Source organism: Geotrypetes seraphini, chromosome 8 (assembly GCF_902459505.1).
Source record: "Geotrypetes seraphini chromosome 8, aGeoSer1.1, whole genome shotgun sequence".
NCBI lineage: Eukaryota > Metazoa > Chordata > Amphibia > Gymnophiona > Dermophiidae > Geotrypetes > Geotrypetes seraphini.
In genome coordinates this window covers 133,540,601-133,684,145 of record NC_047091.1, presented here as the reverse complement: position 1 = coordinate 133,684,145, position 143,545 = coordinate 133,540,601, and the positions used below count along the sequence as shown (strand labels likewise).

Here is a 143,545-nt window from a genome sequence, read left to right as displayed (position 1 = left end):
TTCGGAACAAGGAAGTACCGGGAGTAAAAACCCTTGTTCTGTTGGTACAAAGGGACCGGCTCGACAGCCTGAAGCCGGAGCAAAGCCTGAGCTTCTTGAAGAAGAAGGGCGGTCTGGGTTAAGTTGGAAGGATACTCTCTTGGAGGATGTTCCGGAGGAACTTGATGGAACTGAAGAGAGTATCCCTCCCTTACGATGGAAAGGACCCAGAGGTCAGTGGTGATAGTCGTCCATCGATGGTAAAAATGATGGAGACGACCTCCGATGGGAAAAACAGGGGAGGGCAGAACGATGGCAGTTATGCTCTCTACGAGACAGTCAAAAAGGCTGAGGAGCCTTGGGGACAGCAGAAGTTGAAGGTTTTAGCTGCTGCTTCGACGTGTGCTGTCTCTTAACAGGCTGACGGATGGTAGGTGCCTGTTTCGGTGGGTAACGCCGCTGGTAGATCAAAGGCGGGCGTGATGGACGAGGAGGAGCAGGCTTGGGCTTTGGATGGAGAATTGACTGGAAAGACTTCTCGTGGTCCGACAGCTGCTTGGTCGCCGCCTTGATGGACTCATCGAAGAGGTCGGCTCCAGCACACGGGACGTTAGCCAGCCTGTCCTGAAGATTTGGGTCCATATCGTTGATCTTAAGCCATGCCAGGCATCGCATGGCCACCGAACAAGCAGCCGAGAGCAGAGAGCTCAAAAGCGTCGTTAGAAGACTGCATCATCTGGAGCCGTAGTTGGGACAACGAAGCCAGAACCTCCTGGTACTCAAAGCGAGCTTGCGAGTCCAAATAGGGCAGAAACTTTTGCAGAACTGAGAGGAAAAACTCGAAGTAGGTGGCAAAATGAAAGCTGTAATTCAGGACTCGAGAGGCCATCATCGAGTTCTGGTAGATGCGCCTGCCAAATCTGTCCATGGTCTTGCCCTCCCGGCCAGGTGGAACGGTGGCATAGACCTGGGAGTGGTGAGACCGCTTCAATGAGGATTCCACCAGGAGAGACTAATGAGAGAGCTGGGCCCCATCGAATCCCTTATGGTGGACCGTGCGGTACCTGGCATCCAATTTCCCCGGAACAGCTGGGATGGAGTAAGGTGTCTCAAAACAGCGCATGAAGGTCTGGTCCAGCAGCTCATGCAGAGGAAGCTAGAGGGACTCAGCAGGCGGTTGAGGAAGATGCATCGTCTCCAGATATTCCTTGGAAAATTTGGACCCCGTGTCCAGGGTAATATCTAGATCCACAGCCATCTGTCGGAGGAAAGAGGAGAAAGACAGCTGGTCAGCCAGAGCAGGGCCTCGAGAAGAACTCGAGGACGACGAGGCTTCCTGATCCAATGAGGCCGGGGATCAGCAGGGAGAAAAAGATCCCAAGGTGTCCTTGAGCTCCGGCATAGGAGGAGGTGAAGACTCCGGAGGCAAATAGTCGAGGAAAGGCTGCTTCCGACGAGGCGAGGCATGCCTCGATGAATGCCTCGAAGAATGCCTTGTGCGATGGCCAGATGGCCCCATAGTGGTAAAGAGCTCGATGAACTGCTTCTCCAGCAAGGTCTGGAATGAAGCCGGTAAGGAGGGATCCGCATCCGCAATGGGACCTCCTGCACGGACATCGGGATCCCTGGCACCCAGGTGCTTGAACTTAGATGTCTTGGGCACCTCGAACACCACAGGGGGAATGGGCTGCTTTGCTACCTGACCTGAGGAGGCATAGGAAGGCACCGCAGCAGGCGGTGGAGTCGAAGCCGGCACAAACAAAGCAGGCTTGAGGAGACTCAGGGCCGCAGAGGTGGAAGACGGAAGAGTTGAGGCGGAAGTCGAAGTTTTGGCGCTCTTCGATGAGGTCAGCTCAAACGAAGCCTCCATGCTGAACAGCGACTCCCACAAGATGCAGTGACGCTTGAACGCATGTGCTGTAAGTGTGGAGCAAGGCCGGCACGATTTCGGAAGGTGTTGAGGTCCGAGACACTGAAGACAGCATCGATGAGGGTCTGTCAGCAAAATCGCACGCTGGCACTTGACACACTTTTTAAAACTGGTGTTAGGCCGGGACATAGGCCGAAAAAGCTCCGCTGCTAGATCGAAGCCGCGGGGCTGCGGCCACGTGGCCTGCCCGGTTAAACGGAAGGAAAAATTAAAAAAAAACAAAAAACAAGAAAACACGACGAAAATAAACGATTATGAGTAAAAAGAATGCGGACATAGAAGGCACAAGTGAAGTTACTTCGCGCAGAGAGTTGAAGACGGACTTCTCGGCTCCGCGGAAAAGAACTGAGGAGACATGCCCGGTGCATCGGGTGGGAAGGCACTCGTGCATGCGCGGTGTGGGCGACTCGAAACTTCTAAAGTTTCTACAAGCAAGTATGCTTGTGAGACGTCCGCATCGGGGCTCCGTCGGATGACGTCACCCACTAGTGAGAATATCTGCCTGCTTGTCCTGGGATAATAAATCGGACCTAGGGAGGAGGTGGGACCGCTGAATGATGGAGTCAGGAAGGGAGTAGTGAAGGAGGAGAAAGAAGTCGCGGAAAGACTGAACATGTTCTTTTCGTCTGTATTTACAAACGAAGACATAACCAACATACCGGAACCTGAGCAATTCTTCAATGGAAATCAAGCAGAAAAATTAACATTCATGGAAGTGAGCCTTGAAGATGTGCGCAGGCAGATAGATAAACTAAAAATAGACAAATCTCCAGGTCCGGACGGAACCCATCCAAGGGTTCTGAAGGAATTAAAGGAGGAGATAGCAGAACTACTGCAGCAAATATGCAATCTATCCCTGAAAACAGGCATGATCCCAGAGGATTGGAAGACGGCCAACATCACGCCCATCTTTAAAAAGGGATCAAGAGGTGACCCGGGAAACTACAGACCAGTGAGTCTGACCTCGGTTCCCGGAAAAATGACGGAAGCACTGATAAAAGAAAGCATCGATGATCACTTGGAAAGAAACAAACTTCTTATAACCAGCCAACCTGGTTTCTGCAGGGGGAGATCCTGCCTAACCAACTTACTACACTTCTTCGAAGGAATTAACAAACAGATGGACAGAGGTGACCCCATAGACATCATATACCTTGATTTCCAAAAAGCCTTTGACAAGGTGCCCCATGAACGATTACTCCGGAAACTGAAGAACCATGGGGTGGACGGAGACGTACATAGATGGATCAGAAACTGGTTGGCAGGTAGGAAACAAAGGGTAGGGTTGAAGGGACACTACTCTGACTGGAGGAGGGTCACGAGTGGTGTTCCGCAGGGCTCGGTGCTCGGGACGCTGTTATTTAATATATTCATAAATGATCTAGAAACAGGGACGAAGTGTGAGATAATAAAATTTGCAGATGACATCAAACTATTTAGGGAAGCTCGGACTAAAGAGGACTGTGAGGAATTGCAAAGGGACTTGAACAAACTAGGAGAATGGGCGACAAAATGGCAAATGAAGTTCAACGTTGAGAAATGTAAAGTATTGCATGTGGGAAGCAGAAACCCGAGGTACAACTATACGATGGGAGGGATGTCATTGAATGAGAGTACCCAAGAGAGGGACTTGGGGGTAATGGTGGACAGGTCAATGAAGCCGACTGCACAGTGCGCAGCGGCCGCTAAGAGAGCGAATAGAATGCTAGGTATAATCAAGAAGGGTATTACAGCCAGGACGAAAGAAGTTATCCTGCCGCTGTATCGGGCGATGGTGCGCCCACACCTGGAATACTGTGTCCAGTTTTGGTCGCCATACCTTAAGAAGGATATGGCGTTACTCGAGAGAGTTCAGAGAAGAGCGACACGTCTGATAAAAGGGATGGAAAACCTTTCATACGCTGAGAGATTGGAGAAACTGGGTCTCTTTTCCCTGGAGAAGATTAGATTTGATATGATAGAGACTTATAAGATCATGAGGGGCATAGAGAGAGTAGAGAGGGATAGATTCTTCAAACTTTCAAAAAAATAAAAGAACAAGAGGCCATTCGGAAAAGTTGAAAGGGGACAGATTCAATACAAATGCCAGGAAGTTCTTCTTTACCCAACGTGTGGTGGACACTTGGAATGCGCTTCCAGAGGACGTTATAGGGCAGAATACAGTACTGGGATTTAAAAGAGGATTGGACATTTTTCTGCTGGAAAAGGGAATAGAAGGGTATAAATAGAGGATTACTGCTCAGGTCCTGGACCTGTTGGGCCGCCGCGTGAGCGGACTGCTGGGCAAGATGGACCTCAGGTCTGACCCAGCAGAGGCATTGCTTATGTTCTTATGTTATGACCTGCCCGGATCGGACACAGATCGGTCCCAATTGGGCAGATTTGTGAATCTAGCCCAAAGTGCTTTGTGTAGTTTAATTTTGTAGTTAACCATTATGTGTTGTTAATAAGATTATATTGTGTGTGTATATATGAAAAATGAATGGAAAAAATGGTGTTACAATTAGTACTATTATGGGGGCAGGGGGCAGGCCCGCCACTTAGCCTGTGTTTTGGATTTTGGCCCTTTATTGTGACTGAGTTTAACAACCCTGATTTAGACTGACTAAAAACAAAATGAGAAGTTGCAAACCCGAGTTGCTTTGTGAATTTGTCCCTAGGTTCTGTTCCAGCTTCCTTATTGTTCCAGTGGATCTCATCTGAGTTAGGCAGAGGTAGAAATTAGAGAATGACAGGGGGACTGTTTACCGCAGTAAAACGTGGTCACCCGCAGTAAATCTGCAGGAATGGAGACATTTGCAACTTGTTTACCGCAGGAATGGGGACAAGACCTTTCACTGCCCCACGGGAATGGAGACAAGACCTTTAACCGCCCCATGGGAGCGGTGAAAAGTCTTGCTCCTGTGGTTAAAAAAAAAAATTGCGCCCATGTCAGACTCAGCATCTCCTCCCCAGCTCCTCTTGGGCCTATTTTACCTTCAGGAGCCAGCCATGCCACGATGAAGACAGAAGAAACCCCAAACCAAAGCCTGAGACCAATGTGATTTGAAGAATAAAATGACCAGGCAAAAAAAGGTAGCTTTGTTTTCCTATGTAGCATTTTGTAATAACTTGGTTTGTTCAGTTTTCACAATAGTGGAGGGGATATTTGTAAAAGGGAGGGGAGACAGGGGTTTTGTTGATCCTTGCTCTGTATTATTTGTGTTTATAAAATGACAATTATACAGAATATTGTCTCTTTTTATACTTTAATAAAAATAAGTTCAGTAAAAAATCATAATATTCTAGGCTTGTGCGGATGGGATTTGACAGTTTGCAAGGTGGGGACGGGGCAGGGATGGGGACCGAGCTCGCGGGAACGGTGATTAATTTTTTTGTGTGTCATTCTCTAGTAGAAATCTAGCTTTGCCATGCCTTATTCTGACATATTGGGGTTTGAGCATAGCTAATGACCACCTCAACAGGAAGCAGCAGACTTCTGTGGGTGAAAGGCAGCATTTGCTGTGAATATCCTGCAATGGTTGTTATTCTTGTAATTGGGCTCAGGTCTGACTGCCCTTTTTCTAATTCTTTCTGATATGACAGCTTTCTTTTGACTGCAAAAGCTTGCCTTCGGATACCTGTGCTTCTATTCAAGTTAATCCTTTGCCAATTCTGGACCTGGGAATTTACTGTTCTCCCTGCAGGTACTCAAGGCCCCCAACACAATACAGATCATATAAAGTGCCTGAAATCGGCCCTCCAGATGGAGAAATCTGATTTCTTTCTGCACTCGTTTCAGTGGGATTAGCTAAATCTTAGATCCCACACTAACCCTTAACAAAGACAGCCAAGATTAGCTAGAATTTATTGTACTCATAGGGGGGAGGGTTTCCCCCCTTCCTCCTCTGAAGGGATTACTATGTTGTTTAAAATGGTCTCAGTTACAAATCACACAGCTTAAAGAAAAGATATATATAGAGATATATATATTTATTTATTTTTTACATAAAAAATCAAGAGGGGACTACAATGAAAAACGTTTGAAGCTTAAAGTATTAAGGGAAAAGTGTTTTTTCGGGCTAGCAGCGTTTGCTTAAAAAGGTTCTCGACAATCTCTCCAGGAGATTGATGTAGCTCTCCTGCACCAGGGGCTCTTTTGGGAAGCAGACCTACCATGGCTTTGGAGGCTCCACGGGACAGCAGCCTCAGCAAAGGGCGCCCAAGGAAGAGGAGGCCTTTCACCATTGAGCACATCCTTTCAGCTCCCGCCGGCGTCCCGCCAGAGCGCGTGGAGCCCCAGAGCGCGGGAACAGCGCACGGATCGCCCTGGCGCCGGCTACGCCCCGGCCCATGTAGCTGCTGCTGCTGCTGTTGCTCGCACACTGCCGCCCCTTCTCCGCCGGGCTCCGCTGCCTGGCTAGGTAAGGAGTGTCCGGAAGGGCTGAAGCCGGTCCCTGTACAGGGGAGCTGAGAGCTGATCATTTTCAGAGGTTGCGCTAATAGTAGGGAAACTGCCTCTCGGGAGCTATCAGAATTAAGCGTTTCTGACTGTGTGAAAGAAAACTTGGAAGTGAACTTTTTAGTACTTGTGAGACTGTAGTAATGTAATTATCAGTGTCTGCCTTTAAAACAGGGATAGGGAACTCCGGTCCTTGAGAGCCGTATTCCAGTCGGGTTTCAGGATTTCCCCAATGAATATGCATTGAAAGCAGTGCATGCAAATAGATCTCATGCATATTCATTGGGGAAATCCTGAAAACCCGACTGGAATATGGCTCTCGAGGACCAGAGTTCCCTACCCCTGCTTTATAATGAAAGTTATTCTGCACTGCTACACATGCAGTTTGTGGCAGCCAATAAAAATGTAATACACTTGCGCTGTAGTCAAATTCTGCCACGATATTCAGCCGTGAACTGCTCCTGGCTAGATGAGTCCCGTTTGACCGGTTATCCGCCGATATTCAACTGAACATTGGGCTTCCCGGCCAGTTCAGTAACCGTCTCTATGTCGTGCGACTGGCTGGTGTCGAGTTCGGTCCTTGTGGGCCGCAATCCAGTCGGGTTTTCAGGATTTCCTCAATGAATATGCATGCGATCTATTTGCATGCACTGCTTTCATTGTATGCTAATAGATCTCATGCATATTCATTGAGGAAATCCTGAAAACCCGGCTGGATTGCGAGGACCGAGTTTGACACCTGTGGAAGGAATGCAGCCAGATAGACCCACCTAAAAAGCTGGTCTATCTATGGCTCTTAGGGCTAGATTCACAAAGCAAACCGATTGTGTACTGATCGGTTTGCGACCCCTTTGCACCCCGATTTCCCTCCAGCCCGATTCACTTACCTCTCTGCTGACCATTCTCCGATTCGCGCATGCAAATGAGGGGAACGGCATGCAAAGTAGGCAGGGACGCAATTCACTAACCAAAACCCTGCAACACTGACTGGGCTGGTCGATCACAAACAAGCGACTGCTGAGGACCAGTCGCTCAAGCCCTTTCTGACTGCCCTGCCTTCTGCTGCCCTGCTCTCTGCCCTGTCAACCCCGATCTCCTGCTGCCCCGAACACCTCCTGCAGCCCCGACTCTCTCGCTGCCCCGGATTGCCTGCCTGCCCCGAACGCCTCCTGCAGCCCCTACTCTCCCGCTGCCCCGGATCACCTGCCTGCGCCGACTCTCCCACCCTTCCTTGCAGTGCAAGCCCATGGTTTTAACCCACAGGCTTAAACGAGTTAAAACCATGGGCTCCAAAAAAGTTAAAAAAAAAAAAAATTTATCTGCCAGGCCAGGAGATCCAGCGCATGCGCAGACCATCTACAGATGGTCTGCACATGCGCTGGGATCGCTATAGAGCAGGCGATCACCCCCATCTGCATTCTGTAGTTTGGGGAATCCATCGGACCTGCCCGAATTGGGTACAGATCGGTCCCGATCGGGTAGCTAGCTAGCCCTTAGACTTAACCGACCAGCCGATGAAAATCAGCCTGACCAACTAAGTTGAGCTGCTGCCCTTTGCTCCATATATTCAATGCACACATCCGGAATTGTCCAACTGTCTCCCAGTTTACTATTGGGCCCTATGTGAACAATTTCTGTAAAGCACCTATCCAGATATTTGTAAAGTCCATTCTATATACAGATAAAACAGGCCAGTTAAAGTGCTTTCCAATCTAATGCTATGCAAATATATGGATAGTGCTTAAAAATCGATCTATTACTTTATATTTTCTTAATGTGTTTCCGTTTCCTTTATCTGCTTAAATGTGTTTAATATCTGATTCTTAAAAAAATATTAACTGAGATTTCTGACCTCTAGATGCTGGGAGTTTCATATTTAATGGGCATTTCTAACTGCTAGTTGCTGGAAGTTTCATATTGATGGGAATTTCTAACTGCTACTAGTAGATACTGGAGATTTCAGGTGCAAGGTGTACAGGCTGATGCAAGTCTGATCTGTTTTCAGCTACCAGGGTCCCCTGGTCCATGAAATTGCTTCACCCCAGCAACCGAGCTGGTGAGGAGGGGACAGTAGGCAGTGAGTTCAGCACCTTCCAGCACATGCAGCGACGAACGAGGCGGCATCGCACCATCTTTACCGAGGAGCAGCTGCAGGCCCTGGAGGCTCTCTTCCACCAGAACCAGTACCCTGACATCATCACCCGAGAGCAGCTGGCCAGCCGCATTCACCTGAAGGAGGAGCGAGTGGAGGTAAGAGGATAGGGAGATTGAGCTCCCCAGTCCCTAAACACATCCAACTATCCTCCATAGGAGCCATCTCTTCAAAACAATTGGAGGTGCTAAACCCAGTATAAATTACCCTTCCCTGGTACAGTGAAGAGTTTGTTCAATATTGGGGATATTGTAGTCTTCTCCCTTCTTTTTAGCTCTGGAAACATTTCCCCCATTATTCAGATAGTGGGAGATGGCTGGTGATCTCCCATGGTCAGTGGTGATGGCAGAAATTCAATGCTGTTGCCGTATCTGGCCATCGGCATTGAACAGTTTATTTTTGGCCGGCTGAAATATAGCCAGTCAGCCCTTTCGGGCGGCTTTATTTGTCCGCCAAACTTAGCTGGCTAGCCACTGAATATTGGGTGTCTAGCTATGTCACATAGCAGAGGAGAGTGTGGTTAGTGGTTATAGCTATAGCCTTAGGACCCTGAGGTTTTGGGTTCAAACTCTGAGCTGCTCCTTGTGACCCTGGGCACAAGTCACTTGGGCCTCTTTTTATGCAGCCACGTTAAGTCTTTTTTTTTTATCACCTGCTGCGGCATTATCAGCTCCGATGTTCATAGGAATTCTATGAGTGTTAGTTTATACTGCTGCGGCCGATTATAAAAAAGCTTCCTAAAAGGAGGGGGAGGGAGGGGTTAATCCTCCACTGCCCTAGGTAGATTTGATAGACTGTGAGCCTGCCAGAACAGATAGGGAAAATGTTTGAATACCTGATTTGTAACCCATTCTGAGCTCCTTTGAGAGGATGGGCTAAAAAAATTGAATAAATAAATAGCCAGAGACCAGGATATTCAGTGTGAGATAGGCACCTAACCCATAATATTCAGTGGGGGATAGCTAGCTATGGGTTTTTTATACAGCTGGGAGCCGTTGGCCATCTAAATAACCCTGAACGTTGGGACCGTTATGTCTTCATGATTGGGGAAACCAAATGTGGCTCAAAAGTTATCAAGGTGACAGAGTTAGAAATTCTTCTTCCATTTTAGAAAGGATAAGGAAGAGACACCACTTCTCTCTTAAAAGCTTTTCTGTATCTTGGCATACATAGGGTGATAGAGCCCACTCCTTTAAGAAGACAGCCTAGGCAGGGGGCAAAACAGAAGGGAAATGTTACCAGATGCTCATCTTCTCACGTCTTGAACATTCATCCAGTCCTGGTTTTATTAGAACTCCATTTTAGAAAAAAGTCTTTTCTGGATCATTTCTTTTTTTCCTTTTAGAAACATTTTAATATTGGTAGGGTCAATAGGAATGCATGCTTTTCCTGACATTTAGGGGGAATTCACATTGCGTAATCACATTAGTATGTGCTAACTGCTAATGATGGCCATAGGAATACAATAGGCATCGTTAGCTGTTAGCATGTGCTAATGCGATTTTGTGCACTGATGCGCTTAGCACCTTTTGTAGAATTTCCTCCTTAAAAACACTTTTTTTTTTTTTTTTTGCATTGCATATACAGTATATACTTTGAGGCTGATATTCAGCACTATTTTTCCCAGCCATCTAAATAACACATAGGGCTAGGGTTAAAACCACGGGCTTACATTGCAGGGAAGGGTGGGAGAGTCGGGGCAGGCAGGAGTTCTCTCGCAGCTTTGTCTCTCTTTCAGGAGTTGTTTTATACTCTTTCGAGCAAAAGTTGACTTTTCTCTTTATCGCCAAGAACTCCAACCCTGTAATAGATTATCCAGAGACCAGAAAACCCCCCTCCAAACACTGATGGCTGGTTTACGGGAAAACTGATCTTCCAGCTCCTGTCTCAGCCATGCGGAGGGAAGAGGAGTCGGGGCAGGCAGAAAATCAGGGCAGTGGGAGAGTAGGGGCTGCAGGATTTCGGGGCAGGCAGGAGATCAGGGCAGTGGGAGGTTCGGGGTAGGCAGGAGATTGTGGCAGCAGAAGATCGGGGCAGGCGAGAGAGTCTGGAAGCAGGGCTGAAAGCAGGAGTTCGGGGCAGAGAGCAGGCGGCAGAAGGCAGGGCAGTCGGAAAGGACTTGAGCGACTGGTCCTCAGCAGTCACTTATTTCTGATCGGCCAGCCTAGTCGGTGTTGCAGGGTTTTGGTTAGTGAATCGCTGCCTGCCATCATTTGAATGCTATTCCCCCTCATTTACATGCGCGGATCGGAGGATGGTCGGGACACAGGTTAGTGAATCAGGTCGGAGGGAAATTGGGTCGCAAAGGGCTCGCAAACTGATCAGTTTGCTTAGTAAATCTAGCCCATAACCAGCTATCCAGGAATATTCAGTGGATTTGGTCAGTATCCAGCCACGGGCATTGAATTTCCAGTCTATTTTTGACTGGCAGAGACATACTCAGTGGATTCTCCAATGACCGGCTATGTCATGCAAATAGCTGGTCACTGGCAATATTCAGAAGCTAGCTTTATAACCTTCCCTTTTACTAAGCTGCGATAGAAGTTTTTACTGCGGCCTGGAGCACTACATGCTCCAACACTCATAGAATTCCTATGAGCATCGGAGCATTTAGCGTCCTGGGCTACAGTAAAAGCTTCTATCATGGTTTAGAAATGAGGGCCTAAGTTTGGAAACCAAATAAAGCCACCAAAAATAGTGGTATATCTTTGGCTGCTAAGATTTAGCCAGTTAGCCGCTGAATATTGGCATAGCAGGCTATGTCTCAGCCATCCAAAAATAGACTGGCAATTTAATGCCAAAAACTGAATACAGCACCAGCATTGAATTTCCAGTATCACCGCAGACTGTGGGAGATCACTGACGATCTCTAGTAGTCTGAATATTGGGGGGAGGGGGGTGTTAGTGGTGGTTTGAAACCAAACCCCAAAACTATACAAAGAACAAAGCTATATTTTCGTATCTCTCTAAATTCTCAAATTTCATACTCCCAGCTACCTTCCTTCCACCTCACTCTCATTGCTCCTTTCCCTTTTACATTCACAGGTTTGGTTCAAGAACCGAAGGGCCAAATGGAGACGGCAGAAAAGGGTTTGTGCCACTCTTGTCCTGCAGGGGGCAAAGAGACCTCCAGAGGAGACTTACTAGTGACCAGACCACAGAAATCTCTAGAAGAAAAGAAATGCAATTATTGGATGGGTGAGCGCTCCCTTCGCTAGTTAAACCTGCTGGTAAGGGAACTTTTTATACAGTGTCACTCTCCAACAATTAGACTTCTCTATTCTCACCTTTCCATCTGGATAACTGTGATTAAAGCTTTGTATCTGTGCTCCTTTTTCCTGTCTGACTCCAGTTCCTCTCTACAAGTACCTCTGTCTTCAGTACCTCTCTAGCAGTTAATTAATCTTCAGGACCTTTAAATATTGTTGAACTTCTTATGGACACAGGAGGACAAAGACACAAACCCAAAGAGCCTGAAACAAGCACATAAGGAGTTACTTTAACAAAAAGTGCCTCATATGAAGCACATGGCTTGCTCTCTATTAAATATAACTTGGCCGTTTTTAATCGCCAAAACGCCCAAGTGCTGATTTTTTTTTTTTTTTTTAACTGACTTCCTAGACTTCCTGCTAGGCTTTTTGTTTGCAGTGCATCCAAAGTTCAAGGGAGCCTGTTGGAGGTGTGTTATGGGTGGGTTTTGGGCATTCTTAGTGCTTGGACGTCTTTGTGGTGATAACATTTCCCAAGACATCCTGGCCACCATTTAGACATCCTGAGCTAGACCTGTTTTAAAAAGCTCCTAAGTGACACAAAAGTACCCAAACTAACAGATGACCACTGGAGGGATTACATCATAACTCCCCCACACTCCCCCAATGGTCAGTGACTCCCTTCCACCCCCAAAGATGTGAAAGAAACAGTACATACCTGTCTCTATAACAGCTGTACCTGGTATGGGTAATCCTAGTAGATCAACTGTTAGGTGTCTGTGGGTAGTGTGGTGAATCATAGAGGGTGACCCAGGCCCATATCCCACCCTACCCACTACATTTATGGTGGAAAGTATGAATCCACCAAAAAACTATTATACTGCCATATAAGTGACACGTGCAGCCATAAGAACTATTGAGCTAGTAGACAGGTGGGTATATTTATTTAGATTTATAACCCATCCTCTCCAAAGAGCTCAGAACGGGTTACAGTTTACATTCACAGTGTTACAATATAGGGTTTACATACAGTGTGTTGCAATATAACTTCATATAGGATTTCTTACTGATGCTGGTGAAGGGTTGAGGGAGTGACTAGGCAAAAAAGTAGGTTTTTACAGCTTTTCTAAAGAAGAAGTCCTTTAAGGGCTCTGATATGAGGAGGTAGGCTGTTCCAGAGGTTTGGTCTGTCATAGGGGAAACACACTCCAGGGATTCAAGACAAAGTTAGACAAGTTCCTGCTGAACAAGGATGTACAATGGTAGGGCTAGTCTCAGTTAGGGCGCTGGTATTTGACCAGAGAGCCACCACGTGAGCGGACTGTTGGTCAGGATGGACCACTGGTCTGACCCAGTAGCGGCAATTTTTATGTTCTTATGGGAATAGGAATCGTTTCCAGACTGTCTGGAGTTAGAGGGAGTGTTCTGATGGTGTATGTAGGCATATTTCATCTTGGGAGAGTAGCATTCTCTATGGGGTGTAGAGAGGAAGTTTATCTGAGAAGTGTTGTAGAGGGATTTTATGTGTCAACACTAGGCCTTTGAAAATGCAGCATATCAGTGCTGGAGAGACTGAGTCATGGGCTTGTAGGTTTTTCAGTGGTCTTATTACTGCATTTTGAACTTGCTGTAATCGTTTGGTGGGTTTTTTTTTTTGCTGTAAAACCATTGAATAAATCGTTACAGTCAACAAGGCATGTGAGGGCAAAGGCAGGCATAAAGTAGTTGGATGAAGTCTTGTTCCATTAAGTAGATTCTTATCTTTCGGAGGTGGCAGAGGTAGTAGAAGGATGAAGAGAATACTTGTGACATGGGTTTGGAGAGAGGTTTTGGGGGAGATTTGAAGGGCTCACCATATATTATAAGGAGGTTCTGGTGAGATGTACAGTACAACAAAGAAAAATGGGGAGACCCAATGATCCACAGTGAAAACAATCCACTGATGAAAACAAAAATTGTGGATACAGATGTTCTGGAGATAATTTATTAAACACTGACATATAAAACCATGAAAATTCAATTAAAAAAGTACAATGATAAAAAATACTGTGATAAAAATCCAACTGGACCTTACACGGTCCATGTTTCGGCGAACACGCCTTCCTCAGGGGTCCAGTGGTTTGCAAACTCACATATAAAGAATTGGACTGAAAACAGTCTATTGTCTTTAAACATGTGAGCAAAGAACACCGCAGACAAGTTGAAGTAGCAAAAAAATGCTAAGAGCAAACCATTGGACCCCTGAGGAAGGTGTGTTCGCCGAAACACGGACTGTGTAGGATCCGGTTGGATTTTTATCACAGTATTTTTTATCATTGTATTTTTTAAATTGAATTTTCATGGTTTTATATGTCAGTGTTTAATAAATTATCTCCAGAACATCTGTATCCACAGTTTTTGTTTTGAGATGTACAGTACACCTGGCACCCTTTATTTTAAGTTCACAGCAGTGCCCCCCTAAGTTGCCCCACTGCTCTGTTGCCATGTTTGTGTGGCCAGTGTAGTATAAATGGTGGCCCTGCCTATATCCAAATGACTTGGTTTAGACATTTTTCTTTTAAAAAATGGCCAAAAGAGTTAGATGTCCTAAGGGCAAAGATGTTTAGATAGGTGATTTTTGAAAAAAACCACAAAACCATAGACAGACCTCTAGTGGTTTTGAAAATGGATGTTTTGTCTCCTGATTCTGGAAGCATTTCTCATGACATCCAAATCGGACTTGGACACGCTATCAAAAATGGCCCTCTGTAAATACATTTATGACTTACTTCCTTTGATAGCTGAAAGCATTTATAAATAATGCTTATTAGATATAACTGAATTCCAGCCAAGAGCTGAGAACCAGGAAAGCAGGGTTCAAATTCCACTGCTGCTCCTTGTGGATCTTGAGTAAGTCGCCTAACGCTCCATTGCCTCAGGTGCAAACTTAGATTGTGAGCCCTCTAGGGACAGGAAAATGCCTACGGTAACTACATGTATCTTGCCTTGAGCAACAACTGAAAAAAAATGTGCAAGCTAAATCCAAAAATCCCTTCCTCTCCTGTGCCATGTGTGAACCAGAAGATTAGGCTAGAGCAACAAATGTAATCTTTCTCTGCTATTATCCCAGCATTATATAAAGATAATATCAATTGTCATACATATAGAAAAATTAAGGTAGATAAACATCATATGGCCTCTCTAGTCTGTCTCTCCATACCATCTACTATCCCTTCCTTTCCCTTAGAGATTCAATATACCTGTCCCAACCTTTCTTGAATTCAGATACATTTTCCATTTCTACTACCTCCACCGGGAGGCCGTTCCATGCATTCACCACCCTTTCTATGAAAAAGTATTTTCTGAGTTTACTTCTATCACCTTCATCCTATGCCCCCTCATTCCAGAGTTTCCTTTCAATTCTATGCCCCGTCATTCTAGAGTTTCTTTTCAATGTGCATTTATGCCACGTAGGTATTTAAATGTCTCTATCATATCTCCTCTCTCCTGCCTTTCCTCCAAAGTATACAAACTGAGTTCTTGAAGTCCGTCCCCATATGCTTTATGATGAAGACCACTGACTCCATCCTCTTTATATCTTTTTGAAGGTGCGAGTAAGGGGTTCTATTATGCTCACTTTCAGGGTATACCCTACTTTGGTCTCTACTGTACTTCAGATGCAGCCTAAACAAAATAAAATTCTGAAAATCTGGACAATGCACAGCAGCAGTGTGTTGGGTTGGTTGGATCCAACCTGAAATCTTATTTGTCAACGTACACATCGGAGCAATCGCTGTATACGATATTCTACATTTAGTTTCATTAACTTGCTTTTGAAAGCTGTGCTTCAAGCAAGTTACAGTTCAAGTACAATAATAATAATAATAATAATAACTTTATTCTTATATACCGCCAGCAATCTTGCGACTTCTAGGCGGTTTACAAACGAGAGACAGTAAATACAATAAAGAGAAACTGTACATACAACGAATTAAAGAGTATAGCAGTGTGCATCTGATAACATTGATAATGTTTACGACAGTATGTGTGCTGCAGGCCAGGAAGTGCCAAGCTGCTTACACAGAAGTAGAAATATTCCGTAAATTGAATAGGGTGTTCATGGTTAGTGATTAGGGGTTGAGGTTAACAGTTTATAAGTATATGTATGTGGTGATGTTACGAGGGAGGTAGGTCCCTGCACAAAAGAGGGCTTATAATCTAAATTTGTACCTGGGACACTGAAAAGCAAACAATTCCCAAGAAGCAATAACAGAAGAATTAGGGTTTGAATCCTGGCTTTCCTGCCTGCTATTCTAACCATTAAGCTATTCTTCTTCTCCTGCAGTATCACTGCATCCATTTCCTGACAAAGCTCATAATGATTGGAAAAAATTTATGGTTATGAATATGGATTAAATTCTCCCAAATTATTTTTGGTCTCTGGAGGCTGAAAAGTGAGAAATATTTGGATTTTCTAAATAGCAACTGTCATGAAAGAAGATATTCATGAGATACTTGTTAAAAAATTATATATTTTTTTAAAGTTCTAAATAAAGAAGATGCAGCCACAGATAATCCTTTTTAACATTTAAATCTTATTAAGAACAGCTACAAGATATAATTGTAGAAAACAATGAGATCATATTCCGCACTCACAAAAAATTATATAATAGGAAATTACTAACCCTCAAAGAATTATATTACTGTATATTCTAACATTATTATGGCTAAACATTTTGAACTGTATTTATGCTCATTTTTAAAATTTGATATATTGCCTTTACTAGCAACCCTCCCCCCCACCTTTTTACAAAACTATGCTAGCGTTTTTAGCACTGGCGGTAACAGCTGTGATGCTCATAGAATTCCTATGAGCGTTGGAACTGTTACCGCCACAGCCGGTGCTAAAAACCGCACTACGGTTTTGTAAAAGGGGGGGAAAAGGTTAAAAAGATGAATCCAACAACATAATAAAAAGAACTACAACAAAAATAGGAAAGAACACACTCATACCAGGTGTTTGTGCATGTATATCTCTGAGGAACTGCAGAAAGCAAAAGCCACAACTATTGTCTTATGATGACTTGGTTACCATCTAATACCCTCTGAGAATATTTGCGCAAACCTTTGGATCCTAAAATCTAGCCATCCACTTTTAGTTATCCTAGGGTTGCCTTATGGTTCCAGGAAAAGGAGGATGGATTGCTTTCAATGGAAGTAAAGCCCAGATGTCTCAATCCAGCCTCCTTTTTCTGGAGCCATATGTTAACCCTAAGTTGTCCCAATGCTTTTGTTTTACCCATTTTGTCTATTTAAGTACCCAAACTGTATTTGCCCCCTTTTGCTGCCTCTTAAGATTTTTCATTGTGTTGTGCTGACATTGTATAATTTTTCTGTTATATGAATTTTCTACTGTGTTGTTTTAATATGTATGTTATAATGTATGATATTATTGCTATTACTATGATTTAATATGTCTATTTCCAAGTTTACCTCACTGTTTTAACTGTGTATTACACTAGCATTTGTTCATTTTACTATTGTTATGTTGTTAGTATAATGTAAAGTGCCTGTGTCAAGCTTTACCTGTTGTATAACAGCCTTGGGTAAATCTCCTTATAAAGGCAGATAACAGATGTTAATAAATAAATAATGGTTCATTAGTCGAAAAGTAAGATATGAATAGACTGCACCTTTCCTTTTAAAAAAATCATATTTATTAATGCTGCAATTTAAAAAGAACAACACATGAGAAACTGAGAGCATTTTTTTTTTTACAGTCTCCCATCAAACAATCTGAAAAACTAATCTCCACCCCCAAATCCTCCCTCTTCCCAAACAATGAACACTGTGATGTTTCTCTATACAAAAACAATCAATATTGAAATGTAGTAGGGAAGAAAAATAATCATATTAGTGATCATTCTTTTAACTGTGAAAAGTATTTTAACAGTCTCAAAGATAAGGAGTCTAAAAATGGAGTCCAAATTTTTTTAAAAAGTAATTATCTTCTTATCCCCTCTGCCCAAAACCGACAGCCTCTGTAGGCATAGCAAATTCTGCAAGTAATATTTCCTTAGAGTCAACGCTGAGGGCTTAGATTGAGTCAGTGCTTAGTAATTAAACATGCCTTTAACACAAATAAATAGAATGTAATTTTGTTACCAATATGTGTAAGAGATGGTTTACATACTTTCATGTACTCTGATAATTAGTGTTAACAGGAAATTCCACGGAGAGCGCTTTGCAAGATAATTATAGGCATCCATCAAATGAGGCTTTATCTGCAACTTTTGGTGTAAAACCACATTTTGTCTAGCAGCCAAAGGCAGATGTGCTATCTTTCTTTTCTTCGGGGAAAAATATTCAGAAATGGTACATATAACAGGCTTTGGGCAAGAGAAAACTCTGTACAGTTATATTTTCAAGCATTACTTACTTTAAGTGTACTTTTATCACTGGGCAAGTCCAGCACACATGCTAGAAATAACCCACTACTGTACTCCACATTCTCTCTACCACTCATCAAATCATCTTAATCCCATCCTCCGTAGTCACAGCCCCCAATTTCTGTGGTACAATTTCTGAAATTCTATGATTATTCTGTAGTATATGTGAATAATAGAATTATATTGCATATTTAATAATGTAAAGTTATCGCACATAATATAAATGGTTTTCCAACCTTGCTTTGTATCTGAATAATTAATATTGTTGAGAGTTATGTGAATGGGGGAATTTCAACTACTGATTTGGAGTAGAAGAAGAAATTTCAAGTACATGGAGAAGAGAAGGGAGGATCACATACTATTGCAACTGGATTTCACACAGCACCACAAAGCCAAATTAAAGCAATGTGTTTATAGGCAATATAGAGTTAATGCTGTCTTCTACACACACCCCCTTCCAAATTTACCTTTGCAGACCAGATCCTCAGAGCTGGTATAAGCATAGCTGATGGCCTAGCTGAACCTTCATTCAGGTGCCTTCCTTGTCCAGGGATGATTCAAGGCCCTATCTTTGCTGCAGGGGCATACCTAGTATATTTTGCCAAATAACTCAGATATAATGAAAAAAACAATATAATGTACAATAACATTTTCACTCTGATTGATGCATAAATGTCAAGTTCAATAATAGCAAAACAGCACAGGCTCTGCAATACATCCAAATTGAAGGAAAAAGCCTCAGACAAGGGCCCTCCCACCTCCACCAAAAAAGTGGTATAGTTTCAGGTGGTTGAGCGATCACCTCATTGGCAAAAAAAACCTTCATTAGAATTAAAATTGAAAAAGTCTCTGTGCTGTGTTGTTAAGGACATAAAACAAGATAGATGAAATAATATCAACTTATCCTTCAGCTGATCGGTGTACCAATCAGCTGAAGGATAAGTTGATATTATTTCATCTATCTTGTTTTATGTCCTCAACAACACAGCACAGAGTCTTCAATTTTAATTTGTCTATTTCCAAGTTTACCTCACTGTTTTATCTGTGTATTACACTAGCATTTGTTCATTTTACTATTGTTATGCTGTTACTATAATGTAAAGCTTGACACAGGCACTTTACCTGTTGTATAACAGCCTTGGGTAAATCTCTTTATAAAGGCAGATAACAGATGTTAATAAATAAATAATGGATCATTAGTAGATAAGTAAGATATGAATAGACTGCACCTTTCCTTTAAAATAAAAAAATCTAATGAAGGTTTTTTGCTGATGAGGTGATCGCTCAACCACCTGAAACTATACCACTTTTTTAGTGGAGGTGGGAGGGCCCTTGTCTGAGGCTTTTTCCTTCAATTTGGATGTATTGCAGAGCCTGTGCTGTTTTGCTATTATTGAACTTGACATTTATGCATCAATCAGAGTGAAAGTGTTATTGTACATACCTAATATATTTGACACCTGGGGCTGCTAATTTTTTAACACCCCTTCCTCTATATATAAAAAAAATATTTTTAGTAATAGTCCACCAGTAACCAACAAGAGTGCATTTAGGAAAAGGCAGCATCTTAAACACATTGCAGTGAGAACTAGAACATCAATATTATAAAACTAAACAAGCCAGATTAATACAGATCAGTCCTAACAGAAAACCATGTCCTTTTCATTCAAAAAGAACACAGATACACCCTGGCCCATTATGGAATAAATAATCACAAACTAAAAATAGAAATATGTAGACATAAGTTAAACTGAACTGCCAAGAAGCCAGACTCTGCATAAAATGCAATAACACAGAAACAGTGACACATCTCCTAATACTGTGCAAAATATTGTACAAAGATAGCAGGTATAAATTTGTAAGAAACCTGACAAATAACAATCATCACTTTACAAATTAACAAATAGAAATAAAACAAAAAATGGAAAATAAGAAAATACCATTTTATTAGACTAATACATTTTTTCAATAAGCTTTCAGAGGCCAAAACCTCCTTACTCAGGTCAATAGAGTATACTGCTGTTATGGTATCCTGTCCTGATCTGAGGACCATCTGGTCTCCGAAAGTTAGTAAAAAAATGTATTAAGGTAATAATTTTATTTAACTAATTTTATTTCTATTTTCTAAATAAAAATGTTTTATCAGTACAGCTACAATACTACTTTATTCTAAAACAACAAAAATAAAAAATCTTTATTCTACTATTTGTCATTTCTACTTTAATCATCTTCTTTTCACTCTCTTCTTTCCATCCAGTGTCTGTTCTCTCTCTCCCTTCCATGCATCTGCTCTCTCTCTCTGCCCCTTCCATCTACTGTCCACCCTCTCCCTTTCATCTAGTGTCCACCCTCTCTCCCTTCCATATGGCATCTTCCCTCTTTCTGTGTTCCTTCCATAAACCATCTATCCTGTGCCCTTTCTCTCCTTTATACATGATTCATTTCAGCTTCACTCCCTCTCCATTTTTATCTGTCTCTACCCCCCCTCCCCATGTTCTGGCATCTTTCTTCTCCTTTCCTTCCCACCCCACGGTTTAGCATCTCTGTCTCCTTTACTTCTCTCCCTCAATGTCCTGGTATCTCCCTCCTCTCCTCCCCTTCCCTTCCATCTATCCCTCCCCCTCCATGCTCTGGCATCTCCTCTCCTTCCTTTCCCTCTGGTCTGGCATCTCTGTCTCCATCGTTTCCCTCTCTTCCATGCCCTTGCATTTCTCTCTCCCCTCCATGGTCTGGCTTCTCCTTCCCTTCCCTATGGCTTGGCACCTCTCTCTCTTCCCTTCCCTGGTTTTTCTTCTCTCTCCCCCCAACCAGGTGCAGTATTTCTCTCCTCCTCTCCCCCCTCCGATGGGTCCCTCCCTTTCTTTGTCACCTCCCCCCCTGTTGGCAGTGCAGTTTTCACAACTCGCTGCTCTTGCTGGCGTCGGGCCTTCCTCTGCCGGTCCCGCCTACTTCCTGCTTCTGTGAAAGCAGGACCCAGCAGAGAGGAAGGCCTGATACTGACAGAGCAGTGAGTTGTGAAGGCTGCAGCTGCTGCCTTTGCTGGAAGGGAAAGAAGTTCCCAACCATGATGCCGGACCACGGAGCACTCCCTTATGGGCTGCACCCAGGGCAGGCCACCCTACCTTGGTATGCTACTGCTCCACTGTAGTCTAGTATCTCTCTTTAGCTTTCCTACCCACCATAATCAAGCATCCCCCAGCAGTGTATCAAGGGCTGTGTGAGTTGTGCAGTTGCACAGGATACAAAAAAAAAGCACAAAAATTGCTCCTAGCCTATGGATAGGGGTCACACAGGATGCAACTATAGCTTGATATGGTCCTGATCTCCCTCCCCATAATCAGCATCTCCCATCCCCTTAAAGATGGCCAGCATAACCCCTTTCCCTCCCAATATCTCATTTCCCCTTCCCTATCCTCTGCCAAATCCAATATCTCCTCTTCACTTCTCGGCACCTTGCTCTTTTCTTCCCTGTGCTGGGCCTTCACTTTCTTCCTCCTAGCACAAAGCTGTAATGAGATTCAGTGTAGCATTGGGCTTTCCATGTGCTGCAGTCCGTCTGACACAGATTTCTTGTCAGAGGGAACGGAGCACCTCAGAACTTGAGTGTGGGTGGGCCTGGAAGGCCTGTTACCATGCTGAAAGCAGTATTAAAGTGCTAATGTCTTGCCATATGGAACTACACCACTGCCCCCAAAACTCTGCCACAGTAGGTAAATGCCTAGTCTCCCTAGTGGCAGGGCTGGTCCTGAAGATTATCTTGTTTCACCTCACTTCCAAGTTGCCTTGTCCTGCTGAATGGTACCAATATTGTTCTTCAGTTACACCAACTCCACCCATAAAATTGTTTGGGGCTTGGAAGTTCTCTCATGCTGACCTTGAGGTGCTCCACACACTTTTAACAGGTGTCCATGCAAACAGGAAGCTTTGCAGGAGTGGGACCAGATCCACTAGAGTAAGGCAACCAGTAATGAACTTTCAATCCTGGGCTCTTTCTGTATAAATTAAATTGAACGAGTCCAAAACAAAGCTACTTTGGCTCGGCCCAATATTAGGTCATTTACCCACCTCCATCCCATTATCTTCCGGCTCCACTCTTGAGCTTGAGTTTTCAAGCAAAGTCCTTGGCATCATCATAGACTCCTCTCTCTCCTTCAATGACCACCTCAACTTCTTGGTAAAAAAATGCTTCTTTAGTCTTCATATGCTGAGGAAAGTGAGATCGTACTTTCATCATTCTCACTTCGTCGTCCTTGTTCAATCCACCATTCTCTCTAGACTGGATTATTGCAACTCCATCTATTTAAGCCTAACTAAAAAAAAACTCCACAGACTTCAGCTAATCCAGAACGCCACGGCCAAGCTTATTTTCGCTAAAGGCAAGTTCGACCACGTCTCCCCACTCCTGTCCAAACTTCACTGGCTCCCAGTTCACTCCAGAATCCTCTTTAAATGTGCCTGTTTAGCTTTCAAGATCCTACATAGCATCCTCCCTCCCGTTATCCCACTCTTCTGGAACTCCTCTAACCCTAATTCCACTAGATCCTCCCAAAAACTGAAACTATCATTCCTCTCTGCAAAAGGTATATCCAGCGTAGGAAAACTAGGAACATCCCTCCCCTTTAGAACCACAGAACTCTGGAACAACCTCACATCCCCGCTTAGAATTTCAAGCTCCCTCCAATCCTTCTGCAAACACCTGAAAACTTGGCTCTTTTCAAAAATCTAACACCTCCCGCTCTTTGGTACCCTGACCTTCTTTATCTTCCTAGCTCCTTTCCTATAACCCTTCATTGTAGCTCCTTTTCAACCTAACCCTGTAAACCGTGCCGAGCTCTACGCTTGTGGAAATGGTGCGGTATACAAACCTAAGGTTTAGTTTAGTTTAGGGTATTGTCCCGGGCACTGTACATCTGTGACCACCAGCTCCAACTTATTGGAGAGGAGAAGAGGTGCCAAAATTTCAAAATGATTGAGGGTACTAAACACAATACAAATTACCTCTCCCTGGATACAGTGAAGGACCTTGCTCAATATTGTGGGTCCTCAGAATCCACTGGTACCACCAAGCCAGTTCCTATGGCCACATTGTTGTTTTGCATGGTGGTGCCTTGGATGTCAAAAACATCTAATTCTGGGTCCAAAAATCACTTCAGGGTTTGTCAATGCAAAAGGCTTGCAGGACTCATGCAGAATTTTGATGTTTAAAGGGTGGGAGTGGTAATGTTCAGTAAAGAACTGATGCAGGGTTAATGGGTGCCCTAGGCAAATCTTCAGCCTTACATCCCCCTCAACCTCAATTAAATTTCAGACCCCTAGCCTGCAGCCACCCGTTCCTCCTTTAGACTTTGATACAATCATAATCATCATATAAACAGCAGGTTAAAGTACATAAAGATGGGTTACTGTGGTTGCTGGGATGTATTGTTTTGCTTTGATTGTTTATATATGTTTATTGGCTTCTTGATATGCCACCTTTCTGTAGTACAACCAAAACAGTTTACATAATACACACAGGTATGTTCTCTGTCCCTAGTGGGCTCACAATCTAAGCTTTGTACTAATTACATCTAAACCCAATGTTTCAACCAGGAAAGGGCTCTAGTTGCTTTAATAGGTGAGAACTACAAGTCCGAAAACCCTCCTTTACAAAGCCACACTAGTGTTTTTAGCACTGGCCCCTGCGGTAACAACTCCTACACTCATAGAATTCCTATGAGTGTCCGAGCTGTTTCTACAGCGGCTGGCACTAAAAATGCTAGCGTGGCTTTGTAAAGGAGGGGGAAATTGTTGGGGACAGTGGTTTGAATATGACATTATTATTCCTTTTAAGGGGATTAGCTCAAAACTATCAGTTAGTACCACAAGATGTTTTTGCTTATGTTCAATTTGCTCCTGAAGAGGTGATGCAGGATTCCTTTTTGGTAAATATTTGTAAAGACTTCCTAGGAACCTGGAGCCTTATTTATGATGATATAGCTTATTTGAGAAGCAGATTCATCCATCCTATGTTGTGCATGATTCATGAAGAGAAATGGCATGAGGAACTAGAGGTGGAATAGGAGGTTGCAGCTGCCCAGTCTTGCCTAAGGTTGGCAGGCCCTCAATCACCATACAAATGACACCACAGAATAGTAGGTCTGAACAGAGAGAAAGAAGTGGCAATAGCATTTTGGTGCTTGCACTGCAAGCATTTGCAATGACTAAATAGGACCCACACAGCTTGGAACTGGAATCTTTAATTGCTGGGAAGTTGATTCAGTACCACTTACAGAGCATGATGTGCCTAAAGACACGGAGAGATCCCTTTTATATACAGTAAAATCTTGGTTTGCAAGTACACTGCTCCCCTGAGATTTGTGGGGGTTCTGTTCCAGGAACCCCCGCGAATCTCGAAAAACCGCAAATACGGTTTTTTATGGGGGAGCCTGAAGAGGGCAGCGGGAGAGTGCAGCAGGAGAGCAGCCGGAGCGCCGTGAGTGCAGGAAATCACTCGCGGTACGCTCCAACCGCCTCTTCCTGCACGAAGTCAAGCCTTATCCAATCAGGAGCTACGTGTCAAAGCAGCTCCTGATTGGATAAGGCCCAACTTAGTGCAGGAAGAGGTGGTCGGAGCGTACCATGAGTGATTTCCTGCACTCGTGGTGCTCCGGCTGCTCTCTTCTTGTTGGCGGTTCGCGGTCAGAAAATACCGCAAATGACCGGGACTGCGAACCGCCGACCGCGAACAACTGGGGGAACACTAACTTGGTTTGCAAGCATTTTGCAAGACAAGCAAAATATTTTATTAAATTTTAACTTGATATACAAGCAATGTCTTGCAATACAAGTACATACAGAAAATAGAATCAGAAAATAATATTAAATATTGAACTAAGGCCAGTACTGGGCAGACTTGCACGGTCTGTGTCTGTGTATGGCCGTTTGGTGGGGGATAGGCTGGCGAGGGCTTCAGTGGCGGGGAAGGTGTAGATGGGCTGGAGTAGGTTTTAACGGAGATTTCGGCAGTCGGAACCCAAGCACAGTATGGGTAGAGATTTGGATTCTTGCCCAGAAATAGCTAAGAAAAAATTTAAAATTTTTTTAAATTGAATCAGGTTGGGCAGACTGGATGGACCATTCGGGTCTTTATCTGCGGTCATCTACTATGTTACTATGTTACAGTATACACATATCACAACTGAGCAGATGGTTCTTCTCTTTCTGAAACTATTGGAGTGTAGTGACTGTTCTAAACAAGCAAAGTCCTGCAAAGTCTTGGCTGTATACACATGTCACATCACCTCAACTCAGCCGATGGTGCTTCTCTCTGACCCAGCAGGAGTGTAGTGACTGTTCTAAATAAGTGAGGTCTTGCAATACAAGTACTACAGTATTTTGTATTAAAGTTTTGGGGTTGTGGAATGAATCATCTGAATTTCCATTATTTCCTATGGGGGAATTCGATTTGATATACAAGTGCTTTGGATTAAAAGCATGCTTCTGGAACGAATTATGCTCGCAAATCAAGGTTTTACTGTAATTCTTTGCAACATTTTATATGCTGAGAATTTAATTTGACCGAATTTATTCTCTGCTCTCTCATTTAACTAGCGAACAGCTCATAGGAAAACTAATTTCAACAATTTACAATTTAATATAAAAAAAAGCGTGAAAAGAATACCAGCGTTTCATACCCGCCCTGCCTTCACTGAAGCTCATAGTCCAAGCGTCGCCCTCTTCCGGACTACGATTCCCAGCATGCCGAGTGCTGAACGTACGGCGAGCGGACGCGCGCCATGGCAAAACGCATGCGCCATCCGTGCCTGGGTACTACTGTTGCGTTTGCGGCCTCGGATTGTTGCTTTGTGGCACCGTTGGTCTCCGGTCCCGGTGTAGCTTTCTGCGCTTTTGTGATGGATGGGGCTCGGGGTCGGAATGTTTCCTCTCGGGTGCTGGTTCCCGTTAGGATCGTGACATCAGCGCTGGCCCTGAGAGAAGAGGAGAGAGAGGAGAGCCCCAAGAAGATGATCCTGGATGAAGAGACTTACATAGAGGTGAGCTCACCGGGAGCTGTCTCCTCCATTTTTCCTAGGAGTCCCTGTTCCAGAGAGCTGTATGCTTCATTTCCCTTCAGGGTCCCTGTCCCTGGAACTGTGGCTTTCTGCCATGTTTTCTGGTCTTTGATTAGTGTTACAGTTAACATTGGTTAATACTAGGATCTTCGTTCTCCACACCTAGTATAGAACAGATTCTGCTGGGGTAGTGTTTTAAAATACAGTGGAAGGCCAATTATCCGAACTCCAATTATCCGGATTGCTTTGGGGGGTGTCTTAGTTTATATTTGAATTTCCCCCAAAGTACTATTCCTGTCACTCTCTCTCCCTCCCACTAGTTCTCCTTCTCTGCTTCTGCCGCCACTGCAGTCAGCACAGCCCCTGCAGTTATTGGATGTTAATTTTTTTTCTTTTGTTTTTAATAAAAAATACCTTCAGCGTACCCTCCCCCTCCCCCCCGATAAGAAAAGGCAGTATTCCCCCTCCCTGAACAGGCACCACCAATCTCCTCCTGGACCCACAGAATAGACCCCAGGTTTCCCTTGTTTCACTGGTGGTCTAGCGGCAGCGCTGGGGCAGGAGCGATCCTATTCGCTCCTGTCCATGTGCTCTGTCAGCGATGAAAATAGCAGTCTCGGCAGCTATTTTCGTCGCTGACTCACAGGATAGAAACCAAATAATGTATACAGTAAAAATGGCCGTGTTTCAGCAAAATAAAATGCCTTCCTCAGGGTTCTTATAGGGTAGAGCAGTGTCCCTCAAACTTTCTAAAGCTGTGGCACACTAAAGGTAGTGGCCGTGGCTCGAGGCGCCTGGAAGTGCGCCAGTATTGCTGTGATGAATCAACGTGCATGCTTGACTTCATGCCGATGTCTGTGTGTGTGAAGGCCCTCCAGGCGGCCTTGAGATGCCAGTGGAGGGTGGCAGAAGGGAAGAGGGCCAGAGAGAAGGATAGTTGCTGGCGCCCACTGATTGCCTACAGGACGTGCCTCTCGCTACGAGAGGCACATCCTATAGGCAGTCAGCTGACACCGGTGCTTTTCCTCCTCCCAGCACATCTGAAATCTCAGGAGGCACACTAATGTGCTTTGGCACACAGTTTGAGATACACTGGGGTAGAGAATGACACAGGGACAAATTTCTCTCCATCCCCGCAGGCACTCATTTTCCCCTAATGTCCCCATGAGTTTGTTTCTTGTCCCATTCCTGCAAGCTCTATCCTCATCTGCACAAGCCTTAAACACTTTAAAATCATAAGTGTTTGAGGCTTGTCCAGTTAAGGCAAAGCTTACAGGAATGGGACAGGGACAAAATTCATGGAGATGGGATGGGAAAATTGAGTTCCTGCGGGGTCGGGGACAAATTTGTCTCCGTGTCAGTCTCTATTATAGGATTCTTGGCTGTCTTAAACATAAAAATCTCAAAAAATCCAAGTAGTTAAGAGGCTACAAACAAACAGCACAGCTCACAAGACGGCCTGTGTTGGGTCAATTTTATTGTATACATTATTTGGTTTCTAACCTGTGGGTCACTTGTAACTGTATACACCCTTTGTGGATTGTTTTTAAGATTATTGTTTTTAAGTTATTTGGACATTTATTAAACTACAAACTGGTACATTTGATCTTTTTGTTCCACAATCTTATTGTGGTTTTTTTTTGTTGTTGTTGTTGTTGTTGTTTTGCTGCTTCATTTCTGTTGTGGAACCTTTTAGTGCTTTTTGGGTTTTTTTTTTAATTCAAAACTGTTTATTGGTCAAAAAGAAAAACAGTACAAATGCAAGACATAGAAAACAAGTAACACTGACCAAGTTTTATAATAAAACAACCACCCCCACCCTCAAAAGAGAAAGAAAAAAAAAGGCATGGAGTAAGGGTTTTTTTTTTTTAATACCCATAAACTGTTCCAGACAAACTACTGGACAAAGCGTAGGTGTACTCAGGAGTGGTGTGCCAAGTTTACACTTAAATTTCAACCAGAAATTTTATTTTATTTTCATTTTTATTTAAAGTATTACAGTATTTCTTATATATTTTTTTCTGGTTGCTTGAGAGTTCTGGTTAACAGAATTTACTGTATTATTATGGACCTTATATACCACCCATCACAATACCATCAAGGCGGTTTTTACATTCAGGTACTTAAGTATTTCCCTATCTTTCCTGGTGAACTCAAAATCTATCTATGGTACCTGGGGAAAGGGAGAATTGAGTGACTTACCCAGGGTAACAAGTAATTATTGAAGGCAGGAAAACAGGTGAAGATTGTGCCAGTGTGTGACCTTAAGTCTTTGTGAGGTGAGACAGCACTCCCCCTCATGTGTTTCCATCTCTCCCTCTGTAGAATTTACAGAAGATTATCCAGCGGGATTTTTTCCCTGATATGGAAAAGCTGCGAGCTCAGAAAGAGTATTTGGAAGCTGAAGAGAGTGGTGACTTGGAGAAAATGAGACAAATAGCCATCAAGTTTGGATCTTCTTTGGGAAAGTCTGCTCGAGATACCCCTGTACCATGTAAGGGCTAGGAAGGAAGAAGGCTGGGAAGTGAATGTTTAAACTTGTTTTTGTTTATTTTAATATACGTTTCTTTAATAACATTTTTGTTTGGGGTCATATGCACACCAGATATTTTAAAGATAAATAATGGGGTCATTAGTAGAGAATGACATGGGGGCAAAGTTTGAGTCCGTCCCCACAAACCTAAACTCTATCCCATCTTACACACAATGAAACCACAGCTTTATCGCTTACATTTTGTGTGAAAGAGGTTTTGTGCTGTTGCAGGGATGGGAATGAGGACTCTAACAGAGTTAGAGGCTTCTTTTACATTCACATATATGACCTACTGAGTGAAAAGGTATCAAAGGTGGGCTGTGACTGATAGATAGAAGGATATTAATTGCATGATTCTGCAAAATTTTAGCATCGGGTGTGGACTTACTACTATAAAAGATGAGAAACATTTGTCAATGAAAAAAGTATGTTTTTCAGAAAACCATATTTGAAAAATAGTAAGCTTAAAACACATATATTGCTGTAATCCATAGGAAGCGAAGGATAAAATTTTGACTATATTTTGTATACAGTGTGATCAAGGTTCAAAAATAAAAGTTGGTCAGATTTACCTCTTCAAACTTTTCTAGCCTTTAACTCTGGGGTCCTTTTATTAAGGTGCGCTAAACGCTAACGCGTCCGTTATAGTCTATGGACGCGTTAGCATTTAGTGCACGCTAAAATGGCTAGCGTGCCTTAGGGCTCCTTTTAAGCGCGCACTAAATTGCTGCATGCACTAGAAGCTAACGCCACCATTGAGCTGGCGTTATTTTTTGGCGTGTAGTGCGGGGTTAGCGCGCGCTAAAACCATTCAACGCAGCTTAGTAAAAGGACCCCTCTGTTTATTTGTAACACCACATTTGGTACCTTTTTGCTTAGTGGGTCACAAATATGTGAATGTGCTGGAAACTAATTTTTATTAGTTCTAGTGGAACTTCTTGTATGCATACCCTTCTTTAAACTGATTTCTTTTATGTTTACTATGACCCAAGATCAGTTAAATATATCTCATACACTGCACCCAAATAGTCCCGATGATATCATGTGCTGTATGAGCTACTTGATTAAGTATATGTGATGCCATCTGTACCTTTTTGCTTTGAGGGCGACTTCCACCAAAGCGGATGAAAGGAAGGTTGACCCAAGATTTTTGTGTTTGGGTGATGTTTGCTAAGTATTTGCTGCCTGTGAGCGTTGTGACATGCCATCAACAGAGATCAGATGATAGAGACACGTTATACTATACTATATAAAATTTACAACCTGCTCTAATCTCAAAAATAGATTTTAGGTAAACAACACTTAAAAATTACAGCTAAATCTCCTCTTCATTTTTACATTATATTCATTAAAAATAATGAGTTTTTAAAATTTTCCCAAAAATAAAATAGGAAGAGATTTTCCTAAATTCTGTAGCAAGATCATTCTAAAGCATAGTACTAATATTTTCAAAAGATTTACTGAATAAAGATTCAAACAAATATTTTTAACCGTTGAATAACTAACACCCTCTTTTACAAATGCATAGCGTGGGTTTTAGCGGCGGTAGCAACTGCTCTGATGCTCATAGAAATTCTATGAGCGTCGGAGCAGTTTCTGCTGCTGCCGGCGCTAAAACTTGCACTATGCATTTCTAAAAGAGGGCGTAAGCTTCAAAGATTGTTGAAAATAAGAAGTAACTGTTTACTGGAAAGAGAAATTCTTTAATAAACCCTCCGATCCCATACCATGTAACAATTTATATATCAATATAACCAGTTTAAAATTGATTGATTTTTACTTATGTGTGTTACATTGGAAGAGCAACAGAACCTTGGCACTTCATGGAAAATTAGGGCTAGGCAGTTGGCACAGAATTGGTTGGTTTAATTGATAGGACTTTACTAGTGACATTGGTAAATGGCATTCAGTGGTAATTAACATATTCATATGCTTTGGAAATACAGGGCTCCTTTTATCAAGCCGCGCTAACAGGGTTAGCGCGTCGGACATTTCATCACGCACTAACCCCCACGGCTGGCAAAAAAACTAACGCCTGCTCAATGCAGGCATTAGCGGCTAGCGCGGCAGGCGATTTAACGCGCGGTATTACGTGCATTAAACCCCTACCGCAGCTTGATAAAAAGACCCCCACAGTAAATACATGGTAAACACATTAAAGTGAAGATGAGTTAAAAGAATGTTATAAAGTTAGTATTTTAGGTTTTTTTCTTGGCTTTGTGTTCTAGATGTTACCCCTGCCACATTTGAGACGCCGGAGGTGCAACCAGGTTCTCCTTCCTTGCTGAGCAAACATCGGATTGGGAACAAAGCAACAGAAGAAGGTTGTGATCCTTTTCTTTGTTATTTGATGCTACATTATGGACTCTGTTTTGTGACCTGGACTGGCCACTGTTGAAAACAGGATACTCAGCTAGTTGGACCCTTGGTCTGACCTAGCAGGGCAGCTCTTAAGTTCTTATGTGATAAACCCCAAAGAGTTTCTAATCCCTGTCAGAGGAAAGGAGAGCAGCCTAGCACTGCTATACAGAGAACACGTCTGCTGGCCCATTTCTTCCAGTGAGGTAGAACAGCAGAGCTGTGAATCCTCGGCTGTGACCAGCAGCCTGTGGGTAGTGCGGAATATTGGCACTGATAAGAGTATCATTAGAATTTTAGAGGTCCTGTTACCAAACTGCATGAAGTGCTAGTGTGTGCTTACTACAGATGGAAAAATTAAATTCAATTTTTCTGAAAGGGGGCATGTCTGGGGAGTGGAGAGTAGGCATGATAGTGCAAATTGATATGTGGGGGCATTGCTGTGTGCTAATTGGTTAGCATGATAAGCCCTTACCACCTGCAAAATAGAAGGCAGTAGGAGTCCATTTGAATCTCATTGAGAACTCGCCTGCCCTGAACTTGCTGGACTCTATAACATATTGGCTGTGTATTCAAGGAGGTACATCTTGGCCACTCTCCTCCATAACTCCAGCCATGCAAAACCTTCTGGGCATCCATGGCTCTTCTTCTCCAATCCTGGGAACTCCCTGGTTATTGGTGATTTGGGATTCCAAAACCTCTGCTCTACAGGGGTAAAGGAATTCAGGATCAGACTCAAGGAATGAGGCATGTGGATGTCCCTGGCTATAACAATGGGTGTGTTTTGAGCATCCAATGGAGAGGGATGGTCCTTCATCAGAATCTCCACCTAATATTTGTGGTTTGAATCATTGAGGGAGAATTAGATCTCCTTTTCTCTCTGCAGTCCATGATTGCTGCTATCATCCAGAAGACCCTCAATGAGGTGTTTAAGTGGAAGAAGTTCAGCTTCTGGTGTACTAGGGAAACCTAGATCCCTACATCTGCTCTGTTCTGCACCTACTCTCTTACTAAATTCATCTCTCCAGCAAAGGACTCCAAGACCAACTCAGAGTTCACTTTGCACCACTCAGCTTTTCATGAGAAGAAGGATGGCGTCTTAATCTCATCAATGCTACTTGTCTCCAGATATATACAAGACCTATACAATGTAAAGTCTTCTATTACCATTCAAGCCATTGTCCTTGGCTCAGCTATAATTTCTTTCTTGGAAAACTCTTTTATTGGTAGCAATCACTTCTGCATGCCACATTATTAAGATATAAGCTTTAGTACGCAGTCCACTGTAATCCTAGTTCTATCTGGATAGGGCCTTTATCTGAAATTTCCATATCAGTCAATCTATAGTCCTCCATCTTTCTTCCCACCCCCTTATTTGACCCAATGCTAGGCAGTTCTGCACACTTGACTTTAAATGGGCTGTCATCCAGTATCTGAATAAGACCGGGCCTCTCTATAGATTGACGTAACTATTCTTATGTTTCACTGTGCACTGACTAGGATGTACACTCTTCATGTGGATCTCCAAATGTACTACTTGCTACAAGAAAAAGCAAATTCACCTGGCACCAAATATCCACTCTTTTTCACTCACAGACATTTGTAGAGTGGCAGCCTGGATATTCATACTTTTGCATCCCATTGCAGCGTTGACCACTAGTCCAGCTCAGTTACAGATTTCGGCCACAGTCCTTTCAGAACTTTACATAAAGCTAGCACATCTGCTGCTCTAAGAACCAGGGCTGTGGAGTCGATAGATAAATGTTCCGACTCAGTCTCCTCATTTTTTTGTACTTCTGACTCCGACTTCCCGACTCCGACTCCTCAGTTTTTTGTACTTCTGACTCCGACTCATGGACACAAGGAATGATTTCTTTACCGAATCATTACTGGCGACGAAAAATGGTGCCTGTACATCAATATGAAGCAGCGTAAGGAATGGCTTAGCCTCGGTAAACAAACGACCCCGCGCGTGAAACAAGATCTTCATCCGCGTAAAAAGATGTTGTGCATATGGTGGGAGAGCTTGGTTGGATGAATTTTTCGAGTCTACACCAGGTAATTTCTACCAACGAAGTATTGAAAACCTTGTTGAACGTTGGAAATAAGTTGTAAACAACAACAAGGGAGAATACATTTATAAGTATTGGTGCTCCGAATTGTGCGTTGCGTGCCATATAGTGAAGCACGTGTTCGTTTTGCGGTTACGTGAGGCACTGCATGCATTGGTCCTTATTCTTACAGTAGAGAAGTCATTAATTATAACTTTTTGTGAATTGGGACATTTAAACTTGCTTTTTTTAAAATTCCAATCTAAATTGAGTCGGAGTCGGTGCATTGTTTGGCAACTCCGACTCCAGGTACCCGAAATTTCCTCCGACTCCTTGACTCCGACTCCACAGCACTGCTAAGAACATAAGAGAATATAAGAGTTTGCATACTGGGACGGAATGAAGGTCCATCAGGCCTAGTATCATGTTTTCAACGTAGCCAGCCCTGGTCTCAACACAAATACTTGGCAAGATTCCAAAAAGTAAAACATATGTCATTATGCTGCTTATCCTAGGAATGCACAGTGGATTTCCTTAAGTCCATCTTAATAATAACTTTTGGACTTTTTTTTTTTTTTTAAGAAATTTAGCCAAACCTCTTTTAAATCCTGCTAAACTAACTGCATTCTCCAGCACAAATTCCAGAGTTTAATTACATGTTGAGTGAAGAAATATTTTCTCTAGTTTGTTATAAATCTACTACTTAGTAGCTTCAGTGCATGCTTCTTAGTCCTAGTATTTTTCTGCCGTGATGTCTTTTTTTTTTTTTTTTTTTTTTGGCGGCATCTTGCTGTTAAAATGCTTTTTGTTTTTCTTTGAATAGATCTTTTTTTTAAATCCAAACACTGTCTTTGTCCACCTATATTCCTGACCAATACTTTAAAAAAAAAAAAATCAACCTACCATAACAGCTGGATACAAAAGGCTTTTGCCATAATCACCTTCTTCTCTTGCACTCTCTGCTTGGGAGTCACCTGTATGTGGTTGCCTTATCCATCTTGTCCATAGAGAAAGCCAGATTGCTTACTCATAACGGATGTTCTCTGTGGATATCAGTATAAGCCAGCCACACAATCCATTCTGCCTCCCTTGTGGTTAAATTTTCTTATCACAGTTCCATAATGCACTTTCATCTATGAGAATGGCTGACAAGTACACTGGTAAGGGTGGCATTAGTCACTAAAGGGGACTTTTGCACATACCCAGAAAAGTTTCTGGATCTTTTCAGGCTATTGTACAGCAGATCTGATAGATGTGTGTCTGGAGTATTCTGCTGTCCATGGAGAATGCTCATTGCAGCTAAACAACCTAGCTTTTTCCATCTATTGGGTGGCTGTTGAGCTTTATATTAAATGATACCGCTTTTTTTCATATTACCCAATAATTTGAGTATATAGTTGAGTTTTAGCTTTTCTTGGATTATCTGATGCACTGCCTCCAATCTGCTTTTCCAGAAATCTGAATTTTGGTTAGTCCCACCATGTGTTTAAAGAAGTCTGGCTCTTCTCTTGCAGGAGATGCAGAGAGTGCAGAGTCTACACAGCCCCTTCCAGGCCTGGACAGCTTTTTAGCCAAACATACTAGTGAAGACAATGCCTCATTTGAACAGATTATGGAAGTGGCCAAAGAGAAAGAGAGAAGCAGGAATTTGTGGCTTTATGAGGCAGAAGAAGAATTCATGCAGGTCAGAGGACAATTCCTGTCATTTTCTGGGAAGCAATTAGCAATACCTGTATTTCTGATCCTTCAGTACATCACATTACTACAACTGTAGATGTTCAATAGCTTTCATTTGAATAATAAGTTATATTCTGGGGTGTCTTCCTTCTACTCCAAAACCTCACAGAATGTGAAGGGAACACGCATTATTTGTTGTCCTACATCCAGAAGATTAGGTCAGATGGGTTGGCCCAGTGGCAACAGAATCTAGAAAGGGGAAAGAGTCCCAGTCTATGTTCCCTGTAAGCTGAGCCCATGAGCAATCACTGAAATGTTCTAGGAGCGTCGCTCACGTATTTTACATGGGTGCTCACAAAAATACTTGCATATCTGAAAAATTGTTGGTTTATAGAACTTGTTGCTTACACAAAAAATGTTTTTTTAGAACTTGTCGCTCACATGAAAGAAAATTTGCCCACACCCAGCCAATCCTTAGAAGGAGCATTGGTCCCAGTCATTTAGAGGCTGAGTTTAGGGCCCATGACTGCAGGGATCTGTGGCTATATTGATGGGCTAAGTGAGTTGGGAAGGGTTATAAAATAGGAGAAAGCACTGCTGAATACTGGCAAATGAAAGCTTTTCATGCCAGATCCCAGGCCTGGTCTGCATATGCTGGAAAATAACTTTTTATTTCTTGTTTTAAATTTTTTTAATCATTTTCATATATCAACAAGTGTAACATAAAATTTTTTAAAAATCACATAAAACATACACTTGAATTCCTTTCATGTATCACTGTAAATACAATATATTATTCTGTATTTATAAACAATAATACCTAAAATATCTGTATTACCTAATATGTATAATAATTGCTGTTAAAATTTAAACCCTTCTTTTTATTTTTTGCTTTTGGTTATCTAGTGCAGGACATCAGCCCTAATATTAACCTGTCTTTCCTAAAGCAGAGAACAAGCATAGTAAGTCGTAAATAAACATCAAATAACAGAAATCAAATATTAAGTAAAAAGAGACACTATCAGTATAATAATTAAAGGACAAGTAGCAGTTCATTAATTATCCCAGGACAAGCAGGCAGCATATTCTTGACTGATGGGTGACGGCACCGACGGAGCCCCGGTACGGACAATTTTAGAGTGATTGCACTCTAAGAACTTGGAAAGTTCTAGCAGGCCGCACCGCGCACGCGTGAGTGCCTTCCCGCCCGACGGAGGCGCGCGGTCCCCAGTTTCTTAGTTTCCGCGGAGCTAAGAAGACGCGTTTCTTTCAACGGCCGTTAAATGCGGACATTTACTTTATTCAAGAAACTCATCTATCGGAAATTGAATCAAAAAAATTATCTGGAGGTTTTATTTCTAAATGTTTATTTGCACCGGCTTTAAAGAAAAAGGCTGGAGTGGCTGTTTTAATAAATAAAAAATGTAATGCAGATTTTAAATTAATTAATTATGATCCCTTAGGAAGATGGGTACATGTCGAAATGGTTCTGGGAAATACTACCCTGAATTTATTCAATTTATATGCTCCTAATACGAATCAAATGGAGTTTTTTAAACAAATTCAACAGTTGCTTTTACCACTGGCTACATCTAATTTAATAGTAGCAGGGGATTTCAATGCTGTAATGGATCCGATATTGGATAAAAAACCAAGTAAAGTTATAAAATCATTAGGCTTAGATAATTTGATACTATCTTGTGATTTAGTAGATATATGGCGAATTCTTCATTTTAATGATCAGGAATTTTCTTTTTGTTCTCAGGTCCATAAATCTTTTTCACGAATTGATTATATATTTGTTTCTAATAATATAGCGCAGCGTGTCTTAAAAGCAGCAATTGATTCCATTATAATTTCAGATCATGCTGGTGTGTGGATTAATCTTCAAAATTATGATGTTGAAAATTTTGATTTAATTTGGAGATTTAATAATGATTTATTAGCGGATTCAAAATTTCTTGAAGACTTTAAAATAAAAATGCAAGAATTCTTTCAATTTAATGAATCAGATGATATTAATGCTGAGATCTTATGGGATGCTTTTAAAGCAACTATGAGAGGAAATATTATTTCATATTCAACATTTATTAACAAACAAAAAAAAAAACAATTTATTGAGATGGGAAAGCAAATTAAATTATTAGAAAATAAATTAATTGAGAAATGGGAAAATAATACATTACAAGAATTATTAAAATTAAAAGTTAAATACAATGAAATTTCTTCTCAAATTGTGAGAAAAGACATTTTCAACAAACAAGTACAATATTATGGAAATTCAAATAAAGCGGGGAAATTATTAGCAAACTTTCTAAAAGCAAAGAAAAGAAAATCTAAGATTATTGCAATTAAAGATACACAAGGTAATACACATACCAACACAAAAGATATTATAACACAATTTCTTGATTTTTATAAAGAATTATATACTTCCAATTCTTATAAAAATAAAGAACAAGACGGATTAACTTTCTTAAATTCATATATTGGACCAAATATTCCAGATCATATAAAAGGAAGTTTAGAAGAACCTATATCTTTAAAAGAATTAGAAACAGCATTGAAGTCTCTTAGAGTTGGATCCGCTCCAGGTGGAGATGGGTATACTGTTGAATTTTATAAATTTTTCCAAAATATTATATTACCACATCTGTTAAATCTATATCAATATCAATTAAAGAATGAAAAAATTTCTGGTACTATGGCAGAATCGATAATTATAGTCTTACCAAAACCAAACAAAGATCCTACTCTGGTATCAAATTACAGGCCTATTTCATTATTGAATGTGGATAATAAATTAATGGCTAAAGTATTAGCATTAAGATTGGCAAAAGCTCTCCCTTTCATTATTGATGTACATCAAACAGGATTTATTGCTAAAAGACACTCATCAAATAATACTAGATTAGCATTCCACTCATTAAATTTAGCAAAAAATATAAATGATCCAGCTTTTTTAATATCTTTAGATGCAGAAAAAGCTTTTGACAGAGTGGAATGGAATTTTATATACCAAGCTTTACAATGGTTTGGTATAGGATCCGGTTTTATTAAAATGATTCAGACATTGTATAGCTCTCCTGGAGCAAGATTATATATTAATAATAATTTATCAAATAGATTTAACTTGCATAGGGGAGTTAGACAGGGATGCCCTCTGTCTCCTTTACTTTTTGATATTGTCCTAGAACCTTTATTAATTGCAATAAACAAAACTAAGGAGATAGAGGGAATATCATTTACCAGTTTTGAATTTAAATTATCTGCATATGCAGATGATATATTATTATATTTAAGAAAACCGGAAACTACTATTCCATGTATACTAAATTTAATAGAAAAATATGGTACTTTTTCTGGATATAAAATTAATTGGAATAAATCTGAAATTCTCCCAATAAATGTTCATTGTACCAAAGGATTATTTGACCCATATTCATTTATTTGGAAAGAGGATGGTATAAAATACTTAGGAATTATGATCAAAAATACAATAGAAGACACAATCAAAGAGAATGAAAAACTTTTATTAAAAAAAATAACAGAAATGTGTGAGCAATGGAATCCATTACATCTTTCTTGGTGGGGAAGAATTCAAACAATTAAAATGATGATATTGCCTGTGGTTTGTTACCAAATGAGTATGATTCCAATATTTTTTCAGGGGTCATTTTATAAAAAACTTAATAATATTCTTACAAAATTTGTTTGGTGTGGGAAAAGACCAAGAATCGCTTTAGTATCATTACAAAGACCAATTGTGGAAGGGGGGGTAAATTTTCCAAATTTTTATAGGTATCATCAAGCCTATATCTTAAGACAGGGTATGTATTGGATCCTCCCAGACCTTTTAGAAAATGTACCAGATTGGCTATATTTAGAATGGCGGCTCCTGTTCCCTTTATATCCAGAACAATTAATAACCATAACAATGCCTAAAAAATACAAAGACCACAGAATTTTATTTGACACTTGGAAAACATTGAGATATATCAGTAATCTATCACCAGAACCTATTATTAAATCTCTAACTCAATCAATATGGATAAACTCCAGGATCAGAATTGGCGGAAATAAAATCGTCTGGAAACAATGGATAAATGCAGGAATAAGAACATTGAATGATGTCATATCAGAAGGATCACTGCTTAGTTTTTCACAATTGCAAAACAAATTTGGTTTAAATAAAACACAATATTTTAAATGGATGCAATTGAAGCAGGCCATTCAGGTAGGGTTCCCTGAATGGAAAAATCTAAATAATCAATATAGCCTACAGGTTCTATGTTTCCAGACGGATTTTTTGGGTCACCAAGCCGCAAAATGGTACAAATTGATATACGGATTTTTAAATAAAAAAAAGAAAACAGGTCTTAGAGATATTTGGAGTATTGAGATTGGACAGAAAATTTCTGAATCTCAATGGCCAAGATTTTGGTCCTGGAGATTAAGATCTACAAGGTCAGCATCTATGAATCAAACATGGTTGTTCTTATTACATAGAGTGTTCTGGACCCCAACGCGCCTGCAAAAAATAGATAGTACTAGATCTAATAGATGCTGGCATTGTAAATTAGAAATAGGGACGTTAGATCATTTAATCTTTTTCTGTCCCTATGTAAATGCTTTTTGGAATTCAATTTGGCCCCAAATTAATAAATTACTAGAAAATCATGTAGGACTCTCATATGACACCATATTATTTGGCACTGCAATGAGAAATATGAGTCCGATTTCAGCAAATAATAATAAGCTATTACTGATATTAACAGGAGTCGCCATGCAACAAATTACCCAAAATTGGAAAGATTACACCAAATTAAATTACACATTCTGGTGGAATTCTGTTTGTCATATTTATAAAATGGAAAAAATAATAGCTTTACAACAGGGAAATCTTCTTAATTTTAATAAAATTTGGCAACCATTGACAAATTATTCTAATGATTAGTTCTTAGCACAAGGATAAATAATTATACATGAATGGGGTGGGTTTTGAATAATTAATGAAATATATTATATAAAAAGGGAATGGGATTTATACTATACATATTATTGTATAAGTGTTATCATATTATTTTTCAACATGATGTATTATTAATGATAATATTTAAGATATGTAATAATTAATTGTATATTATATTACTTAAATAATATAAGAATGGAAAACTTATAAATAAAAATTTAAAAAAAAAAAAAAAAAAAAAAGAGTTTTTTGTAATCGCCCTTCCCGCTCGCGTAAACCCCTTTTGGAAATAAAGTTTTCTTTATTTCTCTTCTTTTCTTTAGTTAAAAAAAAAACCAAAAAACTTTCGTTTTTTTCTTCATTTCTTTCGCTTCGCCCCGGCGGGGCCTGTTGCCATCATCGAGGCCTTGGCCTTCGATTTGGCAGAAGCCGTTTTCACTTTCATGCCCCCTCAACCCGGGTTTAAAAAGTGCCAGCGGTGCGCTCGACCAATTTCACTGACAGACCCGCACAACTGGTGTCTGCAGTATCTTGGTCCTGACCATCGAGCGTCCACCTGCACCCGCTGTGCGACTTTAAAGAAGAGAACTCTAAAAAATCGCCAGATCCAACAGCGGTTGTTATTCGGCGCCGAGATGTCTAATTCCACAGCACCGGCACCGACATCGGCCCCATCTCAGTCGGCACCTACTTCGTCGACACCGCACGATACCGCGCCGGCGTCGCACCCTACAGGTAAGCCGGCTAAGAAGCCTTCCCCGTTGGAGCGTCCTCCGGTCTCAGTAGCAGCGAGTCCAGTCCTGCCGACCTCGAGGCGTCCACGGAAGTGCTCCGCTCCTATTGACGTGAGCCCCTCGACATCGGGGTCCTCATCCTCAGAGCGTAGAGCGGCACCACAGGTACCGCAGAAGAAAAAAGCGGTACCGGTGCCTTCGCTGGACGAGCGGATTGCTGCTGTCCTGCAAGTGCAACTTAAGGAGCAGTTGCAACAACTCCTTCCCGCACTTTTGACACCGAGCCTTCCAGTCCCGGTCCGGTCTGAGCCACCGGTACCGACAGTGGAGCGCCCTCTTTTATCGGCATCCACTTTGTCGGTACCGGGTCACACTACCTCCTCGACTTCGATGCCAATCTTAGCACCGGAACCGAGAGCTCAACACCAGGCGGTGCAGACCTCGATACCAACAGCAGCAGGTCACGTCTCCTGGTACCGTATCTATGAGGTCGGGTAAGTCGGCGCGCAAAACCCGACACCTGGAACCCTCCACGCCGGAGTCTCGAGATCGTGGCTCTCAGATTCGGGACCCTGATTTGTGGGGTGATTCTGAAGAGCCCTTTCTGTCTGAAGGTGAGTGTTCCTCTGATGAAGAGGATCAACTTGTTGTTGATCCCTCTTCTAAACATGATTCCACATCTTTTACTTCTTTCTTAAAAGAGATGTGTGAATCTCTTTCTATTCCCTTGGAGGCTGAGTCGAAGAAATCCAAGGCATTCCTTGATGCTCTGGACTTTGACCAGCCTCCAAGGGAATTTCTCAAACTCCCTCTCCATGACATCTTACGAGAGACTTTCTATACAAATTTAACACCTGTTACGGTAAGTAACTGTGCTTTACCAGTTCATGTGAATACTGCCCACACATCATTTTGACTCTGCACATACAGATATATCCTCCCCCCCCCTTAACAAAAGCGTAAAAAGGTTTTTAGTGCTGACCGGCACACTGAATGCTCTTCGCTGCTCCGATGCTCATAGGAACTCATAGTTTCTCTTCCTCTGTTCTCATCTCTACCCTTAAAGTACAGGAGTAGCAAGGAGTGAAGAAGTGTTCACACTTTGTTTTTTATACATAACAGCGACATCAACAGAATCTGGCACTTCCATCCGCAGAGCAGCAAGCAATCGAAAGTGGGAAAGCAGGTATAGAGACCTGGGAATACAAAGCTAGGAATTCCCTCATGTACTACCCTGCAGGTAAGTTTGCCTGTAAGCACTGAACCATTAGTAAGGGGTAGGCACTCTGTTCTACCACAGAGTAATACAGCATGTCCAACAGTGGCATTGCTGAGAGGAAATTTTTAAAATTATCACAGGCTTTCTTGCTGTGTTGCAAATTGTTACCACAGTCTCATGTTGCTCAACCACAGTGATTGTAGCTTATGCTTTCTGATATCACCATTGGACTATACAATCATGTTGCAATACAGCAAGAGAATGTGTGATAATTTTAAAAAATGGGGCAATGTGGTGTTGAAAGGAACTGACACTGAAAATGCTCCAGTCCAGGTTTTCTGGGCCAATGGGGTATTCCTGTTGAGCTATTTTATAAAGAAAACAGTTGTGTAGCGTGATTTGTTCACAGAGAGTGTGGTTTGGTAATAAGTTATTTAAATCAATGTGATATAAATATATTTATTATGTGGTAATAAAAACAAAATATAAGTGCAATAGAAGGCTTTTTAAAGTTAGTAGGTATTTATTGTTGAGTTAGCTGAAGCCATTTCAAGTGACTTAAAGCTCTGTTTGTACCAATGAATATGTATGAGATGGATTTGCATTCACTGCCTCCCTGAGATGCAAATCTATCTCATGCATATTTATTGTGGATATCCTGAAAACCTGACCTGCCTGTGGCTCTCGAGGACTGGAATTGTCTACCCCTGATCTAGAGTAGCAAAAATGTCAGAGCTGGAGGCACCTTAAAGACTTAACCAATTTAAGCAGGCTTTAACAAAGCTGCGGTAGAGGTTTCTACTGCAGGCCAGCGAGGTAACTGCTCCAATGCTCATAGAATTTCTATAAGCATCAGAGCATTTACATGCTGGCCTGCGGTAGAAATCTCTACCAAGGCTTTGTAAAAGGAAACCCTTAAAGAGGCAGAAGCTTTCAAGGGCAAGGGTTCACTTTAATTTTTATTTAATTTAATTCTTCTTATACCCTAAAGGGACTCAAGCAGATTACAATGAAAATAACATTAAAACTATAGAGGGGCAAAATCAAAAAAAGTGTCTAAGTCCCCTTTTGGCCTAAGTCCCTAAACATAGAAACATAGAAATAGACAGCAGATAAGGGCCCACGGCCCATCTAGTCTGCCCACCTTAATGTCCCTTCCCTTACCTTTGCCCTGTGAATAGATCCCATGTGTCGATCCCATTTGGCCTTAAAATCAGGCACGCTGCTGGCCTCAATCACCTGTAGTGGAAGACTATTCCAGCGATCAACCACTCTTTCAGTGAAAAATAATTTCCTGGTGTCACCTCGTAGTTTCCCACCCCTGATTTTCAACGGATGCCCTCTTGTTGTCGTGGGACCCTTGAAAAAGAAGATATCTTCTTCCGCCTCGATGCGGCCCGTAAGATACTTGAACGTCTCGATCATGTCCCCCCTCTCTCTGCGCTCCTCGAGCGAGTATAGCTGTAATTTGTCAAGCCGTTTTTCGTATGGTAGATCCTTGAGTCCCGAGACCATCCGGGTGGCCATTCTTTGCACCGACTCCAGTCTCAGCACATCCTTGCGATAATGCGGCCTCCAGAATTGCACACAGTATTCCAGGTGGGGCCTCACCATGGATCTATACAATGGCATAATGACTTCCGCCTTACGACTGACAAAACCCCTTCGCATGCAGCCCATGATTTGTCTTGCCTTGGACGAAGCCTGCTCCACTTGATTGGCAGACTTCATGTCCTCACTGACGATTACCCCCAAGTCTCGTTCTGCTACCGTTTTTGCTAGGATCTCGCCATTAAGGGTATAAGACTTGCATGGATTCTGGCTGCCCAGGTGCATAACTTTGCATTTTTTGGCATTGAAGTTGAGTTGCCATGTCCTAGACCATCGCTCCAGTAGGAGTAGGTCGTGCATCATGTTGTCGGGCACTGAATCTTCGTCTGTTGTGCATTTGCCCACTACATTACTCTGTTTGGCGTCATCGGCGAATAATGTTATTTTACCTCGAAGCCCTTCTGCCAAGTCTCTTATAAAGATGTTGAATAGGATTGGGCCCAAGACTGAGCCCTGTGGTACTCCACTAATCACCTCCGTCATTTCGGAGGAGATGCCGTTCACCACCACCCTTTGGAGCCTACCTCCAAGCCAGCTCCCAACCCATTTCGTCAATGTGTTACCTAATCCTATAGAACTCATCTTGCTCAGTAACCTGCGGTGTGGTACGCTATCGAATGCTTTGCTAAAGTCCAGGTACACGATGTCCAGGGACTCCTCAATATCCAGCTTCCCCGTTACCCAGTCAAAGAAGCTGATCAGGTTGGATTGGCAGGATCTCCCCTTAGTAAATCCATGTTGTCGGGGATCCCGTAGATTCTCCTCATCCAGGATCTTATCTAATTGGTGTTTGATTAGAGTTTCCATTAGTTTGCTCACTATCGATGTTAGACTCACTGGTCTGTAGTTTGCTGTCTCCATCTTTGAGCCTTCAACTCAGAAGCAGGGAAAGTGTCCATAACCAAAACAAACGTCCATGTTTTGATTATGGCCTTCCACTGCCTAAACGCCCAATCTCCACTACGTCTAAAAGTACCCCCACAGCACGTCTACACTTTTTAGCCATAATGAAACAAAAACACGCCTAGGCCACAAACGTCCAACAGAAGGGCTTTTAGGCGAAGGAGGAGCCAGTCCTTCGCCTAAAAGCTGGATTCTGTAACCGGTGTCTGTCAAAAACAACACCGGTTACAGAATCCTCCCCCTCAACGATCCAGGCAGGAGGGTGCCCAAGCCCTCCTGCCATGTTAAACCGTGACACCCCCCCCCTCCCGACACCATCGGGGCAAGAGGGAGCTCAAGCCCTCTTGCCCCAGCCAACCGCGGCACCCCCGACATATCGGGGCAAGAGGGAGCCCAAGCCCTCTTGCCCCCCCGACTCCCCGACTCCATCAGGGCAAGAGGGAGCCCAAGCCCTCTTGCCCCGCCGATTGTGCCCCCCCCCCTCCGACTCGTTCGGGCCAAGAGGGAGTCCAGCCGATCCTCTGGTCCAGCCGATCCTCTACCCCCACCCCCCACTACATTACGGTCAGGAGGGATCCCAGGCCCTCCTGCCCTTGATGAACCCCCCTCCCCCCAACATCCGCTCCCGCAGAACCGGGTTGGGCCCATGTGCCTAAGGCCCCGCCCACAGGCAGGACCTAAGGCTCCCGGGCCTATTCTGATTGGCCCAGGCGCCTTAGGCCCCACCAGTAGGCGGGGCTTTGGTTAGGCTGGGCCAATCCGGCCCCATTCGTCGGACGGGTTTGGCACTCGTCTGTCCGGCCAACTTACCTAAAGGTACGGGGAAGGGGGGTGAGGGTTGGGGGGTCGTGGGGTCGGCCGGGGGGTCGTGGGTCAGCTGGGAGGGGGGCCGATCGGGGGTTCTGGGGGGGGCGGACGTTGGGGGGAGGGGGGTTCGTCGAGGGCAGGAGGGCCTGGGATCCCTCCTGCCCATAATGTAGTGGGGATGGGGTAGAGGATCGGCTGGACCAGGAGGGCTTGGGCTCCCTCCTCGGGGGGGGCGGGGCACGATCGGCGGGGCAAGAGGGCTTGGGCTCCCTCTTGCCCCGATGGAGTCGGTGAGTCGGGGGGACAAGAGGGCTTGGGCTCCCTCCTGCCCCGATGGAGTCGGTGAGTCGGGGGGGCAAGAGGGCTTGAGCTCCCAATGTTGTGTGGGGGGGAGTGATGCATCGCGGCAGGAGAGACGCCTCATCTCCCCTACCGTGATGCCATCACTCCTCTACCCGAACTGCCATGAGTCGCGGCAGTTCGGGTAGAAGAGTGATGGCATCGCGGTAGGGGAGATGAGGCATCTCTCCTGCCGCAATGGTTAGGTTGCCGGGCCACTGAACTGACGGTGCCAACGGCCATCAGCTCAGCGGCCCGTTTTTCGGCACTTAGACCTGGTTTTATTTCGTCTAAGTGAAAAAGGTCTAAGTGCCGACTAAACTGTATTGGTTATACCTGTTGTACACCTAGGTGTAGGTCGGCCCTCCCACTGCCCGCCCTTTCCCCTCCTCTAAACACACCTCTTTTCTCTCTGTGCGTTTAGAGGCAGGGGAAAGGCCTAAGATGTTTTTAGATACGTCTAAAAACCAGCTTTGGTTATGGGTACTTGGACGATCAGGCTTTTTGATCGTCCAAGTAGCCACTTAGGACACTTTTTAGATGTTTTTTTTTTTTTTTTTTTAATTATTATATACAATTACATGCTGTAGAAATAATACATGGTAAAACATACAGATGAAATAACCAAAAAGGTTCATTTAGAGGAGTTATATAATTGCAAAATACTTTGTAAGATGTGCTGGCTTGTCTTTGAAAGCTCATGCCTTAATAAATTGGTTAGTTTATAAATTGCCACCAGCTTCTGTCATTTTTTTTTTCTCTCTCTCTCCTGTATAATCTGGTCACTTCTGGTTTCTGGTGTGTGGATTATTTTTCCAGCATGGATTTTTCTATAGTATATATCTTGGTCATCAGTCTGTAGACGCATGACATGCTCTGTGAGCAATTGCTGAAAAATTTGTAAATTTTGTTTCATATGGGGCTGCAAGTTATTTGCAGTTAATTCTGGGCTCCTTTTATGAAGCCATGTTAGGCTTTTTTATCTCCAGCTGTGGCGGTATTAGCTCCGACGCTCATAGAATTCCTCTGAGCAGCGGAGCTAATACCGCCACAGCCAGCGATAAAGCCTAACATGGCTTCCTAAAAGGGGATGGGTGGGTCTGTGATTAACGCATTCAATATTAATTTTGATTAAAAAATTAATCTACAAACATCTCGTCTGCTCTTTCCACACCCATACCATACCATACAGTTTCTTATATCCTGCAATTTTCAACAAGGATTCATTTCAGTTTACAATAAGAATTCTGAGCATTCATTGAAGTTACACCAGGATTCATAGGCTATAAGGAGTATAAACCATGAGAATTACAGTGAGAAGAGATATGTCTTCAACAGTTTCCTGAATTGGTAGTAGATGGAGAGCTGGCCTTGGTGCGATTCAACATCAACTCCACCCTTTCCCATGCTGGTCTGCCTTTACGGTGGTCTTCAGTTGGCCCCTGGCAGTGACAGTATTGCGCATATGCCGCCTGCTTCAAAGCTTTTCCTTTGGCCCATCTCACCCATGATGTAATAGAAAGTGATGTTGGTGGATGTGGGATGGGTCAGAGGGAAGGCTTTGGAGCAGGCTACAGGCAGCATGTATGCAATGCTGCAGCTGCCAAGGATCCACTAGAAAGGGGGGGGGGGGGAGGAGAATAAGCTGCATAAGTAGAGGGGACCACTGGTAGAAGCTATGGCCAAGGAGAAAAGCTCCAGTAACCATGAGAAGATCTTGGTGCTTGCACACCACTAAGTTTGTGGTGTTGCTCATTGGGTGGGAGGAGAAAGGAAGGGACAGAGAGATAATGGACTCCAGGAAAGAAAGAGAGAGAATAGACCTGGGGAAGAGAAAAGGGAGAGATGTTAGATCTGAGGGTGGGAGGGAGAGAGATTCAGTCCTTTTAAGTTTCAAGTTTATTAAAAAATTAAATATACCACCTAGGCACAGTTCAAAGCAGTGTACAATTAAAATAAAAACATAAAAAAGTGACATAAATGTATACATAATTCATGAAAACAAGCACAAATAGATAGAATATATCACTCACAGAATAAATAAATAGGGAAGGTAGGGATAAAGTTTCAATAATATTAAAGAATCGGAGGGAGGGAAAACCAAGAAGGAGGGTGGAAAAAAATCAAAACCAAAAAAGGAATGTTCTTATAAGGACAATCATAATCCATATGTCTCTTTGAACAAGGGATGGGAAGAGGGATAGGATTTGATATACCGCCTTTCTGTGGTTACAATCAAAATGGTTTACATATTATATACATGTACTTATTTTGTACCTGGGAGAGTGGAAAGTTATGTGTCTTGCCCAGAATTACAAGGAGCTGCAATGGGAAATAAATACATCCCCTTTAATTGTGCACCTAATCATGACTAAAATTATTTAATCATGTGATTAAAAGTTTTAATTGAAATACAGTCCTAGTTTCATGAACAGCAAACTTATCAGTTTTGTTCCCATCTCCTTATAACAAACTCTCTTTAGGTGTCCCAGATAATGAGGATATATTCAAGAAGCCTCGTGAAGTCGTCCATAGAAACACGCATTTCCTGAAAGACCCATTCAGCCAAGCACTAAGTAAATCCCAACTTCAGCAGGCAGCGGCCCTTAATGCCCAGGTGAGAGAGGAAGTCTGGACAAGCTTTTGGTGCTGAGTAGGGACAAGGAAAATGCTTGAAATACAGAGAGGATATATATATATATATATATATATAATTTAGTTGGGCCTCACTCACTATTTAAAGTTCAGTGAATTAAATTCAAAATGTTAAACTTTTTGCCATTGAGCTGGAGAGGATTTTGACAACAATTTCAACAGCTGGAATGTGAGGATGGAGCTGGGTCGACTTTTACGGTCTATTTACCGCAGTGGTCTCAAACTCGCAGCCCAGGGGCCACATGCGGCCTGCCAAGTCCTATTTTGAGGCCCTCGATATGTTTATCATAATCACAAAAGTAAAATAAAACAGTTTCTTGATCATATGTCTCTTTAGCTATAAATGACAATATTATTATTAAGACTTAGCCAAAAGAAAAGATTTATAAACTGTAAAGAATTTTACCTCATGCAAAATTGTCATTTCTTTAATAAGACATTAACTATTTTTTTCTGAGGCCCTCCAAGTACCTACAATCCAAAATGTGCCCCTGCAAAGGGTTTGAGTTTAAGACCACTGGTCTACCGCAAATGACAACTCAGATTCAGATAGGCTGGAGTAAGCTTAGACAGCAACTCAGTAGTTGGAACTGAAGGACACTACCAGGCAGACTTCTACAGTCTGTGTCCCAAAAATGCCAAAGAAAGACAATGATTAAGTATTTTATATCACATTCATTGTTGGTTTAATTGTGAATTGATAATGAATGCAGCTGTTGGGCAGATTAGAAACATAGAAACATAGAACATGACGGCAGAAAAGGGCCACGGCCCATCTAGTCTGCCCACACTAATGGCCCACCCCCCTAACTACCTCCATGAAGAGATCCCACATGCCAATCCCATATTTTCTTAAAATCTGGCACGCTGCTGGCCTCAATTACCTGTTGTGGAAGATTATTCCAGCGATCAACCACCCTTTCGGTGAAGAAATATTTTCTGGTGTCACCATAAAATTTCCCACCCCTGATTTTCAACGGATGCCCTCTTGTTGCCGTGAGTCCTAACGGATGCCCTCTTGTTGCCGTGAGTCCTTTAAGGAAAAAGAGATCCTCTTCCACCTCGATACGGCCTGTGACATATTTGAACATTCAGGTCTTTATGTGCCATAAATCTATCATATATCCTTAGGTGGAGCTACAGGATTTTTTGGAAGTTGCTGAAAACTTGGTTATTCTGGAAGTTTGTTGTTGGACAAATTAATATACTTAAGTTTTATTCATAATTATAAATTCCTGGTTAATCTTATTTTGTCTGTATACTGCACTGAACCATGATATGTGTGGTTTATAAGCCACTAATTATGCAATGTAATGCCATTTAGTATGTTACTATGTATATGGAGTCAGTACAGAATTAGTGAAATATCTGATCCTGCACAACCTGCAATACTCTGTAATGGTGGCCAGTCCTGGATAAAAAGAATTAAAGTAATTAAGACCAGATGGTTCCAGTGTCTGAAGAACACCAGAAGATAAAGGCTCAATATGAAAAAACAGTATATATCCAAGATATGTAAAAATGAGAGGTTGGCTGAGATTCAACATTTTGTCATGTCACTGCCACTACAGTGCATGATAAACCACTTCCCCCTGTTGCAGAACTCGGATTTGTGCTGAGATCTGACTGAAAAGGTTTGAAAGAATTATGTTTCTCTGACTTTGATGGCCAGATCCAGTATATATAGCCGTTAGGAAGCTCTGTTCATTTATAGTTGCCTTGCTAATATTTGCTTTTGTGTCTGTCAGTATAAACAGGGGAAGGTGGGGCCGGATGGGAAGGAGCTGATCCCCCAGGAATCTCCAAAGGTCAATGGCTATGGGTTTGTTGCCACGCCATCCCCTGCCCCAGGTAAGCTAAGAACTAGAAGTGCCCTTGGCCCTTGCACTGTTGAAAAGGTTTGTGCAGAAAAATAAGAGACTTGTATCGGTTAGAGAAATGGGCAGAGCAATGGCAGATGAAGTTCAACGAGGAGAAATGCAAAGTAATGCATTTAGGTAATAAGAATAAGGAACACGAGTATAGAATGTCAGGCGCAACTCTGGGTAAGAGCGAACAAGAAAAGGACCTGGGTGTACTGATAGATAGGACCCTGAAGCCATCGGCACAATGCGCGGCAGCAGCAAAGAAAGCAAACAGAATGTTAGGCATGATAAAGAAAGGAATCATGAGTAGATCGAAGAAAGTCATAATGCCGCTTTATAGAGCAATGGTCAGACCACACTTGGAATACTGTGTCCAACATTGGTCTCCCAACCTAAAGAAGGATATAAAACTACTGGAGAAGGTTCAGAGACGAGCAACGAAGCTAATAAGAGGTATGGAGAACTTGGAATATGAGGAACGACTCAAGAAACTGGGACTGTTCTCCCTTGAGAAGAGGAGGCTGCGAGGGGACATGATCGAGACGTTCAAAATACTGAAAGGCATCGATAAAATAGAGCAGGAAAATAAATTATTTATATTGTCCAACGTGTCACGGACAAGAGGACATGGTTTGAAGCTAAGGGGGGACAAGTCCAGGACAAATGTCAGGAAGTTCTGCTTCACGCAGCGAGTGGTGGACGCCTGGAATGCTCTCCCAAAGGAGGTTATTAAGGAATCCACTGTGTTAGGATTCAAAGGCAAATTAGATGCGCATCTCCTTACGAGAGGCATAGAGGGTTATGGGTGACTAAAACTACATCAGGTATATATATACCTGATAGGGCCTCCGCGTGTGCGGATCGCCGGACTAGATGGACCATGGGTCTGATCCGGAGATGACAGTTCTTATGTTCTTATGTTCTAAAGATTCCCCAAGTGTCTGAGAGTAGCCCAGTAAGTCAAGAACTCTCTAGCTGCTCCCTAGGTGATTGACTAATGATTAGGTGAACAGAGTTTATTTTAAGGCTTCGTAAATACATGTGCTCAATTAGTTATTCTTCCATGTTGCAAGTTTGCACAGTAGTATAAAGTGCCTTCTGTATTTATGGTATGCATTATCGGTGACGTTTTTTAGATGATGTCCAAATCTGATTTTGGACGTTTTGCAAAAAAAGGTCCAAAAATACAGTGCCAAACATGGCCATTTTTTGAACCAGAAAATATCTATCTTTTTGTTTTGAAAATCTCCATTTTAAATATTTTTATGCTCGGTGAGTTAAGGGCTATTTCAAACAAAAAATGTCCAAGGGAAAAATACACAAAAACAAGCCTTTGGTATGTCTTGGGACTAGAAGTCTTACTAGACTGGCCACACAGATGTCCTAGCAGAGCAGTGAGGCAGCCTAAGGGGCACTGCAGTGAACTTCACATAGAAGGTCCCAGGTACACATCACATCATAAACCAATTTAAGTTGTTTAGTGAGCCCTCCAGGAATAGCAAAAAATGTACTGTACCCAACTGTTTACCACTACAATAATCGTTATGCCTGCAGGTATCACCTATTTGTGGGTTCAAAATATATTTTTGGAGCACTCACACTTTCCACCACAAGTGTACCAGTTAGAGTGGGATATGGGCCTGGGCCCCCTTTTCTACAGTCCACTTCACCGACCACTAGGCTGCTCCAAGGACCTGCTTGTTGCTCTACAAGGATTAGCTATTCTGTTGCAAAGACATAGGATTATGTACTGTAGTTTGTTGCTTCCCTGTAGTCACAAACTTTGCAGAAGGGTATCACTCAAAACTCTCAACTCCCCCTTCAGCAGTGGAGAACAGCTCCCCCTTCAATTTTTTCTTTTATAAGTGAACTGAGAAAGTGTGTTCTGATCCGCTCTGCTTTTTTATTATTTTGGGGTATTTTGCCATTGAAACATAGAAACATAGAAAGATGACGGCAGATAAGGGCTACAGCCCATCAAGTCTGCCCACACCATCGACCCTCCCCTTTAAGTCTAATGTCCCCTTCAAGTAGAATAGTAATAATGCCATTCTACTTACCTGCTCTTTCAAGTCTATACCCTAGTGATCCTATCCTTTGGCTGACCCTCGTAGTGATCCTACATAGGTATCCCATTTATTCTTGAAGTCTGGGACGCTGTGTGCCTCTATCACCTGCATTGGAAGCTTGTTCCAATGCTCAATCACTCTCTCCGTGAAGAAGTACTTCCTGGCGTCTCCACGAAACTTCCCTCCCCTGAGTTTGAGCGGATGACCTCTTGTGGTCGAGGGTCCCTTCAGGAGAAAGATATCATCTTCCACCTCAACCCGTCCCGTGATGTACTTAAATGTCTCAATCATGTCTCCCCTCTCCCTACGCTCCTCGAGAGAGTAGAGCTGCAACTTGCTCAGTCTTTCCTCGTACGGGAGACCCTTTAGCCCCGAGACCATCCTGGTGGCCATCCGCTGAACCGATTCAACTCTGTGCACATCTTTACAGTAATGTGGCCTCCAAAATTGCACACAGTATTCTAGATGAGGTCTCACCATGGCTCTGTACAATGGCATCATGACTTCAGGCTTCCTGCTGACGAAGCTTCTCCTGATACAACCTATCATCTGCCGCGCTTTAGATGAAGCCTTCTCCACTTGAGTGGCAGCTTTCATATCAGCACTGATGATTACTCCTAAGTCTCGTTCTGCCGTAGTTCTGATTAAAGTTTCTCTATTCAGGGTGTAAGTTCTGCAAGGATTTCTGTTTCCGAGATGCATGACCTTACATTTTTTGGCGTTGAAGCCCAGCTGCCAGATCGAGGACCAGCTTTCTAAAGTACGCAGGTCTTGCTCCATAGCATCTTTTAGATTATAGTCGTTTACTATATTGCATAGTTTGGCATCATCAGCGAATAAGGTTACCTTGCCTTGAAGCCCTTGAGTCAGATCCCCAATGAATATGTTGAAGAGGAGAGGGCCCAGGACTGAACCCTTTTTTTCCTGTGTGGCTTCAGTGCTTGGAGGTTCCCTTTGTGGGTTTACTCCACTGGGGAAAGGATGCAGACCAACCTCTGAGTACCTGCTGAGCCAGCCTGCTTTGTGTCCCATCAGGAGTTCAGAGTCCATGCCCCTGGGAGCTTGCTCACCTGCTGATTCATCAGGTGCTTGAGCGCAGGCTGGGGATCCCCTGTGTAACAACCCTCTGGGTATCAGGGAGCCAGTTGCACATTTTCTCCCCCCGACGCATTGTGTGGATTTTCAGGAGTCAGAGTCCTTGGTCGGAGTCCGCCTGACTGGCAGCCAGTTTTCCAGCAGTGGCCTTTTTCTGGCATTTTCTGAGGCAAAAATCCTTTCCCTGCAAGAAGGCTGCTGTAAAATGAGGGGAACCAGAAGTCACAATAAGTTCTCCCTTTATTTCCTAAGGAGAAAATGGGGGGGGGGGGGGGGGGGCGCTCTGTGTGAAAATGACAGATTCAAGGGTTTCTGGGATTAGAGTTAGATTCCCCCACCTCTACAACCCCTTTTTCGTCATTGTTTGTTTTTCAGTTAAACTCCCATGGGCTGATTTTGGCGTGATTTTTCTGGCACCTGCCATCTTGGATTTTTAGCTATCTTTTTTTCAAGTGCTTTTTTCTGCCTGAAACCCCTTGTTTTGCTTAGGGATAATCTGTAGTAGATTCCTCAGGCCAATCTAGTCCTAATTCATGCATTCTATGTGCAGATTTGCTGGCTGAGAAGTGGCTGTGTTCCACATGCTGGGGAAAAGACCTGTCCAGAGGTTGCATGCGAGCACAAGGAGGTAGAGGAGGCCCTACTACCCCAGTCAGGGGTCCTGCAGTGGTCCTTGGGACCTCCTGTTCAGGGATTCTCAAATTTTGTCAGTTTCCTATGGAAAGCCCTTTTGCATAGGCTGGATGTGCACATGGTCCTAATCCATTATCTGGAAAGGGCTAATGATTCCTGACTCTCTGACCACCCAATTCTCCTGACCAGTCAATCAAGACAAGGCAAATAGGCATCGATTGCCAGATGGATTTGTATGACAATTTCCTCTTCCTACATTGCTTGTGGTAAACAGCCCCCTATCTCAATCGCAGCACATTCGACTAGAGGCATGGCTGCTTCCTGGGCTGAATCCCGGACTGTTTTACCTGATGAAATTTGTAGAGCAGGTCCTTGGTCTACTCTCCACACCTTTACAGGGTTCTAGAGAGTGGATATAGCAGCTTGAGAGGATGCCATTTTTGGGTTCTCAGTACTGTGGGCAGGCTTATTTATCCTTTCCTAGGTATATGACATTGCTTTGGTACATCAGCTACAGTACAGAATCCTATGTCTTTGCAACAGAATGGAAGATAAGGTTCTCACCTCTTTAATCTTCTTTCTGTTATAAGACATAGGATTTCTTACAGCCCACCCTGTATAGACATTTGATTTGCCTGATTTCTGTCTCGGATCTTGCCGGTGTCCATCATGGGATGACTTCAGTCATTTTTTTTTTTTTTTATCGTTCTTTATTCATTTTCAAATTGAACAGCAAGTGCACAAAAGAATATTCTATACAAGTTATTTCACAATAGCACATTAATCTCTACCAACCACCCACCTTTATCACATTTTCAGTAAGAATAAACACACATATTATATAGCATATTTTAACATATTATGTATAAATTATTCCCAACTCCCTCCCCCCCTTTAGTGTGCTAACAAGAAAGAAAAGGAAAAGAGAAGAATCGATGACTATTCACCACAATATGTTGCCAATGGCCCCCATATTTTTATAAAGTTAGTATATGTCCCTCTTTGTACTGCTATTGCTCGTTCCATTTTAAATATATGGCATAATGAATTCCACCAAAATGTATAACTTAAGGTTTCTGTGATTTAAGATTCAAAAGAGACAAAGCTACAGGTGCAGGAAGGCACCTATTCCCTCTATCCTTTGGGGTTTTTATCAGGTTTCCTTGTTACACTTAGCAGGTTGGTTCCTAGCTACTTATAAGCTTACTTTATTGTGCATTGTTAATTGTTATTAATCATTGTTCTATTGTCATAAGTTACAAAGCAGAACAGAATATGGCTTGTCACTTGGGAGGTTCCCCATGCTCTTCCTTCTCTTTTCTTGTGTTTCAGTGGAGTTTGATTGCTTTGATACTAACTGAAGGGGGAGCTGTTCTCCACCGCTGAAGGGGAGGAGTTTAGAGTTTTGAGTGACACCCTTCTGCAAAGTTCACGACTATGGGGAAGCAATAGCTACAGTACAGAATCCTATGTCTTATAACAGAAGATTAACGAGGTAAGGACCTAATCTTCCATTATATATTTAGCTGTTATAGAGCCTGGTATATACTGTCAATTTCACCTCTTAAAAAGAGGGGGGGGGGAGGTGTCAGTGACCACCGGGGACTTAAGGGGGTGAGATTCATGCCTTTATTCCTCCAGTGGTCATCTTGCCATTTTGAGCACCTTTTTGGAACTTAGTCATTATTGAAACAGGTCTAATCTAAAACAACCTAATTTTTTCCTGGATGTTTTTACAATGTTCCATTATTGCTGAAAAATGACCAAATCATAAGCCTGCCCAAAACATGCCTCCAACTTACCCTCTGTTGAGATTTAGATGAATTGTGGAGAAATACGTTTTAAAATCTTTCCACTTTCAATAAACATATGTTTAAACACCCCAAAACAAAACAAGTTTCAAAAAAGCAATTTGAAGGTTTGTGCAGAAAAAAAAAATCCGTCTGCCGGGTTATGCCATTTTTTGTTTTGAAAAGGAGCCCCTAAATCTGTTAACATGCTTAAGCATCAAGAGTTTTCTATGTATGGTATGCATGAGAATAAACTCTAAAGAATGAAATTTGCAGTTTGTATCAGTAATATGCTAGAAAAATAAAATTAAAATAAATCACTCAAACGCATTTCTCCTTATACCTGGCTTGATCACATTGTTTCTCATTAACAGGTGTGACAGATTCTCCATTGATGACATGGGGTGAGATAGAGAGCACTCCTTTCCGCCTGGATGGCTCAGATACTCCTTATGTAGACAAGACTCCTGGACCTGCATTCAAGGTGCTGTATTCTGTCTGAATTAATCATTTCTTTAGATGGAACAATATTTTCTCTCTCTTCAAGTTCAGAATTCAGTTTTTCTTCAGCTATAGATGGGTATCCCGGGCCAGCCAATGGCAGAAGTGCAGTAGTCAGAGCCCAAGGAAGTTGTGGCTGTGACTAGTGCCGGGATGACTTTTCCATTACTTCTTTCTACCTCTTGAGATGTAGAAGTAGCATGCTTTTGTGTATCAGCAGCCCCTTGTGGAAAAGGAGGTGCCACAGCCCAGCTGGGAATTCCTGATGACACTAGTCTTCTGCACCATTTGATCTGCCTCAAATTGACTGATCATATGTTTGTTACAGATTTTGGAGCCAGGACGCAGGGAACGATTAGGTCTAAAAATGGCCAATGAAGCAGCAGCCAAAAACCGAGCCAAGAAGCAGGAAGCTTTAAGGAGAGTCACAGAGAATTTGGCCAGGTAAGAAATTCCCATAGCAGCTTATGGTTAGAGACATGGTCCTTAATCTAAACTTCCAGCTCAATTTGTGATCTGTTGCTTAACATCTAGTAAAATCTCTATCAGCCGATGCCCTTGCAAAGTTCTTTAATGAAAAGGTTACCACTCTAAGATGCTCCTTCCCTCCCACAGTCTCCTACAATTCCCTGACCTCTATTGATCTCAACCCTACCTTACCTGTATCCACCCCCATTCCTGCCGACAGATCCTGGACCACCTTCGAGCTTGTCTCTGAACCGCAAGTCTCCAAACTCTGCCTCAAACTAAAAACTTGCAAGTGCATTTTGGATCCTTTCCCCTCCTATCTATTCGAGAATATCCCTACACAGGCCATCGCTTCCCTCACCGACCTTATAAACTCTGCCCTAACATCGGGCCTTTTCTCCCCCGACATGGGACACATTTCATTGTCCCCTCTACTGAAAAAGGCCGACCTTGATCCCACCATTCCATCTAACTACCGTCCTATAGCAAATATCCCTCTCCTAACCAAGCTATTAGAATCCATCATATCCACCCAACTCTCATCCTACCTAGAACGTTTCTCTATCCTCCTACCCCACCAATTCGGCTTCAGACCCAACTTCAGCACCGAATCCCTCCTGGCCTCACTAATCTCTAAGGTACAACAACTCCATTCTCGCAACAAATTCGCTGTCCTTCTTCAATTCGACCTCTCCGCAGCCTTCGACGTCGTTCACCACGACATCCTAATCTTCCAACTCTCTGAAATAGGCATAAGCTCCACAGTCCTTGACTGGTTCTCGAAATTCCTACGCTTCCGCTCCTCCACCGTTAACACAAACGGTTCCTCATCCCCCGCCTGGAAGACGAAATGTGGAGTCCCGCAAGGCTCACCCCTCTCCCCTATCCTTTTCAACATCTACATGTCCTCTCTGAAACGCCTTCATCTATCCCCCATAGAAACTCTCTACTCCTATGCTGACGACATCCTCATCCTCCTCGAAACCGACGCGAACCTCTCGAACCTCGCCGAGAACATCTCCACATGTATTACGAACCTCCAATCCTGGGCCCAATCTGTACAAATGAAACTGAATGAGTCCAAAACCAAACTACTTTGGCTCGGCCCAATTTCAGATCATTTACCCACCTCCATCCCTCTACCTTCCGGCCTCACTCTTCAGCTTGAGTTTTCAAGCAAAGTCCTAGGCATCATCTTAGACTCCTCTCTCTCCTTCAACGATCACCTCAACTCCCTGGTAAAAAAATGCTTCTTCAGCCTCCATATGTTGAGGAAAGTAAGATCTTGCTTTCATCATTCTCATTTCGCCATCCTCGCTCAATCCACCATCCTCTCTAGACTAGACTACTGCAACTCCATCTATATAAGCCTAACTAAGAAAAACCTCCTTAGACTTCAGCTAATTCAGAACGCCGCGGCCAAGCTTATTTTCGCAAAAGGCAAGTTTGATCACGTTTCCCCACTCCTCTCCAAGCTCCACTGGCTCCCAGTATACTCCAGAGTCCTCTATAAATGTGCCTGCTTAGCCTTCAAGATTCTACATGGCGTCCTTCCTCCTGTTATCCCACTCTTCTGGAATTCCTCAAACCCGCTCTCTTCTAGACCCTCCCAAAAACTGAAACTATCTTTCCCATCTATAAAAGGTATATCCCGCGCAGGAAAACTTGGAACATCCCTCCCCTTTAGAACCACGGAACTCTGGAACAACCTCTCATCCCCGCTCAGAAATTCTAGCTCCTTCCAATCCTTCCGTAAACGCTTGAAAACTTGGCTCTTCTCAAAAATCTAATCACCTCCCGTTCTCTAGTACCCTGCCCCTCTCTATCTTCTCAGTCCCTCTCCTATACCCTTTCTTTGTAGTTCCTTTCCTCTCAACCTCTGTAAACCGTGCCGAGCTCTGCGCATGCGGAGATGGTGCGGTATACAAACCTAAGGTTTAGTTTAGTTTAGTTTAGTTTAAATTTACTTGGAATTTATCTGCAAGTGGGATCTAACTTTTCTCTGAACAATAGCTGATAATCCTGAATGTTGGGGGGGGGGGGGGAGTTGGGGGAGATGGAAAGCACCATGTAAAGATTTAATATATAAGTTGTGTATGATTTTTTTATTTTTCTGTTTCCAGCCTCACTCCCAAAGGATTAAGTCCAGCTTTGTCCCCAGCACTACAGCGTTTGGTTAACAGAACAGCCAATAAGTATACAGACAAAGCACTGAGAGCCAGTTACACTCCATCCCCAGTACACACTACAATCCCTGCAGGTGGATCACAGACTCCCACTGTCACTCCAGCTCCAAGGACTGTTTCTCAGACACCAGTGACCCAGGACTCAACTTCTCTTACAGATAACCTGCTGCAACTTCCAAAGAGAAGGAAAGCGTCAGATTTTTTCTGAAGAGCAAGCAAACCTGGTCACATCAGTACTGCTAAGAGAGTACTACCTCTGTTTCCTACGTATCACAGAAAGGAACTGTGAGAATGGACCTTCAGAAATTGCCACTACAGGCAGAGGTCATAAGTTCTTTCAGTAGTGGGGTAGAAGGAACCTTTTTTTGCACCTTGTCCTGCATGGGATGTATGCCTCCTGGAATACCTGCTCCATCTTAGCAGAGTATATGATGCTGGGGAAGGTGTGTGCAGTATGCCCAGACTTTGTTCTCTCCATTGTATGGTATGAGGAGTATGTGTACAGTTTTGACTCAGTGCTTCTGAAATCAAAACAGAGCTCAGAAATAAGGCACATAAAGAGAGAAACTTTTCAAAGTTAGTCTTTATAAAAAATGTTCTGCTTACTTTTTAATGGTTTCATCCCACTGGTAAATCCAACCAAGAAACAGAGAAAACAGATTTTACAAGAGGACAGTATGCAGACAATATTTCAGATGGGACCCAAAATATGAGTCAAGGTCATTCTTGTATAGTCTTGATATTAAAATGAGGAAAATTTGTCACCAAACAACAGACTGTGTATTTGTATGTGCCTTGCAAATCAGCATTTAGCCTGCAGGCTCTGGAGCTCAGTGAGTTGCAGCTGAATGGCTGTTCAGATTGTCACTTCTGATTTTTATGCCAGGTAGGATGATAGGATGGCTGCAGGGTAGAATGAACCATTTTGGATTTATGAACTTGCAGGCCTGGCTGTGTCTGTCCCTGGTAAGCTGAAGCCATGTAGCTTCCCTAGTTTGAAAGCCACTTACAGTCTTTCAGAATAGAAATGCTGGTCTGTGATGGCGGATGAAAGGTTTTTCCATTTGTCCTGCCTTTGCAATGGCTCCTGCTGTATTAGTTGACTGTGGCAATAATGTTTTAGATTCTACAATGCCAGAGACCCACAAGACCTGCTCAGAGCAACACAATGCTTGTAACCCTGATACATACAGAAATCCCTGCTTGAAAAGACACCTTTAAAAATAATACTACTTACCCCCTCCTCCTTTGTATTAATAAAATTTATTTATTTTACTGCCAGCCATCTCAGAAAAACCAGTTAGACCTTACTTAAAACCACCGTCTGGTAATGGACGTTGCCTTTTAATTTTTAATGACTTGCATGAAGACAGATGTTAAGTGTTCTTTGGAGTGTTGCCTCTTTCCCCTTTCATGCTGGTAGTAGATTGCTGCTGACTTGGTCCCTCAGCTGTGTAATCGTCTTCATCATGCCCATCTTGGGAATGCTCTTCTTCTTCACTGCCTTCTGTGTTTGTATTAGTCTTCTCCGAGTAATGTGGAGAAGATGAAGAGATTGTGGTGAACTTGTGTTTACTAGTCACCTGCACCCAGGGATGACTTAAAACATCTTCAATGGTGTACCTGCGAGCCACATCTGGCTGCAGCATGCGATATATGAGCTCTTTGCACTCAACTGATAACTTTTTATTTCGGGGGAAATCTATTCTGTGCTCCTTCTGTATCCTCAGCATACGTTTAATGTTTGAATCATCATATGGCATGGATCCACAGACCATGATGAATAGAATTACCCCCAGACTCCATATGTCATATACTTTGGGCTGATAGGGAACCCCCTGCAGGACTTCAGGGGCTGCATAGGCAGCTGATCCACAGAAGGTTTTACTAAACACAATCTTCCCATTATCATCACGAATACATCGTTTAGAAAAACCAAAATCAGACAGTTTGATGTTAAAGTCCTTATCCAGGAGAAGGTTCTCGCACTTGAGATCTCTGTGGACAATGTCAAAATCATGGCAGTATTTGATGGCCATTGACAATTGCCGAAACAGTCTGCGGGAAAGGTCTTCTGGCAGGGCTCCCCGACACTTTATGAACTCTAGCAGATCTCCTTGCACACCAAGTTCCATGATCATGTAGACTTTGCCCTCTGATGTCTCAAAAATTTCATAAGTCTTTATGATGTAGCGATGGTTCATGGCTGCTAGAATATCCATTTCCCGAGGTAGAAATTTATCCAAAAAATCAGTAGGAGCCTTTTTCCTGTCAATAATCTTTACAGCCACATTGATCTTGAGCCTTTCAGAGTATGCAGATTTGACTTTAGCATAAGACCCTTCTCCCAAATTGATCCCCAAGGTGTAACCTTTTTTCTTTAGAATGGTGGCGTCATCCATGGTGGTAGAACTGTTCTTGGTCCAGCAGACGTTACATCTCTTCTGCACTAGGGGTTCAATATATGCAGACTCTTTAAAGCTGGTTCTCTGCCATCTAAGAGTTCTCTGTCGCTTGAATATGATGATGAAATGTATTCAGCATTATTCCAGTATGATGTCAGTGGAAGATGTCATAAAGCTTAGATTTCAGCATGGAAATATGTTAGTGGCCAGGTCCTATGAAGGTTTGCTGGTTGAGTACAATAAGTTAAACTTAAAGAAACTCCTCTGTAAGTTAACACATTTTCTAGATATGTCTTGGTTTGATGCAGCCTTCTATTGGCAAGACAGGTGAACCACAATTAGAATTGTGTGTATAGGTCTAAACAAATGGTTCTAATACAGGAAGATATGTTTGGAACATAAATTTTCATATAGTAATTTTATTTTAAATTGAATAAATGAAACCCACCCTTGCTTTTCTTTGGAAAATGGTAGTAACATCTATTTTTCTTCTGTCATTTTGTCTATTTGAGATATTTTGTAGAAATTTAAGGCATTTTTGTTCAAGTAAATCCAGCTATGTAATAGGTTAATGGAAACAATCTATATTATAAGGCTGTTGCTTTAATTACTCTTCCACACAATTATATCCTTACAGAATAATCTATATCAATTTAGTTCGATTTTTTTGGTCATCAGATGTGCTTTCTCATTTCCTGATCATTCTGAATCCATGGAAAGATATGCACTGCTTGGGCAACGATTGTAGATCGATTAGATCTTTCTCAAATATATTTATTTTTATTTTCTTATCTCATTACGAAACTGTATTAAAATGTCTAGTTGTAACACTTATCTGTATACTCTTTCTTTTATGTCAGTTGGGGATTTAGTTCCTCTGACATGTTTCGCCAAATGGTTGCTTCAAGGATGTCCCTTAAAATATATATCACAGTGTTAGATCTACAATCACCCATCTAGTACATCTAACCATTCTTATTTCGCTATCTATGCTTTACTAATATTCCCCCTCTTTTACGAACGCATAGCGTGGGTTTTAGCGCCGACAGCGGCGGTAACTGCTTCAACACTCATAGGAATTCTATGAGCATCAGAGCAGTTACTGCCCCTGCTGGCGCTAAAACGTGGCACTGTTGCTGCCAACTCCTGCTGCAGCTGTTCCACTTTGGCATTTGCAGCCTCTGTTTTAGCCTGATAGTCATTCTGCTGGACTGTTAAAAGGCAGACTTGTTCCTTTAACTTTTGAGACAATACCTCATTCCTTACTCTGAGGTTGCCAATTTCCTCATTCAGTTCCTTCACTTCTATCTCAATCAGCTAAGTCTATACAGATTTGTGGGCTTCTTGAGCCTCTTCTTTACTTTCCTTTTGCCTAAATAACTGGTCCTGGACTTCTATCAGTTGCCTCTGGAGGTTTTTCTTTTCCTTTAATTTGGCTACATATTCAACAGCAAATAGCTGGTCTTATAACAGGTCTTTAATTTGGCACTTAGCCTGTTCTAGCTCAGTAGCTAGATCTGAAAGTGAGCTTGGACCTCTTCCAGGTAGTCCTGGGGCTCAGTCTTCCTTTCCTATGTTTTCTGCTATGTACTCTAGTCTTAATTATATGAGAACCGAGTCGAGCTCCAATGGGAGATGACCTGGTATATAAACCAAATGTTAGATTAGATACCCCGTTCCATCTGTCAGTGGGCTCCAAATCACAGGGTTTGACCGGGCTCCTCCTGGGCTGTCCCCGAGTCAGGGTTTGGACCCCACTGGGTGCTCTTCAATGGTGTCCTTTCCCTTCTTGGAATTTTTGGGCTTCCATTTCCTCACTCTCCTGGGTTTAAAACCTGCTTCTCTCTGCTGGCTAGTCCCTTGACTATCTCCTGGTGGTCTACTGGTTCAGGGCACTTAATCTCTTGTGCTCCTCTTACCCTGCCAGGACCCTGTTGCAAGATCAACTAAGTAATATCCTGCCACTCTTGCTCCCAAACTCCCATTTTGGGTTCTCAGATTTTGGTCTCTCCGGAGTACTGACTTTTGAACTAGCACTTCCCTGCAGGAATTCCACTACTTCTGTTTCATTCTCAGGCTGCAGTCACAATTTTGATTGTTTCTAGAGCCAGCACTTGTTTCCTTTTGACAGCAAGCCGCAACCTTCTTTTTTTTTTTCCTTGTACAGCCTGTAGTACTGCCTTTACATAATAATCCCCTCCAGGATTTCCAGAAAATCCTGTTCCCACAGTAGCTTTATTTTTTCTCTCTAGAGCCCTGGTAGCTATCTCCGGTTGTAATCTGTGAGGTAACTAAAGCAGTTCTCACTTTCTCACTGCTTCAAGTACCAACAGTGGCTTAATTAAATCTGTCTCACTTTGGAGCTGCATCTCAGCAAGCACCCACTTCTCTTCACTTTTTTCTCCTTTGCCTTGTGGTAATGCAGTACTCGCATAAACCAAATAAAAGCCTGCCTGTTTGGCTGTAACTGAACGTCTTCTGGTCCCTGACTTGGGAGGAGCTGATCTCCTTGTCCCCTGTTCACACTCACATACAACTTTTTATATTGAGGTCCACAGCCTCTACAGACCCCTGGTCAGCTTCTTTGCAGCAGAAGCTAAAGAACCAGCAAGAAACATCATACATGGTAGACCAGCCTGGTTTGGTGGGCTAGCCTGGCTTGTTGGGAGCAATTAACAAACAAATCACTTTTCATAGAAACAAAACTCTTTGTTTATTGTTTGCCTCACGCAAAATAGAATGAATTTGGCTTACCTCATCCAAGCACATAAAGGCACCAGTCTGTTTTACCTATCTCAGTAAAAACTTGAGAGTTCCTCTTTTCCAGAATAAACCCAGCCTAGGTAGAAATACCTCTCTCCTGTGAGTCCTGCCCTTGTTACTCAACACTGAGTTCTGTAGCCCAGTGCATACTGGGACCTGTAGTTCTACATTTGACTAGCACCTCGTGCTGCCTGGGGGGTATAACATTTGCATGAGGGTGGGGAAAACCCCGTAATCTATTACAACATGGTAATGTGATATAACAAAGTTTAATAAAGCTAGCCCCAAATAAACAATATGAAATCTTACACTTTAAAATTTCAGATAGGTAATTTAAAAGACTAGGCGTGGAGAATTACCTGCTCTTTGTTTTGTTGTTGTTTGATCATTTTTATTGTCAGAAAGCACATAGGCACTTAGGCAACCATGAGCAATAACATAGCAAAATTAGATATCATGGCAGTTTACAAATTAAATAAAGTTCTCCTGCATTTTTGTAGGTGATATTCAGAGAACATAAGAAACGCCTTCGCCGTATCAGACCTAGGTCCATCTAGTCCGGCGATCCGCACACGCGGAGGCCCAGTTAGGTGCTCCTTATTGGAGACCCGGATTTCCCGTATCCCCCGATATGATTTGCAAGAAGGTGTGCATCCAACTTGCGCTTGAAACCCAGAACAGTAGTCTCTGCCAACAGTAGTCTCTGCAAGAAGGTGGTAAAGCAAATTGATAAACTAAATAGAAGCTAATCACCTGGACCTGGTGGTATCTATCCCTAATTCTAAAGAAACTTGGTTCAGAAATTGTAGATCTGCCACTTTTAATCTGCAGCTTATTTAAATCTGCCTTGTACCTGAGGACTGGAGGATAGACATTGTAACACCAAATTTAAAAAATGGCTCTGGGTGATTCGGGTGGCTAGTGAGGCTGATGACTGTGTGGATTCAGCTTCATGACTGGAAGGTTGCAGATTTGATACCGATCCTCCCTAACTTGCTTTTACTATCACTGAACTGTTTCTATTGTTTGTGATGATCTGTTGAGAAATTAAAATTTATTAATGATTTTAGCTTCTTAGGGCTCCTTCTAAGGTGCATTAGGGCACAGAATAGCGCGCGCTAGACCTTAATGCCAGCATTGAGCTGGCGTTATTCTAGAAGCATGCCGCACGGTTTAGCGCGCGGTAATTTTGTGCGTGTGCTAAAAACACTAGTGCACCTTAGTAAAAGGAGCCCTTAGTTTCATGTCTGCAATACAAAGCCTGAATAACTCTTTGGATGATGGATTTGAGATTTAGATTCTCTGTGTCCAATGAAGGAGGAAAAACATGGCAGATTCAGTACTTTAATATACTAGAACATATTCCAATGATGTGCCCAGTGTTTGACTCGCCGTTAATTTCATAAGCAAAGCGTAATCTGAATGCTGAAGAAAATGAATGTTGTCTTCATTTATGTCCCATTAGGGTTGTGAAGCTGCATGTAACTAGTTCAAAGCCATAGCTAAGACATCTTTATTTCAGAAAACATTGGGCAAGTCCACATATGCTTCAATTTTGAAGAACCCATAGTTAGAAATTGATGATTATCCCAGGACAAGCAGGCATGATATTCTCACATGTGGGTGACGTCATCTACGGAGCCCCGATGCGGAAGCATTTTCAAGCAAACTTGATTGAAGATTTAAGTTTGCTCTGCTGCTCCACGCATGCGTGCCTTCCTGCTCCACTAGGGGGTGCATCCCCTCGTGGTCTCCAGTTCAAAATTTTCCGCTGAGCCTAGAAGTCGTGTTTTTCAGGCTCTGCCCCAACTGCCTTCTAGCACCGTGATTTTTTCTTGTTTTTTCACGATTAAGTCGCTGTGCGCGAATTCTTTACCTTTTAACTTGATTCCTGCTTCGTTTTTGACGACCCGGAGGCTTCCGGGTCCCCGTGGCCGCGTGGCTAATCGAGCCGCAGCTACTTTCGATTTAATGTCCCGGCCTTTGACCGGCTTTAAAAAGTGCACCCGGTGTGAGCGGCTTCTTTCCCTCACAGATCCGCATCGCCGGTGCATTCTCTGCCTGGGGGCGGCTCATCCAACCGACTCCTGCCCCCAGTGTGCTACTTTCCAGAACCGGGCCCTCCGTCGAAGAAAAGCCCGCATGGCGGATCTCTTCACCCCGGACCAACCCTCCACCTCGGCCTCGAGGTCGGCCCCGGCCTCGGCCCCGGCCTTGACCTCGGCCCCGGATACCTCAGCATCGCCTCGAGACTCAACTCCGAAGTCCTCGGGACAACAGAAAGCCTCGGCTCCGGGTAAGTCCCCTCTTCCCTCTTCAGGTTCCGTAACATCGAAGAAGCCAGCCTCGGGGACAACGTCGACGCATGGTGCAAGCCCCATGCTTACAGCCCCGGCTAAGCCCTCCAAGCCTTCGGGCCGTGCCTCCACCACACGGGAATACTCTGACACGAGGTCGCCCCCGGTGGAGTGCACCGAGGCAGTGGACATGCCTTCGATGCTGTCCGTGCCCGTCTTCCAGGACCTACTCCGAGCGATGATCACGTCGGAGCTGTCCGCTGCAATGGCCCAGCTTCAATCGGCCTCGACCTCGACCCCGAATGTGCCAGACCAGCCTGAGCCTCGCATCGAGCAACCTCGAGGAAAAGTGCGCAATTCTCGCCGCATCCCATCCTCCTCGGACTCCTCGCCGAGGCGCCCGAGATGTTCTCCCTCCGCAGACCGCCGAGGGGCAAAACGTCGGGCTAAAACAACAGAAACCTCGAACCAAGAAGGCCCGAGGTTCACCAACTCTACGAGGCCATTCTCCCACACCTCGTACAGGACCACTAAGGGTGGCTGAGTTATCACTCTCCAACCCGCGCATCCTCCGAACTCCCCCTCGGACCGGAACCCCGACCCAAAGTCGCAGGTATTCTCCGAGGGAGTCCGGATCGAGGTCACCGATTCAACATCGATCGGTACCCCGAACCCCGGCATCGTCTCCGAGGGGCTCCTCGAGACACCGAAGATCCACAACCCCGGAACACTCTCACAGTGCTTCCCCGGCCTCGGAGCATGGATCGGAGCAGGAACCTCGATATTCGAGGGAAGCCTCCCCATCCTTCTCCACCCGACGAAGGTCTCGTTCACCGACCCCGCACGGGGCCCCGGGAACATCCCGCCCATCCTTTACCCGCTTTGTCCAGGACATGGGCCACTCCTTGGACTTAGACCTCCAGTCCGACTCCAGATACTCTAAGGAGTACCTGGCGGAGCTGGATATGCCATCACTGCCCAGAGAGTCCCTTCGCTTACCACCTAACCCGGTACTCCAACAGGCCTTCTTCAGGAACCTGGAGACCCCCTACATGGTCACAGCCGTACCCTCCAAAATGGAGGCCAAGTACCGCACAGTACCTTACCCGGGATTCGAACAACCACAGCTCTCCCACCAATCGCTGCTAGTAGAATCCTCCCTGAAAAAGGCTCACCCATCCCGGGTCTCAGCAGCGGTCCCCCCAGGCCAAGAAGGCCGAACCTTGGACAAATTCGGCAGGAGACTATATCAAAACGCAATGATGGCCTCTAGGGTGCAAAGCTACACTTTCACCTTCACATCCTACCTCAAACACCTCATTGGACTATTGAGAGCCTTTGAGACTGACCTACCGGCCTCCCGGCAAGGAACGTTCGGCCTGCTTTTGGAGTCCCTCTCCAACCTGCGCCTTCATCTATTCCACGCGGCCTACGATGGCTTCGAACTCTCCTCCAGAGAGGCAGCCTTTGCTATCGCCATGCGCCGACTAGCTTGGCTGCGCCTGGTCGACATGGACCCCAACTTGCAGGACCGGTTGGCTAACCTCCCCTGCGTGGGAAAAGAACTGTTCGATGACACTATCGAGGCGGCTACAAAACGCCTCTCCGAACACGAACGCTCGTTCGCCTCCCTCGTCCGGCAAAAGCCTAAACCGACCGCGTCCAGGCTGTTCAGGGCCCCTCCGCGCCGATACCCACAAAAATCCACTCCCGCCTTCTCGCGGCCTCCACCCAGGCGCCCGCAGGCCCACCATCGGGCTCGACCCAAGTCCCAACCGCCTGCGACTACCAAACCATCCCCGTCCTTTTGACGGGATGCGCGGAAGGGGGCGGGCCCCCTCCGCCATAGTCCCAAGCCTCCTTCCCATCGGGGGTCGCCTCAAAGCCTTTTACCCTCGCTGGGAACAAGTCACGTCGGACGCATGGGTCCTTGGCGTGATCTCATCAGGATACTCTCTCAACTTTCGGGCCATTCCTCCAGACAACCCTCCAAGGAATTGCCCTCCGAACCGGACGCAGCTACCCCTGCTCCTCTCCGAAGCTCGAGACCTGCTTCGCCTGAGAGCAGTGGAGGAGGTTCCCGGAGAGGTGGCGCTCCACACTCTTGACTATAAGAGAGCGTTGGCCTTCTACCTCCAACGCACTCAGCCACACCGGAAAGTCCCGCAATTGTTTTTGTCCTTCGACCCAAACCGGTTAGGTCACCCAGTTTCAAGCACACCTTGTCCAACTGGTTGGCCGATTGCATCTCCTTCTGCTACGCTCAGGCTGGTCTCACACTGCATGGTCGAGTAACGGTACACAAGGTCCGAGCGATGGCAACCTCCGTAGCGTTCCTCAGGTCCACACCTATTGAGGAAATCTGCAAGGCTGCCACGTGGTCTTCGGTTCATACCTTCACCTCCCACTACTGTCTGGACTCACTGTCCAGAAGCGATGGCCAGTTCGGCCAATCGGTACTGCGAAATCTATTTGCTTAAATTGCCAACTTCCCTCCATCCCTTTTCAGTTAGCTTAGAGGTCACCCACATGTGAGAATATCATGCCTGCTTGTCCTGGGATAAAGCACAGTTACTTACCGTAACAGGTGTTATCCAGGGACAGCAGGCATATATTCTCACAACCCGCCCACCTCCCCGAGGTTGGCTTCTTGGCTAGTTAAGTGAACTGGAGACCACGAGGGGATGCACCCCCTAGTGGAGCAGGAAGGCACGCATGCGTGGAGCAGCAGAGCAAACTTAAATCTTCAATCAAGTTTGCTTGAAAATGCTTCCGCATCGGGGCTCCGTAGATGACGTCACCCACATGTGAGAATATATGCCTGCTGTCCCTGGATAACACCTGTTACGGTAAGTAACTGTGCTTTTTAGAAAGTTGTCATCTTATTCCAAACATAAAAACATAGAAACAGACGGCAGATAAGGGCCACGGCCCATCTAGTCTGCCCACCTCAATGACCCACCCTCTACCTTTCTCTGTGAATAGATCCCACGTGTCTATCCCATTTGGCCTTAAAATCAGGCACGCTGCTGGCCTCAATAACCTCTAGTGGAAGACTATTCCAGCGATCAACCACCCTTTCAGTGAAAAAGAACTTCCTGGTGTCCCCGTGCAGTTTCCCGCCCCTGATTTTCCACGGATGCCCCCTTGTTGCCGCGGGACCCTTGACAAAGAAGATATCTTCTTCCACCTCGATGCGGCCCGTGAGATACTTGAATGTCTCAATCATGTCACCCCTCTCTCTGCGTTCCTCGAGTGAGTACAGCTGCAATTTATCCAGCCGTTCCTCGTACGGGAGTTCCTTCTTGCTACTTCTTGCTAAACTGGTCAAGGAAGTTATGCTAATTCAATTGCAGAATTTTGAATGATACTACTATTTGCTTAAAATGCTGTTAAGATCTGCATATAGTATTGAAACTTTACTTGAGTCTGTTTTTAATATTTTGTGATGTGGTTTAGATAAAAATAATATCACCCTGTTTCTAAATGTTTCACCCACTTTCTGTATTCTTAATTATATGATTATATTGAAGAGGCTATGTGAAGGGGAGTTGGGTTCATCTGTCCTGAAATGGTTTTAGTATGTGTTTAGTTATCATGTAACATCAAATCTGATTGGGTAACCAGGTGTCAGAATAGGAGGGAGTCAGTGACCACTGGGGGATTAAGTGGGGGTGGAGAGTCATGCCTTTATTCCTACAGTGCCATCATGTTGTGGCTTTCTTTAGGGCAGTGGTTCCCAACTCTGTCCTGGAGGACCACCAGGCCAGTCGGGTTTTCAGGATAGCCCTAATGAATATGCATGGAGCAGATTTGCATGCCTGGCACCTCTACTATATGTAGATCTCTCTCATGAATATTCATTAGGGCTAGCCTGAAAACCTGACTGGCCTGGTGGTCCTCCAGGACAGGGTTGGGAACCACTGCTTTAGGGTATGCTGTGAGGTCTGCAGTTTGAATTCAAATTGGTGATCAACTGACTTTCCCACCAAAATTCAAATTGGTGACCAACAGACTGCCCTGTTTCCAATCAGGTCAATGGATCCACTATTTACAAAAACAAACTGCAGACTTCACAGCATACCCTAAAGAAAGCCACGTCAGTTTCTATAGCAGGGGTGTCAAAGTCCCTTCTCAAGGGCCGCATTCCAGTCGGGTTTTCAGGATTTCCCCAATGAATAAGCATGAGATCTATTAGTATACAATGAAAGCAGTGCATGCAAATAGATCTCATGCATATTCATTGGGGAAATCCTGAAAACTCAACTGGATTGCGGCCCTCGAGGAGGGACTTTGACACCCCTGTTCTTTAGGGTTACCAGACATCCAGGAAACCCAGACATGTTCTCTTTTACAAGGACTGTCAAGGTGCCTGGATGGATTTTCCAAAACCCAACAGTTTGTCCGGGTTTAGGAAAGCTCTGATGAGCTCCGGCCGCATCTGGAGGGCCTCTGAACATACACCAATGACATCACACCCACGCATGCTCTAGGCCAAGGGTGGGCAAACTTTTTGACTCATGGGCCACAATGGGCTCTTAAATTTGACAGAGGGGCCGGACTAAGAGCATATGGATGGAGTGTTTGTGTGAATGTAAATGTCATAACATAAAAGGTTTTGGTCTTTAAAAGGTAGCAAAGCATGAAAACGTAAGACTTATTGTACAAAACAAATGTACATGATCATCTCTCCATTCCTCTCCTTCACCCCAAATCTTCAATTTGCCTTTCTCTCCCCCACATGTGCAGCATCTTTTCTCCCCCTCACCCATCCCCTTATGCCTTCCCTCTGCAGCATCTTTCTATCCCTCCATCCCTCCCATCCCCCTGTGCAGCAGAACCCTTGCCCAGCTTCTATCCTTCCTTCTCTCCCATCCCTCTTGCAGCAGAACCCTTGCCCAGCTTCCATCCTTCCCTCCCATCTGAACCTTGCCGCCCGCAAGCCCTACATAACTCCCTCCAGAGCAGCGTTGGGTCGGCAGCACTCTAAAGAGGCTGCTTCGCGGCCTTTTCTCATCAGGGCCTTCAGTGTACTGCATTACTGATTACATCATCAGTGATGTGGCAGAGGGAATTCCCCAACGAGAGAAGGCCGCGAAGAAGCCTGTTTAGAGTGCTGCCAACCCGATGCTGCTCTGGAGGGAGGAATGTAGGGCTTGCGGTTGACGGGGTTCGGATGGTTGGCGGGCTGGTTTTAAAAACTAAGCAGGTTGGATATGGCCGGCAGGCCATAGTTTGCCCATATCTGCTCTAGGCCCTCCAGACATGGCTGGAGCTCATCGGGGAAGATGAGAGGAAGCTTTGTGGGGGTGGGGCTGGAGGCGGAACTGGGCAGGGCTGGGGTGGAATGGGATGGGACCGGAGCTGGAACAGGGTTGGGGCCATGTGTCCAGGGTTTTACCGCTCAAAATATGGTAATCCTAGTTTCTACCTGACAAGATGGAGCTAGACCTGGAAACTTGCAACAAGCAGAAAGGTATTATTTTTTTTCCTTTGTTTTATTTCTACATACCTTGAATACAGAGAGAAAACCAAAATCAAGCAGAGATAGAGGATTGAAGTAAAACTATAGACACAAAGGATGGACAACTGTTTTAAGTTTTTAGTAAAGATTTCTGTGCCAGCTGGGCTGGATCAAGGGTAGGCAATAGCTATATTTTATTCTTCTCCTCTAGCCCTGTAGTCACCAGAATTAATATGTTATTTTGCTAGAAGGACATGGGGGAACAAGAGAGGATTGTGCTAGTATTTGATGCCATAGCCTTGAACAAAATCTTTAAAATTGCTTCTCTTTGGCAGTTCTGAAATGCAAAAGATCTAAGATTGAGTCTCAAATTGAAAGGAGAATAGAGAGTAACACCATATCCCTTTTTTCACAATAAAACAGTCATTCCCTTACTACATCTTCTGGGAGACAGTGGTGTTTTAGTAGGCTCTTTATGCTGCATTGTCCCAAAGAAATAGCATGGCAGGATTGGCAGCATCAGGAAGAGGTTACAGGAGAGATGGGTGGAGTCTGGAAAAGAATAATGGGTTCTTGGTTTGGTTTTCCTCTTGGTTGAGCTACTTAGCCTGGCTTTCCATTCTTATTCCCAGCACAGCCTGGCTCCAGGCTAGTGTAACCCCTGGCCTCCTATGGTACCTTATGGCTGGTTAAGTGCACAGGAGGTAGGCCAGAAGAACACACTTCATAGGCAGCGGAACACTTTTTTGTGTGTGAGGGGGGGCCCAAAAGCACTGCCGTAGACCCCATCCAATACCCAGCCTAAGCTCCACCCCCAGACCTCACCTGCATAATAATACTAATTGTAATACCATTTTTTCCATTCATTTTTCATATACAGTATACACACAATATAATCATTAACAACACATAATGGTTAACTACAAAATTAAAATACACAAAGCACACTGTATGCTTCTCAACATTCATTCTGTTAAGATGTTTTAATCTATTGTTGACATCAGAGTCTCACAGGGGTAGGCAATCTCGGTCCTTGAGGGCTGCAGTCTAGTTGGATTTTGGGGATTTTCCCAATGGGTGTGCATGAGGTCTAATTGCATGTGCTGCCTCCATCGGAGGAAATGACTTTTTTTAGGAGCCCTCTGCTGGGTGGAAGTGACTTAGGAGTCTCTAAGAAGACGAGGCTCTGACTATTTGATAAAATATTTGATCTCACCTCACCTTAACCTAAGGGGTTGAGAATCAAGACCTCTACCCTAAAAAGCAAGTTAGTTGGGAGAGGTGGTTTTTTTTTTTTTTTTTGATTCACAGGTGACTTGCAGCCAAATCACTGGTAAGCCTGAAAAACTAGAAACTATTCTTGAGTGGCCACTCAAATAGCTCTCAGCCACGTAATATCGTGGCTGAGAGCTATCTGAGTGGCCAGAGTGTAGCTGAGGGCAAGTGAAGTAATCTCAGTGCCTGCATTTTTGATATTTCTATTTCACAGCTAGGAATATTTCTGTTTTAATCTTTCACTCTGTGGGTTAGTGTAGGGATATGCTTCTTTCCTGTTTGAAGGATCCCCCCAAAACTAAGTGATCCAAAGTGACCTGAAGTGACAATTAACCTATCCACACCTGTATAGCTGTGCAGGGCACCATGAATGAGGGAGCATTACAGTAGTGGTGTGGCACCCCCCATATCCTTCCACATAATTTGAAATAGGGAAAGAGGGGAGTGAGTAGCTAATGGTACTGGGTAGAGAATGGAGGACAAAAGGGCATATTTGATAAAAGCAGAGAGAAGAGGGATGTTGTGTTGGAGTCACCACTAATAGTGAAAGCTGTTACCATCCAATGAGGTGTCATTTTTGCAGAAGGCACTAGTCGGTGCTAATTTGGCTCTCCAAGCCAACCACTTAATCTGCAATTGCTAGAGCTGGTGTAGAGTAGGTGAGTTGGCACACAGTGGATTTATTAAAACAACATAAAAACCCTTAGCCTTATATTCCATCTGAATATTAGGTTGATATGAATGCATGCCTTTGGGTTCACTGATTTCCTGTTCAGTATGTAATCTTTGAGATTTTCAGTCTGAGAGCAGGAAGCACCACATGCAAGTATGGCACTAGGGGTTGTGAAGCAACTGATCGGAGTTTCCAAGGTTTGTATGAGTGGTGGAACAACTCATAGGGCATTTTTGGATGTGAAAGTACTAGTATTTTAGTCTGTGAGTTACTACATAGTAACATAGTAGATGACAGCAAATAAAGACCCGCATAGTCCATCCACTCTGCCCAACCTGATTCAATTTAAATTTTTTCTTCTTAGCTATTTCTGGGCAAGAATCCAAAGCTCTACCCGGTACTGTGCTTGGGTTCAAACTGCCAAAATCTCCATTAAAACCTACTCCAGCCCATCTAAACCCTCCCAGCCATTGAAGACCTCTCCAGCCCATCCTCCCCCAAATGGCCATATACAGACACAGACCGTGCAAGTCTGCCCAGTACTAGCCTTAGTTCAATATTTAATATTATTTTCTGATTCTAGATCCTCTGTGTTCATCCCACGCTTCTTTGAACTCAGTCACCGTTTTCCTCTCCACCACCTCTCTCGGGAGCACATTCCAGGCATCCACCACCCTATCCGTAAAGTAGAATTTCCTAACATTGCTCTTGAATCTACCACCCCTCAACCTCAAATTATGTCCTCTGGTTTTACCATTTTCCTTTCTCTGGAAAAGATTTGTTCTACTTTAATACCCTTCAAGTATTTGAACGTCTGAATCATATCTCCCCTGTCCCTCCTTTCCTCTAGGGTACTACTACTACTACTTATCATTTCTATAGCAGTACTAGATATACTAATGGTATCCAGGGCTCTGGGAAGGGGGAATAGGACTATGATCCTTGCTAGGAAGAATGGGGATAAAAATGCTGAAATGTGCAATGAATCTGCTTAGGAGGTATGAATGAACCTAGCTGTAAGGGAGGAGCACTGACCCTGCAAGATTAACCAATGGCTCATTAGCAATATGCTATTTTTAAACCCCTCAAAATTAAATGGGATGATCTGTAATGGAATAGCAATGAACACTTGATCTCCCTTATATGCCTTAAATCTCACGGTACAGCAGTATATAAGAAATAAAATTATTATTATTATTATTAAATCCACTCCAATGCAACTATCAAACTCTGCTAAAATTCTCGGCGTTGTAATCTGTGATAAGCTAACCATATGCAAATCAGTTCAGTGGTTAAATAAAAAAAGGGGAAAGGTCAGGGAAAAGAAATGTAAAAAACATGGCAGCTCCCAGAGCTTCACCTCAGGGCATCCAACTAGAATGTGCTCATCATGTGACTCCATGGCCTGTTTCAGATTGCCTAGAGAGGAGCATGTGGTGCAATGATTAGATCAACAGCCCTGAGGTTGTGCGTTCTGTCTCTTCAAAAGAAGGGGGATGGTCTGAGAGAAAAAAAAACATATATGGTGCGCAGAGGTTAGGTAAAGAAGAGGGACTATTGAAGACTGGCTGGGAGGGGGAGAAATAAGAGCTGTATAAATTAGAGATTTGTGTGGGGACAGAAATGCTGCCCGTCCCCCTGTATCCTGCCCGTCCCCGCTTAGCCCCCCTCAAAATGAACATCTTCCTTGCTGTAGCTGGTGGGACATTTTGTTTTTCCATCATCTTGGTCCCAGTTTCTGCTTTTGTCTATCTTTTACTAATTCTCTTTCCCCGGTTTCATCCCCGTGGGAGGCCTGTGTGTGGGTGGGGGATCCCCACTTCCTTACAGACCTCTAGTATAAAGGGGCCAGGGTGGACTGAAAGGCATAACATGAATGTGTGGACTGGGAGTAGGATGGTAAACTGTGGCAATGAGTTGAAGAGGAAGAGAGATTGGTGGAACTTGCAGTGCTTCCTTTAGCTGTGTGGCACCACCTGCTGTTATCTTCATCTAATGTAATTTAAAAAAAACCCCAAGGCAAACAACCCTACAACAGATACACAACAAAGAGAAAGTGGGTAAGGAACCATACACAGCAACCTGAGATAAAGTTGAGTTTATTAAGAACAATCAACTATTAAAAGCCACAAACATGTCATATGATAATCGATCTATCTTGCAGATCCTTCTTGTGATCTTCATTGAAGACAGCTTGTCCAATTGTGCTCACAACCCACTTGGTAACTTGTGCTGTTGAGCACCCTCATTTTGAAATTTTGGCTCCTGTTCATTTGTTTGTGGAGGTGGGAGGGAGGGTGGCTGGGCCTGGTGCATGGAGTCCGGAGAATGGTCGTTGGTTGGAGGAACAGGAGTGTCACCAGACATCCACTCCACCAACCTTGAACCTGGCAAAAAGTTTCCCACGCTAAAAACCTGTGAGAATCTGTTTTATAGCACAGCTGAGGGTGCATGTTAATGCGGTAATGTTTTACTGAGTCCATTTGGGCATGGCTCAGCTAGTAAAACTCGCAGTAAACCACATCCCCATTGCTTTTATGTAAGAGCAAAGTTCATTACTGGTATGGACAGAAGTAAAGCATTTATTTTAGACACATTGACCTGAAAGTTCCTTAAGCCACTCCAGTTATACCTCCGACTTTTATTACAGTACAGATTAGCACTTCCTAGCTCCGCCCCCACTCAGCTCCCAGCATGCTCCGTTTCGGGGGAAGAGGCGGGGTTATGCAGATGAGGCTGGGCCTTGACACTGATTGGCGGGCGCGGTGCTGGTGGCCATTTTGTTTCGGGGTCCGGGGCGGGCATTGGGCCTCGCTTGTATTTTGTTCCGAGGTTGCAGTCAGCCGGGGGTCGGCGCAGCCTTCCACTTTATGCGGCTCTGGGGGAACGATGAACGGAGGATAAATGTTGGCCAAACCTGACAGCGGCACTTTGCTGCTCCTCTTCCTCCTCGTGTTGACTCTCACCGAGCCGCTGCGGCCAGGTAAGCTTTAAGGGTCCGGCCGGTGGGCTGCAGGAAAGTTCGGGAATGGGATCGGGCCTTTACCTTAGGTAGCAGCCGGCCGGCCTCTGATTCCGGTTCCGATTTCTAGCACTTCTGTTTTCTTTTTTGGGGTGTTCTTTTTTTGGAGGGGGAGGATATGTTTATGCAGCTGCGTTAAGATTGTAGTAGAGGCTCAAGCTCAGGTTGTGCAAGAAGTCCAGAATGAGTACTGGTGAAATTAACGTTCCTCTTAGTTGATTTGCCTAGAGTTGTGTGATAATGCCCGTGTCCTGGCAAAATCTTTAAAAGATGTAGTTCTTAACGAGCGTCATCCTTTTTTTGTTTCCTTAAGTGGAGTGTTTCCCTTCAGGTAGTAGTAGTAGTAGTAGTTGTATGAAGTGGGCGGAAGTGTGTGTGTAGTGGGAATGTTCCACTTTCATTTTGTAGTGTTCTTCGGTTGCACACAAACATAGTAAAAGGCAGATTCTGTGCGGCTACTGCAATCTTTAAATCTCTAGTAATATGAAGTATTAACAGGTAGAAGCAATATGTTTTAGCAGTGTGAAAGGAGAAAGGGAAGAAAGAGTAAGGTCTGACTTTCATGTTTCATTTTGGGTCAGCAAAATGCAAATTCAGCTATCTTTCGAAATGCCAGCCTTGTCAGAAATATATTTTGCATGGTGAAAAATACAAGAGGTTGAAATAATTATGCTCACGTGTAACTGTTTTATAGTAATCAATTGAATGACTGCATGTATTCAAAGTATTTTATGTTTCTATTTTGCATTAACATGTTAAATACTTTAGCATAACTCTTATTTTTAGACTGCTCTAGGTAGTTTATTAAATGGTATTGTGCATACCATGATAGGAGTAAACTTCAGCCTGGACTCTCAGGGTATGTTGGGTACAGTCTGTCTCAGATGTAATGTTGTAGGCCCTCTTCTGAATACTTGCATTGTGATGCAGCCTGTGCATATTCCTCCTTACAGATCAAGATACAGTATGCTTGGAAGTTGGTTTTAATGAGAATTTCATGGTATTCAATGCAATTGGAGGTATTCCTACAAGTTTTTATCACATTTCTTTGGTACTTTGAAGAGGAGTGGAAGCATAGCCAAATGTTTAGAGCAGTGGGCTGAGAACCAGGGGAGCCCAGTTCAAATCCCAATGTGGCTTCTTGTGACTTTTGGGCAAGGTGCTTAATTCTCATGTACAGACTTAGAATGGGAGCTCGACAGGGAAAATACTGTACTGTACCTGAATGTAACTTGCCTTGGAAACAGATGCTAAATGCTTTTCTCTGTATAGACTCTTATGGCAAAATTAATTGGTTAAATGCTTCTATTTGTAGTAATGTTCTTGTGGTTTTTCTGTTTCATCTCTATTATGTACCTGGTGATCACAACCTCTTCATTCTTCACAACTGACAGGGTCATGGTCCAATGTGAAGAGAGCGAGATAAAGGGAGAGAAAGGTTGGACCTGGGGGTAGTGTGGAGGAAGAGGGAAAAAGATATTTGAAGGGAGAACCGTTGGGAAGAGAAAGGGAGAAATGGTGGACCTGGGGGGAGGGAGGCAAGCAGGGGGAAGAGATGGGATGGGGCAGTTGGGAAGAGAAAGGGAGAGAAGTTGGATCTGGAGATGGAAAGAAGGGAGAAATGTTAGGCCTGGGGGGTGGAAGGGAGAGAGAGAGAAAGCATCTCTCTCTCTAATTTTTTTTTTTTCCCTTCCATCGCATTGTTCAGCATCAAGGGGGGGGAAGAAGAACAACGTAGGTTGCGACAGTAGCAATTGATCTGACGCTGGGGCCCACACTGTGCGTTAGCAAAGGAGGGGGTAAGTATCTTAATAAAAAATCCGGTCCGCAACTTAGCCTGTGTGTTAGATTTTGGCCCCTTATGTTTGACACCCCTGTAAGGGATCCCAAACTTATCCAGGGAGAACCCCCAGCCAGGCAGATTTTCAGGATAGTCACAGTGAATATGCATGAGATAAATTTGCATACTAAGAAGGCAGTGTGTGCAGATTAATTTAATGAAAACTAATTTTAGATGTCCTGAAAACCTACCTGCCTGTCTGGGGTTCTCTTAGGACAGGTTTGGGAATCACTGATTTTCACAATTTATAGTGGGTGAAGATGGTCATACCTATCCTCAAGCGATGCAAAGTAGATGCTTAAGAACAGAAGCTAAACAAATCTATTTGTAAAACCATGCCAAACAGAAGTGATAAATTGTTTAAAAACATAAGTCAACCCCCTTTTGAGGAATTTGGGATTTGCAGGCGCTTTTATAAATAAAAAGCGTTCCCCAAAATGTAAACTTTCAGTGTGTTTCCAGAGCTTTTTATTCATTAAAAATAGGAGAAATATGGGGGAGTGGCCAAGATGGTGGCGGGGTTGGAGTAACGCCGAGCAGCTCCAAACTTACTCCTGCGAAAAATGCCTCGCATGAACCGCAAAGGCACTGTCCGTCCAGGACCCTCGCTGGCAGACTTTTCCATGCCGATGTGACAGACTATGCTCGACTTTGCTCCAAAAGCTCCTTCATTATCTGGCACGCGAGGCTCGTTTACACAGGCGCCTTGGGACGTAGCTCCTGTGTCTGAGCCAGAAGTCTCCCTATCGCTGCCAGATCCAATAACACCTTCCTGTCGTGCGGCGGAATTGTCTTTGCTTCAGGAGGGTCCCGATACCAGAACCGTTTGCGGGAGACCTCTCTGTAGAGGGGAGCAAGACTGGAGGAAGAGCCGCGGAGAGAAACTTGCATCAAGGGGCCAAAAGAAGTAGTTCAACTCCCTTAGACGTCACCCTAGCGGATGCCTGGAAAGTTCTCCAGGGAATGAATGGGACGATTCAAAAAACAGCTGAAGAAACAACTTCTTTGGTAAGCAAAGTTGACTCTCTTACAAAAACAGTATCTGATATGAAAACTGATAATGATTTGAAGTTTACCAAAGTCACTGAAGATATAACTGCTCTAAAAATTTTTACAGAAACTTTGATTAAGGACAAATTAATGATTCATAAGAAGATAGAACAATTAGGAAACTTTAACAGAAGATTAAACCTCAGGACTCTGAATTTTCCTAAAACATCGGAATATTATTCAGTAGAATTATTTAGGAAATACATGATTCAAATATTGGATTTTGCTCCTGAAGCTATTCCTCTGTTGAATAAAATCTACTATTTACCTGGCTTAAATAAACACCAAGGGAGCGAAACACCATCAACAATCCAGAATATACAGGATCCTCAAAATCAAGCAATGGATTTGGAAAACATATCAGAAATCTTGGAAACATCAATCACAATAATTACAGAGAGCCACCTTGCTTATCTCATTTGTATTTCAACAAGATTATAATGTGGTTTTTGAAACTCTTCTTTTGTAAGGCACATACCCCTTTCATGGGACAGAGTATGGATTTTTCCTGACGTTAACAAAGAAACCCAAGAAAGGAGAAAACTTTTTCTTGTAATGAGGCAAGAGACAAAAGATTTAGGTGCCACTTTTCAGTTGGTTTATCCATGCAAGTGCCTAATTAAATATTTAGGAATAAAATATACATTCTTTGCCCCAGAACATCTCAGGAGCTTCCTGGACTTGAAGATCTCTAGGGTTTAATGGATTTAAGAATTAAATAGGAATGAACCCGTAAATGCCTGTTTATTTAGAATTTTTTCTTTTTCTTCTATAATAATGAGGTCCCACATGTGAGCTGCTCCCACTATTGTTTTTAATTGGGGTCTAAGGAGAATGTAAAAGTGATTTTGTTTCATTATATTTACTTATTTGTTGTTACCTTTTCTATTTACTAATGCAAGTGTTTTACTTGTACTGATTTACAAATTATAAATAAAGAATTAAAAAATAAAAATAGGAGAAATATATGTAAATTGGTAGTCGATGTATTATTATTATTATTAGCGTCTATATACAAACAAATGGTCAGGAACATGGTATTAGTTTGCCTGTTAAGTTTTATCATAGAGAGTGTGATTTTCATAGTTGGTTTTAAGTTTTATGCTCTTTGTTTAATTGACCCCCAGCTAAGCTGCAGATTTTTTCCATGTTGCTTTCAATGGACATAAAAAGATACTTTTACCCTGAGAAAAGGGCAGCAAATTATTAGGAGCCTGAATAAGCAAACTGAAGTTGTAGCCTACAAGGCTGTATAACACAAAGTTTGTTGCTCATGTCAAGTATGTGCTCTGCTCATGCAGAAAGATTTTTGCTTGTATGTCATCAGTCCTTAGAGGGGACATGGACGTAGATTATGAGAAATTGCAAAAGGACCTTGTGAGACTGGAAGCCAAATGACAGATGAAATTTAATATGCATTTGTACCCTATTATAACACCAGGAATAGTAGGGTAGAAACTTCTGCACCTTGGTATAATTCCAAGACTGCCAGGCTGGCAACATTCAAAGGAGGAGTAGCCTAATGGTTAGTGCAAGTGGACTCTGAATCTGGGGAACTGGGTTTGGTTCCCACTGCAGCTCCTTGTGACCCTGGGTAAGTCGCTTAATTTTCCATTGCCCCAGGTACAAAATTTAGGGCCTCTTTTACATAGCCGCACTAGCGGCTCCGAAGCCCATAGAGATTTAAAGGGCTTCGGAGTTGTTGCTACACGGCTTTGTAAAAGAGGCAGTTAAATATTGAGTCCATTAGGGACAGAGACAGTACCTGCATATAATATATACTCCTGTGTAAACTGCTTTGGTTGCATTGCAGAATTGGTGGTATGTCAAATTCATGACCCCTCCCCCCCTACACATACACACACACAAGTGCAAAGTGGTGCGCTTACCCAAACTAAACCTACATAATGCTTGGAACCACCATCCAGTAAAATAATCTAATTGTCATTGTGGATTATATATTGAAATCCTCCACTTACCTTCTCTTTTTTACTAAGGTGCGCTAACCGATTAGCGCACGCTAACGCATGCATGTTAGTCTATGGACGTGTTTAGTGTACGCTAATCGGTTAGCGCACCTTAGTAAAAGAGGGGATTAGTGTACAGCAGTGGCCAAAAAAAAATCAAATAGAATGCTAAGAATTGTTAGGAAAGGAATAGAGAATAAATTGGATATCAAAATGCCTATTAGAAAAAGTACAGAGAAGGGTGACTAAAATGATCAAGGATATGAACGATTTATACAGGGAAAGGCTAAATAAATTAGAGTGGTTCATCTCGGAGAAAAGGAGATGGGGAAAAAAGTCTGTAAAATCAAAAAGTATAAAGGACATGGCCATGAAGTTACTAACCCCCTCTTCTACGAAACCATGTTAGCGGTTTTTAGCGCAGAGAGCTGTGCTGAATGGCCTGCGCTGCTCCCAATGCTTATTGAGTTTCTATGAGCATCAGGAGCAGCGCAGGCCATTCAACGCAGCGCCCCATGCTAGAAACCGCTAACGCAGTTTCGTAGAAGCGGGGGTAAGTAGAACATTTAAAATGGAGAAATTCTGAAACACCTTGCCAGGGGGCAAGGTAGAATTAGTAAGTGCAGCAGGGTTTAAAAAAGGGCTTGGACAAGTTCCTGGAGGAAAAAGTCCATAAATCATTAAGATAGATCTGGAGAAGTTACTGCTTATCCCAAGGGAAAGTAGCATGGTATCTTGCCAGGTACTTGTGTCTGGATTGGCCAGGTTTGGCCATAGAATTGGGCTTGATAGTCCTTTGTTTTTTTTTTTTTTATCAGGGCAAGGGTCCAGAGAAGTTATACACCTTCAGGATATGCCTTAAGGTTAAGGCAGGGGGACCAGGATAACTACCCTGGTTGTTACCCCCTAACACTGGTCCTGGTTTTTTAGATTATTTATGTACCTTTGTACAGTAGCAACAATTTCTTACAGGTTTGTGTACAGTGGTGTGTACATCCAATAGCACTATAGAATAGTACCAGATGTGGGTGTATAAATAATAAACGTCTAGTACTTTATTAGTGGGTAAAATCCTGAATGATAGGTGTATTTAAAAACTCAATATTTCATTCTTTTGCTTTGCTTTTTTTTTTCTTTTGTTCAGTTTTCCAGCCATGTTGTAAGTTTGTTTTAAATTTGATTTTCAGGTGCACGAGTAGCTTTGGCAAGACTGCAGTCGGGTGAGTAAGTCTCTGATGTGGATAGTCTTTCCACACTGATTTTGTACAAGTGGTTCCTTTCTCTGAGCATTTGAGATTACCTAAGTGACTTGTATCTTGTATTTCTTATGGAGCCTAGAATGGCTGTCCCCTGCCAGAACCTCAATACTGAGGTCTGCTTAATATAGTGCTTTTCTCCATTTCAGCACGCTGACTAAACAATGGGAGACCCATGTCTAAAACGGTACTTATCAAACTTTTTGTGGCTGTGATCTCATTTAATTGCAGCCACAGAAAGTACATGACACTTGGAGGCATGGGCTGATAACAAATTTATTTACAGCACACTCTGTCATAAAGTAAGGGGGGTGGGGCTTGTATACTGCCTTTTTGTGGTTTACACATTCCAAGCGGTTTACATATATACAGGTACTTATCCAAGTCCCTTTCCCTTTGCTTATTTTTGTACCTGGGGCAATAGAGGATTAAGTGACTTGCCCAGAAGCATAACACACACTGAACATTTTATAGGAAGGCCGGGTTAAATACAAAGTAGTAATGGGAAATTGTGTGGTGAAAATGCAGTTATCTCCCTCCAAACAAAATAGAAGATCTAGTGAGACTTGACAAACTGAATTGGCCAGTCAGCCCAGGAGGATCATCAGTTTCCTGTGCTTTTGGTGGCCTCAGAGGCTATGGTATGTAGACCCAGTTTGCCTTCCATTGCAGTGAGGTCTCCTAAAGCAGGGGCCTGTTCCAGTAGAGGACCCTTTAGTCTTCGGCAAGGCTCTTGAAAGGGTGCAATTTGTGGAAGAGAGGTTATCAAGAAGATGACAATGCTTGGGGTTGATTTCAGTGGCTTATTCTACATTGTGGAAGACCTTTACAATTTTAGTGCTCCTTCGCTGCTCTTTCTCTTTTTCAGGCCTCTCAATTGCACTTTCTTGCCTTTCTCCAGGAGGGCTTCAGAAAGATCTGTCTTTTGAGCTCATAAAGGTCAAGTGGTGACCCTGGTATGTTTTCGGGACTGCGTTCAAGGATTCTTCTCTAGAGGCACATACAGATGTGTGCTTCCTGTGGGGTCAACCACTTGCAGCCTCCCAGATAGGTGGTCTGCCTTGCTTAGTCTCAACCAAGTACAGTAAGCATTATAGAGAGCCCCTTTTGAGCCTCTGGACCAGCTTACAGTAAAGGACCTCGCCCTCAAGATGGTTTTTGAGTGGCTATTACTCTGGCTAATAGATTCGGAGCTGCAGCCCTGTCCTGCCGGGATCCTTTTCTGTGATTTTCAAAGGAAGGTTTCTGTCAGGCCTAGTTCCTTCTTTCCTGCCCAAGGTGGTGTCAGCCTTTCAACTGAACTAGCTGATTTCACTTCCTGTTTTCAGCAGGGAGGACTATCCAACAGAGTACTGTGCTCTTTGAATGTGTTCAGGATTTTGCTCTAATACCTGGAAGTCACCAACGACTTCAGGCTTTTGAATCATCTTTTTGTCCTTTTTGTGGTTTGCAGAAAAGATGAGCAGGCTTCAAAAGCGACTATCGCTTGGTGGCTGTAAGAAGCAATTTCCTTGGCTAACCTTTTGACAGGAAAATCACCACACTTGTGGGGGGAAGGGGGAGGTTGTGGCACATTCCACAAGGGCACAGGCTACTTACTTCGCTTAATCGCAGACCATCACTATTTGACAAGATCTACAAGTCTGCGACCTAGTCTTTGACACGTACATTTCTGAAATGTTACCAGTTGGATATCTTGGCAAGACTAATGTAGCCTTTGGCAGTAGGGATTGCTGTTTTCCACACTACTTGAGGGTGGTTTCTTCTTCTTTTTTTTTTAACATCCCACAAGTCTCTGGATTGATCTCTGATATGTAATAGAAGGAAAAATTAGTTCTTACCTGATAATTTTCTTTCCTTTGGCCCCAAGAGATAAATCCTGAGGCACTTAAACTTTTTAAGTCTTGTTATCCTTGGTACTCGTAGGTTCTGGGATCAGTTTGTTTGCAGATGTAGGATGCAAAAAAAAACAAAAAAAAAAGGTGTGTGGGGGGGGGAGAAACAGCATGATAAGGTGTTAGGAAGTCAAGACAATATTTTGTTACTGGCATAAGCAGGGTTATCTTCACCAACATTGTTCATTTCCTCGTTTCTCTGTCCATTTTCATGGTTAATTGATTTTTCAGTGGTTCTTTTCTGAGGCAGAAGTTGTCTTTTTCATTTGCCTTATTGAGGTGGAAGGTTATTTATGGCAGAACACTTTATTCTCTCTATCTTCACCTGCTAGTAGATGGACCAACTCGCAAGTCTCTGGATTGATCTCTTGTGACTAAAAGAAAATTATCAGATAATAACTAATTTTTCCTTTTCTCTAGTAAAAACCAAACAAAAATTCATTTTATCCATTCTTAATCCCTAGTATGCATTTTCTCACTTGTGATAACATAATAAGGTACTGTAGGTATCCTTATTAAGAACACATAATTTAATTACAGATACATGAGAGTTCTATGAATACAATAGGTTCTAATAGAGTGGTGTATTTTCTGTTACCTACCTTCCTCTCTTAGTCGCAGGACTTGGAATGATTGGCCTTCAGGGAGCCCCTCTTACATTTCCTTGTGGTGATCAGTACTAGTTGGTCAACTGAGTATTTTCACATGTGCACAATGGAACAGCTTCAGCTTTACTGACTTGGCTGCTTGGGGGTTTACTGTTTATAGTACCTGCTGAAGCAAAACTAACCTGGCACAAAAAAGCATATGCCATGGCTCTGGTCATTACTTTTCAAAAGTAAGGATTTGTAATGGACTGTGTTATGCGTTTATATTTTAAAGAGTTCAACATCCAACTTTGTGCTGCTTCAAGTAAAGATAAACTACTCCATATTCAAATTGCTTAACCCAATCAACATTGAGTACCAGCCACATAAGTGCTTTGTTTTTAAATTTCATACCACCAAATAGATAACTTTTTTTTTATTTAAGTAGTTATATAGCCAAAATGTATCCATTTAAACTGAGGAGCCAGAAGCTATGTAAATAATAGTAGCTTTAACTTTAGATGGATATCCCTTCTGTTTAAAGTTAAGACTGCATATTCAGAGGATCAGTATTAATCTAAGGCAGTGTGTCTCAAAGGCACAGTGGTGTGGTGTAGCTTAAGAGATTCCAGAATTTTACTTTATTTTTAAAAATTCCCTTCATAAGTATACACTAGAATAGATGAGATGTATGTTGCGTATGCAAGTCTGTCAATGTTATGAGTGCCTGTGTGTGTTAGGATACAACTGCCCAGACAAGCATCATTCTTTGATGTGATTGGTCCTTGAAATCTAACAAATAATTTTAGTTTTATTTTTTATGCAGTAATTATCCTAACTTGAGCAACAAAGCAATCAAGGCTTTTCTAATTCGATCTTCTTATCTTTGCGAACTAGGATTTTTAGCTCTGAGAAAAATTAAATAAAAAAAGACTGTAGATGATGGATGATAAAATGTGTTTGCTTGTTGACTATCGAGCTGCATTTCGAGTTAATTTGCACTCGAAAATAAGCACATTCATTGCATTGATTAGCAGTTCTCTCTACTTTAGTTTCACCGTTGTTTTTATCCATACATAGCTTAAAGAACTTTAAATAAATAGCACAAATTTAATTTTTTGTTGACTTTGCAATTTTAATGATAATGTACTATGAAAAATATTGGCTCTGTCTAGTGTGCCAGAGCTAAGGAAATACTTTTTTTACTGAAAGGGTGGTAGATGGGTAGAATTGTCACCCTGTAGAAGTGGTAGAGATAAAGACTGTCTGAATTCAAGAAAGTGTGGGACCTCTTAGGGAGAAGGAGAGATAATGGATACTGTGGATGGGCAGACTCGATAGGCCATTTGGCCTTTTATCTGCTGTCGTATTTCTGTGTTTCTATGACTGAAACAGATCAGCTAGCTGAAAATTCAATTAAATACATCTCTTTAAGTCAGTGTTCTTCAATGCAAGCAAGGCACAGGGACCAATGGTGGCCCCTGAAGACCTTTGTGTCAGCCCTCATTATCATTCTGGCTTTTTTTTCTGCTATTTTCCTCTCTACCCAAGCTCATGGGAGAAAAATCTCCCTACTTGAAGAACAAAACATTTCTCAATAGATAAGAATGCATTTTAAAATGCTTACCACCTCCTTCAGGATACCCTCAATAAAAAGTTTGAAGGTGGGTTGGTGGGGGCAGAGGTCATTGACACATACTGGTCAGCAGCATCACATCCTTACATGGGAAGATATTTGGTAGCTCTCCTTCAGCTCTGTTTGGGTCCAAATGGGCCCTACTTAAAAACTAGTAAAGACCATTTGCTTTAAGTGTTGGGCACTCCTGCTGAATATTGACTTTCAGAATTTATTTTATTGAAACAAAAATGCAACAGTACAGTGTAGAAAGGAGTGAAGTTATAGTTAACACATCATTCATCCCACCTGGGAGTGATTTTGTTCCTTTCACCCTCTGGTTTAATGTCCTATTCCCTCCCTTCTCTCTGCTGCTGCTTGTTGATTTCTAGCATAGATACGTTAGCAGTTAATTAGCTGTTAGTGGTCTGTAATACACTTTTTGTCTTTACAAACAGTACCTCGCTATGACAAATTCTTTGCCAGCATCATCTAATTGTCTTACTTCTCTTCCCACCCCCCCTTTTATTGTGCCTTCCATTTTTTTAATCCTGTCATAGAACCATGACGGCATATAAACGCCAAATGGGCCATTATCCCAGGACAAGCAAGCAAGTATTCTCACTAGTGGGTGATGTCATCTGACAGAGCCCCGATGCGGACGTCTCACAAGCATACTTGCTTGTAGAAACTTTAGAAGTTTCGAGTCGCCCACACCGTGCATGTGTGAGTGCCTTCTCGCCCAATGGCACCGGGCGTGTCTCCTCAGTTCTTACTTTTCCGCGGAGCCGAGAAGTCCGTCTTCGACTCTCTGCTCGAAGTAACTTCCCTTGTGCCTTCTAAGTCTGCGGTTTTGAGTTCTTTTCCTCAGAATCATTGATTTTCGTCGTATTTTATTGTTAAAAAAAAAATAAATTTTTTTCCTTCCGTTCGACCGGGCAGGCCACGTGGCCCAGCCCCGCGGCTTCGACCTAGCGGCAGAGCTTTTTCGACCGATCACCGGTTTTAAGAAGTGTGTCAAGTGCCAGTACGCGATTTCGCTGATGGACCCTCATCGACACTGTGCAGTATCTCGGGCCTCAACACCTTCCGAAATCATGCCAGCCTTGCTCCACACTTACAGCACGTGCGTTTAAGCGTCGCTGTTTCTTGTGGGAGTCGCTGTTCAGCATGGAGGCTTCGTGGGAGCTGACCTCATCGCAGAGCGCCAAGCCTTCGACTTCCACCTTCTACCTCTGCGGCCCCGAGTCTCCTCAAGCCTGCTTCGTTTGTGCCGGCTTCGACTTCGCTGCCGGCTGCAGGGCCTTCCTCTGCCTCCTCAGGTCAGATAGCTAAGCAGCCCATTCCCCCTGTGGTGCTCAAGGTGCCCAAGGCTTCTAAGTCCAAGCACCCGGGTGGCAGGGATCCCGATGCCCATGCAGGAGGTCCCAGCTCGGATGCGGATCCCTCCTTGCCGGCGTCGTTCCAGACCTTGCTGGAGAAGCAGTTCATCGAGCTCTTTACTACCATGGGGCCAAAGCTTCTTTCCCAAATCCAGCCTGGGTACGCGGGGGCCTCCCGTGAGGTCGAGCCGCCTCCGGTGCCTCCTCGTCGTACACTCTTCCTGCAGGGAGCAGAGTCTCTGCGAGTGTCTGGTCTGGCATCGATGCATGCATCGAAAGGAGCAGAGTCTTTGCCCATGCCTCCCTTGGAACCGATTCCCTCGATGCTGGGAGCCGAGTCTCTGCGAGGGCCTTCTCCGGACCCGATGCCCTTGATGCGAGTGCCTCGAGGTGCGTCTACTCAGCCACCTCTGCTTCGATCCACCGCCTCCAGTCCCATTCATTCGCTGGAGCCTCGTCTGTGCCACGGTCGAGGCTGACTTCCAGGCACAGTTCGGGTTGTCGCTCGAGGCATTCATCGAGCCATGACTCGCCTCGATGGAAGCAGCCTTTCATCGAATATTTGCCTCAGGAGTCTTCACCTCCTTCTATGCCGGAGCTCGAAGACACTTTGGGGATCTTTTTCTCCCTGCCAATCCCCAGCCTCGTTGGACCCGGAGGCCTCATCGTCCTTGAGTTTTTCTCAAGGCTCGGCGCTGGCTGACCAGCTGTCGTTTTCCTCTTTCCTGCGACAGATGGCTGTAGATTTGGGCATTACCCTGTACAAGGGGTCCAAATTTTTAAAGGAATATTTGGAGACGATGCATCTCCCTCAACCACCTGTGGTGTCTCTCCGGCTTCCTTTGCATAAGCTGCTGGACCAGACCTTCATGCGCTGCTTCGAGACTCCTTACTCAATCCCAGCTGTTCCAGGTAAATTGGATGCCAGGTACCGCACAGTTCACCACAAGGGATTCGATGGGGCTCAGATCTCTCATCAATCTCTGCTGGTGGAATCTTCCCTGAAGCGGTCTCACTCTTCCCAGGTCCATGCCACCGTTCCACCTGGTCGGGAGGGCAAGACCATGGACAGATTTGGCAGGCGCATCTACCAGAACTCTATGATGGCCTCTCAAGTCCTCAATTACAGTTTTCATTTTGCCACCTACTTCGAGTTTTTCCTCTCAGTTCTGCAAAAGTTTCTGCCATATTTGGACTCCCAAGCTCGCTTCGAATACTCGGAGGTTCTGGCTTCGTTATCCCAACTGAGGCTCCAGATGATGCAGTCTTCTTACGACGCTTTTGAGCTCTCGGCGAGGGCTGCTGCTTGTTCGGTGGCCATGCGACGCCTGGCGTGGCTTCGAACCATCGATATGGACCCGAATCTTCAGGACAGGTTGGCTAACGTCCCATGTGCTGGAGCTGACCTCTTCGATGAGAACATCGAGGCGGCGACCAAGAAGCTGTCGGACCATGAGAACTCTTTCCAGTCCATTCTCCGTCCGAAGCCCAAGCCTGTTCCTCCTCGTCCATCACGCCCGCCTTTGATCCATCAGCGGCGTTACCCACCGAGACAGCACACGCTGAAGCAGCAGCAAACACCTTCCACGTCTGCTGTACCCAAGGCTCCTCAGCCTTTTTGACTGTCTCGTAGAGAGCATAACTCCCATCGTTTTGCCCTCCCCTGTTTTTCCCATTGGAGGTCGTCTCCATCATTTTTACCATCGATGGACAACTATCACCACCGACCTCTGGGTCCTTTCCATCGTAAGGGAGGGATACTCTCTTCAGTTCCATCAAGTTTCTTGTCAAAGAGAAGTTTCGCATGTTAACTTTGGCTTCTCTCTATCCCCTCCTCGAGCAGAACGACTGGTTATGCTCTCTGGATCTCAAGGAGACCTATACTCATATTCCCATCCATCCGGCCTCCCGTCAATACCTCAGATTTCGGGTGGGACTTTTTCATCTTCAATACCGAGTGCTTCCTTTCGGCCTGGCTTCGTCTCCCAGAGTTTTCACCAAGTGCCTGGTTGTAGTGGCCGCAGCACTCAGGACCCAAGGTCTCCAGGTGTTTCCCTACCTTGACGACTGGCTCATCAAGGATTCCACATCTCAGGGAGTCGTCCAGGCGACCCAAAGGACGATCTGGTTCCTGCAGAGTCTGGGGTTCGAAATCAACTTTCCAAAATCCCATCTGCAACCTTCCCAGACTCTTCCCTTCATTGGAGCTGTTCTGGATACCATTCAACTCCGGGCTTTCTTTCCTCCGCAACGCCTGGATGCCCTTCTTTGTCTTTGTCATTCAGTGTCCTCTCGCCCGTCTGTCTCGGCGAGACACATGATGGTTCTTCTAGGCCACATGGCCTCTACAGTACACATGACTCCTTTTGCCAGACTTCACCTCAGAATTCCTCAGTGGACTCTGGCATCTCAATGGACGCAAATATACGACCCTCTGACTCGCCACATTCAGGTCACTCCTGCTCTGATACAGTCTCTTCGTTGGTGGATGATCTCTTCCAATCTCTCCAGAGGTTTGCTGTTTCACATGCCTCGCCATCAAAAGGTTCTCACGACCGACTCCTTGACCTATGCTTGGGGGGCTCATCTGGATGGTCTGCGCACTCAAGGCTATTGGACCAGTGTGGACTGCCTGTGTCACATCAATCTATTGGAACTCAGAGCGATTTTCAATGCTCTCACTGCTTTTCAGCATCTCCTTCACGACATGATGGTTCTCATTCGCACGGACAACCAGGTCGCCATGTATTATGTCAACAAACAGGGAGGCACGGGATCGGCCTCCCTCTGTCAGGAAGCTCTGAAAGTCTGGGATTGGGCAATTCGCCACAACACCTTACTCAAAGCTGTCTACATTCAGGGGGCTGACAATGCCTTGGTGGACAACTTGAGTCATCTTCTACAGCCTCACGAATGGACTCTCCATTCCACGCCCCTTCATCACATCTTCTCTCTGTGGGGAACGCCTCAGATAGACCTCTTTGCAGCCCCCCACAACTTCAAACTGGCTCAGTTCTGCTCCAGGATGTACACTCCTCACCGCCTCGAGGCAGATGCTTTTCTTCTGGACTGGAGGAATCTCTTTCTGTATGTGTTTCCTCCATTTCCTCTCATTCAAAAGACTCTGGTCAAGCTCAAGTCCGACCGGGCCACCATGATTCTGATTGCTCCTCGGTGGCCCAGACAACTTTGGTACTCCCTTCTACTTCAGCTGAGCAGCAGGGAGCCCTTCCTTCTACCAGTGTTTCCATCTCTGCTTACGCAGCATCAGGGATCTCTGCTTCATCCCAACCTGCAGTCGCTACACCTGACAGCTTGGTTCCTTTCAACGTAACCTCCCTTCAGTTTTCCCAAGCTGTGAGGGATGTTTTGGAAGCTTCATGGAAGCCTGCTACCAGACAATGCTATTCCACAAAATGGACTAGATTTTCTGCATGGTGTTTTTCTCGTCATAAGGAGCCTCAACATGCCTCCTTATCCTCTGTGTTGGACTATCTTTTGCACTTATCTCATTCTGGCCTCAAGTCTGCATCGATCCGAGTCCATTTGAGCGATTGCTGCTTTCCATAAGCCTCTTCAGGGGAAACCTCTTTTTGCTCATCATGTGGTTTCCAAATTCTTGAAAGGACTTTTTCATGTCAACCCTCCCCTCAGACCGCCTCCAGTGTTTTGGGACCTCAATGTTGTTCTTTCTCAGCTTATGAAGCCTCCTTTTGAACCTCTTAACAAGGTTCCTTTGAAGTATCTCACTTGGAAAGTGGTGTTTCTCATTGCCCTCACTTCTGCTCGTCGAGTCAGTGAGCTTCAAGCTTTGGTTGCGGATCTTCCTTTTACTGTATTTCATCATGACAAAGTGGTCCTTTGCACCCATTCCAAATTCCTCCCCAAAGTGGTCTCGGAATTTCATCTGAATCAATCCATTGTTCTTCCAGTGTTTTTTCCAAAGCCTCATTCTCACCCTGGAGAATCTGCTCTTCATACTCTGGACTGTAAGCATGCTTTGGCTTTTTACCTGGAACGCACCAAGCCACACAGAACTGCTCCTCAACTTTTCATCTCCTTTGATCCGAACAAGTTGGGGCGCACCATCTCCAACTGGATGGCAGCTTGTATCTTTCTGCTATGCCCAGGCTGTATTACCCCTTCACATTAAATTCACAGCCCATAAGGTCAGAGTAATGGCAGCCTCTGTAGCCTTCCTCAGATGACACCGATTGAGGAGATTTGTAAGGCTGCTACTTGATCCTGGTTCATACCTTCACTTCTCATTATTGTCTGGATACTTTCTCCAGATGGGATGGACAGTTTGGCCAAACAGTATTACAAAATTTTATTCTCCTAAGTTGCCAACTCTCCCACCATCCCATTTGGGTTAGCTTGGAGGTCACCCACTAGTGAGATTACCTGCCTGCTTGTCCTTAGAGAGTTGCGCGGGGACAGAAATCCCACCCGTCCCCACCCGTCCCCGCCAAAGTCCCACCCGTCCCCACCCGTCCCCGTGAGGACTCCCACCCGTCCCCGCGAGGAATCCCTCCGTCCCCACCCGTCCCCGCGAGGAATCCCCTCCGTCCCCTACCCGTCCCCGCGAGGAATCTCCTACGTCCCCGCCTGTCCCTATAAACTACAGAAATAGTTATTTCATTTAATTATGCTACTGAATTAAAGGCTCTGGTAGAAACCCATTTAAAAATAAGCATCCCATCATCCCCGTTCCCGTGCAGCTCTCTACTTGTCCTGCGATAAAGCAATGTTACTTACCGTAACAGTTGTTATCCAGGGACAGCAGGCAGCTATTCTCACGTCCCACCCACCTTCCCTGGGTTGGCTTCTCTGCTAGCTATCTGAACTGAGGAGACACGCCCGGTGCATCGGGTGGGAAGGCACTCGCACATGCGCGGTGTGGGCGACTCGAAACTTCTAAAGTTTCTACAAGCAAGTATGTTTGAGACGTCTGCATCGGGGCTCCGTCGGATGACGTCACCCACTAGTGAGAATAGCTGCCTGCTGTCCCTGGATAACAACTGTTACGGTAAATAACATTGCTTTTTGGTCTGCCCATCCGCAGCATCCACTTAGAAAAATGATGGATTCTGCACCTGATTTGACTCTTTCTCACAGGTCCAGAGGCTGGAGAGATTTTTGTGAAAATTTTAATTTGGCCAGATGTGGTAGCAATAGTTGTTTTGTTTTATCTATGGACCTAAGTGCAATATCTGGGCCTGATCTCTGAGCCCATATTCTTCACACATCAGACTGGGATTTTGAATTCCATTAAACTCCTTTTCTCTACCTGCATTTTGTAGATGACATGCTTAAATATAAAATGAGCAAATTTATTTGTGTTTTACTTCCTTATGCTTGTTTTTTGAGTTCACAGGCCTATAGAGTAGAACCAACAATCCCGGCTATGTTTCCATATGCATTTTAAAACTTCTAGTAGTGCTAGTACTGCAGGCTTTTCTCTCACCTCCCCCTTAACGGAGCATTTCTGCCTGCTGGTGGGTTGCATAAGGCACTATTTGTGTGGTGGTGTTTTTTTGGGTTTTTGTTTTTTTTGAGTAGGGGAGAGAAAGAAATAGTGGACTCCAGTTGAACTCTTGGCTTCTGACTAGTATATGATCTGTACATGGAGACGTTTGTAGCAGAAGGTTATACATATACTTGGAAGACAGGAAGGACATAAAAAGTGTATAAAATCATGAGTGATGTAGAATGATTAAACAGCAATTGGTTTGTTTATTTCTGAAGAAATATACCCAAAGAAGTGTACAACAAGAATAACCTGGATATAGGCAATGATAGTAGTAAAAAAAAAAGGTTCAGAACACACTTAACATAGTAAGTGACTTCCATTGTCCTTAATGGGGAGAATTAGCTTATTCCATATGACTCTCTTTTTCCATAATGGTTATATATCACAATTGCTACCTATATTTCTAAAACAAAAGGTTATCAAAAGCCTTTATAGATTAGTGTCTAAATTTTGTTGGGTAAGGAAAAAGGCAAAATTGAAATTTCCCTCCCTATGGGGAGGGAAGAGGTGGATTGGGCCTGCCTCTTGAAACACTTAAGGGGTTGGGTGATGGTTAGAGATACTTGTACCCCTTTGGAAGTAGAGAAAGCCATGACATACTCTTGGCATTTCAACTATTTGGTACACACCCAAAAGTGCGCACTGCCTCAACACCTTAAGAAAATATATTGATAAATATCATGCGTCTTGTTTGTCAAGATTTGGCAAAACATTGGAGATTTTGATTTTAGCTGCACTATATTATTGCCAGTTTGGGGAGGGGGGGTAACTTGGACTTTATCCTGAGGTTGGAAAACTCAACACTGATCAGCTTGACTGAGTGGGGAAATAAACTCTTGGAACAAACAGGAAATACTTTGCAAATTTTATGAGGGGTAAAAGCTATACCAAGGTGTACTAGTAATACATCTCTGAGAGAAGGCCAATATAGAATATTTTATAAGTCTCAATGCCAGTTGTATAAAATAGCTGGTGTGGGAAGTAGTAATTCTCTATCATACATTTCCCACATACGGGACTATCCATACCGATCTGGGGTTGCCACTAAATGAAAACATTTTGGAGAGCCATAGTGAGGTTTATGGCATTTGTTATCCAAACCATTAATTTCTAACCCATGAGTATTCTGTTGGGACAGATGGTGTCTTGGAGGTTAATGAGAAGGACACTAGATGTTGAGTATTGAAGACTAACATGGTGGGGATTCACTACATGTTACAAAAATTAGGCCCAAGCCGAATATCTTATTGGCACTGGCAAGATAGGTTGTATGGCCTTCTACTTATGGAGCTGAGAGTTGCATCTATTGCATCTAATATTCTAAACCAGGGGTGCCCACACTTTTTGGGCTTGCGAGCTACTTTTTAAATGACCAAGTCAAAATGATCTACCAACAATAAAATTAAAAAAAACCCACAAAGCACACTGTACGCATAGAAAATGTTAATCATCATTCCCATTCCAGGGTTTTTCAAAGAGGTCAAAGCAGATGACTCTATGCACTATAACCTCAGTAACAACCATACAAAAATAGACAAATATACCCTCCTCCCTTTTTACTAAACCACGATAGCAGTTTTTAGCGCAGGGTGCTGCGCTGAATGCCCAGCGCTGCTCTCGACACTCATAGGCTCCCTGCGCTAAAAACCTCTATTGCGGTTTAGTAAAAGGGGACCTTAGTGTAAAATATAGACAGCAGATATAAATTCAGACACATTTTGATCACTAAATTTAAAATAAAATCATTTTCCCTACCTTGTCTGGTGATTTCATGAGTCTCTGGTTGCACTTTCTTCTTCTGACTGTGCATACAATCTTTCTTCCCTTCTTTTAGCCTGTATGCTTCCTCTCCTCCAGACCTCATTCCTTCCCCCAACTTTTCCTTCCTCTTCCCTGCCCTTTCTTTCTCTCTGCCTCCCTTTCATTTTTTTCTGTTTCTCTTCTTTCCTTCTGTCTCCCTGCCTGCCCTTTTTCTTTCTTTCTCCCTGCCCTCCCCCAAGCCACTGCCACTGCCATTACCATCGGGGACCAGGACCCAAACGCCACCAATAACAGGCCCCAAGCTCTCCCTGCTTCGGCCAACCAGCATTCCTCTCCCTGACATCAATTCTGCCGTCGGGAAGAGGAAGGCTGATCAGCCCAAGATCGTGATCAACCTAATGGGGGAAATGCTGCCGGGTCCTGCCTTCGCGGAAACAGAAAGTAGGCAGGACTCGGCAGGAAGAAGAACAAATGCTTCACTAACCAGTCTCCCGCATTAGCCCGTAGTGAACGCTTGCTTCAGGGCTCTCAACATGTGCGTGCTGGCTTCCCTTCTTCCCCCCCCCCCCCGGACATAACTTCCGGTTTCGGAGGGAAGAGAAGAGAAGCCGGCACGTACACGTTAGAGCCCGGAGCATAAGTTCGCTACGGGCTGAAATCTCCAAGCCGGTTTTTTTGGGGGGGGGGTTTAATGTTCAGCAGCGGCAGATGACAGCTGGGCGGACTGCGCAGCTAAAAGGCCCTAGGGAGAACACTGGAGAGGAAGGCTGATCGGCCCGTAGATCAGGACGGCAACACGAGTCTATCACAGAGCCCGGGATGGGCTCCGCGATCGACTCGCATTGCCTTCCTGAGCTACTGGTCGATCGCGATCGACGCGTTGGGCACCCCTGTTCTAAACAATCTCATTTCTTGGCTGTTTTAGTCCTCATATATTCACCCATTGCACCCTAAAGAACGTAGCTTCATTTAAAATCAACAAGGGGAGCCACTTTAACTAGTTCCTAAACAATATGCCTCGTATTGATAAGTCTGGGTTTATGGATTCCTGGTTTTCCTTATCACCCTGGAGAATGCATTGAGCTGGAGCATTAGTTTGCGCCGAGTTTAGAATTCAAACCTGATCTTTTAGGAGCAATGTGTCTTCTGCTGTAGTAGTAACTAGTCTTTAACTTCTGACAGGCTGGCTACTCTTTTTATTGTTGGGATATAGTGTTAAAATGCACTTTTGTTTGTTGTGCATAATATAAAATGAACAAATTTTACTGATGCGCAAATTTGTCTGTGAACCTGAGGAGAATTGGCCCATTTATGTCTGACAATCAGTTATTTGGATATGCAATTTTGTTTAGGTGGTAAGTATAAGTGGACGAATTTGCCCTTCTAACAGGAAAAGTTGAGGTTCATGAAACTATTTGCCTAAGAGCTGTCTATTGAAAAATCTTATGTTCCTTTCCCTCTCCCCAATGAGTTTGCCCTATAACTTGTCTTGTTTTACTTTGTACTTGCAGAGCTGCGCTGTACCCCAGGGCAGTTTGCCTGTCACAGTGGGTCCATCCAGTGTATCCCTTTGCACTGGCAATGTGATGGCTGGCCAACCTGTGAGGATGAGAGTGATGAGGTGAATTGTCCAGGTAAGTGAAATTTAAGCGACCATCTTGAGCCCTTCTTCTGTGTTCCTCAAGGGGAAGGACTGGGGTAGATTTCTCTCTTCTCATCTTGCATCTACTGAGCACCTGACTAGGCAGACTGGATAGGCTTTCTTACCACAATGGTGGAGAGAGATTGAATGGTACAGTTAAGACTTGTGACAGTACTGTAAGCAGCACAGATAGGCAGGTTGGAGGGCCTGATGATTCCAATCTAGCATGGAGAAGTAACATAAGAGGAATTGAAAGTTTTTAGGGTAAGACTTCTGTTTTGTGAGAAGTTTATTGCATTACTTTGAGTTAAGAGGTTTCAATTTAATAGCAACATTAAAGCATCCTTGTTTAGGTAATGCTTGTCTATTGTATCTTTGAAGCTGACTCCATCCCTGAGCTCAGCACATTAGGCTACAGCAGGACAGAACACTTGAATAAAAGTTATCCTCTGCAGCTGGCTAACTGAAGTAGTAGTATTCAGTTTCTTGAAAAGATTTGAGTCCTAGCTCCTATTATTCTTGAAATGGAGAAGCATATTATTCTTGAAGGGGAGAATCAAAATTGTACTCTGAGTAGATTGAAAGACCTTTAGACTAGCTGCCTCAGGTTTGGGGGTCACACTGGCAAGCTTTGTATGACCTCTTTGCTCTGTTCTGAATAAGAAATGTTTACTTAGGGTTCCAGCACAGCTCTGTTTTACCACATGGTTCATGAATATTTAAATGTATTTGCAATATAAAATGGCCTGTTCTCTGTCCTGCTGTTATGTAGTTCTGTGAATTGATAGTATAAAACCCATGCAAAACTTCTCCATACCAGGCATTAACTCTATTTTTGGGTGATTTGCTGCACTGGATCCATTCTGCCATTTTTCTGGACATCTTGCAGTAGCCAGGATCTTAGTGATATGCAGTCTTATTTATGCTAACTCATTGATATGTTTATATTTCATATATAATTACCTGGAAGACCAAGCTTTGCTTGGGAAAGTGAACTCTGATTTTGATGGGGTGGTTGTTTGGGATATAAGACATCAACCTTTAGTCCTGGTTGTCCCTAAAACCTATTGGCTTACTAAGCTTCTTTAAGAATGTCTGACCAATGGGGCTATAGGGGAGGTGGGAGCAGTAGCTACAGAGTAGTGCTGCCCGACTTAGCCGATTCGAATCGATTCACCAGTTTACTTCAGTGAATCGAATAGATTCGCTTTGTAGAAAATTTGGACTCACTGATTCAGTGAGTCCTGACTTTCCTCCAGGCCTCTTAAAGCAGCAGCAGCGGTGACGGTGGCCAGCCAGGCAGGGAAAGGCAGCTTCCCTCTTCCGTGTCACTGATGCAGTAGAGGGAAGCCCTAGCAGGGTAGGCCAGAAACTTCCTGTTTGGAACGCTGCCTCTTCCCGGCAGCCACTGTCACCGCTGCTGCTGCTTTGGGAGGCCCGAAGGGGAGTGTGTTTGTGTGTGTGTGTGTGGGGGGGGTTGGTCGGTACTGCACAGGGGTATAGGAAAGAGGAAAGCTGTTACACAGGTGGATGGGAGGGATGGATGAAAAGCTTCACACAGTGATAAGAGGAAGGAAAGCTGCTTCACATGGAAGGAAAGATGAGAGAGTAAGAATTGTTGGACATGCAGTGGAGGAGAGGAAGGGAGAGATGCAACAAATATAGAAAGGGGTGAGAGGGAGAAATCCTGCATATGGTGGAGGGAAGGGAGATGTGCATGGAGAAGAGAGAGGGAGAAATGTTGGACAGAGGGTGGAGGGCAGGGAGAGGTGGTGCAAATGTTACACATGATGATGGAGGAAGAGGCAGGAAGAGATGCTGCATGGAGGGGAATAGAGAAGTTTGATCCAGGATACAAGGCAGGGAGAGATTGTAGACAGTGGGAAAGGTATGTTGGATATGGCAGTGGAAGGGAAGGTACAGAGATGGAAGATATATGGCAGCGGTCTCAAACTCACGGCCCACAGGCCACATGAAGCCCACCAGGTACTATTTTGAGGCCCTCGGTCTGTACGCAATTATCCACTCCACAAGTGTCCGGCTGTCGCGTCCAGCAGTCGCTGTAACCTCACGCAAGCGCGATCCTGCGTCTGTATGCGATTGTGAGGTGGAGTCCAATCGTGCAGACGCAGGAAAGCGCTTGCGTGAGGTTACAGCAGTTTGGCGGGTAACGTTCCAGAACGTGCAGCTTGGAGCAGTGGTTGGAGGCAGTACAGCTTGTGCATGTGTCTGGTGCTGGAAGAGGTGAGAGCTGTTTATACTTTTTTCACTTTCTGCGTGTTGCAATATTTTCAGCTGTGTATAGCTGAAATTATCAGACGCAATTAAAGAAAAATTTATAAATCTTTCCTTAATTGCTTTTGCTAATCCACATTTTGGATTTGTAGGTACTTGGAGGGCCGCAGAAAAATAGAGGTCCTTTTACTAAGGTGTGTTAGTATTTAGTATGCGCTAAATGCTAACGCGTCCATAGAATCTAATGGACGCGTTAGCATTTAGTGTGCGTTAAATCGGCTAGTGCGCTTTAGTAAGGACCCCTATTTTTTCTGTGGCCCTCCAGGTACCTACAAATCCAAAATGTGGCCCTGTGCAAGAGTTTGAAACTGCTGATGTATGGTGAGCATGGAGAAAGATGAAAACATCAAATAGGCAGGAGATCCTGGTGAGCGAGTTAATAGAAGACAAACGGAAACATGATCTGAATAATAAAATAACCAGACAACAAAAGCTAGAAAAAATAATTTTATTTTCTATTTTGTGATTACAATGTCGGATTTGAAATGTGTATCCTTGCAGAGCTGGTGTTAGACAGCGAGCCTGAGCTAGGACCTAACAGAGAAAGGAAGTATCTCTTTTGTTCATTTTGTTTATACCATCACCAATGTGGGGTTGGAGAGGGCAAAGGAGGGTGGGGTGGGTGAAGAGGCTACAAAATAAACCCGCTGGGATGTTTGAAAAATATGCCCAGTTGGGCGGGAAAAGTGAATCTAATTGAATCTCAAAATCAATTCAGTGGGCCAAATTGAATTGAAAAATGTTCCCTAAATTGGACAGCACTACTACAGAGCCTTAGCAACTTTAAGTCTTGCTTTTTTTCTGCAGCCTATTGGCTGGCTGAGCTTGTTTAGTAATGTTTGACCAACGTGCTGCAGTTCAGTTTCCATGCCACCCCCAGCTTGTATTAACTTCAGCTGTGTTCTCCCTTTATATTCCATATTTTTTCCCTCGGCCTCTATTTTCCTCAGAACCCCGAAACCATAACTGCAGATTTTCTTCCTTAAGCAGCCAGCAGCAATAGGTTATGATACATCATTCTTTGCTTAGCAACATTCAGTTCCCCTATTGGCTGGCTAAGCTTCCTTAGGAATATCTGACCAATGGGCTGTAGGGAGAGGCAGGAGCTGTAGCTAAAGAGAGAGTGCCTTAGCAACCTCCATTTCTGTTTTTCCCTGCAGCTTATTGGCTGTCTAAGCTTCCTGTCTGAGCAATAAGTTGCAGGAAGAGAAGGGAACAATTCCCTGTTTGACCACCCAAATGAATTTTGCAGAACTCCAGACCTAGCTAAATCGCTTTTTTGCACCAAAAACCGTATATTGACCCCATTTCATCAACATCCTTAGGGCCATTTTCAAGATCAGTCTCAGCTTGCTCCCTTTTTATAATGGGAGTACCTAAAAGACCGAACTTCATTCAAAAAATGTGAATGGTTGTGATGGGGTGGTTGTTTGGGTTATCTTGTGTAGGTATTGGGGTGCACATTCCCACCCATTGAGTAATTCATTCAGCTTCTGTTTTCCTCAGAACCCCTTAGCTACAAAGAGAGTTCCTTACCAAACTGCTAGCAACCTTCTGTTCTGTTTTTTTCCTGCGACCTATTTGTTGCCTAAGATTCTATCTCTTCCCTCCATTTAAATTTCAGCTGTGTTCTTTATATGTTCCTTCAGTCTCTCCCTCACAATCATGTATTGGTGGGAGCATTAGCTACAGAGACAGTGCCTTAGCATCCTGCTTAGAAACCTTCAGTACTGGTTTTCCCTGCAGTCTCTTGTCTGGCTAAACTTTTATGTATGACCAATGGCCTGAGGGGGAGGCAGAAACATCTTTAAAATCCCCCTTTTGACCCCCTAAATGTATTTTTTCTGAACTCCAGAACAAGTTAATTCAATTTCTTGCGACGAAAACCATAGATAACCTGGTTTCATTAAAATCCTTGGAGCCATTTTTCAGATCAATCACAGCGTTCTCACTTATAATATAGGATAGAGAATGATATACAAGTGGGCATTCAGAAATCAGATCCCATAGGACAGGGGTAGGCAATTCTGGACCTCGAGAGCCGGAGCCAGGTCAGGTTTTCAGGATATCCACAATAAATATGCAAGAGATAAATTTGCATCTCAAGAAGGCAGTGCATGCAAATCCATCTCATATATATTCATTGTGGATATCCTGAAAACCTGACCTGGCTCCGGTTCTCGAGGACTGGAATTGCCTACCCCTGCATAGGAAGAAGTTAGTACATTTTTGTTTATTTAAAAAAAATGATTAACTGATCATACATCCAAGGATAGCAATAAGGCAGAGTGGAGGAGTAACCTAAAAGAGCAGTGGGCTGAGAACGAGGGAAGCCAGAGGTTCAAATCTAGTGCTGCTGCTTGTGGTTTTGGACCCTCTGTTGCCTCAAGTACAAATTTAGGGATTGGTGCAGAATGCTCTGTGGTAGAGCCTCTTAAGCACATTTTTCTTAACATGAACAAAAGACTTAATTATCCTGTACTAATGCAATATCCAGTGATCTGCAAATCTGAAGTGCACATAACTTGTGCAATAACTAGAAGACCAGACAGATGTACATACAGTTTGCACACTAATGACAAATCTCTCTCTCTTGCGATAGGAGTAAAAGCCCTAGTGCATATTGGACCACAGTCATAGCTGCAGTATCTAGTGGACCCCATGATCCTTCAACCTTCACTTAAAAAAAAAAAAATCCCCTGGTCTCTAGTGATGCTCCCTCTTCTCCATGGCATATCTAGCAGAAGAGATGGGAGATGTTATCTTGGAAAATGGTGCTGCCAACTCCGTGCAGTGCCTCCTAGGGTGCATGTTATGTGGCCAATCTGCCAAGCAAGGAAAATCTTCCCTTACTTGGTAGCCTGGATGAAAATTATCAAACGAGGAAAATTTCCTTATTTGGAAGACTAATCCTGCAACTTATATTTCAGGATGAATTATATAGGATAAAGTGGCATCAGTTTCAAACTTTAAAATTTCAAGATGGCATTACTTACTAGAATCCAGGCAAAAACTAGAGCTATGTTTTAGATGGGGGATGTATTAGACACTAGGGCTAAATTTTTTTTTTGGGGGGGAGGAAGGGGTTGTGGAGGAGGGTCCACTAGACACCAGAGTGGTTTGGTTTTTTTTTAAATTCCTATTTTTTTGATAAGGGGTATGGTGTTTGGTGAGTGGAGGTTTGGGGGACTAGGGTGGGGGGCTATTTGCTTTTCTGCCCTGATTCTCTGCATCATAAAGGGTGAGGGTATCCCCTTCTGTGCCTCTTTGGACCTGGTGTTTAGGTTATGCATTTTGATTTTATAAAAGTCTTCTGTAGTCTGCATCAGGGTGGCATAACTCATAGTCTCTTTACTATCCATTTAAATATACTATTTACTAGTACCTAATGAGAAGTTTTGCTTCAGCACAAAACCTTTTATGCACATCAGGTGGCCATTTACTTGGTTCATAAACCACTTGATAAGTGTGTTTTTGCCTTTGGTAGTTTTTTTTTTTTTTTTTTTTGCATTGATCCTTTAAACACTAAGCCCCCCCCCCAGTAACGGGAACTAAACTGCTTAATATGTAACTCACTTTATGTGAATTTGCAACTCACCACAAGCTACTGCTGAAATGGTACGATCTAAATCTAAAGACTATACTAATAAAAATTATACAGTATACTAATAAGTTGCTCTGTGGCACTTGGATCATATTTGCAGTTTGGCTTCTGAAAGCATAATGTGTTGCAAGTACCTCACTGAGTGACTTTTAGAAAAGGAGACATGGCAGGAAGCTGACCTGCAACTCCCTTGGTGAAGCTGATTCTGGGTCTCATAGATGTTAGGTGTACTACTAGTGGTCACTTTGTTCTTTTGAGTCATATGAGTAAGACTCCAGATTGTAATTTTTCATTTTGATGGCTCTGGAGACTTGTCGGGAGACCAGCGAGCTTTTCGTGGAAAGGAGAATGTTGAGTCCAGGCACAACCGTGGCCGAATGGGAGACACCACACGCTTTCACGCAGTTAACATGGCCCAGCCAGTCCGGTTTAACAGTAAGTTGCTCTATGTGATCCTTTCCTTTTATTGTTGCAGGTTAGGGACTTGCTCTGCAGATACAGGTCATTTTTATTTCCAGAGAGATTAAGGTTTCATTTTTGGAGGGTAGAAATTCAACAGATTAAACTAACATCTGAAGCACAAAACTAATCGGGACACAAATACTCTCAAGTAATGAACTGATGAGGTTGGATCAGGTTGGCATTTGGCAGGCTGCATGATACTATGTGCATATTTTATATATACTTCTATGAGCTGTGTCTGACTTTGCCGCCTTACATAATAAAAGATGTGCTATAAATCTAAAGCAGACATTCTCTGCCATTAAACCCAAAGGGACATGTAAGCCTGATATGGGGCTTAACAGGCCAGCAGCCTCTTTAGTATCAGATCATGAAGAGTATTAGGGATTGTTTGAAGGAGTGTGATAAACATGCAGGATGAATTGTAAAGGGTCCTAATTTTGTGGGGTGCTTTTCCCCTTTTGCTTTCCATGTTTCCTAGGGAAGTGTCCAACAGGATGGTATCACCATGAGGGATCTGCAAGCTGCTACAAAGTCTACTTCAATGGTGAGAATTACTGGGATGCAGTGCAAACCTGTCAGAAGGTCAATGGCTCTCTGGCAACATTCAGCACTGATCAGGAGCTGAAGTTCATTCTGGCACAGGAATGGGAGCTAGAGGAGCTGGCCTTTGGAAGGAAAGATCAGCAAAGGTGAGCGATTTACCTGAGTCTTGAAAACATGTCTCAAAGTAGGGGGTGGGGTCCAGCTAGCTAGCTTCCTCGCTTACAATTCTAATCCAGAGTTTCCAAACAACTTTAGAACGTTCATAGAGAACATAAGAACATAAGAATTGCCACTGCTGGGTCAGACCAGTGGTCCATCCTGCCCAGTAGTCTGCTCATGCGGTGGCCCTCAGGTCAAAGACCAGTGTTCTAAATGAGTCCAGCCTCACCTGTGTATATTCCAATTTTGCAAGAACTTGTCCAACTTTGTTTTGAAACCCTGAAGTGTGTTTTCCCCTATAACAGATTCCGGAAAAGCGTTCCAGTTTTCCACCACTCTCTGGGTGAAGAAGAATTTCCTTATGTTTGTACGGAATCTATCCCCTTTCAACTTTAGAGAGTGCCCTCTCGTTCTCACTACCTTGGAAAGGGTGAACAGTCTCGCTTTATCTACTAAGTCTATTCCCTTCAGTATTTTGAACTTTTCGATCAAGTCCCCTCTCAGTCTCCTATTAAGGGAGAAGAGGCCCAGTTTCTTCAATCTCTCACTTTATCCCAGGACAAGCAGGCAGGTATTCTCACATAATATGGGTGACGTCATCGACGGAGCCCAGATGCGGACGCCTCACAAGCAGACTTGCTTGAAGAAACTCGAAGTTTGGGTATCCAAATAATTCAAAAACTTTGGAAGTAGAGAAATAAGTGATGAATTGAAAATTATAATTAAGGACTTTAGAGAACATCATAGCATTCTGGTAGATGCGACGTCCGAATTTGTCCATAGTTTTCCCTTCCCTTCCAGGAGGAACGGTGGCGTAAACCTTGGAAGGATGGGACCTCTTCAAGGAGGACTCGACAAGCAGGGATTGATGAGATAATTGCGAGTTGTCAAACCCTTTGCGATGCACAGTGATACCTAGAGTCCAATTTTCCTGGAACAGCTGGTATGGAAAAAAGCGTTTCCATGCATCGACCAAAAGTCTGATTCAAAAGCTTATGAAGTGGAAGCTTAAGAGACTCTGCCGGAGGTTGAGGAAGATGCAGGACTTCTAGATACTCCTTAGAGTATTTGGAGCCAGTATCTAATTGAATATCCAAGTCCACAGCCATCTGACGAAGGAAAGACGAGAAAGATAGCTGATCAGCCTGTGTCGAAGATGAAGCTTCGGCAGGGAAAAAGGCATCAAAGGAACCTGGTGACTTGGACGAGGCAATCTAAACCGGGATATCCCCAAGGTCCGGCATCGGAGACCTCGAACGAGGAGTCAGTGGTCTGGTCGAGGTTGGAGTAGATCGAGGCTTCGAGGAAGATGGTCTGTCGTGAGAAGAACTATGCCTGGAAGGATGCCTCGATGAAGGCCTTGAACGTCTGTGAGAACTGTGTCTGGAACCAGATCTCGAGGATCGAGGAGACTTCGCCTCGGATACGAGAGCAGCAGCTGCCAATGTATGAATAGGACTAGAAACTGTAGATCGAAGTTCCAGAGGCTTGGTGGAGGAACCTCGATGCACTCCCAAAGACTCTGCTCCTTGTATAGAGTGTGAGGATTCCCGTCGAGGCACTCGCAAAGAATCTGCTCCTTGCTTCACGTGCTTGGATGCCAGACCAGACACATGCAGAGACTCTGCTCCCTGCAAAGAGTGTGGAAGGTCAGACTGGGACAAAGGAAGCGGCTCGACCTCGTAGGAGTCTGCTGAAGGCCCAGGCTGGATAAGAGGAAGCAGTTTGGGTCCCTTGTTAGTAAGGAACTACATAAACTGCTTCTCTAACATGGTCTGGAAAGAGGCTGGCAAGTATGGATCCGCGTCTGAAACCAGACCACCTACTTTGGCTGGAGGTTCCTTTGAGGTAGTGTGAGTATGCTTCGACCTGGGAGTCTTAGACACTTTAATCACTACATGGAACTGACTGCTGAGCTATCTGACCTGAGGAAACAGGGGAAGATACAGTAGACGACGTTGAAGAAAGAGCCACTGCAAACGATGAAGGTCTGATGAAGCTCGAGGTGGAAGCAGTAGGCGCAGGAGTGGCCTCGGTAGGAGTCGAGGCCGAGGACGCCTTCGAAGTCGAGGGATCAGTAGAAGACTCCATCTCGAAGAGCTTGTCCACCAAAATACGACAACGCTTGAAAGCATGAGGCTGAAGTGTTTGGCAAGGCAGGCACGACCTAGGATGATGTTTCGGCCCAAGGCACTTGAGGCAGCGTCCATGAGGGTCCGTAAGAGAGATCGCGCGCTGACACTTGCTACACCTCTTGAAGCCCATAGCAGGCCGGGATATAGAAGGAAAAATAGCCGCCGCAAGATTGAAGCCCTCAGGCTGCGGCTGAGCGGCCTGTCCCAAAAAACGGACGGAAGAAGAATTTTATTTTTTTTTTACCAAAAATAAAAGAAGAACAGCGTTTCGTGAAGAAAAAAATACAAACCGCGGTTCAGAGAAGGCACAAAGGAACGAAGTTAAACGCAGAGAGTCAAAGACTGACTTCTTGGCTCTGCGGAAAACTGAGAACTGAGGAGATGCGCCCTGCGCTGGGCGGGAAGGCACTCCTGCATGTGCGGTGCGGGCGACTCGAAACTTTGAGTTTCTTCAAGCAAGTCTGCTTGTGAGGCGTCTGCATCCGGGCTCCGTCGATGATGTCGCCCATATGTGAGAATAACTGCCTGCTGTCCCTGGATAACACCTGTTACGGTAAGTAACTGTGCTGTATGGCAACTCCTCCAGCCCCTTAACCATTTTAGTCGCTCTTCTCTGGACCCTTTCAAGTAGTACCGTGACCTTCTTCATGTACAGCGACCAGTGCTGGACACAGTATTCCAGATGAGGGCGCACCATGGCCCAGTACAGCGGCATGATAACCCTCTCCAATCTGTTCATGATCCCCTTTTTAATCATTCCTAGCATTCCGTTTGCCCTTTTCGCCGCCGCCGCACATTGCATAGACTGCTTCATCGACATGTCGATCAGAACTCCCAAGTCTCTTTCCATGAGAGAAATGTGCATACCCTGGAGGGCCCAGCACATGCAATTGGATTTCATGGATATTTATTGTTGATATCATGAAAATCCAGCTGGCCGTGTGGTTCCCAAAACAGGTTTGGGAAGTTCTGCTTAAATAGCATAGAACATAAGAAGTATAGCCAAAAATAAGCAGAGGGAGATAAAATGAAGCTCTAATATCATAAGCATTCATTTGCAGCTGCCTAGTGTTTGATCTCTGACTCCTCCTTTTCTGGATCTAGAGGATGTCCTGGAAAGTTAGAGATCTGGGTGAAGTCCTCCACTGCTAATTGGGGCCTTGATTATTTTCCAGCTGCAGCAGTGAGGGGATGGTATTCATAACAGCTTGGGTGAAACATTGAATTACCTTGTCATCCAAGCAGACAAATCCAGAGAAATGGGTTATGTTCACTCATCAGCAGGTAGAGCTAGAGAACACAAATTCTCTCTGATATATAGGATGTTCAGTATTCTCTGTCTCCAGCAGGCAGATAGATATGTCCCACTTTCCTGGCTTTGTTTTGGTTGAGCTCCTGTTTACCTTGTAATTATTTAAGTGAGCTGGGGGTACAGGTTCAGGGGTTCCTGGCTGAGGAGTACACATGGTGGCGCAAGGTCAATTCCCATCCCCTGTGGGTTCTGTTCTGGTGTCCGACTTCCTTCCTCCCTCCTCATCCTCTGCACAGAAAAGAAACGGAGAAACTGCAGACAGAAATCTGTCTGATCCTGTTTAAGACTTAAACTTCTGGGGAGCCCGCAATTACCTGTATGGGGTGTCCTTTAGCCCCTGTATCACAACTTGATGGGACCTGGGTCCTTCACAGCTGTCAGGGGCGAGTTCTGCTGCCTGGCTGTTATTTCTTGTTCCCTGCTTCCCTGAGCGCTGGATGTGATCGACTTCCCACAGTTTGGCAGCATTGCCAATAACTCCTGTGGTGTGTGGCTGACTTGCTAGATTTAAAAAAAGGTTGGAGCAGGGGAGTTTTTAAGATGGCAGTGGACCATGTGAAACGTTTCTCCTGTGGCATGCAGAGAGCAGCATCCAGATTCTGTACCCACTGTTCTCTGGTGGCAGGACCATTGGGGTTAGTTCAGGCTGCATCTGCATTACTTCCTATGGCTGGAGGGAGATTTTGGAGGGTTCCACTTCTCGAGGGAATGCCACAGGCCTCATGATGGCTTCTGGGGCATTGGGATCTTCCAAGACCTCTTAGGGTCTCTTGATGCAGCTGCATTTGGGGCAGCAATGAGTTTTTCCTGCGCTGCTAGCTAACCAGGTTGATTCTGACCAACATTCTGGTGATCTCTTGGCTTCTGGGGCCCTGGTGGCTTCAGGGTGTCAAGAACACTTATCCACAGAATTTGTATTCCTCCTGCATCATGTGTAACTTCTTAAGAAGTCTGGTCCCTCTTTTGGGTCCTGCGTTCAAATGTTGCAGATTGGACATGGACACGAAGGTGCAGGAAGCTTGCTATTCTCCGGAGCTCGATGTGTATATGTGAGGGAGGGGAGGTCCATGATATCTGAGTTCCTGGCCCTTCTGGAGGTTCTGGAGGAGGGTGGGTTGGTCCTGGAAGGGTTGGATGATTCATCTGCCATCTTGATGTTTAGGAGAGAGGAGCTGCCTTTATTTATTGTCCATGCCCTGGAGGCCCTTAATATTTCTGCTCCTGGCACAGCTACCCCTGCCTCAGCCAATCCTAAGAAAGCCAGTACTAGGTGGCCTTCTAGATTTTTCCCCGTGCATGAAGTTGATTTCAGCTCAGCTCAATGGTCTCCTCCTGATATGGGCCTACAAGTGATGCAGACTATGGCCCACTTGTATCCTCTCCTGCAGGAGGAATTGGACAAATTGAAGTGGCCAAAAGTGGATGTGTTAGTGGCTGCTGTTACTAAGAAGACCATGATTCCTGTAGATGGTGGAGTAAATTTTAAGGATGCACAGGATTGTAAGCTGGAGGTTTCTCTTAAGCTTTCCTTTTGAAGTAGCAGCACTTTCCCTTCAAGCAACAGTGTGCAGTTCATACGTGGCTTGGGCCTGCCTTTGCCAAGTTCAGCAAGCAGCAGTTGAGGTGGCACAGACAGATTTGCCCAAGTTCAGGAATCTACCATTGATGGAGATGGGATACCCTGTATTATTTGTTCTGGGCCTCAGCAAAGCAAGTGTCACAGCCCATTGCATTCCTTGGTTGCACCGCTGGGCATCTCACTCGGCGTCTAAACTTTTAAGTTTCCATTTAGAGGGCAGCTTCTTTTTGGAGAAGCTGGTCAGGGAACTGGGAGATTCTAAAGTACAATGTCTGCCAGAAAACTGGCCTTGGGTAAAATGGTTTTGGGGATGTTCCCAGCTTTGAGATTCAAGGAAATACTGCCCTGGCCATTCCCAGAACTTCAAACATTCCCGCTTTAGCCAGTGTCGATCCTTTTGTGCTGATAGGTGAAATTAATCAAGCAGCTTCGGCCTCCAGGTCTGCCCAATGATGGGCTATTGGCCCACTTTCTAGAGATTCCAGTAGAGAGGTGGCTGATCCTGTTCTATGGGAATGGACCAAAATCACTATGGACAAGTGGGTCCTAGACTTTATTCAAGACAGCTACAAGTTAGAGCTCGCCTCTCTGGTTGTTGATTTCCTTTTTGAAATCCTTGCTGCTTATCTCGCAAGCGGGGAGGCAGTGTTGGCCACATTACAAGAGCTGCTATGATTGGGGGGTGCTGGTAACAGTGCCTCAAGGCGAGAGAAGGCTGGCTGGTACTCAATCTACTTCGTCGTGCCCAAGTAAAGGGGGGTTCCTTCGGGCCGGTGCTGGACCTCAAGAGTCAACAGATTCCTGACTCTGTGCAGGTTTTGGATGAAAAGTATGAACTCTGTGATAGTGGCAGACTAGTCGGGAGTTTTTGACTGCTCTGAAGGAGGCTTACCTTGAAGTTCCTATTTGACCTGTGCATCAGCATTATTTGCACTTAGCATTTCTAGGGCAGCACTACCAGTTTCTGGCCATGTGGTAGTCTTCATCAAGCCGGATTGACTACAACGCCTGTGGTATGTGAATCTTGTTCGTCTATTAGTGGCTGAACAACTGCCATGTCTGCTATCGCAATATTCCATGTACAATACAGGGCAAGCAATGGCTTCCCCCATGTCTTTCTTAATAACAGACTATGGACTTTTCCTCCAGGAACTTGTCCAAACCTTTCTTAAAACTAGCTACGCTATCTGCTCTTACCACATCCTCTGGCAACGCGTTCCAGAGCTTAACTATTCTCTGAGTGAAAAAAATATTTCCTCCTATTGGTTTTAAGAGTATTTCCCTGTAACTTCATCGAGTGTCCCCTAGTCTTTGTAAATTTTGACGGAGTGAAAAATTGATCCACTTGTACCTGTTCTACTCCACTCAGGATTTTGTAGACTTCAATCATATCTCCCCTTAACTGTCTCTTTTCCAAGCTGAAGAGCCCTAACCATTTTAGTCTTTCCTCATATGAGAGGAGTTCCATTCCCTTTACCATCTTGGTTGCTCTTCTTTGAACCTTTTCTAGCGCCACTATATCTTTCTTGAGATAAAGAGACCAGAATTGAATGCAATACTCCAAATGAGGTTGCATCATAGAGCGATAAAGGGGCATTATGACATTCTTAGCCTTGTTATCCATCCCTTTTTTTAATAATTCCCAGCATCCTATTTGCTTTTTTGGCCACTGCCGCACATTGGACGGAAAGTTTCATTGTATTGTCTACAATGACACCCAGATCCTTTTCTTGGCGCTAACCCCCAAGGTGGACCCTAGCATCTGGTAACTGCGATTCAGGCCATTCTTCCCAATGTGCATCACTTTGCATGTGTCCACATTAAATTTCATCTGCCACTTGGACGCCCAGTCTTCAATTTCCTAAGGTCTGCCTGCAATTTTTTACAATCCGCATGCGTTTTAACAACTTTGAACAGTTTAGTGTCATCTGCAAATTTAATCACCTCACTTGTCATTCCAATTTCCAGATCATTTATAAATAAGTTAAATAGCACCGGTCCCAGTACAGACCCCTGCGGCACTCTGTTTACTCTCTTCCATTGAGAAAAATGACCCTCTGTTTTCTATCTGATAACCAATTCCTAATCCACAACTGAACTTTGCCACCTATTTAATTTTCTCAGGAGCCTCTCCTGAGGAACTTTATCAAAAGCTTTCTGAAAATCTAGATACACTGTATCAACCGGCTCACCTTTATCCACATGTTTATTCACACCGTCAATGAAGACAAAGCAAATTTGTGAGGCAAGATCTCCCCACTGTCCCTGTTTGAGCCTTTGCATTAGAACCACTTTGAAGGATCTTATGCTTAACTGTGTGTTTGTGTGTGCTCATGCAATTTTCTGAGACGGGGGTCTTGCTTGGCATGGTGCCATCCTTTTTGCCCAAAGTGATTTTGAATTTTCATTTGAATCAGTCGCTGTTTGTTTGTAGGGCCTTTAAGGGGGCTGGCTGCCTCTAGAGACACTTGCCAGGTGGATTAAGGAAGCCATTTCTTCGGCCTATATTGTGGTAGTGATACCTTTTCCATTGGTTCTGAAAGCTCAATCGACTACAGCGCTGATGACATCATGGGCTGAGTCATGGGCCTTTACCTCGATGAGATCTGCAGGATGGCTCCATGGTTGTCCTTACATATGTTTGCTAAACACTACCGTGTGGATGTGGCAGTACAAGAAGCCACGTCTTTTGGAGCTTCTATTTTATTGGCAGCGCAGGCAGATTCCTTCCCTAATGATTGCTCTGCTACATCCCATTCATCTGGAAGCATCTTCTTCGATGACAGGGAAGGCAAAATTTTTGACTTGCCTTATAATGTTCTTTTCCTTAGTCACAGCAGATGAATCCAGGGCTCCTCCCAGTTAGAGGATGCTGCAGAGGATCTTGTGTCTCATTTGCTGGAAGTGTTTTCCATTCCATTTCCCTTGTTAGGTACTGCTTGACATTTGTGATTGAGGAGTGAGGACTGGTCTTGCATAATACTAATCAGCCAGAGTGCCATCCTATATATTAGCGAGAAATTTGGTGTTCTCTATTTCCGCCTGCTGGTGGGTGGATATAACCCATTCATCTGGATTCATCTGTTGTGACTAAGGGAAAGAAAATTTATCAGGTAAGACATAATTTTATCTTCCTGCTAAAAACTGTGCACCAGAATTCATTATCACCATGTAATCACTAGAGTTTACCGTTATGATGATAGTTTAGTTTAGTGTACTCATCACTGATGAGCTGCCTGCAAAAAAAAGCAAGGTAAAGTCAGTGCATTAGGAAACGGGTAGAGATTTTTTTCCACTTATTATGCTGGACAGATAACATGGCAATTGACCAGAATGAAACTGATGAAAGGTTGACTTTTTTTTTTTTTTTCCCCTCAACTTCAGGTTCTGGGTTGGTTATCAGTTTGTCATCACGGACAGGAACCACTCTGTACAAGGACACTGGGAAGTGGCTTACAGAGGTATTCAACCTACTATTCCTATATATGCTTTATTGCAGGATGTAAACTGAATACAAGATCTTAATTCTTACTTTTCGATCTTTTCATAACTCTGTGGTTTTCTTATGGAATTAGGTTTCCTCTGCTCTGGGATTAATGTACTGGCCCATTTTGGTGTTCTGTGGGTCACAGAACATAGAGCCACTACCAATGTCTCTTTAGTGTAAAAAAAAAAAAAATCCTGCAAACAATGCACTATCATCCCCTTGAGTCAATAAATGGATACTTGTTGCAGAATGAAGCCCTTTTTTCCTGTGTTGTCTCTATAAACTAAACTGGTTTTGTTTCACCTGTAAGCATTGTAACCTTAAATTTAGCTAGGAGACACCCTCATCAGGTGAGAGACAATATTGCAAAAGATATTTGCCGAGATATTATTCGTCCTTCGTCTCATTGACTCTTCACATTTTGTTCAAGGCTCCTCTGAGGTGTTCCTGCCCCCGGTGCCCATCTTTGGCACAGCTATGTCAGAGAATGAGAATGTTCTCTGTGCCCAGCTTCAGTGTTTTCACTTCCCCACCCTCCGATACCACGGCTTCCACAGCTGGTATGCAGAGAACTGCTATGAGAAATCTGCATTCCTTTGCAAAAGAAGTAAGTTGTGCATTTTCAGTTGTGGCTTTAAATCTGTATTGGTGTCGTTCCGATACTTGGTCTTTAGTGCATAAGACAAATTCTGTGTTGGGTAAGCCCAGTCCACGTTTTTCATAATCTCTGCCTTGGACAGTGCCATCTCCACCCTCCCAGCTTTCCTACCTAAAACTCCAAAACAATTACCTACTAAATGTTGCCTTTTTTTTTTTTTTCTTTTTAAACCTGTTCTTTTCCTTTTTGTTCCTTCATTTTTTTTCTCAGTAGGAACCTGGGCTTGGATCTGGCACCAAGGCACTTAATTCACAACTAACCAGGAACTTTCCCATGTTCTGTATTCCCTCTCCTCCACCATTCTTAGACTGATCATGGCAGTGCTGGACCTGGTCCAGGGCCATTCACTTGGGCTCCTTTTGGAAACCTGCAGTCATGTACCCTGAAACTGGCCATTATTTATTTCTTTTAAGAACAACAAAAACAGGGACAAAATACTCCACAAAAAAGTCAATGGAGACAATGTGCAAAAACAAGTGGCGCAAAGAAATCTTATTGCTTCTCAATATTAATATCTATATCAGTGTTGACCAATTTATGCATACATTGCAAAAAAGTACTTTTAGATGGAAGGTGGAAAGACCTCAATTTCTTTTATTCCCAACTCATTATAGAGAGGATCTACTCTGTGGGAATTAGTATAATCATTGGTCGACCACCTCCACCATAATAAATACATCCAAACTTTCAAAACATGCAAAATTCTCATAAAACAAGGAACTTAGCTGTGAATAGCAGGTCAGAAATTCTTATCACTGATCCCAACGGGGCCCGTTTTGTCCTGGCTTCATCAGGAGATCAGGAACAAATCCTCACAAAGCTGCGTTCCAAATATTATTCAAACCTTTGTGGGTAAACCTGCTTATCAATCACCAGCTGTCTCAAGTAACTGCTTTAAGTAATAATGGCTAAAAGAAAAATTTTAAAAACAGGATAACAATGTGTAAAATGTTTGGCTAGTGCCTTTAGTTTGTGAATATACCATGTGTTCATCTGTTCAACCGCTTATTCTGTAAGAGGTACAACAGCATAGGGTGAGCTTTAAGTGCAGGGTGGTCAAAAGTCTGTATTTTCTTTCTAGGTCAGACATGTGTTGACATCAAAGACAACATCGTGGATGAAGGCTACTACTTCACACCTAAGGGGGATGATCCTTGCTTAAGCTGCACCTGTCATAATGGCGAGCCAGAGATGTGTTTGGCAGCACTATGCAAGCGTCCACAGGGCTGTCAGCAATATCAGAAGGACCCCAAAGAATGCTGCAAGTTTACTTGCTTAGATCAAGGTAAGAGCAGATCCATGGTGTTGTCTGTTCTGCACTGCAATAAGCTGAAGAAGCAGCAAGTTCTGTGCTCCATCCAAGTAGGATGTATGAATTAGAGAATGACAAGGGGACTAATTTTTTCCCGTTCCCAAGGGAACTCATTTTCCCGTCCCCGTGAGTTCTTTTCCTGTCCCTGTCCCATTTCTGTAAGCTCCATCCTCATCTGCACAAGTCTCAAAACAGGGACAGTGACAAAACTCACAGGGATGGGGTGGTTTAAGTGCTGGAGTCGGTGCATAGCTTTCCAAGGGGAGTACTTTGAGGGTGACCTTAGTGATATTCAGTAAAGAAGCATGTAGCACTTTTTCTAGGATGAGTTCACAAACTTAATTGTCAAACCTCATATGATAGAGGTCTAGAAAATTGCTATAGAACAGGTTACTTAATAAAGCAGTTTTCTGGAATGTCCTTTAGAAAAGAGTTGAAAAACAAACATTGTTCTGATCCAGCATTGCATCTCATATATTTTTATAATGGTAGATTGATAACCTGATGTGCTTTTCCTGAAAGGCATTACAAATCAGAGATGTACTAATAGGGATGGAGACCCCCTTAAAGAAGAATTTGTTGAGCATGGAAAAAAGGGAGGCCTTTCAGTAACTTCAAATGGTAAGGGAGATGGGGAGCATAATTTTTGGAGTTGAGGTAGATACCATCCCCTCTATCTGTCCTCTAAGGGGGTGAGGAGGGGAGGTTAGTGAATGTGTGTAGCACCCTTCAGCCCAATATTCTTGTATCTTTCTTTAGCTTATATTCTGCTTTCACTCTATTACTTCCCTTCTTTAACTCATTCTTCCTTATTGACTCTCTAGACCAGTTTGGACAAGTGGGTATGCACACTCTGCCAGCACATGGAGACTGAACTATTTTTTTTTTTTTAAATTCTTTATTCATTTCAAAACTTATAACATGTGCACAAGATTACAACATTGAAAGCTTTTAACAGCACTTAAAATTCTTTCTATTATCACGAATAAATAGAATTTCTTTAGCACTCTCCAGACCAGTAGAGGTTAATCTTTACGAATGGGTATATATCCAATCATGACCAGCAGGTGGAGACTGAAAACAAAACTGTGGGACAGTATATAATATACTCCCTTCTCTATTTACATCAGTCTTCTTTCAGTCTCCAGCAGGTGTTGAGTGATCTGTACCCATCTCCCTTGGTAGGGCTGTTGGAATTTGTTTAAGGGTTTCTAGTCCCTGTTTTTGGCCGGACAGAGCTTGGGCGGGCCCTGTTTGGGGGTCCGTCCGACCTCAGGGGTGTCAAACCCGGCGGGTCTCGAGCGGGGTCCCTCCCCTCACTTCCTCCACCTCCCCACTTTTTTTTTAGAGGAGCCTCAGCAGTAAGCCTTGCCCCCTAAATCAAGCAAGGCATATTGCTTCAAGAGCCTGTGGAGTCTGTTCTGTAAAAAAAAATAATAATAATAAAAAAAAATCCTGAGGTAATGCTGGTCTGCAGGGTTGCTTCCCTGTCAGTTTAATGTTTTTTACTGTACTTTTTTCTTCTAACCGGCACTTTGTTTCTAGCTAGGTCGCGTATGGAGCAATTGTGCCCTTCTCCGGGGGAGTGGGACACAATTAGGTCCAGCCGCGAGGCACTCGAGGCCGGACTGAAATCGGTAGTTTGGCCCGGTGAGGTGGTGGAGCTCCGTCGGCAGCGGCTGCAGGCGCCCAGAGCTCCCCGCCGATGGTGCCTCACGAGTCGGCTTGGAGCAGTGGGGAAGCCCGGTCTTTCCCAACCGCCCACGGAGGGATTCCCCGAAGGATTCCCTCTCAGCTGATTTTTTGACAGCTGATGCCGACTTGCCTGTTTTAGCGGCTGGGACTGTTCAGCCTTCTCAGCCGCTACAGGCCATGGAGGGAACATTTTTGGCAGGAACTTGGCCATTTTGTCTGCAAACTCAGGTGACCTTCCCCCTGTATTGCCCCTGTATTGCTGTATTGTAGGGGCAGGTTTCAGCAGGGACCCCTGCTGGGGCAGGGAGTCCCTGGGGACCCCCAGGGGTTTTTTGTCCCCAATTTAATTTTTCTTTGTGCAGACAATTGGGGGTCCCACGTGCACCTGGGGGATTTCGGGGGTGGTTTCCCTCCGCGCCCCCTATGGCTTTGCCTCCCTCTTTGTTTGACGTCCCCTCTTCCTCCTCCCTCATCCAAGCGCCCGCGGGGGGGCTTGGATTGCGAATTGGTGGTCGGAGGAGCGTGTTGGCATGGTTGAGGACCTGGCTGCTTTGGCGGGCTTCCAGGATCCTCTAGAGGAGACGCCCGCTGGCAGTGGGGCGGCAGGTTTCCCGTCTTCCAGAGCAGATGCATCCGTGGTGCGCTTTTTATTCAGAGGGATGAGCTTTTAGACCTGATGTAGCAGGTCTCCTTGGTGCTGCATTTTGAAGTTGCGCCACCGGAGACCCCGCGTATGGAGGCCCCTCTGCTTCAGGGGGTCTGTCCTGTTTCCCGCTCTTTTCCTGTGCGTCAGGATTTTCGGGATTTTGTGTTGGCGCAGTGGCCTACGGGCGCCTTTTCGTTTGGTGTGCGCCTTGGCTCATGGGTATCCCATCCCGGAGGGGGATAGGGCTACCTTAATTTCGCCAATGGGGGACGCGGTGGTCTCGGCACTTCCTAAGCGGCATACCGTGCCTGTTATGGACGGTTCTGCTCTTAGGGTCTCTGAGGAGCGTACGTTAGAGACACTTCTTAAGTATAATTTTGATGTCTCTGCCTTGGGGGTCCAGGCGGCTATTTGTGTGGGGCTGGTGGCTCGCACCGTGTTTCGGTGGTCTGAGAATGTCCTGGATCGTGAGTCTGATGACTGGTCCTTAGTGGATCAGGAGGTGGTGAAGTTTGAGATGACTGCCTCGTTCCTCTCGGTTGTTCTTTGTGACTTGGTGCTGCTAAGTCTGAGACTTTTGGTGGCCGCCGCGTCCAAAACTGAACTTTCCAAAATTTCCCTTTCGGGGGTTGTTTTTTGTTTAGAGAGGACTTAGATCCGGTGGTTCAGACTCTGACGGACTCTGAGGTGCCCCGTCTGCCTGAGGACCGTGCCCGCCCGGCATCTCGGGTTGGCATTGCCCGGGGGCGTCTGCGGGAATTTCGCAAGTTTCGCCTGGGGCATGGGACTGCTTCTTTCCAGGCTTCTGGTTTTTCCCCGGGGTCGGTTGGCTTAGCGCATGCAGTCTTTTCAGGGGGCCCGTCGGGGGGCTGGGAGTTCCCCCCCCCCGGTTCCCCTGCTGCCCGTCCTGCGCGATGTCTCTTTGCCGGCGCCCCCTTTGGTTCCCGTGGGTGCCCGGCTTCGCAACTTGTTTCCCAAGTGGGCCAAGATCACGTCCGATCAGTGGGTCCTGGTGGTGGTGCGGGACGGTTATGTACTTGAATTTTGCCTGCTCTCTGCCGGATCATATCTAGCCTCTCCATGTCAGGTGGCATGGGAGACGCTAGCCTTTCGCCAGTCCCTTCAGCACTTGCTAGATCTCAAAGCAGTTGTCCAGTATCCCCTCAGGAGTGCGGTATCGGCTGGTACGCCATTTCCTTTATGGGGCCCTAAAGGGAGGGGACCTTTCGGCCCATCCTTGGTTTAAACTGAGGTCAACAGGACTCTCAGAAGTCCCTTTTATTCGCATGGACACACTGCAGTCTGTCCTTCTGGCGGTTCAGCCGGGGGAGTTCCTGACTTCTCTCGCTCTGACGGAGGCCTACTTGCCTGTTTCCATTTGGGCCTTTCCTCAGCTCTTTCTTTGCTTTGCGATATTAGGTCTGCACTATCAGTTCTGTGTGCTTCCCTTGGGCCTGGCCACGACTCCCCGGACGTTCGCCAAGTTGATGGTGGTTGTCACGGCGGCATTGCAGTCAGAGGGCATTCTGGTGCACCCCTTCTGGGATGACTGGTTGTTTCGGGCGAAGTCGTTGCAGGAGAGCGCCCGAGTTGCGGCTCGGGTGGTTGAGTTTCTCCGGTCACTGGGCTGGGTGGTCAACCTTTCCAAGAGTCGGTTGGTCCCCGCTCAGCATCTGGAGTACCTTGGGGTTCTGTTCGTCACCTCCTTGGGGAAGGTCTTCCTTCCAGAGGCCCGGGTAAGCAAATTGCAATCTCAGATTCGCCTTCTTTTGGCGTCCCGGTGTCCTCGGGCGCAGGATTTCCTCCAAGTCTTGGGGTCGATGGCAGCGTTCCTGGATGTTGTGAGGTGGGCGCGGGCCCACATGTGTCTCTTCAGTATGCTCTGCTCCGTAGATGGTCACCCCAGAGGCTCAGTTTGGAGGTCCCTGTCCCTCTGCGAGGCTTGGCGCGCTGCAGTCTTCTTTGGTGGCTCCAGACCTCTCATCTGGTCCAGAGGATGAGTCTGGATCTATCGCAGTGGTCGGTGCTTCTCACGGATGCCAGTCTCCTCGGTTGGGGGGGCTCAGTGTCTAGGGTCACTCAGCTCAGGGCACCTGGTCCATGGAGGAGGCGTCCTGGTCGATCAACATGTTGGAGACCAGAGCCGTCCCTCTGGCGCTGTTAGCCTTCCGCTCCCTCTTGATGGGCAAGTTGGTCAGAGTCCGGTCTGACAATGCCGCTTATGTCAATCGTTGAGGCACCAAGAACGCTCAGGTGGCGGAGGAGGCGGCTCGGCTCATTCTTTGGGGCGGAGTCACGCCTTCTGGACCTCTCAGCCTCTCACATGGCCGGGGTGGAGAATGTTCAGGCGAATTTCCTCAGTCACATCTTAAATCACAGAGAGTGGTGTCTCAGCCCTGTGGCTTTTCAGTTGATAATGCAGGCTTGGGGTCAGTCCCTGATGGACCTGATGGCCACGAGTGGCAATGCCGAGGTGTTCCGCTTCTTCAGTCGTCGCAGGGATGGACTGGCCGAGGGTCTGGATGCTCTGGTTCAACCATGGCCAACAGAGGGGCTGTTGTGCATGTTCCCTCCGTGGCCATTAGTGGGCAGAGTTCTTCTCCGCATTGTTCGCCATCCGGGTCTGGTGGGTCTGGTGGCTCCAGATTGGCCTCGACATCCGTGATACGCAGATCTGGTGACACACTGGTGGCGGATCCTCTTCCTCTGCCTCCCTTGGACGACCTTCTGACGCAGGGTCCCATTCCCATGTTCGACCCGTCTCCCTTCTGTCTTACGGCTTGGCTTTTGAAAGGGGTCGCCTTGGTAAGAAGGGGTATTCAGATAGGGTGATTTCTACACTCTTGGGGTCCTGGAAGCTTTCTACCTCTCAGGCTTCTGTGTGGATTTGGCACTTCTTTGAGGGGTGGTGCCAGGTGCGGGGAGTGGTCTCTCTTCGCATTTCTGTGCCTAACATCCTAGAGTTCTTGCAAGATGGCCTGGATAGAGGTCTGGCTTTGGCTTCTCTCCGGGTTCAGCTTGTGGCCTTGTCAGCCTTTCGGGGGTTTGTGACGGGTCAGCGTTTGATAGCCATTCCTGATGTGATTCGCTTTTTGCCGGCGGCCAAGGTGCTCAGGCCTCCCGTGCGGTCCTCTGTTCCCTCTTGGAATCTCAGTCTGGTTCTCTCTATTCTGATGCACCCGCCCTTCAAACCGTTGGGCGGCTGCTCTTTGAAGGACCTTACTCTGAAGACGGTCTTTTTGGTGGACATTTCTTCCGCTAGGCGTGTTTCTGAGCTACAGGTTTTCTCTTGTAGGGCTCCCTTCTTGGAGTTTTCTAGGGAGCAGGTTGTCTTGAGGCCTGTTCCTTCCTTTTCTGCCGAAAGTAGTTTTTCCTTTTCATGTCATGTCAATCTGAGCAAAGACAGCTGAGCAAGTTGGATGTTGGTCGGGTCCTTCGCTCTTATGTGCAACGGACCCAGGAGATCAGGAAATAAAATCATCTCTTTGTCCTTCTGACTGGTCCTCTTAGGGGGGCTGGCGCTTCTAGGGCTACGATTGCATGCTAGATCAAGGAGACTATTGCTTCCGCTTCTCTTCTGGGGCAGCAGCCCGTTCCGGAGTTTCTCAAAGCTCATTCTACTCGGGGTCAGGCGGCTTCTTGGGCTGAGTCGTCGCTCGTGCCTCCAGTGGACATTTGTAAGGCTGCGGTTTGGTCTTCCTTGTATTCCTTTGTCAGACTCTTTCGGGTAGATGTTCTGGCGCGTCAGGACGCGGTGTTCGGTGTGTGTGTTCTGGTGTCAGCCCTTCGGGGGTATCGCCCGTTTGAGGGACTGCTTTGGTATGTCCCATTCGTAAAGATTAACCTCTACTGGTCTGGAGAGTGCTAAAGAAGGAGAAATGAGGTTCTTACCTGCTAATTTACTTTCTTTTAGCTTCTCCAGACCAGTAGAGATCCCCACCCTGTCTGTTGTTGTTGTTGTTGGGGCTGTTTCGCGGGCAGTTTTTGTTTTTTTCTGCGGGTTCTAGTATTTTTCTAGGGCCGGGGAGAATTAAAGAACAGCGGCTGTGGCTCGGCTGGCTTAGCTGGCGAGCTGTGGGGACATTTTCCTTCTGGTATTTCTCCTCTGCATTTTCCAACAGCATTTGGGTATGTTATTTGTTACTCCTGTTCGGAGTATTGTTTTCTTTCTGTTTTCCAGTTCTTAGTTCTGCTTGGCTATTCGGCAGACTGATGTAAATAGAGAAGGGAGTATATTATATACTGTCCCACAGTTTTGTTTTCAGTCTCCACCTGCTGGTCATGATTGGATATATACCCATTCGTAAAGATTAACCTCTACTGGTCTGGAGAAGCTAAAAGAAAGTAAATTAGCAGGTAAGAACCTAATTTCTCCTTATTCCATTCCCACCCACCCTTCCTCAAGTATTTCAAACAAACATATCATGTATATATTGTAATCTTAATTATTTGATAAAATTTCCTACCAACCCCCTCCCCCTATGTATAAATATACTATCGATGGAAAATGTCTACTCATTACAATAATTTGCCAATGGCCCTCAGATCTTTATAAAATTATTATAATTCCCTTTTTGCAAAGCAAACCAGAATGAATAACTGATTAGTATAATTTTTCCAATTGTTGGTAATATGTTACATGGCGACTCCTGTCATAATCAATAAAAGTTTGTTATTTGATGAAATTTGACTTTTTGTTCTCATAGACATACCAAACAGAATAGTATCATATGACAATGCTACATGGTTTTCTAATAGATAATTTATTTGAGACCAAATTGATTTCCAAAAGGTCATAATACAGGGACAGTAAAAAATTAAGTGATCCAATGTCCCCGCTTCCAGATTACAATGCCAGCATCTATTAGACTTAGAGCTATCTAACTTCTGTAAACGAACTGGGGTCCAAAAAGCTCTATGTAACAAAAAGAACCAAGTTTGTCTCATAGATGCAGACACTGTACATCTCATTCTGCAAGACCAAATTGGTGGCCATTATCAAGCATCAAATTTCTGCATCTTAATGGCCACCAATTTGGTCTTGCAGAATGAGATGTACAGTGTCTGCATCTATGAGACAAACTTGGTTCTTTTTGTTACATAGAGCTTTTTGGACCCCAGTTCGTTTACAGAAGTTAGATAGCTCTAAGTCTAATAGATGCTGGCATTGTCTTTGGTTTTTTATTCATATATCCAGATATTAATTTATACCACTGTGCGGCCTGATGTCCCAGGAAGTCCGCCTGAACGCATAGGAACTCCAGACTATATTGATTATTAAGATTTTTCCATTCAGGGAACCCCCACCTGAATAGCCTGCTTCAATTGCAACCATTTAAAACTTTGTGATTTTTAAGACCAAATCTATGTTGCAACTGTGAAAAATCAAGCAGTTTACCATTTTAAATAACATCATTTAGAGTTCGTATACCTGCAATAATCCAATGCTTCCATAGGATTTGAAATCTGCCAATTTGAATCTTGGAGTTTATCCATAAAGTTTGATTTGTTGATTTATTTATTGGAATAGGTGTTAAATTACTAATGTAACGCAATGTTTTCCTTGTATCAATCAATATTCTGTTTTCTTTATATTTTCTAGGCATTTATATACTGAGAACATGAGATAAATTTAAAGGAAACAAAGAGACGCCATTCCAAATATAACCAATCCGGGGCGTTTTCCATGAATTCTGGGAGGACCCAATACATACCCTGGCGTAAAATATAGGCTTGATGATACCTATAAAAATTTGGAAAATTTACCCCACCCTCCTCAATTGACTTTTGTAAAGATACTAAAGCAATTCTAGGCATTTTTCCCAGCCAAACAAATTTTGTAAGAATACCGTTTAACTTTTTATAAAAGGACCCTTGAAAAAAAACTGGTATCATACTCATTTGATAGCAAACCACAGGCAATATCATCATTTTAATAGTTTGGATTCTCCCCCACCAAGAAAGATGTAAAGGATTCCATTGCTCACACATTTCCGTTACTTTTTTTAATAAAAATTTTTCATTCTCTTTCACTTTGTCTTCCAGAGTATTTTTTTATCCTGATACCTAAATATTTTAATTCATCTTCTTTCCATATGAATGGGAAAGAATCAATCAATCCTTTAGTGCAGTGCACATTAAGAGGAAGAATTTCTGACTTACTCCAATTTATTTTATATCCTGAAAATTTTCCAAATGTATCAATCAATTCTAACAAGCATGGAATGGTAGTTTGAGGATTTCTCAAATAAAGCAAAATATCATCTGAGTAAGCTGAAACTTTATATTCCCAATCTGAATGGGGAATACCCTGTATCCCCTTTGCTTGTTGAATAGTTAATAATAAGGGTTCTAGAACAATGTCAAAAAGCAAAGGAGATAATGGACAGCCTTGTCTAACCCCCCTCCGCAAATTAAAACACTCAGATAAATTATTATTAATATACAATCTTGCAGAAGATGTTTGAATCATCTATATAAATCCTGAACCTATACCAAACCAATCTAATGCTTGATACATAAAAGTCCATTCAACTCGGTCAAAAGCTTTTTCCGCATCTAAAGATACAGAAAAAGCTGGATCATTCATGCTTTTAGTTAAATAACATATGAAAAGCCAATCTAGAATTATTAGAGGAATGTCTCTTAGCAACAAATCCTGTTTGGTGTATATCAATAATAAAAGGGAGAGCCCTAGCTAAGCGTTAAGCCAAAACCTTAGCCAATAGTTTCCATCAACATTTATTAACGAAATAGGCCTGTAGTTTGAAACCAAAGTGGGATCTCTGTTTGGCTTTGACAAAACGATTGTTAATGATTCAGCCATAGTACCTGAAATTCAACCTTTAGTTAGTTTGGACTGATACAAATTTAGCAAATGAAGTAATAGAGTAATTTGAAATGATTTGTAAAATTTTACTGTGAAACCATCACCACCTGGAGCGGATCCAACTCTTAAGAGACTTCAACGCTGTTTCTAATTCTTTTAGTGATATAGGCTCATCCAAGCTCCTTTTTATATGTTCAGGAACCTTCGGTCCAATAATTAAATTTAGAAATTCTAAACCATCTTTTTCCCTGTCTTTATAAGGCTCAGAAGAATATAGGTCATTATAAAAATTTAGAAATTGACTTAAGATATTTCCAATTTGGTTATTGCAATAATTTTTGTCCTTCTTTTCTTTGCTTTAAGGTAATTTGCCAATAATCTTCCCACCTTATTCGAGTTTCCATAATACAGAGTTTGTTGAGAGAACAAATCTTTCCTTATCAATTTTGAAGATAATTCGTTATTTACCTTTTGCTTTTAAAAGAGCCTGTAAAGTGTCATGCTCCCATTTATCAATCAATTTAGATTCTAAATATTTAATTTCTTTTTCCAAATCAGAATATTGCTTTTCAATTTGTTTTCTAATATGAGCAGAGTATGAAATAATATTACCTCTCATGGTAGCCTTAAAGGCATCCCATAAATTCTCCATGGAGATATCATCTGATAAATTAAATAGAAAAAATTCATTAATTTTTACTTGGAAATCTTCAAGGAATTTTATATCTACAAGCAATGTATTATCAAATCTCCAAACAGATCTACTGTACTCATGTTCAAGTTTCAAGTTTATTTAATTCTTAATATATCGCCTATATAAACATTCTAGGCGATGTACATAATATATTAAAACATAGAAACATTAATATACTTTAAAAACAACAAATTTCAATAATGACTAACAAGAAAGCGGGGAAAAAGGGGACAAAGTTACAATAAGGGCATAGGAAAGAAGGGAAAAAACAAAAGGTTGGGTAAATTGTTACAAGGCACTCTTTATGAATATTAATTTAGATCAAGTAGATACGTTAAAATATTAGAGATCGTAGGCGTCCCTAAACAAATAAGATTTTAAAAGTTTTTTAAAAGCTAAGGTATCATGTTCCATTCTAATATACTGAGGGAGGGAGTTCCATGATTGCGGGCCTGCTACGGTAAAGATGTCTGCTCTTCTCGTACCGATGATTTTTAAAGAGGGGATAGTTAGTAAATTCATTTCTGATGAGCGTAAAGAGCGTTGTGGTTTGTAGGGGATTAGAGATTTTGAAATGAATTGTGGCTCACTAGATAATAGAGTCTTAAAGATTAGAAATATAATTTTGTACAATATCCTGTGGTTAATTGGTAACCAATGTGCGTCAATCATCAGTGATCTAAATGAAGTTCAATCCATACACCGCATGATCAGATAAAATAATTGGGTCTAAGGAAGCTTTAATCACCTGCTGAACTATTTGAGTTGAGACAAAAATATAATCAATTCTTGAAAAAGACTTATGAACATGTGAACAAAAGGAAAATTCCTGATCATTAAAATGAAGTATATGCCAAATATCTTTTAAATCACATGAATGAACCAAATTATCTAACCCTAATGATTTTATATTTTTACATTGTTTTTTATCCATTAATGGATCCATAACAGCATTTAAAATCTCCAGCTACAACTATTTTAGAAGCAGCCAGTGGGAGTAGCAATTGTTGCAATGTTTTAAAAAAATTCATTTTGATTCGAATTAGGAGCATACACATTGAACAAAGCCAGGGTATTATTTCCCATACTCGTATCCACATGTACCCATCTACCCAGAGGATCTGAACCTACTAATTGAAAATTGGCTGTACATTTCTTATTAATAAGAATAGCTAACCCTGTTTTTTTTTTCCAACAGCTGGGGCGAAAAAACATTTTCACCCAACCCCTTTCCAGTTTTTTTGATTCTGCAATAGACAGATGAGTCTCTTGTATATAGTAAATATCAGCATTCTGTTTTTTCAAATAAGCAAGTGTTTTTTTCCTTTTAATCTGGTGATTGAGGCCATTAACATTCAGTGAGAAAATTTTAAACGCCATCATAAGCTTTATAATCAAGATACTTAATCAACATCAAGTAACTAAACATATTCCGAATCTCATGAACAGACACCATTTTCCTTAATTTAAGTTATTGAGCCTGAACCTTACCCCTTTTGAACCCACCCAAACCTCCCCCTTCCACCCACCCTATCCCCCCATACTAGTGAGAAAAGTGAAAACTTGAAAACACACATATTAGATCAGGTAAAGAGAATTCCCCCGATAGAGAAATCATTGACAATAGTCCCATAAAAATAAGTTACATTAATAAAAAATATATAAATAAATTAATCCCTTAGGAATATAACCCCAGTAAACAAATCAAATCCCCCCTATAAATAAATTATGATAATTAATTATGTCTCATTTATAAATAATCCTCAAAAACTTTTCATCATTATATTATATTATATCAGAATGAACACTCATACTACATAAATACTAAACATATAATGAATGAATGAAGAAATTAATATCATACTCAAATATTAGCTTGTAAGACAGTAATAAAATTGATCAGGAATATTACCAAAAATAAACTTCCTAACTAAAAAGATTCTAATATTAAATCACTTTTATATAATGTTATATCAACATATATTATAGTAATTATACATCTTGAAAAGTTATAATTAATATAAAAATAAAACCCAAGTTAATGTGGAAAGATATATAATTGACCATATCCTTCAGAAGTGATAAAGATAGGACAATCGATTCAAAGCAGAAAATGTCATGAACCTTAACTGTACTTCAATTAATCATGTCTTGAAGACTATAAATCATATTAATTATCAGATACATTGGTAAAACATACCTTGTTATATATTTAATTCCACATTTATACTAAGAAAATAATATAATCAAACATGTGAATACATTCATAACAACATTTCATTGCGTTTGTTAATAAATCTGTTGTCACGGTAACAATTCCTAACACCCATAGATGTCAACGTTCTATTTACAATGTTTTCTTCCATGAGCCGTTAAGTTTTTAAAATTAAATGCGTTAAACTTCCAATCAAATTTATATTAACTCCTTAAATAAAATTATATGATTTAACTAATCTCCTGAATAAAAATATAACAAAAAAAGAGTATTTATGAATTCATAGGTTCTTCCAATTGCTGTAAAAATTCATGCAGATCACCCGGTTCCTTGAAATTAGTTGTTTTATTTCTGTAAGTCACCCTCATAATTGCCGGGTAAATCAAACCATATTTTGCTCCGATGCTTATCAGCTGCGGTCTTAAAACAAGAAAACTCTTCCTCTTAGCTGCAGTGGCTGATGCAAAGACTGGCACAACGTGGATACGAGAGTCCTGAAACTTTAAATTCTTGTTCTCTTTAGCCAGGCGACATAACTCCAATTCTTGCTGGTGCCTTAAGAGTTTAAAGATTACTGGACACGGCCCTTTTTGATTTTCAATCTGCACATTTGTTGATTTAGGTGAGATTTTGCTAGGTGATCTTATTTTCTTGTATAATTATTAGTTTTGATTTCTCATTTTCATAATGTGAGCTGTTTTTGTTATTTCTTAAAAAATGTTGATATTGCTTAGTTTCTTTTTTACCATATTCTTCTTTCTGTTTTTTGTTTTTTTAACTGTAAATGTCTTAAAATCCTAATAGTAAAAAAACTAAGGATATCGGGGAGCTCTGGCCATTGTAGCCTTTGGTGAGAGCATCAAGAGATCTGGATTTCAATTTATAGCTACCATCAGCACTTACCTTCATCACCTTGTGTTTAATTTGTGTGCCTCTTACATAGTCTTTCTACCTTTTTTTAGATAGATTTGGAAGGGTAGGCTGTAGAGAGGGACACTGTGAGGCATAGTTATCAATGTTGATTAATGTTAAGATATGTCTTACTTCTAACATGCTATTTTGCCATAGGTCCTGTCTTATGCAAAAAGATCTAGTTACTAACAACTGGGATTAAAAGTAAAATGTCATGTCTTAATGGTAGCCCATGTTGATAACTTCATCCCAAGGGGGAGAGGGGAATAAACTAAATGCTGGGGGTTGAGCTGCATGCTGGGAGATGTCGGTCCCCACCCAATATCCCAGGAGACTGCACAGTGATATGTTAGCTCGCAACACTTCCGCCAGATGGTTCCACCAACGTTTCCTCTAACTCTCTTTGCAGATGGCAGCAGTCTGTTTGATTCAATGGCGAGTGGGATGCGTCTAATTATAAGCTGCATTTCCTCCTTCCTAATCCTTTCTCTGCTGCTCTTCATGGTTCATCGCCTGCGCCAGCGACGCCGAGAGCGCATAGAATCCCTGATTGGTGCCAACTGTAAGCAGTATACTGATTTTGAAACCTAACCTCAGGGCTTACATTTACTGTACTATAGACAAGGCAGAAATGATTTCTGGCACAACCATGTCCATTATGCCACTGTAGAATGCATATAGGTCTTTTTCTTATATATTCACAAAATCAGTCTTGCTGATTTCCATTTGCTCTGAGCTTGCAAAGCTAAAGTAGGTGGGCACTGGTGCAAGTCCTATAAATCAAGAGCTAGGAGCAGAAGATTTCAAAGTTGTAGGATCTTGTTCTAACCCTTGCAGAGATGAGTTACACAGAATGGAAGTGGTGGACTCTTCAGTTGGATTCAGAGCATTACCAGAATCCACTGTTTAATGGTTTTGTTGACTGCTTGGCTGTATTTGAAATGGTATTTAAATAGGGGTTCTCAGTCCAGTCCTTGGACACACCAAGCCAGTCTTGTTTTCAATATCTCATGCATATTCATTGTGGATAAGTCCGCATGCACTGCCTTCATTGTATGCAAATCTATCTCATGCATATTCATTGTGGTTATCTTAAAAACCTGATTGGCTTAGTGTGTACCAAACACCCGGTTGAGACCCCTGATTTAAACCCATGGTGCTCCAGGATGCTTTAGAGGGTGGTGGTCACGTCCCCTGGGAGGGAAGCCTCAGCCATTCAACAGGGTGACATTTAGCATTCAGGGTTGGAATGCACAATGCCTGCATTCTGGGGGAGTTGGTTTATGGCTTCTGGTTCAGAACAAATGTGATGATTGAGCGATTCAGGGAAGGTTGTTGTAAAAATGCGGAAAAATACCCCCTGTATAATTGTAAATAAAGGTTCACGATATCACATCTCCAATAGGAACAGGTTGCGGATACACAGGAGTCTGTACTGTAGATGCTGATTTCCATTTCCCATGAACTGCAGAAGGATATCATTTTAAGAACTTGAAACTCCTCCCTTACTGCAGTGGAACACACCATCCTCCTCGGTTTTCCCTTCTGTAAGCAAACTCAGAAGGTGTCTTATGCTCTGCTTTTCTTTGCTTTCGGTTATTTTTTTCCATCAGATTTTTGCATTTCTTAATTTTTTTGATGGCAGCCAGCTTGGAATTTTAGCATTCTAATTTAAAATTATTTTAGCTGCCTCGAAACCGCTCATTTTTGCAAGTGACTACTTCTGATGGATGCCCCAGACCCTGCATTGGTTGCGCAGAGTTTCTGGTTGAGGAGCAGCCATATCCCATTTGCTGTGGGAAACAGGAAGAAGGGGGTGGAAGCTTCAGGCTTTGCCCCCAGTCAGTCCTCCAAGGCCTTGGAACCCCAGAAATCCCAGTCCAAGGGGAAGGATCTTGCTTGGATGCTCCTCTTCTCCAATCGAGGTTGTTCAAGGAGTCTCAGGTCCTCCACTGCAAGGCTCTCAGATTTTGTCAGCCTTTTATGGAAAGCCTATGTGACGGGACCTGTGCGGCCTTTGGAACTCCTGTTCCATCTAAGTGTGATATCCTCCCAAGTGGGTGTCCCTGCCTCATACCATACTGGCTCTCAGTGTCGGCGACCTTTCAGAGCAGGACTGGGATGATTGGAAGTCCCTTTCCATGCCTTTATCACAAAGCTCTTCTGCAACGGTGGATGATATGGAATCCCTTTTAGGGTCCAGTTGCCAAGCGGTAGGAGTTGCGACGGATCACAGTGATGATTCCTCCTTGCATTGCCTTTTCAGGTCGGCTTCAGTTTTCCATGTCATTTCTGACATGCTTGTTTCGATGCCCAGAAGCCCTCCACCTCGCAGTGATCTGTCATGTGCATTACTAATGCACAGACAAACTTTTTCATGCTCATCTGTATTTTACCTCCTTGGTCATTGACAAGTGGGAGACACTTGAAGGCTCCTTTAAGGTGGCCAAAGCTATGTCTCGGCTTATACTTATACTTCATGGTGCCAAAGAAAGGCCCAGAAGATTGGAGTCCCATTCTGGATTTGAAATCCATAAATGAGGCCCTAAAGGTTTCCCACTTTCAAATGGAAATGGTCCACTCCGTCATAGCGGCTGTGGCTCTGAGAGAGTTCTTTGCCTCTCTGGATTTGACAGAAGCGTATCTTCACATTCCCATCTTTCCGGTTCACAGGAAATATCTGAGATTTCATGTACTCCGATGCCACTTCAGTTTGTGACACTTCCCTTTGGTTTGACTATGGCACCCCGCACCTTCACCAAGGTGATGGTGGTTGTAGTGGCCCACCTTTGCTAGATGGGTGTCCAGGTGCATCCTTCCCTGAATGATTGGCTGATCAGGGGCCCCTCTCTGGAGGACTGTGAGCGCACAGTCCAGCAAGTGACAATCCTCTTACAGGACCTGGACTGGATAGTCAACTTCCAAGAGAGTCATCTTCAGCTGACTCAGTGCTGGAGTATTTGGGAATCTGCTTCAACATGGTGCAGTGCCGTGTCTTTCTTCCTGAGCCACGCAAACAGAAACTCAGGAAGCAAATACTAGACATCTTGGCCCTTCTAAGCCCCATGACCTGACAGTATTTGCAAGTGCTGGGCTCGATGGCAGCCTTCTTGGTAGTGGTGCCCTGGGCGAGGGCTCATATGTGAACCTCCAGTACTCATTTCTGTCCAGATAGTCTCTGGAATGTCACTTCCTGTAGATGAAGCTTTCCTGGACGGCAGAGGCGAAGTGCAGTCTAAGTTGGTGGCTCCACTGGGAGAACTAGGCGAGGGGCATGCGTCTCGGAATCAATTCAGGGTGATCCTCATGACTTATGCCATCCTCAGCAATTGGGAGGGTCTCTCTCCTGTGGTCACCCCCCTCCAGGGCATGTGGTCCCCATCGGAGAACAAATGGTTCATCAATTGTCTGGAACTGAGGGCCATTAAGCGCTTCACTTTGCTTGGCAGCCTGGTTGTTATTTCTGTGGGCGAAACTTCACTTTCAGGCTCTCTCTGCTGCCCACATGGCAGAAGTTGAGTATGTTCAAGATGAGTTTATCAGCCGGCAGACCCTAGATCCCGGGGAGTTTCTCAGACAGTGTATTCCCTCATAGTTCAGACTTGAGGCAAACTGGGCATGGATCTCATGGCTATGGCCAAGAATGTGAAAGTAGCCCGCATATACAGTCGCAGAGTCGCGTGTTGAAGTGCAGGGCTGGATGCCCTGGTTCAACCCTGGTCCACAGATCTGCTTCTCTATGTATTTTCTCTGTGGGGCATGGTGGGTTGGATCTTCCACTGGATAGCATTCTATCAGGGTTTGGTGATCGTAGCTCCGGACTAGCCCCAAAGACTTTCGTACGCTGATCTGATGTGTCTTCAAAGGGGCAGTTCCTTGAAACTGCCTTTTCATCTGGGGCTCCTCAGCTAAAACCCATTTCTAATGGAAAAGCTGGAACGCTTTGGTCTTACGGTATGGCTATTGAGCACGTGGCCTTGATTCAGAAGGGCTATTCGGAGGTTATGGTTACAACTATCCTTAGAGCTAAGGAGGCTGCAACAGTTGCAGCTTATGCTAAGACCTGGAAGACTTTTTCAGTTATGGTGTTCCAAGGAGCTGGTACAGCTGGAGAAAGCTCCCGTTCTGATGATCCTTTCCTTCTTGCAAGCTGGTCTTGAAAAGGGCCTTGCGGTTTCATCCTTCAAAGTGCAGATAGCTGGTATATTGTGCTTTCGGGCTTGGCAGGGTCTTCGGTTTCTAGCTTCTCACCCAGATATCACTCAGTTTTTGAGGAGGGGTGTTCTTAGACTGATACCCTGTTGTGCAGACTGTTTCTGTCTTAGCACCTCAATGTGGTCTTGAAGGGCCTGGCCCATGGCCTGTAAGAGCCTCTTTTCATAGGCTTCCCTACTCAACCTTATGGTCAAAACAGTGTTTTTGATGGCCATAGTCTTGGCGACAAGGATCTCAGAATTGCAGGCCCTCTCCTGCAGGGAACCATTTCTCCATTTCATGGAGTTGTTTCTCTGCACACAGTTCTTTCCTTTTCTTCCAATGGTGGTTTCTGCCTTCCAGGTTAATCAGAAACTTCATTTATCCGCCTTTTCAGCCTATGTGTTCTGCTAAACAAGCCCAAACTTTTGCACAAGTTGGATGTGTGCAGGGCTCTGCTTATCTACCTGGAGAGGACTCCATGCTTTCTAATGACTCCATGCTTTCTAATCATTTTTTTGTGCTGATCAGTCACTTGAGACTGGGCAGGCCAGCTTCCATTGCCAGATGGACCCACATGGCAATTTCATCTTCCTACGTTTCCTCTGGGAAACAGCCACCTATTTCTTGGGCTACTCTTCACACCTTTACAAAATTCTACTGAGTGGATGTGGTGGCTCGAGATGTTGCAGCCTTTGGGCCCGTGGTTCTGCGGGCAGGCTCATCTGTCACTCCCTATACGTATGGCACTGCTTTGGTACGTTAGTTTCAGTATGGATTCCTATGTATCCACAATAGAACGAGAGATTAGATTCTTACCTCAATAATCTGGGTTCTGTGAGGATACATACTACCTTCCCTATGTGGATTTGTAGTGATTCACCTGATTTCTGCCTCTGACATTGCCAGTGTCCATCTCGGGACCTCTTCTACTGTACCTAAGATTAAGAAAAGATGTGTTTTCATGTACTGGGGGTTTCCCTTTCTTTTTCGTCTTGGGAGGATCCTATAGCCCCTGCTTGTTACCCTTAGCAGATTGGCTCTTAGTTACTCTTGTGCATGATTTATTGTTCACAGTTTATTTGTTAATTGGTTATTAAACATTGTTCTATGTTCTAAGTTTCAGAGCAGACTCTGTTTATTGCCAGGCGAGTTCCCATGCTTCTCCTTCTTCTATTTTCTTCTGCTTCAGAGAAGTTTGATTACTTTGGTACCAACTGAGGAGGGTGCTGTGCTCCACTGCAGAAGGGGAGGAGTTCAAGTTCTTAAAGTGATACTTTTCTGCAGTTTGCGGGAAATGGGAATCAACAGCTACAGTATGGACTCCTGTGTATCTTAATAGAACCCAGATTATCGAGGTAAGAACCTAATCTGTTGCTAAGATGCATGCCAGAGCAGTGGGAGAGAACAGCTGCCCTCCCTCCCCTCTTCTTTCCTCCCCCCCCCAAAAAAAAAAAAAGAGAAGCAAGTTATTTTTTTAGAGCAGTGCTTCTCAACCCTCTTCTGGAGGCACACATAACCAGTGTGCCTCCAGGAAAGGGCCATGAAGTGCCTTAGACAGTGAGATTACCAGAATTTGATCAAAGTTTTTAATTAATTCTGCAGGAGGGCACTGAGGAAGGCTGAAGTGCTTTTGAATCTGTTTGTGCATCTGCTGTACACATAAGTCATCAGAGGCTTTTTAAGTGAACCTGTTTGTGAACTTTGTCTGATGTATGTACATAAAACCAGGTTTTTTTTCCCTCTCTCCAACAGTGCATCATTTTAATCTGGGCCGCAGGATGCCTGGATTTGATTATGGTCCACATGGGTTTGGAACTGGTCTCACTCCTCTCCATCTCTCTGATGATGGAGAGGGAGGTGCATTTCATTTCCATGAGCCTCCACCTCCTTATACAGCATATAAGTATCCAGACATTCAACACCCAAGTGACCCTCCACCTCCTTATGAGGCATCCCTCAGTCAGAACATACTGTGCTCTGCCTCAGGTAAGTGGCATTTCTTTCTTAACTGATGGTCCTTTATTGCCAACTCTGAGAGACATGACAGCTGCCTTGATAGAGGAAGAAAACTGGAAAAGATTTTTATGCTTATGTATTCCTTCTTAATTTGGTGAAAAAAAGTGTCCAAAAGGATTTTCTCATAACACTGGCATCTGTGGAGAAAGATGTACCTTAGTGTAGTCAACACACACCAATAAAACATCACAAAACATAACTCAGGAAAACATAGAATGCAAGATATTGAAAAAAAAAAAAATCAAATCTCAATGTTCAAGCATATCTGAAAAGAATTTCTAACTGTGTTTTAAATGTCTTTCTGTATCCAATCATGAAGAAATTGGACATATCCAGTGGACACCTGAGGTGATGATCTTAAGGTGGCCAAACAGGTTGAAAAGATGATGGTGAAACTAGAAGGATGCTAGGGTGCATAGGGAGATGTATGGCCAATAGGTAAAAGGAGGTATTGATGCCCCTTTATAAGATTCTAGTGAGACCTCATTTAGAGTTTTGTGTATAATTCTGTTGAGACCTCATTTAGAATATTGTGTACAATTCTGGAGACTGTGCCTTCAAAAAGATATAAATAGGATGGAGTCAGTCCAGAGGAGGGCTTCTAAAATAGTCTGTGGTCTTCATAAGGCATTTGGGGACAGACTTAAAAAGATCTCAATATGTTTACTGTGGAGGAAAGGTGGGAGAGGGGAAGATACGCTAGAGAAGTTTAAGTTCAAAACTCAAAAAACAAATGTTGTTAGCCAAGTGATGGGGGTACCCTCTGAAAAATCATTTAAATAAAATGGAGAAAAAGACTCAACTAATAGTGATATGTAGACGGCAACCCAATGAGTTTTTTAGCTGTTCTAATTCTGTATCACAGGCAAACTTCACCAAGTTTCAAAATGGTGGAGTTTTTTGCCTGTGATACAGAATTAGAATGGATAAAAAACTCATTGGGTTGCTGTCTACATATCACTATTAGTTGAGGCTTTTTCTCCACTTTATTTAAATGATTTTTCGGAGGGTACCCCCACCACTTGGCTAATAAAATTTTTTTTTTCAGTTTTGAATTTGAATTTTGTTGTTAGTATTCTGGAGAGAAGTTTAAGTACCTAAGTAGCATAAATGCGCATAAGATGAGTCTAATTTGAAAGGAAGCTCTGGAATGAGAGGGCATAGGATGAAGTTAAAGGGTGATAGGCTCAGGAGTAATCTAAGGAAATACTTTTTTACAGAATGTGTGGAATAATCTCCAAGTAGTGGTGAGGGAAACCAAGACTGTATCTGAATTCAAAAAAACGCAAGACAGGCATGTGGAATCTCTTAGGGAGAAGAGGAGATAATGGATGCTGTGGATGGCCTTTACCTGCCATCATGTTTCTATTAAGCATTTACACCAACCATTGAGCTAGCATAAATAACTGTTATATTCTCTAACATAGTCCTGGGCCCACTTCCTAACAGCTCTGCAGTAAAGAAATGGCATGCTAAGTTTTATAGAATATCTTCAAAAAGGGATCAAGAAGCTTAACCTCAGTTCTGGGGAAGATGGCCGAATCATTGATCAAGGAAAGTATCAATGAGCATTTAGAAAAAAATAATCTGATGAGAACAAGCCAGCATGGTTTCTGTAAAGGAAGATCATGCCAAACGAACCTTCTGTATTTCTTTGAGGGGATAAGTGAGCAATTGGACAAGGGTGACCCCATTGACATTGTATATCTCTATTTCCAAAAAGCCTTCGACAAGGTACTTCATGAGCGCCTACTGAGGAAACTGTGGAGCCACGGGGTGGTAAGGGTGCGTGCACAGATGGATCAGGAATTGGCTGGCAGACAGGAAACAGAGGGTAGGAGTAAAAGGACACTACTCGGACTGGAAAGGGGTCACAAGAGGGGTCCCACAGGGGTCAGTTTTGGGACCGCTGCTGTTCAATATATTCATAAATGACCTGGAAACAGGGACAAAGTGCGAAGTTATAAAATTCGCGGATGACACAAAACTCTCCAGTAGAGTCAGAACTGTTGAGGAATGCAAAGAATTACAAGGAGACCTGAACAAACTGAGTGAGTGGGCAAAAAGATGGCAGATGAGCTTCAATGTAGAGAAATGTAAAGTCTTGCATGTGGGGAAGGGGAACCCAATGAACAGCTGTACGATGGGAGGGAGGGTACTGGGGGAAGCCAGCCTAGAAAAAGACTTGGGGGGTATTGGTGGATAAAACAATGAAGCTGGCGGCGCAATGTGCAGCGGCCTCAAAGAAAGCGAACAAAATGTTGGGCATAATCAAAAAGGGTTCACTACCAGAACGAAGGAAGTTATTCTACCACTGTATCGAGCAATGGTGCGCCCACATCTGGAGTACCGTGTCCAATACTGATCGCCGTACCTTAAGAAGGATATGGTGATACTCGAGAGGGTACAGAGAAGAGCGACAAGGATGATAAAGGGCATGGAAAACCTTTCATATGCTGAAAGGTTGGAGAAGCTGGGGCTCTTTACCCTGGAAAAGTGGAGACTTAGAGGGGACGTGATAGAGACTTATAAAATCATGAAAGGCATAGAGAAGGTGGAGAAGGACAGATTCTTCAAACTAACCGGGCCAACAAAAACAAGAGGGCATTCAGAAAAATTGAAAGGAGACAGATTCAAAACAAATGCTAGGAAGTTCTTCACTCAGAGGGTGGTGGACACCTGGAATGCGCTCCCAGAGTAGGTGATAGGGCAGAGTACAATATTGGGCTTCAAAAAGGGATTGGATGACTTCCTGAAGGAGAAGGGAATTGAAGGGTACAGATAGAGGGTAACTATACAGGTACTAAATGAATAGGGAATAAACAATTTAGGTAAAGGACCACTTACAGGTCATGGACCTGGGGGGCCACTGTGGGAGTGGACTGCTGGGCACGATGGACCCCTGGTCTGACCTGGCAGAGGCAATGCTTATGTTCTTATGTTTAACTAAGGGCTAGATTCACTAAAGTCAGCAATCGTTGCTAAACCTGTTTTCACAGGTTTAGCGATGATTGCTGCTAACTGACCCGATTCACTAAACGGCCCACCGTGTGTTTTTCCCCTTGATCGCCCATTTTCTGATCCAGCCATGCAAATTAGTAAAAACCCCATGCAAAATAGCCAAGCGATTACATTGCTTGGCTATTTAGCATCGGATTTTAACAATCCTAAAACCCGTTTGCTGTAGACCTGTTGGTAACTGTTACCGACAGGTCTGCCTGTTTGTTTTTTTTCCAATGGCACAGATATTTTGCATGTATAGTTGACTCCGCTTAAGTGCATGCCTCTTGGATCGGGTCACCACATGCACTTAAACTTTGTGTGCACATAATAGGAATGGGGGAAGGGTAGGGGGGAGGCTGTAGCTAAGCCGGCTCAGTTTAAATATGGTGTGTGGGCTGATGGAGCCTAAAGTACAGGAAAGCTATGCCCTACAGCTTGAGTGGAAGCGGAGCACTCACTTTCCCAGCTGTCCCAGTTCTTAAGCTGCTGTGTGAAGCCTAGCCATTCCCATTCAGAACATGATTGCATTTAACCGGAGTGAACCTAATGTGAAAGAATAGAGGTTGAACCTATGACAGTGCGCATAAGCGGATTGTGTGCTTATCCAAATTGCAAATATCCAGAATTTCCATCCATTGGCTTTAAAGTAAAAAAAAAACAACCAAAAAACGGGACCATGGTAGTAGGGTGCGGATAACCGAAACATGCGCTTAACCCTTTCAGGACCAAGGGACATATTTGTCCCATAACTTTAAAATCCTATAAATTTTGATTGGGATAATCTACAGTTCTAAATTTGATATGTACGGATTCCATATGATACTGCCTTTATGTAAACAAACTGGTTCCGACATTCATTCATTAGCGTCGTTGCCAGATTGACGAGAAGATTCACTTGCCACACTGTCCATAAGCCAGAAGTGTGATTTTTTAAAAAAGAAATTATGATATTTCACAAAAAAAATCAATATTTTGGCATCTGCAAGCCCTTTTTACCATAAAAATGTCGTCAAAACCACAAAAATTGGCCTACGATCCTTATGGTCCTGAAAGGGTTAACCGATGTGCACTTAGATGGAGTCGACTGTATTACACAAGCAAAATATCTGCCCATAAAGAAAAAAATCCTCCACCGCTACCAACGGCCCTCCCCTAATGACCCCTGATAATTGCGACCCCCTCCCCCCCGGGGTGCTCAGTCCCTCCTGCCATGAAGGCGCCCGCTCCCTCTCCCCGCTCAAAAAAAACCCAAAAACGGCAGGAGGGGTGCCCACTCCCTCTTGCCTGGAAAGACCTTCCTCTTAATAAAAAGGCAGGAGGGATGCCCACTCCTTCCTGCCACTAGAGGGCCCCCGCCCCATACCTTTTTGACATTGGGAACAGGGACATTGTGCAGCAAATATGAAAATGAGCACACAAGATTATAGAATTAGGGGGCTAGCTATACAGGGTGAAAGACTTGGGTGATAATCTGTGGCCTTCCCAGAAACAGCAGCTTGTTAAGAAGGGTACAGCAGCAGGTGGAAGGAACTTGTGCATCTGCTTCATATGTTCTAGTTATGGCTGGAGGCTGTGGATCATTGTTTTTGGGGCACATTTCCAAGGGAGCTAGACCTTAGCTTAGTACTTTTGTAGAGGAGGAATGAATTTCAGATTTGACATCAAAACTGATCTGAAATCCAGCTTTGGCCGAAAATGCCAGTGTATTTCCAACTGAAACAAAACTCTTCCCCTCCCCCTCTCCAGTTCTGCCTAACCACATGTGTAGGCCCATCTGAAGAGCCCTGGTAGTCTAGCGACTTCTTTGGGGGGGGGGGGGGTGCAGACCTCATTTGCTCCTACCCAGTGCCACTGCTCAGTAAAGATGGTTGCCAGGACCTCATATGGCAGTTTCTTGAGATTACCACAGGAGGTCCTGGCAGGTATTTTGAGGTTGGAACCAGTATGGGCTGGAGTGAGTTTTCTGTCCATGCTGGTTCAAGTCTGAAAATGGCTACTGGGACATCCCATAGCAGTCTCAGTAGTCATTTCTTCTGGAACCAGCCATGTGCAGGAGTTAGTGGGGATGCTCCTGTGCCCACTACTCATCAAATAACAGAGTGTGCTTGGTGAGGGTGCCCAGGAGAGATGCTGTCAGGGAAAGAGGGCTGCCATTGAGGGGTTCTTAGGAGGGGTAGGGCTTTTTAGGTCTTGGGGGGGGGGGGGAAGTTAGGGCAGATTTAGGTTCAGTTTTTGCTGAAACTTAGCAGCCAACTTCTTTCACAGATTCGGTTATGGTCTAGAGCAGGGATCTCAAAGTCCCTCCTTGAGGGCCGCAATCCAGTCGGGTTTTCAGGATTTCCCCAATGAATATGCATTGAAAGCAGTGCATGCACATAGATCTCATTGGGGAAATCCTGAATAACCGACTGGATTGCGGCCCTCAAGGAGGGACTTTGAGACCCCTGGTCTAGAGCCCTGCTGTAGAACTAGAAAGCTGTAGGCTTCAGCCCTGAGATACCTGGTTTAAGAAAATTAGAAGAGTGCAGCAGTTGTAAAACCTCTGAAGTGTTTCTCTCTGCTTTACAGTCTTTTTCTTAGATTTACTTGGTGTGAGCACTGCTTGTCCTTTCTAATGCAAAACAGAGAGAATCTTCAGTCATAGTGATACTGTGGAATAGCTTGCCCAAAGAAATTAGGGCGGAGGCAAGCATCAAAAAATTTGTCATTATTAAAAACACACTTTTTTTTAAAGATTGTGTTACTCACCTGAAAGACACAAGGTATGGGGTGTGACACAACTGAAATCTGGCTTTCTATTTGTTAGAGGATTTAAAGTATAAGTAGGAGAGAAGAGTCTTGAGTGAATAGAATAGGTCTTTCTTGTCTTATGGAGTTCCTTTCTGCGAATATTATTTTAGATTATTTGTAAATCGCTCGCAGGTTTCTCACTTAGCCTCCTTTTGTTTGTATAGATGGCATTGACCCTGAAGGAACTCATGGAACATCAACAGGAGGCAGTGGCACGTGCCTGCAGATAGCGGATGAGAGTGGAATTGTGCCCTCCATGGTGGTTCCTTCCTTGGAGGGTTTGGAAGACTCTGCTGATAGTTGCACGACCCTCCTCGTATCACCTCCTCCCATCTCCCGCGATGGCAGCCTGCCAGCAGAAACCCTGATTGGCACCAGCACCAGTAACTGTTCTTTGAACACTGCAGTATAAAGGACATTAGCGACAGTGGTCCTAACAGGAACTGTTTTCCTGTTATCACATATGACTTGAGCAAATATTTGCACATCTCTATTCAGAGAGGAGTGGTACCTACAGATCTGCTGGGCCAAGTTGAGCTGTACTGAGCGGAACACTTAATGGGGGTTCTGCCAGGCCACAGTGAGCTCTGCAGATAGTAGGGAGGTTCTGTACAGTCAGGGTATGCGTAAAACAAACCCATATGGAGACTTTGCTGCTGGATGAATGTTTTGTGTGATTTTGCTGCAGTGAGCCGTACAGAGAACGCTGCTTGGGTTTTTGCCAGTCCATGGCAAGCTGTACAGAGAGGCGTGAGGTTCATTAGCGTCATGGTATGTGCAAAACAAGCCCATTTGGAGACATTGTCCCTAAAGGAACCCTTTTTTTGGGTTCTGCTGGGCTGCAGATAGCTGTACAAAGAGGAAGGCTTTCTCTTTTTGATTTGTTTGGGGTTTTTTTTCTTGGGTTTTTTTTTTTTTCTTTTTCTTTTTTTGGAGGGTGGGGGTGAAGTCCTGGGTTAGGGAAGAGGGTGTTGCTGTTTTTTTGTTCACTGATTAATTTGTCATGTAAATAACAGATTGTGAAGACACATTTTACATTTGCTGAGGAGCAAAATCTACAGTAGAGCTTTTCACTACACCTTCATTCAGGAGTGCTGTATGGATGGCATGGAAGAGGTTGATCAGAAAGAAGAAATAGTAACATGTACCCCTCCACAGCATGAAATAAGAATGTGCTGTGGCTTGGAGAGGACCCTGAGGCCCTACTGTGTTTTGCCCCATTGTTTTGTTTTATAGAGATGGAGATGCTTCAAATTAAAAACAAAAGAATTCTCATCACCACCTATCCTCCTTCACATCAGCCAGGCCATCTTGGGCTAGTGAGAGGTTAAGAAGGACTGAATATTACACATTACTGATTTACCTTCTAAAATTTTGAGCACACTGCTTGTAATTCCACCCTCTTCCTACCCAGGCAGCTTTGGACTTACTACAGTGTATTGCTAGAAGTCCAAAGCTGCCTGGACAAGTTCAGGCAGCAGCCTCTTGGCAAACTTTCCAGTTTTAGAGCTTCCTCTTCTTTGTCTCTGCTATGTTGGCTGTCTGAGCTTACTAGAGATAATCTTTTAAATTGCCCAGCAAATATTCAGTTCTTGGAATTGGTGCTTTTCACCTCTGGTAGACACAGACAGCAAATATAGCAGTCTTTAAATCTCCAGGCTTGGCTCAAGCTGTTTTCTGCCAGTGTTCTTTTACAGTTGGGATGATTTACGTTGTACAGCTCTGGCTCCTGATAAGCCCAAACTCAACTCCCAATTCCCCACACTCTGGCAATTTTTTTTTACCTTCCCCCCCCTCTTTTGCTAAAATCACAACTGTGTCTTGGGTCCTGTCTCTCCCTTCTGTTTAGTTGCTTTTCAAACCCCCTTTGCATTCTGGGAGTTATAGTTTTTCCAGCACTCATTCTTTTTTGGTTTTGGAGGTTTTCCTAGGTTCTGTCTAACAGTTTTCCCTTTCAGAATTTCTTTCCTGGATGTAAATACAGTGCCATCATATATTAATGAAAAGCAATGAGGAATTTCTGTAAAGTCATTGATAAGTTCTTATACCTGTTCTTTCTGCAGCTGTTCTATACATTCCTCCATGGCTTACATTTTTGTTCTCCTTTGCCTGCTTTCTGCAGCTGGTCCTTCTCTCTAGGGATCACTTAATCTTTGCTTGCACCTACTCTTAGCAGTTCTTTCCCTTCCCATGCACCTTTACCATCTGCATCTCCAGTTGTGCCAAATTAATGGGATTTGCATGTTGACCCAGGTCTTCTACTTTCTTGACTGCATCAACACATGCATGCACTGCAATACTGTATTTTACCATAACTCTGTGCATATCTTCATACATTTTGTGTATGGCCTTTCCCAGCCACTCCCTTAGTCTAATGGCTTTCCAACAGAAGTTACTTTTTATCCCTGCAAATTGTCGGTGATGTCATAATCTAGTGTATAGCTCAGAGTTCTTCCATGATATTCAGAGCCTGTGACGATGACCATGCTAACCAGGGACATGTACAAGAGGTACAGAGAAATAGGGGTGGGGAAAATCAAAGCTTGGGTGCAAATACATGAGATGCAGCAGTCAGCCAAAATATATTAGGTACCAAGGAGAATGTTTTTCCTTACATTGTACTTTTTCCTGCTTTATTTCCCCCCCCTTCTTCTTCTTTTTTTTTTTTTTTTTAATTCATACCGCAATCGGTTCTTTTCCCAGCCTGCTTCAAACCAGCTAGCCTTCAGATGTCCTTCCGGCCAGCTACCCTCACTTCTACCCCATACATCTTGCCTGTCATTCCCTTACTTAGTGGTTTGACAATAATGAAGCTTCAGGCTCTGGCCTTTCTTTGACCCTTTGGAGGCCATTTTAAAACTATACAGTTGGTTTTCCTCAGTCCAGTGAACTTTGGTTCTCCCATTTCCTGTTTTGTCCTGATTTTTTTTTTTTTAACCTGATTACACCATGATAATATGTAGGGTAAGTAAGCTATTCTCTGCATCAAGGCTCTAAGATACGGATTGGTCCTGTCCAAGATGAGAGAAGGATGGCTCTCTAACGCAGGAAAGCATCTGCTAACTGTGCTGCAATGAAAGGGGATGGCCTCTGTGCCCAAATGTTGACAGGATTTAAATCAACCATTTAGTTCTATATCTAAACTAAACCTTAAGGTTATATACCGCATCATCTCCATAAAGATAGAGCTCGGCACGGTTTACAGGTAAATTTCAATAAATGAGGGAAGGGCATAATAAGAAATTAGAGGTTATGAAGAGGATAGCTAGCATTACATTTTAAATAAATAGCTTTATCCCAGGACAAGCAGGCATGATATTCTCACATGTGGGTGACGTCATCTACGGAGCCCCGGCGCGGACAGCTTTTCAAGCAAACTTGATTGAAGTTTCAAGTTTGCACACTGCACCACGCATGTGCGTGCCTTCTCGCCCACTAGAGGGCGCATCCCACCTCGTGGTCCTCAGTTCAAATTTTTCCGCGGAGCAAGAAAGCCCTGTGGATCTGAGCTCCAGTGTTTTTGCCTTCTAGCTGCCGCGTTTAGTTTGTTTTTCCCTTCGAATTAGTTCGCGGTGCTGTTTTCCTTTCGTTTCTTTTCAAAAAAAAAAAAAAAAGTCTTTCGTTTTTCGTCGGGCTCCGGGGGCTCCCGGAAGCCGTGGCCGCGGGACGTCGGTACGTTCCCGGCCTTCTTCTTTTTCTTCGTGGATGTCCCGTCCTGTTACGGGATTCAAAAAGTGCAGCCGGTGTGAGAGGTTGCTTTCCATCACTGACCCTCACCGGTGGTGCATTGTCTGTCTTGGGCCCGAACATCCGACAGACTCGTGTGATCGCTGTGCTACCTTCCAAAACAGGGCCCTCCGTCGCCGTAAGGCAAGAATGGCCGAATTGTTCGCCGTCGACGCGCCACCTAAGGCCT

The 143,545-nt window shown here is 43.7% G+C and overlaps 4 protein-coding genes across 12 annotated transcripts; 3 read left to right on the top strand and 1 right to left on the bottom strand.

Moving 5' to 3' along the window:
• Positions 1–5,814: 5,814 nt before the first annotated feature.
• Positions 5,815–15,402, top strand: GSC2 (goosecoid homeobox 2). 4 transcript variants are annotated; one of them, XR_004540249.1, is made up of 4 exons: positions 5,815–6,312; positions 8,356–8,600; positions 11,548–11,700; positions 15,299–15,374. XR_004540249.1 is itself a non-coding variant. In XM_033953595.1 (3 exons), the coding sequence occupies exons 1-3, from the start codon at positions 6,066–6,068 to the stop codon at positions 11,647–11,649; spliced, it is 594 nt and encodes a 197-aa protein (XP_033809486.1). In that variant the 5' UTR covers positions 5,817–6,065; the 3' UTR covers positions 11,650–11,836. The 4 variants fall into 4 exon arrangements, 1 of the variants encoding a protein (XP_033809486.1); XR_004540247.1 differs by having other exon boundaries at positions 5,817–6,312; positions 11,548–11,732; positions 15,299–15,402; XR_004540248.1 differs by lacking the exon at positions 15,299–15,374 and adding an exon at positions 11,855–11,958 and having other exon boundaries at positions 5,817–6,312; positions 11,548–11,732.
• A 10,477-nt stretch (positions 15,403–25,879) lies between these two features.
• Positions 25,880–59,428, top strand: ESS2 (ess-2 splicing factor homolog). The gene is made up of 10 exons (XM_033955779.1): positions 25,880–26,172; positions 28,516–28,684; positions 30,952–31,047; positions 34,647–34,816; positions 41,638–41,755; positions 47,878–48,011; positions 49,798–49,900; positions 55,876–55,985; positions 56,331–56,446; positions 58,594–59,428. Exons 1-10 carry the CDS (start codon positions 25,915–25,917, stop codon positions 58,862–58,864), a joined length of 1,545 nt encoding a protein of 514 aa, XP_033811670.1. The 5' UTR covers positions 25,880–25,914; the 3' UTR covers positions 58,865–59,428.
• Positions 59,429–60,032: 604 nt separating this feature from the next.
• On the bottom strand, positions 60,033–61,058 carry TSSK2 (testis specific serine kinase 2). The gene has a single exon (XM_033955996.1). The coding sequence runs from the start codon at positions 61,056–61,058 to the stop codon at positions 60,033–60,035; it is 1,026 nt and encodes a 341-aa protein (XP_033811887.1).
• Positions 61,059–76,297: 15,239 nt separating this feature from the next.
• DGCR2 (DiGeorge syndrome critical region gene 2) lies at positions 76,298–142,891 on the top strand. 6 transcript variants are annotated; one of them, XM_033956573.1, is made up of 11 exons: positions 76,298–76,516; positions 82,600–82,632; positions 96,953–97,075; positions 103,280–103,417; positions 103,926–104,136; positions 112,560–112,636; positions 113,093–113,269; positions 114,402–114,605; positions 128,033–128,185; positions 133,573–133,806; positions 139,794–142,891. In XM_033956573.1, the coding sequence occupies exons 1-11, from the start codon at positions 76,438–76,440 to the stop codon at positions 140,039–140,041; spliced, it is 1,677 nt and encodes a 558-aa protein (XP_033812464.1). In that variant the 5' UTR covers positions 76,298–76,437; the 3' UTR covers positions 140,042–142,891. The 6 variants fall into 6 exon arrangements, with proteins under 6 accessions (XP_033812464.1, XP_033812467.1, XP_033812466.1 ...); XM_033956575.1 differs by having other exon boundaries at positions 76,299–76,516; positions 103,292–103,417; XM_033956574.1 differs by having other exon boundaries at positions 76,299–76,516; positions 103,292–103,417; positions 103,917–104,136.
• The last annotated feature ends 654 nt before the right edge of the window (positions 142,892–143,545 follow it).

What these genes read in the sequence shown, in the direction of transcription:
- ESS2 (XM_033955779.1), top strand. Translation starts at nt 25,915, where the DNA reads ATGGCAAAACGCATGCGCCATCCGTGCCTGGGTACTACTGTTGCGTTT. An exon ending in ATGAAGAGACTTACATAGAG is followed by an intron (nt 26,173 to 28,515) that starts GTGAGCTCACCG and finishes CTCCCTCTGTAG; the next exon opens with AATTTACAGAAGATTATCCA. An exon ending in CCTCATGTACTACCCTGCAG is followed by an intron (nt 41,756 to 47,877) that starts GTAAGTTTGCCT and finishes AACTCTCTTTAG; the next exon opens with GTGTCCCAGATAATGAGGAT.
- GSC2 (XM_033953595.1), top strand. Translation starts at nt 6,066, where the DNA reads ATGGCTTTGGAGGCTCCACGGGACAGCAGCCTCAGCAAAGGGCGCCCA. An exon ending in GGGCTCCGCTGCCTGGCTAG is followed by an intron (nt 6,313 to 8,355) that starts GTAAGGAGTGTC and finishes ATCTGTTTTCAG; the next exon opens with CTACCAGGGTCCCCTGGTCC. An exon ending in TGAAGGAGGAGCGAGTGGAG is followed by an intron (nt 8,601 to 11,547) that starts GTAAGAGGATAG and finishes TTACATTCACAG; the next exon opens with GTTTGGTTCAAGAACCGAAG.
- DGCR2 (XM_033956572.1), top strand. Translation starts at nt 76,438, where the DNA reads ATGTTGGCCAAACCTGACAGCGGCACTTTGCTGCTCCTCTTCCTCCTC. An exon ending in CACCGAGCCGCTGCGGCCAG is followed by an intron (nt 76,517 to 82,599) that starts GTAAGCTTTAAG and finishes TTTGATTTTCAG; the next exon opens with GTGCACGAGTAGCTTTGGCA. An exon ending in TGATGAGGTGAATTGTCCAG is followed by an intron (nt 97,076 to 103,279) that starts GTAAGTGAAATT and finishes TTTTTCATTTTG; the next exon opens with ATGGCTCTGGAGACTTGTCG.
- TSSK2 (XM_033955996.1), bottom strand. Translation starts at nt 61,058, where the DNA reads ATGGATGACGCCACCATTCTAAAGAAAAAAGGTTACACCTTGGGGATC.